Source organism: Zea mays, chromosome 3, assembly GCF_902167145.1.
Source record: "Zea mays cultivar B73 chromosome 3, Zm-B73-REFERENCE-NAM-5.0, whole genome shotgun sequence".
Lineage (NCBI taxonomy): Eukaryota > Viridiplantae > Streptophyta > Magnoliopsida > Poales > Poaceae > Zea > Zea mays.
The window spans coordinates 130,660,831-130,805,009 of NC_050098.1; the positions used below are offsets into that span (position 1 = coordinate 130,660,831).

At 42.6% G+C, this 144,179-nt stretch overlaps 3 protein-coding genes, 2 long non-coding RNA genes and 3 pseudogenes across 9 annotated transcripts; 4 read left to right on the top strand and 4 right to left on the bottom strand.

The window, feature by feature from the left end:
- Positions 1–7,180: 7,180 nt before the first annotated feature.
- LOC100276729 (uncharacterized) lies at positions 7,181–12,523 on the top strand. The gene is made up of 3 exons (NM_001150447.2): positions 7,181–7,528; positions 7,693–7,912; positions 12,014–12,523. The coding sequence occupies exons 1-3, from the start codon at positions 7,335–7,337 to the stop codon at positions 12,227–12,229; spliced, it is 630 nt and encodes a 209-aa protein (NP_001143919.1). The 5' UTR covers positions 7,181–7,334; the 3' UTR covers positions 12,230–12,523.
- A 298-nt stretch (positions 12,524–12,821) lies between these two features.
- LOC103650554 (uncharacterized) lies at positions 12,822–15,476 on the bottom strand. Of its 3 annotated transcripts, XR_002268077.1 has the most exons (5): positions 15,245–15,475; positions 15,091–15,139; positions 14,461–14,983; positions 13,380–14,373; positions 12,822–13,250 (listed from the first exon to the last, which is right to left on the bottom strand). It is a non-coding gene; the product is annotated as an uncharacterized lncRNA (long non-coding RNA). The 3 variants fall into 3 exon arrangements; XR_002268076.2 differs by having other exon boundaries at positions 14,461–15,139; positions 15,245–15,476; XR_002268075.3 differs by lacking the exons at positions 14,461–14,983; positions 15,091–15,139 and having other exon boundaries at positions 15,245–15,472.
- A 1,832-nt stretch (positions 15,477–17,308) lies between these two features.
- On the bottom strand, positions 17,309–41,504 carry LOC109945100 (guanylyl cyclase 1-like; annotated as a pseudogene).
- A 3,011-nt stretch (positions 41,505–44,515) lies between these two features.
- LOC103652183 (NADP-dependent malic enzyme, chloroplastic-like) lies at positions 44,516–45,560 on the bottom strand (annotated as a pseudogene).
- A 230-nt stretch (positions 45,561–45,790) lies between these two features.
- LOC103650555 (uncharacterized) lies at positions 45,791–46,525 on the bottom strand. The gene is made up of 4 exons (XR_002268405.1): positions 46,440–46,525; positions 46,293–46,352; positions 46,010–46,168; positions 45,791–45,915 (listed from the first exon to the last, which is right to left on the bottom strand). It is a non-coding gene; the product is annotated as an uncharacterized lncRNA (long non-coding RNA).
- A 15,155-nt stretch (positions 46,526–61,680) lies between these two features.
- Positions 61,681–65,675, top strand: LOC103652184 (protein NUCLEAR FUSION DEFECTIVE 4-like; annotated as a pseudogene).
- A 1,243-nt stretch (positions 65,676–66,918) lies between these two features.
- Positions 66,919–73,643, top strand: LOC100280500 (CTP synthase). 3 transcript variants are annotated; one of them, XM_008674561.3, is made up of 23 exons: positions 66,919–67,279; positions 68,020–68,099; positions 68,185–68,271; positions 68,350–68,400; positions 68,491–68,608; positions 68,689–68,745; positions 69,024–69,088; positions 69,249–69,332; positions 69,645–69,695; positions 69,775–69,837; positions 69,958–70,004; positions 70,427–70,496; positions 70,577–70,639; positions 71,113–71,202; positions 71,468–71,506; positions 71,594–71,743; positions 71,822–71,899; positions 71,981–72,066; positions 72,365–72,413; positions 72,524–72,604; positions 72,686–72,779; positions 73,136–73,252; positions 73,332–73,643. In XM_008674561.3, the coding sequence occupies exons 1-22, from the start codon at positions 67,105–67,107 to the stop codon at positions 73,210–73,212; spliced, it is 1,755 nt and encodes a 584-aa protein (XP_008672783.1). In that variant the 5' UTR covers positions 66,919–67,104; the 3' UTR covers positions 73,213–73,252; positions 73,332–73,643. The 3 variants fall into 3 exon arrangements, with proteins under 3 accessions (XP_008672783.1, XP_008672784.1, NP_001146892.2); XM_008674562.3 differs by having other exon boundaries at positions 73,136–73,218; positions 73,332–73,642; NM_001153420.2 differs by having other exon boundaries at positions 66,997–67,279; positions 73,136–73,213; positions 73,332–73,625.
- A 64,774-nt stretch (positions 73,644–138,417) lies between these two features.
- LOC100384555 (uncharacterized) lies at positions 138,418–138,961 on the top strand. The gene has a single exon (XM_020551127.2). The coding sequence runs from the start codon at positions 138,464–138,466 to the stop codon at positions 138,959–138,961; it is 498 nt and encodes a 165-aa protein (XP_020406716.1). The 5' UTR covers positions 138,418–138,463.
- Positions 138,962–144,179: the final 5,218 nt, after the last annotated feature.

Here is a 144,179-nt window from a genome sequence, read left to right on the forward strand (position 1 = left end):
TTAGACATCGAGCAGTATGTGGTTCCTGAGTGTGTTGCCGAAGATCTCCCTGAGTAGCAACCTGGTGAAGGCAAGTGTCATCTTTCCTATTATGTCCTACTTACTTTCTAGTTCACTGTCCCACATTACTTAATTGAAACCTAAGGAGTGACTAGTCTGTATTTACCTTGTCCTTGTTTACCTTTTGGGTTATTATGGTTAGCTTCATGCTATTGCTCCACTTTAATCAATGAACATGATGAGATTATTTATGATAAAATGTTGTTAATATGATTATGATGATGTTCTTATGGCACTTTAGGGGACTTACGCTGTTTTCCTAAGTACCTCTCCGTAAGGACCTGTTCGTTAAGTGACCACCCGGGATAACACTGCAACCATGAGGGTGGAATGGTACGCCCTTAGCTAAATAATTAGATGAACCTGGGGGTGTAGTTAGCTTTGCCGGAGGGCCATCAATGGGGGCCAGACATAGTGCTCGCTCTGCTAAGGGTGGGTGCCGAGGTTCATTCGATTTGGTTTTGTTAGTCACCCACCTTAGGGAGGAGTATTGTGTTTGTACGACTGGCGAAACCTAACGAGCAGCTATGCACCAGGGGAGTCTTTGTAAAGGCTACGTAGTGTATCCCTGGCCATTCACCTCGGTAGTGAAGATCGGGTTTGTACAACCCAGGCCGGAAAGGGATCATGACTCGAGGGTAAAGTGTGCAACCTCTGCAGAGTGTTAGAAACTAGTATATCAGTCGTGCTCATGGTTAAGAGCAGCCTTGGGATCCTCTTTGATTAGAATAATTTTGGATACTTTATGTTGATGGTAACTGATGATGATGATAATAATTCTGGATTCTCGTATTTCCTCTTGGAGGGAGTACATTTGGGTAATAACTGGGTTTATTACTAAAACTTGGCCTACTACTAGTAATAAATACTTGATCAACTAAAAGCAACTGCTTTAGCTTAACTCCACATACAGCTAGTCCACTTTAGCCAAACGGGACATTTGCTGAGTACGTTGATGTGTACTCACCCTTGCTCTAAAAACCACCTCACCCCAGGTTGTCCCCATTGCAATCAGTGCTCAGGAGGAGATGCAGGCAACATGGAGGACTTTGAAGAGTTTCAGGACTATGACGAGTTCTAGTCGTGTTGGTGGCAAACCCCCAGTCAGCTGCCTGTGAAGGCCTTATCTGCTATGTTTCATATTCCGCACTTTGATCATGTTAGATGACTATGTTATGTTAATGACTCTGTGGATGTCTTGGACATCTTGATGTAATAAAGTACATTTTCCGCTATTATTTTGAGCAATGTGTGACGATGTCCAACTGTGTAATCGTTGTGTATGTGAGTTTCGGATCCTGGCACGTACATGGTTCGCATTCGGTTTAGCTTCCAAAACCAGCGGGGACGGATCCTGGCACGTACATGGTTCGCATTCTTAAGTTTACATGCCATAAATCTATTTCAAATCCCATGGCATCACATCGCCGGTGGCACAATCTGGTCACCATACATCAAGCCTCATCTAGGATCTTCCTTGCTAAAACCAATTACTAATCTCTATTATATATCTATACTATAACATAGTGAAAGAAATTAAAAAAAATACACTGCTAATGGAAGAGAACAAGAAAATTTTAGTTAAAGTTGGTATCATGAACCCTTACTCGAAAAGTATCTTTAAGTGAAAATAATTATTCAATGTGTGTGTGTGTCTATTTCAAGTCATAGTTGCATTTAGTTTGGTTGATAGTATCAGATTAATACATTCTTCTAACCAGGATCGCTATAAAACGAGAAAGTTGCTTTTCAGGATTTCTCTTATGCTATCTTTTGAGTCCATAATACAAATTTTGCATGTCATCCTTTGCATAGTCAGATATGTGCTTATAGTTTGTGCAGAAGAGATGATCCTGAGGTAAAAAATTGTTTACCACCATTGACAAGCTGCAAATCAAGTTTGGAACCGTGCCACGTCCAGTGCTTCAAATTGAGATCAAAGAATGTGCGGAGAAAAAAGAAATGACTGTGTTCTTTGAAGGTGTTCGCTTCACAAAGCCATTCAAGAAGTGACTCCTCGGCCACGACTCAGCTTAGGACAGATTGTCGTTAGAGTTCAGATTAGACTTCAGAGCTAGCCATGTTCGAGCAGGAATACAAGGCCGACGAGATCTGTGGGTGGGAGTTAGGGTGGTAATGGTTTGCGATCCAAATGTTTCTTTACAATTGTTAGAATCCTAAATTAATTTTAGTTTAAAATGAATAGAAATAGAGTCTGATCTTAATCCGATTCGATCTTTAAATTTTGTAGTGTAAAACTTAGAGCCTATTGTCACCCTTAGTGGTAGTTCGATGACCTCGAAGATGAGCCAAAACCTAGCTTCTTGCAATTTAAGTAAGATGCGAATGAGATCTATCCCAGACATCCACTACTCTTCAATGTAAAGCAATATAGTCATTAGCATAGAACCATTGAGAAATGCAGTATAACACAGTGCAGAAAGTAATAGTCTATATCTCGTCTTCTTTATAACTTTCAATCTCCCCATTTTTATTGATTGATGATAACACTATTAAACCTTAAAAGAGACCGATACACAACATTTTGTATCCTTTGATATAGAGTGCCCCCTAAATATGTGCATTGAGAAGAATACAAATTTTGGCCTAAAATGCCAAGTGCACATATAAGTCATAGTGTGAAAACTTTTCTATATCATATCATATGCAGAGTGCAAAGCGTCACAAAGATCAATGTGATGCTCATGACAAATTATGCATTCAAACTACTACTCCCCATAAAACTTTTCCCCTTTTGATATCCCAATAAAATTTTAATGTTCTTATTACTCCCCTTCCTTTGTCTCTCATTTTGGCATGATTATAAGTTAACTACATATTTCTCTCTTATGTATTTCTCACCCTTATGATAAATGAGTAAGCTTTAATGCACAAATTTCTCCCCTTTATCATTAATCTCTAAAAAAGGACACAAAGGGAAAAAACTAAGAGAGAGATATAGCAATACATTATAAAAGATTTGCATATAGCTAATTACTAATGCACATACTATCATGGAAGGAATCTTATATGCACAAAGATAATATGAGAGTGTCATGAAGTGATATACCTTTACACTTTACCTTTGAGTATAATGGAGATTCCTAAACTTGTGCTTGATCATTATTGATATTCTCTTGCAAGCTCTTATTGTCATGGTTAATATACTAGATCAAGATACCAAATGAAGATTACCAACGAAAGGATTTTGATATCTAGACTCTAGATTCACCTAGAATTGTCTTAACAAAACAAGAGATATCATTAAATTGCACAAGAAGGGATTTTACAACTGGTGACCATTTTAGAGATAGCGTAAAGATAATAAAAAATAGATTGCCCAAAATGGTGGTGATGTTTCTATGTTTCTCTTTATACTAGTCGTTGCCTGTGTGTTACTATGGTTTCTATATTCAGAATATATACAATATCTATTCTTTGTTGAACACAAATGGTTGTGAGTTTCAGCAGTTAGAACCCAGGCGTGGGAGGGGAGAGGGTGATGGTTCAAAGTCTCTAGCTCCGTGCTAATGGAGAAACTCCCACTTAATTATAGTAGAGATAAACAGAGAGAGATTTCCATATTTTTCTAAAAACATAAAAAATAGTTGGGCAATAATACTAATAAAGTTGGATAAATGTAGAAAACAAAACTGGGGACGAGAATTAGAGATTACCGTATGTTTGTGCAAAATACAAAATCTACCATGTTTGTTTTATCCTACAGACATCTATAACAACTATGAAGCATGGAAATCTTTGTGCGGAATTGAATCGTTGTTGCCTGGGAGCAAGGAACAAAGCACCCTCATGTGACCAATAGAGCGTTTTTGTTACACCAGCATTTGAGTTTCAATTCAACAAAGTCGTCTGTTCTGTTGACGATACCCACATGTTGCATGCTTTTGTCACTTGCTTGTTACTTTTACATAATAATAATACTCTATGTTGGGGAAAATATCCCTAGGCCCTGGGGCACACAAGTCAACAGGAGGACGAGGGAAGAGTCTACCCGGAAGGACCCACCCTGGATAGTCCTGAGGCATCGAGCCTGGGATTGGGCGAGGCGGAGCCAGAAGAGGGGGGTCGGGCGAACCGAGAGAAAGCCACTCGAGTGGATTTTGTGCTTAGCCCGGGACTGACCCACCATAAATGATTGGCTGCATTAATTGTGCATGGCGCCAAGCCAGAGTAGGGAGGTTGGTCCTCCTTCCACTCATGACTTACAGGCCCCTAGGCATGCAACCCACTCATGATCTATCAAGCCTAGTCCTAAATGCACTGGTCATCTACAGGACCCGCAACACGATGAGCCACGTCGAGACCCAGGCTACGAAGGTTAGGGGTCGGTGTGGCGCAGAGAGGGTAACGATGATGCCAAAGCTCCTCGTCGCCCATGTGCAGCTAGTCTTTAAGAGCCTGCCCGGAGAAGCTCCGATGACCGAGGTGCATGCCGACAAGCATGACGTTATCGAGGTAGAACACCTCATTTTACCACAGTGCAGTAATTCCTTCCATGAGAAGCCACTGGTAACCTATCCCTTCCTTGGCCTATAAAAGGGGGAGGGTCGGGTGAGACGAAGAAAGGAGGATCACACGGGGACAGAAGCACGGAGGACTATGGAGGCCGAAGCCAAGGGGCATACCGCCACGACGCCCAAGGCGTAGCTAGATAGAGAACACTAGATTCATAGTCCTTAGGTCTCACCACGCATAAAGAGACTTAGGATCCTCCTCCCTCTCTTGCGTGCTTGTAATAGCAAAGACCTGGATTCACAATTTGCAAATCTGTCTCTAAAACACGACAATCCAAGTTCAGGGCTTGACGCTCTTTGGCCTTTGCATTTAAGGTTCATTTGTTCTAGCTTTTGGTTCCCTAAGCTTCACAGAACATGTTGTCCCTTTATGCCACTCTTTGTGGTTGTTAGTAGCATCATGAGAGGAGCAACACCAATGAACGGTGGATCTCATCCCGTGGTGAATAAAGCTGGAAAGGTTGGTAAATGTAGATCTGGTTCTTAGTTCTTTCAGAATGTGCACCTGATGGTCATTCTTAGCTTAGTCCATTGTTGTTGCTTGATTAGTCAGAGGTGTTTCTGCTTGCAGATTGATGACTTTCATGGATCCTTGTATCAGTTTGAAGTTAGAACACTAAGGTTCTAATCCATTTATTTTAGTTGATTCTCTGTTATGTTTAGGCGCCATGTGACCCTTGTATTAGTTTGGCACATGAATGGAATGTGAACCAATCCTCTTTAGGTTATGCCACATCCTGGAAAACCATTGCGTCAAGAGTATCAGGCCATGTCCAATAAGATGGTGAAGTCGAAGGGCTGATGCAGCCCAATTTCGTTTTATTTGTGATGTGCGGAGCAAGATATTGGGTACTCTATGTTCTCACATTTATTTGAGCACTGTATTTTTATCGCATTATGATGACAGCTGCAAGTTCATTTTAACTTCCAAGTCTCTGCTTGTGTTCAACAAGTCGTTGTAGGTTCTATGAGATTAACAACAGCTTAAAATGATTAAGGTGCTAACATATCTTTTAAATGGTAAAAAAGTTAAAATCACGCACAAATGAGATTTGGATTATGGTGGTTGTTGGCTCTAGGCTTACCTTCACACCCACCTACGCAAATCGATAGAACACATATGTTTTTGTATTTTATACTCTTTACTCAAGCATATATATAAATATAGCAACATAGAGACACTTTACTATATCTTCTAAATGGTAAAATAGTTAAAATTATACACAAATGAGATTCAAAGGATGATGTTTATTGGCTTGCATTCACACCCACCTAAACAAACCATAGAACACACATATCTTTATATTTTATACTCTATACTTAAATATAAATTTAAACCGTAGCAACGTACGTGTACCTTATTATTATTGTAAGATTTTTGAAAAATATTTAAAAAATATCCATTTAAACAATATGTATATATATATCTATACTATACTTAAAGTACCAGTTTCAACGGTCGTCATGCGTCATTTTTTTACAAATAACCCCTCACAGCTATTCAAATTAATCCGCTCTATAGATGCCAAACGACGCCCGACACGGGCTAGATGCACGCGGGCCACAACTATGGCACAGGCACGTCATGCTGGCCTGCCATAGACCTGCTAACTGTGTCGGACCAGCCCGTTAGCCCGTCGATCCATTTAATTAAATCAACGTAAAATGTTAAAAAACGGTATAGGAGGTGGGGTTCGAACCTATGCCCTGATGGAAGAAGGGCGGGAGACACTGGGTGAAACTATCTAACCAGTAGAACATCACGTTAAGATATTTTTAATATTGAATATAAATTGTATATAGGTATATATGTTTTTTTGTAAAATAAAAAAATAATCGTGTCGGGCCGGGCCAACACTACGGGTCGAGGCTACAGCCCAAGCACGGCACGACGTTCTTGGCTCTTGCAAGCATTATGTCGTTTCTGAGACCACATTGGCGCAATGGACTACATGGTGTTTGAGGTTGCTGAATTGGATGGAGCACCAATGATTTGTCACACTAACAGCAAAATGAAAGGTTATTTGTTGGTTTTAAACGTTAGTAATTGCTACGAAGTACCATAATTTATATGGAGCGCATCCAGTTTTTATTGATGCCTGACTTTAGCAATCACTCCATATTTTAATCTATCTTTTTTATAAGTTTGACTTCATGAGACTTATTTTAGAAACTTGATCTCACAAACTCTCTTATTTGGTCTCTGTATGATGGAATTATGTCATTTTATAATCTCTGTTCATTCAGGCAATCGTTGTGAACTCTCTTCTAATCGCTCACTTCATTGGCTGTGTTGTACCAAGACATATTTGCATGGAGTAAACAATAACATCAGTTAGCCAAATCAAAAAAATATATTATATAGAGAGTGAAGACAATCAATAAAAAATCTTGAATTTTTTTATGGATAGTTTACGTGGGTATTGTTGTAAGCCGTCGCAACGCACGGACAACCGACTAGTGTATATATATATATATATATATATATATATATATATATATATATATATATATATATATATATCTGTGCTACGAAATCAACATAATAAAATATAATAACACAAATATGTAGTCCATAGTGCTGGAATCAAACAAACACAGCTCTGACCTCTGACCGTAATTACCAACCACTGCCAGCGACCTCTCCTCGGAGGCGTGACCGTAATTGCTCCGCAACTACCCCGATACCATTCCCAAATCCTCCGTCGACCCCTCTACACCGGCGATCGGCGGCGAACGATGGGGTGGGCGACGCGGTTCCTGGCGGCGGTGTGCTTCTTTGCTGCGGGCGTCCTCTTCGTCCCAGAGGCTATCGGTTCCCCATCCGGCGCAGGAGCCGTCACCGCCGCCAAGCTGGCCCACGTCCTCTCCTTTGCCACCTCCTGGGGCGCCGCCCTCTGGGCCACCTTCATCGGCGGCATCATAATGTTCAAGTGAGCTCCCGGCTCTAATAGCCCCATCTTTCTCCCCCCGTCATCTTGCCCCAATCTATGAACCAAAAATCGTGAGGGGAAAATCTAATCCAAGAATTCCATGGATTCATTGAACTGAACCGCTACTTTGTTCTGTGGTGATGTGGAAATCTTGTTCTTTGTAGGAACCTGCCGAGGCACATGTTCGGCAACTTGCAGAGCAAGATGTTCCCGGCCTACTTCACGCTTATATCTGCATGCGCAGCCATCTCCGTCGCCGCCTTCGCGTACCTTCACCCGTGGAAGACGGCGTCCACTGTGCAGCGCTACCAGCTTGGATTCCTCCTCTCAGCGCTCGGCTGCAACCTCTCCAACCTTCTAGTCTTCACTCCCATGACCATCGAGGTGAACGTATCCCGCTTCTTAGGCATTGGCCTCTTTCCATAATTCCATCGAGATTAAGAATTATATGAGAACCTTAGGATTTGTCATGTAGTAGTGGTTCATGGTTTGTAAATTTCACATGACCGTAGAAGTGGGCCTAATTGGTTGCCGTATCTGAGCAGCCTGGCCGTGCGAGCCAGGCCGGTGGGGCCTGGCTGTGCATCACGCGAGCCTGGTTCTCCAAATGCGGAGATTTTGGCCGCCTCTCCACAGCCTGGCCCGAGGTGTTTTTTTTGCATCGCTAGACACAAGCTCAGCTGCATATGCGACAAACCAAACAAACGATAAAGTAACACGAGCCTGGCTGCATGGATACGACCTACAACCAAACGCACTGCGGCTGCACACCGTGAGCCTGGTTGGCCTATACGCAGGCTACAAATAGGGATTATTAGCAGTAACTGTACAAAGTTGAGTAATGCTTTAGAGATTGAAACTGATTTGTGCTGTGCTATAAATGTCAGGTGAATGCAATAATTTGTAGTTAATTTAACTAACAATGGTGCTTTTTAGTTTGTTGCAGCCAAGTCAGGTAATATCGGGCTTCTGTCAAAAAAATATCGGCCTTTTAGTTCGTTGCATCTAGTTATGCTGATTGATTTCTTGTTCCCTAATACTAGCAGCCAAGTCACATAATATCGGGCTTCTGTCAAAAAAATATCGGGCTTTTGTCTGATTTTGTGATGTTCTATTAGAAAGTTAATTTTGGATAGTCTTGGTTCGAACAATGCAGCCTTTATGTTACTGCTTTTACTTGTGTGTAACCTCTTCACAAAATAGGAGTCACTGTCAAAAGCTATTGTTTCACGCAAATGACAAATATATCTTGTGAAATCATTTTATATTATTTTCTGCAGCTTGAAACATATACCTTTAACATAATTAGGCCTTGTATAATATGGTTGCTATTGCTATGATTCACATTGTTTATGGAAATGGTTTCTCAAGCATTGTGGTTGAATAGCTTTCGTCGTTAAAAACCAAGGGTATTTCAATCCAGATGTCCTTTAAAGTATTCTGGTGGAAAATACCATTATAATTATTCCTCTAATGAATAATTATACTTCATAATTGATACTACAGTCCAAGTTAAAGTTAAATGACACAGGTTGACATCACATTATCGCAATGTCTCACACAACACAGTGAGTGAATGTTATTAATTTGGTATAAGATAGCTTGCCAGAAATAGAACAAATGCTACAAGAATTCAGTATTTGTGATGACTATGATATGATTACAGGAATGTATACAAGCTAAATAACTCACTGATCACTCCTTATCTTAACTTGGAAATTGAGTAATGCTTTATTTGGTGTGCAATTTATTAGAGAATAGAAATAAAAGTCACTGTTTCATCGTTGATTGGTAGTTGAATGCAAATCTGTATGTAGTCAATGGGCTAACAATAGGGTGGTTTAGTTTAACTGTTCATGTGAATTTGATAGCTTTCTTATAAGTTCGTACTAGTGACCTAGGTGCTGGAAGGTGATAAATCACTAAATCAGGCCATAGTTTTTTTTTCTAGGCTTCTCGAGTCTTAAAAGGCGTTTCATGCTAGTCTACTATAAAGCTGGTATCGCCAGTCTTGGTTTGTGCTGTATGTATTGCTCAACCCTTAGTGAGCAAATCAGCTATCAATATATTGTTTTTGCTTTGCTCGTGTAGCTTTTAAAAAACTGGAGTTATTGTGAAAACTATTTTCTGAATGCAATTATATGGTTTTGATTGGTGCGCAGCAGCCCATTTCATTTCGAGCAAATATGATTTTATGATATGATGCTTGTTATGATACATTCATGTTTCTGTAATGATTATCTAATATTGTTAAATGGCTTTGATGGTGGTTCTATACCATTGACTTGTGGTTGCACAGATGGTTCTGCAATCTGCATTAGGTTTTTTTACCATTTACAAAATAATATATGCTAAGGTTAAGTTGGTGATAACCAAATGTTTTAAATTTAGTAATTCATGATGGAAATTAGAATTCAAGCTAATTTCTATATGACCATTGACCAATGTTGACAGCACAATGTCTCACACGACCCAAGTGGGTATTAGTTGGCATTAGCATTACACAGCTGAGTTACTGAACCTATCATTGTTTTGGATAAAATGGTGTAGTTTTAGTATATTGCAAGTGAATGTGGTGTTGTGTAAACCATCTGTGGCCCATGACTACTTGTCAGGCACAGGGTGCTCTGCATGCTCGCACGAGAATATTTGTGTTTATGCACACACCAACGTATGCCTTGGAAAAAGACTTCACTGTGGCCAATACAACATTGCCTGTGAGGGAGCATATAATTTATCATTTTCGTCCAACAAAATTAGCGTTTTCTGATGCAATATATGATCAACTTGTGGTAGTACAAGTGTTTTCTCATGGGTTTTGTCACAACTATTTAAATTTGTGTTGGTGCCTTTTTGTTCACCAAACACTATAATGAACCGCCTGGCGGTACTTGGCACCTTTAGATGATGTAGGGTCAAATAAAGTGGTTATCCTAAATGTGGGGCAACACATCTATGATGGTCACCACCTATTTGGGACCAAACAGCAACGAACTCTAGGGCCTTCTCGTGATGAGCAATACCTTGGGTTTGGCTCCGCGAGGTAAACAGTGGTGGCGGTCTGCGACGGGTCGCCGGGTCGCAGTGAAGGCGCTGCGTGGGCGCGGACGGTCCGCGACTCTGGGCCGGACGGTCCGCAACCTGGCGGTAGAAGCGGCGCCTTCACTGCGCGCAGTCCGGACGGTCCGCGATGGCGCAGGGTCGTCTTCTTCTCCTCGTATGACCTAGATTTCGTCTCCTGGGGGAGAGACCTTAGGGTGCTCCAGGTCAGCAGGTCACCCGGGGCGTCTCCAGATGACGTAGAGTCACCTAGAAATTAAGAGATCAATTCGAAGAAGAGATCTTGATTGAAGTACACGAAGTAGATCTTGCCCCTCAGGAGGGGTAAAGATCATAGAGTTGTCCTGGGGTCGGCAGGCCACCCCAGGACGAATCTAGACGACGTAGAGTCGAATAGGGGTGGAGGTGGATATGTGGAAGGCTACAACTAGAACTAAGCTACATCTACTCCTAGAACAGGAAAAATAAATAGAGTAATTGGTTCGATTGGAATGTGTTCGGGGGTTCTCAATCGGTCGTACCCCTTTATATTTATAGGGGAGGAGGTCTGAACCTTTTCCTAAGAGATAGCCAACAAACTCTCACGTGATTAGATGGATAACCACGCACGAGATAAGGATAAACATCCGAGTTAATCTAATCTCGGGACACGCGGACCGTCCGGGCCCAAGGACTGGACCGTCCGCTCATTTTGGTGTCCAACAATTTGAAAACCAGAATTATGGTGCCAATATATCAAAAAATAAATACACTTCAGTCAAAATTCTGTAATACTGCAATGAAAAAAACTACAATTCTTTTTTCTTGAACATCTTGCTGTTTGAACTTGAATTGAAGGTAAGCTTTAGATGATAGATTGACGCTACGGTGTCTTACTCGACCCAATGTGAATGCTAGCTGGTATAGGATACTACTATTGGATCAAATTCTATTATTTTAGGGATCTTGCAAGTGATCAGGGGTGTTCTGTGAACCCAGTGTAGCACATGTACAGTTTGGCAAGCACAGGGTGCCTTCTACCAGACAAAAAAAATCATTCTATTGCATTTGTGTGAACAAACAATATGTGGCCAAACAAGTTCATGTTTCTCTCGTCATGGTATTGTCTAGGGGAAAGTTTACCCAAAATTTCTTTATATCTGCGGAAAGGCTTCCCCAAATATTCAGCACATAATCGGGATGTTGCTGGCAATGGCCAGTCCAACATTTTGTACTATGAGGTCATGCAACAATTAGCTTAAATTTTTCGCAATGCAATAGTTGTATAAATATGACAGTTACACAACAGCTATGCTTTATTTTCTACTACCAACCAAAGTTCTAATGGGAAGTCTGAAACTAATTTGAGACTAACTAGAACATGCCCTCTTCTCCTACATCTTTTTTCACGCAATTTCACTTGACGTGGTTGATCGCTGCTCGCAGATGATGAAGAAGAGGCACAAGATCGAGCGGGACCTGAGTATCGGCGAGGAAGTCGGATGGTCAAAGAACCAGCAGGTGGCTAAATCCAACCCCACCCTCGCTGCAATGAACAAGAAGTTTGGGATGATCCACGGGCTGTCATCACTGGCCAACATCATGTCGTTTGGCAGCTTGGCCATGCACTCCTGGTACCTGGCCAGCAAGCTAGAGCTGTGAAGAAGGGGAGACAAGACGACACCTTTCTCCGCCTTGTTGTGAATCTTGTCAGTTGTCACGATGGTGTTGCTTGCTGCTCTCAAACCAGTTTCAAAATTGGAATAACTAGAAAATGGCCAGACACATACAGACAGGGTTTTGTAAAATCACACTATCTCCGATCTCGAATATTTTGCAAAACTGCATGTCCTCGTGCAAAACCATGTCCACATGATGACACCGTTCTCGAATATTCTGTCGACACCAAAACCACATGTGGATTTATGCCATTATGAAAGCTAGGTTTTTCCCAAATGTCATTATGTAAACACGCTTAGCTAGTCCACCATTCTTAAACATTGGCTTATAGATAAAATACTATTTAGGGATTTATATGAAACATAAACTTATTTTACTCTGTCAGCGCTTAGATCGGCTCAGTTCCAGGTTGCGCGGGCGCGTCTAGCCACTCCCGTTCTCTGCTCAAGCATGGCCACTCCCGTTCTAACCAGCCGAGACAGCCTGGGACATTTTCTCGTTCTCCCATTCTTTGCTGAACATTGCAGCACAAACAAAAGGAATACAGTTGCTGAACAATTGGGCACAAACAGAGTTGCTGATAACCTGTGCACAATAACACAAGCTGGTAACCTGTGCACACTAACAGATTCAACATTTCTTTCAGATAACAGTACATCTGACAGCACACTACGCTATCCATCAAAATAACTACGATCTCCATCAAGTAGTAGTTCTTGGTCAAAGTAGTAGTTCATCTGACAGCACACTACTCCCAAAAGCTGACAGCACTACTCACACGTCATAATAAATATAGTTCATCTGACAGCATAACAAGGTTCACTTCTAATACTATCTTACTAAAATCTTGGATAACACATAAAACAGTAGCTTATTAGAATATTTTCACATTCTCTTCAGCTTCCTTGGCGTGAGCTTCTTCACTAGCATCTTCTTCGGAGTTGTATTTTTGAGAGGTGACTGATTATCAATCTGTCCATCTCCCAGTAGCATAGCAAGCCGACTGAAAAAATAGAAGATTCAGATAAGTTGGGTTCATGGCACCACAGTGCTGCTAGCTCCTCAACTGACATGAAGCATCCAGTAAGATTCAGAACTGAGAAATACTTGGCTGGTTGGCATATTTGTTTACCTCCTAGTCACCCTGATTGGGTTGTCCTATAAAATATACTCCCTTGTTGGTCTAGCTGGGCTTTGCACCAGAAGCGAAACTTCGACTTAGACAGCCTCTTCACCTTGGACAACAACTTCACCTTGGACAACGCTATGATCTTGGACAATTTCTTCAAGTTGGACAACAACTTCACCTTGGATAACACCTTGACTTTGGACACCTTCTTCAAGTCGGCTTTTGGGGATTTTGGCATTCTCCCCATACTTTGTTTTATTCATGCGAGGCTTTCTCTTCCTACATGTTGGACACCACAATTAGAGTCAAATATAAAAGTGCACATGTTCAAATTAGACATTTCATCGGTTACTTTTTCTTTGTTCCATTTAAAGGGCACTTGTAGCTAGTTTCTCTGTGACCTAATTCACCACATCTTTTGCACTTCTTTTGCCTCTGATCATCCTTTTTTCCCCTTCTCAGATTGGCTTGTAGCCTCCATGTCAGCCTCTAGGACTGCATCCTTGTCAGCTTCCTTGCCTTTTTCTTTAGCTACATTTTTTCCTTTGTTGTTCCCACCTTCCAAACAACTCTTAATTCTTAGTTTTTTGTACCTTCTTCTACCTCTCTTGTCAAGTGGTGCACCAACCACATAGGGCGGGTCCACTAATGGCCATTGAGACCTATCTGGTAGTGGTTCAATTATTCTCTTGTATGCATTTTTGAACCTTTGGACTGAGTAGTATTCATGCACAAAATCCTCCAATTCCACATCCACACTCTCCTGTGTTATAATCAAGGCCAATGCATGTGGGCAAGGTTTGCCGGTGTGCTGCCACTCGAGGCATGTACACTCATGCAAATATGACTTCACTACATGTCTATTGTGAGTGTTTGTGATGTCCTCAACCTGTGCAGAGAAAAAACCAGCCTTTGATGCTACCCAAGAGCTAGTAGGACTCGTGGTCTTCCTTCTAGCACTGGAAGTACAAGTGTGTTCCTCAACTAAGACTGTCACCTGCAACAATAAACCTTAGTCAGTAACAACATAAACAATATCCTATGTAAAATAAGAAAGGTACACACAAACATCTTAGGTCTATACCATAACAGTATTCCCGGCTTGCTGCCTACGTCTCACAATATGCCAAGAGCAACCTTCTCCTTTGCAATTACCAATAATCGACTCAGTCAGTTTTATAGATTTCTAGCTCGAACTCTTCATTGATAGCAAACTGTCTCACAGCTAGCCTGAAGTTACGCATGCTGGGGTACACTATTCCAATATCTATACAAGGCTTGTCTGGGTCATGCAGCAGCACCCTCTCCTCTGGAATTTCATCATCAACAGGGATGGTTGCATCAACAGTTTCATTCTCACAATAACTGCTATTGACACCACTACTAGGTCCATTCCCCTGCCTCTTGAAAGCTTCACCCGCCTTCTCAGCAGTTTCATCCTCAGCTCTCAACCCGATCAACTCATACATTATGTCGTCAACAATTAATATCCTACCTTCCTCATCTTGGCTCTCAACAATTTGTAGTGCATCCCAGTCAATAACAACATCTGAGTGAACACTAGGATGTATACCATTGCTAAGCTAAGCGGGAGCTCATCATCAAAGCTGAAAATAAAATAAAAATTACATTGCTGCTGTTCTGGATATACATTGGTGCTATTCTCGATCCTCAATTCGATTTCTAAAAAAAGTTACTAAATGTAGAATCATACCCATATATAGAATCATTCCAGTTGTATTCCATCTAGCCACTTCCTACTACTGTACCCGATAACTTAGGGTTAGTGTGATTTGTTAAAGTAATCCAAGTGCAAGAACAAATCTTTGGCGCTAGAGGGTTGGGAGACAAGGTGAAGCCGTGCATACCTAGAAACCCGGGCACCACCAGTGGATGCCGAGGGGAGCCGCCAGTGGAATCAGAGGGTCGGGCGCCGCTCGTGGAGGCTAGAGATCTCTGGAAGCCGAGGGGAGTCGGGCGCAGCTGGTGAGTCAGAGGGCTAGGCGCCGCTGGTGGAGGCCGTCTGAGGGAGGCCGAGCGTCGCCGCCACAGTAGCCAGTTGGATGAGGACGAGAAGAGAGAGGAGGCAAGTTACTAAGGGCATGTTTGTTTTAGCTTATAAATTATATAATTGGGATTATAATCTAAATTACATAATCTAGATATATTATAATCTAGATATAGTTGTTTAGTAGTTTAGATTATATAAATGTAGATTATTCACAAAGACAACAATACTCTTGTTTGTTTATTTAAGGTGAGAAAAGTAGGATGTCATATATTGTAATTTCTATTTACATAACCATGGTAGTGGGTCTTTTCTCAAAATAATCTCAAATAAGCTACACTTGAGGAGATTATGCGATTATCATAATCTGGGCTTTAGATTATACTAGGTACGTGACCGTGTGTTGCGACGGGATTAACAAAAATTGGTATAAATCATACTTGTAGAGTAAAAAATTACGCATAGCAACAAAATCCCATCTTAGAAATATTGATGACATCCTTGTGTAGATCAGAATAGCATATATTACCATGGTTGAATCATTGAGCATGTACAATAAAAGGCACTAAATATGGGCATAACCTTAAACAATGAGTATCTAAATGTTGATACTAATAACAATGACTGAAAATGATAGCCACTATCAGATTAAAAATATTACCTCCGTCCATGGATTAAATGCCAAAGCATTAATTCTCCAAAATGTCCTTTAACACCGCCAATTTCCGCTTGCATGTTTTGATACATTATCATCGAAACTAAAATAGAAAGGCTCTTGATATAGTGGATAGCAATGTAAGACAACGTATCTTTACTTTCTTATAGGGTTAATTGAAATTTGAAAGTGGTTTAAAAAATTATCATCCCTGTCACATTTGAGCTCAATAAATAGCATATACTTATGGTGCCAGAGTCTGGTGCTTAAACTTTTCTTCTCAAGATTGCACTGGACTGAAGAGGCGTGCATCATTTTTCTTCCTTACTGCTCAGTGTTCATGCTCTAGAAAGTTGCAGAAAGAACTTTATGAAAGGCGTGGCCAGGGAACGTCGTAACGCGGATCGTGGTAGGACTGGGCTCTGGGATCTCCGGTAGGGTAGGCAGCCTGGTCTGTCGACGAGGTAAACGACCGGCCCTAGTCGAAAGGTCCTTTCGATCGCACCTTACTTTTGCTCTAGCCATGCATGGTACCCGATCGGGGGGTCGGCTGACCCGGTAGTGACTCGAAAGTTGGCGGCTTGGCGCAATCCCTCTGAAATGGCGACACTTTTTGTTACAAAAAAATGTGACACACACGCACGCAAGCTCTACATATACTGTCCATTGAACATGAAAAACCACTGAAACGCGTATCAATCGCCTCACAAGAACATGGAAATTGCACAATGCGACTTACCCATGTAGTCAGGCTCATCGTTGTGCTGTTGTACATCATAATCACTCATGCAAGGCAAACTGCATTCAAGATTACGGTTATCATTATGTTCTGTCGGTACCTCAACTTTCATAACCACAACAATATAGGACCACTTGTTTTCAGTTGAAAACCAAATGATTTTGCACCTAAGTAACCTAAATAATAGGTTGTTTATTTGTAGTACATGCACACATGGATGCATGGACAGATGTATGTCATATGAAACAAAAAAAATCACCCAAAGTAAATTTTAACTGCAGACTGTTCTCATATACTATCTCCACTGCTGCTTCAACAGAGATGACACTCTTGAAAAGCTGGGAGCAGAGCAACCAGTATATAGTTGAGCTTTTCAACTACCATTGCTTCTGTCACACAAGTACACTACACATTTGAAAGTTGAAATAACGATAGGCTAATAGTCACCAAATTTAAAACCAAATTCAACTTTGTTTCTATGAAATTTTCAGTTCATGGAGAAAGAGTGAATCAAAAGTAGCTAGATATCACTCTAGTAACAGCAACATGAAAGCACTCACTTTAGCTTCGATTTGTCCACTAAAGCAATAGCAATGCAGTGCCCGGATAACAGTAGAAAAGCAATGTCGTATGCGGTGATGGACCTGCACTGTGAGAAGCCATAAATAGGGGGGGAAAGTTAGCTTGGAAAACCAATAGGTGAAGTACATGTAATGCAGAATTTTCATGTTGCTATCTGTTGTGAGCATACTTGAATACTAATTCCAGCATCGAGCGCCTTCCCAAATAGCTCGTCCACTCGATCGATGTCTTCTTGCAATTACTCCTATGTAATGACCATTTTTAGAACATTATTGATGAGAACTTCAGAAGCCTCGTGCAGTAGAAGTTTGTCAGAACAAGTACCCTATAAAAGGATTCAGCAGAATATTGTGGATTTGCTCCAAGGGTCACGGTACAGAAAAAAAGCTGACTGAAAACTTGTTTAACAGATATGCTAAGTCAACCGTCCAAATGCTGCAAACAGAAGTGTTAAAGGGCATTAGTTTTCCAAACAAAAAAATGGAACCTGCGTTCTTTAAGTATACCTGCATTTGTTTTGGATGAAGCAACTATTGCATTTTTCTGAACTTATGACTACTCTGACCAAATATTCTCTTATGATCATTGAACAACAGTCATTTAGCTTTGTACTACTACTTTCCTTTTTTTGTTCCTTCTACTTTCTGGATGTGCCATGCTTAGGGCCACAAAATCAAGGTGACGATCATTTCTTTAGTTCTGCTGTACAGCTAATTGTACTAAAAATTGTGAAGTTCCAGTCCTAGAGAGAACCTCGTGGTGCGGCAGAGCCTCTCGAGATCGGCAATGCCGTCGCAGCAATCAATCCCTAGAGTCCTGAGCACCATGAGCACGCAAGCGAGGCCGCAGTCCCAGGTGAAGGCATGCTGCACATGCGGAACCTGCCAGCACAAGAAGTCCATGACAGGCACCAAATTTTGTCAAGCAAACAGATTTACACTATTTACCTCATCCTAGTCTCCAAATGGATGTTACACTAAGGACAGATTTACAAATATCCTTTTCTTTCTTGTATGAAGGGAAAAATACATACCTTATTGACTCTTATGAGAGTTGTCAACAAGAGAGCATCTGCTCTGTAAGTTGATTGCTGCATAAAAAGCGCTACATGCTTAGAATACCAAAATTCAGAACTATGACTTACGATTGGTGCAAGAAAACCACCGAACACCATTTTTACAAGGAGAGATCCTCATCTACCTCAGCCCCTGGGCCTTGAGATTGACCGTTGTCCCCAGCGTGCCCAATCCAAAGTGCTCGGTTTGGCATCCGTTCACCCTACCACCCACAATCACCGCTGTCCCCAGCGTGCCCAATCCAAAGTGCTCGGTTTGGCATCCGTTCACCCTACCACCCACAATCACCGCTGTCCCCAGCGTGCCCAATCCAAAGTGCTCGGTTTGGCATCCGTTCAACCTACCACCCACAATCACCGTTGTCCCCAGCGTGCCCAATACAAAGTGCTCGGTTTGGCATCCGTTCACCCTACCACCCACAATCACCCAAATGACCAATGTTCTGCACGCCCCTCTAATCAGGGACATGATGATAACTTAAAAAGATCTACCAAAATTTTTAAAAAAGGCTAAATATTAATACCAAAATGAAGTATAACACAACATAGATAAAAAACAGATCGATCAACAATACAGCTATTCGAGACAACCCAAGTTGTGATGCATAATTCTAGTACATTCCAAGGAAAATTGAGATAAGCTCCTATTGGTGTAATTCGATTGTTCAAGTACAAGGAACTCTTGGAGTATGAGAAATATAGCGGCAAAAGAACAAAAAGGTCAACGAAATCTTTGCATACAAGTAAAACAATTAATTAATGGTGAAAGATCAAAACAAACAATAAGCATGATGAGGTAGTGATCTTACATACCGGAACAGGGATGTTTGTCTCCCTAAGTACTGGTTTGTAGTTCTCAGGTGTCTTATATTCCGGATTCAAACGGAGTTTTCACCTACAGATAATATGCACCACAGTTAAGCCAACAGATTCCTTTGGAGACTAAATAAAGATATTTAACAAGGCCAACAGCAATTAACAAGAACTTCACATATTTATTTCAAGCAACTACATGCAGTGTCAAACAAGATACTACTCAATAAAGGAACCTCATGGCCCCATTAGCACCAAGATGCATTGACTCAGGCACATTTATTTCCACTTGAGTAAAAAATGAAGCCATGAATACAGGAGAAAAAGATAACTTCTCTGACCGATAAGCTCTCGTCTTTCAAGTTCCAGTAGTTCAACATTTCCCAGCTGCAAAAAGAGTAAAAAATGATTAGCAAATGGGAGCATATAACCATTTTATCGTGATACAATATGGGCTCGCATCCAAACAAAAAGCATGTGCATGTAACGAATCAAATACAACTTTAACTTCTTATCTACATGTTTATAAATGATGACGTGCTTAAGCTTTGAGTCCTTCCTCTTCAAGGCTTCCTCTCTATTTCTTTTAGCAACTTCATGGTCTTTTACCATCCATGAGGGAAGTCCTTTTTTCTATTGGATGTCTGCCCACTGGACCCAGCAACGAACAAAAGCAAGCTTTTCAGATTCAGGGCTCTTCACACTTAAAACATCCATTTTGGATTTCTCAAATTCAGCTTCAACATCATCACCAGCAAAAGCCCGACGTATGAAAAAACAGCTTGTGATCCAGTTGCTACTCAAACAACATGCAAAACAAAATAAGAAAAAAATGAATATACCTACAAATAGGGAATGTAGACCATAGTTAAGGAAAACATCTGGTAATTTGGATTTATTGGTAATGCCATTGGCATTGCTCTGACCATTATTAATTTTGACCTAGTGAAAAGAAGACTCAACAAGCTTAAAATAAAACAAAAGGAAATAAACAACTACCACAAGATACCAGAATACCTTCTTCCATGAATCGCCAGCTAACATTCCAACTTCAAAAGTTGTCTTAGGACCAGGATTATTAATGGTATCATCAAAGCTCTACATAATGCAACAAATGTATATCAGATTACATTATCCAAAACATACGGTACAATAACTTGAAGGTATGAATGTCTTACTACGTATCCTTTTACTATACATTTCTCAAAGAGCACATGAATACTTGCAGATTGTGTGTTGCTATGCTCCAATTGTCTAATCAGCATCAAAACTTTGAAGCTAATAACATACTATCTCAAAACCCTGCATATCAAAAATAAGTCACTGACTTGATATTCTAAAGATAATTGTACTTGTTTTTCTCTCAAAACGATCTAGTGTATGAAATTAAATAGACCTACATTTCATTCCCAGCATTTTTTATTAAGAGGACCTTTGGGGAAAACTGTACCTGTGTGCTAGCGAACATTCCCCAAAACTCCACATTAAAGCTCCCTATAGTTGGACCCTCAAGCAATCATTTTCTCTTGTGTCACTAAGGGTAGCTGATGTAAGATATGTACCCTGCAATCAGTATATGTGCCTGAGGTGTACAGAAACAGTTAATAGAACATTCCCTAGAGAATCCAAGCAACAACATTACCTACCCAACCCAAATGATCAATGCAGTAAAACCAAGGTAGAGTGAAGCTGACACTAATGCGTACCTAAAATTATGTCATCTAAATTAATATCACATGGAAGGATTCACATTGAATGTACTTTAACTTTCTTTAGCATTTCAAACAACTAAAACACCCACCAGATTAGGAAGCGTATCAGCTAGGATCAAAGGTTATCCAAATCCAAACAACTTGTGCATATAAAAACAGGAAAACCATACCATTTCATGAGGGGACAACTATATCTTTTTCAAAACGAATCGGTTCAGAAATTCAAGGTCCAAACACATTATTTCTACCACCACCACTGATTTAACTCATGTCAATCGATTAAAATAGAGTCCAAAAAATGTATTAGGGCAATATTTCTTGTATTCTGTATATAATCCAGACTTATATGACTCGTGCTTCTATAATTAGAACCATCTATGTCAAATGATGATATTGTGAACATGTTGGCTAGTTATTTATAATAAGCTAATCGCTTACCAACTAAATTAATAACCGGTGCAATTGGATTACCTATGTTCGTACAGGAGTATTGAAGAGCCCAGAACATTCTATGGTGACCTGCAAGCACGGGCCAAACTGAAAGGGAATTAGGCTTACACCTAGTTCCTAAATAATTTTGGTGGTTGAATTACCCAACACAAATAATTGGACTAACTAGTTTGCTCTAGTGTATAAGTTATACAGGTGTAAAAGGTTCACACTTAGCCAATAAAAAGATCAAATATATTGGATTCAACAAAGGAGCAAAGGGACAATCGAAGGCACCTCTGGTCTGGGGCACCGGACTGTCCGGTGTACACCGGACAGTGTCCGGTGCACCACCGGAGAGTGTCCGGTGCACCAGAGGACTCCAACTCAAAATTGCCACCTTCGGGAATTTCCAGAGGCACTCCGCTATAATTCACCGGACTGTCCGGTGTACACCGGACAGTGTCCGGTGCTCCAAGAAAGAGCGGCCTCCGGAACTCGCCAGCCTCGGGAAAACGCAGCGGCTGCTTCGCTATAATTCACCGGACATGTCCGGTGTACACCGGACTGTCCGGTGAACCAGCAGAGCAACGACTACTTCGCGCCAATGGTCACCTGCAGGCGCATTCAATGCGCGCCAGAAGCGCGCAGAAGTCAAAAGCTCCAACGGTCGGAATCCAATGGCATTGGTGACGTGGCTGGCGCACCGGACATGTCCGGTGTGCACCGGACTGTCCGGTGCACCATACGACAGACAGCCTCCACCAACGGTCATGTTTGGTGGTTGGGGCTATAAATACCCCAACCACCCCACCATTCATTGCATCCAAGTTTTCCACTTCTCAACCACTTACAAGAGCTAGGCATTCAATTCTAGACACACCAAAGAGATCAAATCCTCTCCAATTCCACACAAGGCTTTAGTGATTAGCGAGAGAGATTTGTCGTGTTCTTTTGAGCTCTTGCGCTTGGATTGCTTCTTTTCTTTCTCACTTGTTCTTGTGATCAAAACTCCATTGTAATCAAGGCAAGAGGCACCAATTATGTGGTGGCCCTTGCGGGGAAGTTTTGTTCCTGGTTTTGATTTGAGAAGAGAAGCTCACTCGGTCCGAGAGACCGTTTGAGAGAGGGTAAGGGTTGAAAGAGACCCGGCCTTTGTGGCCTCCTCAACGGGAAGTAGGTTTGCAAAAACCGAACCTCGGTAAAACAAATCCGCGCGTCACACTCTTCATTTGCTTGCGATTTGTTTTGCGCCCTCTCTCTCGGACTCGTTATTATTTCTAACGCTAACCCGGCTTGTAGTTGTGATTATTTGTAAATTTCAGTTTCGCCCTATTCACCCCCCCTCTAGGCGACTATCAATTGGTATCAGAGCCCGGTGCTTCATTAGAGCCTAACCGCTCGAAGTGATGTCGGGAGATCACGCCAAGAAGGAGATGGAGACCGGCGAAAATCCCACTACAAGCCACGGGAGCACTTCATCGGAAGAGTCCCGCACCAAGAGGAAGGAGAAGAAAGACTCCTCCAAAGGGAAGGATAAGAAGAAGGACTCCTTCAAAGGGAAGGAGAAGAAATCTTCTTCACACAAAGAGAAGAAGGAGACGTCTTCCTCCCACAAGCCGCAACGGAGTGGGGACAAGAAAAAGAGGATGAGGAAAGTGGTCTACTACGAGACCGATTCTTCATCAACCTCCACCTCCGGCTCCGACGCGGCATCCGTCACTTCTAAGCGCCAAGAGCGCAAGAAGTATAGTAAAATCCCCCTACGCTACCCTCGCATTTCTAAACATACACCTTTACTTTCCGTCCCATTAGGCAAACCACCAACATTTGATGGTGAAGATTACGCTAGGTGGAGTGATTTAATGCGATTTCATCTAACCTCACTTCACAAAAGCATATGGGATGTTGTTGAGTTTGGTGCATAGGTACCATCTGTAGGGGATGAAGACTATGATGAGGATGAGGTGATCCAAATCGAGCATTTCAACTCCCAAGCCACAACCATACTCCTCGCCTCTCTAAGTAGAGAGGAATACAACAAGGTGCAAGGGTTGAAGAATGCGAAAGAGATTTGGGATCTACTCAAGACCGCGCACGAGGGTGATGAACTCACCAAGATCACCAAGCGGGAAACGATCGAGGGGGAGCTCGGTCGCTTCCGTCTTCGCCAAGGGGAGGAGCCACAGGATATGTACAACCGGCTCAAAACCTTGGTGAACCAAGTGCGCAACCTCGGGAGCAAGAAATGGGATGACCACGAGGTGGTTAAGGTTATTCTTAGATCACTCATTTTCCTTAACCCTACTCAAGTTCAATTAATTCGTGGCAACCCAAGATATACACTAATGACTCCCGAGGAAGTAATCGGGAATTTTGTGAGCTTTGAGTATATGATCAAGGGCTCGAAGAAGATCAACGAGCTAGATGATTCCTCCACATCCGCGGCACAACCGGTCGCATTTAAGGCGATGGAGGAGAAGAAGGAGGAGTCTACACCGAGTAGACAACCAATCGACGCCTCAAAGCTCGACAACGAGGAGATGGCGCTTGTCATCAAAAGCTTTCGGCAAATCCTCAAGCAAAGGAGGGGGAAGGATTACAAGCCCCGCTCAAAGAAGGTTTGCTACAAGTGTGGTAAGCCCGGTCACTTTATAGCTAAATGTCCAATTTCTAGTGACAGTGACAGGGGTGATGACAAGAAGGGGAGAAGAAAGGAGAAGAAGAGGTACTACAAGAAGAAGGGCGGCGATGTCCATGTTTGTCGGGAGTGGGACTCCGATGAAAGCTCTAGCGACTCCTCCGACGACGAGGACGCCGCCAACATCGCCGTCACCAAGGGACTTCTCTTCCCCAACGTCGGCCACAAGTGCCTCATGGCAAAGGACGGCAAAAAGAAGGTTAAATCTAAATCCTCCACTAGATATGAATCCTCTAGTGATGAAAATGCTAGTGATGAGGAGGATAACTTGCACACTCTTTTTGTTAACTTAAACATGCAACAAAAGGAGAAATTAAATGAGCTAATTAGTGCCATCCATGAGAAGGATGATCTCTTGGACTCCCAAGAGGACTTCCTAATCAAGGAAAATAAAAAGCATGTTAAGGTTAAGAATGCTTATGCTCTAGAGGTAGAAAAATGTGAAACATTAACTAGTGAGCTAAGCACATGCCGTGACACTATTGCCAACCTTAGAAATGAAAATGCTAATTTATTAGCTAAGGTTGATTCTCATGTTTGTAATGTTTCAATTTCCAATCCTAGAGATAATAATGATGATTTACTTGCTAGGATTGAAGAATTGAATGCTTCACTTGCTAGCCTTAGAATTGAGAATGAAAAATTGCTTGCTAAGGCTAAAGATTTTGATGTTTGCAATGCTACTATTTCCGACCTTAGAACTAAGAATGATATATTGCATGCTAAGGTTGTAGAATTAAAATCTTGCAAACCCTCTACATCTACTATTGAGCATGTTTCTATTTGCACTAGATGTAGAATGTTAATATTGATGCTATTCATGATCACATGGCTTTAATTAAACAACAAAATGATCATATAGCAAAATTAGATGCTAAAATTGCCGAGCATAACTTAGAGAATGAAAAATTTAAATTTGCTCGTAGCATGCTTTACAATGGGAGACGCCCTGGCATCAAGGATGGCATTGGCTTCCAAAGGGGAGACAATGTCAAAATTAGTGCCCCTCCTAAGAAATTGTCAAACTTTGTTAAGGGCAAGGCTCCCATGCCTCAGGATAACGAGGGTTACATTTTGTACCCTGCCGGTTATCCCGAGAGCAAGATTAGGAGAATTCACTCTCGGAAGTCTCACTCTGGCCCTAACCATGCTTTTATGTATAAGGGTGAGACATCTAGTTCTAGGCAACCAACCCATGCTAAGTTGCCTAAGAAGAAAACTCCTAGTGCATCAAACGAACCTAGTCTTTCATTTAAAACTTTTGATGCATCTTATGTTTTGACTAACAAATCCGGCAAAGTAGTTGCCAAGTTTGTTGGGGGCAAACACAAGGGCTCCAAGACTTGTGTTTGGGTACCCAAAGTTCTTGTTTCTAATGCCAAAGGACCCAAAACCGTTTGGGTACCTAAAGTCAAGAACTAAAATTGTTTTGTAGGTTTATGCATCCGGGGGCTCAAGTTGGATCATCGATAGCGGGTGCACAAACCACATGACAGGGGAGAAGAAGATGTTCTCCTCCTACGAGAAAAACCAAGATCCCCAACGAGCTATCACATTCGGGGATGGAAATCAAGGTTTGGTCAAAGGTCTTGGTAAAATAGCTATTTCTCCTGACCATTCTATTTCCAATGTTTTTCTTGTAGATTCATTAGATTACAATTTGCTTTCTGTATCTCAATTATGCAAAATGGGCTACAACTGTCTCTTTACTGATGTAGGTGTCACTGTCTTTAGAAGAAGTGATGATTCAATAGCATTTAAGGGTGTGTTAGAGGGTCAGCTATACTTAGTAGATTTTGATAGAGCTGAACTCGACACATGCTTAATTGCTAAGACTAACATGGGTTGGCTCTGGCACTGTCGACTAGCCCATGTTGGGATGAAGAATCTTCATAAGCTTCTAAAGGGAGAGCACATTTTAGGACTAACCAATGTTCATTTTGAGAAAGACAAGGTTTGTAGCGCATGTCAAGCAGGGAAGCAAGTTGGTGCCCATCATCCACACAAGAACATCATGACGACCGATAGGCCGCTTGAGCTACTCCACATGGATCTATTCAGCCCGATTGCTTACATAAGCATCGGCGGGAGTAAGTATTGTCTTGTAATAGTGGATGATTGTTCTCGCTTCACTTGGGTATTCTTTTTGCAGGAAAAATCTCAAACCCAAGAGACCTTAAAGGGATTCTTGAGACGTGCTCAAAATGAGTTCGGCTTAAGGATCAAGAAAATAAGAAGCGACAACGGGACGGAGTTCAAGAACTCTCAAATCGAAGGCTTCCTTGAGGAGGAGGGCATCAAGCATCAGTTCTCTTCTCCCTACACGCCACAACAAAATGGTGTAGTGGAAAGGAAGAATCGAACTCTATTGGACATGGCAAGGACCATGCTTGATGAGTACAAGACTTCGGATCGATTTTGGGCCGAGGCGGTCAACACCGCCTGCTACGCCATCAACCGGTTATATCTGCACCGAATCATCAAGAAGACATCTTATGAACTCCTAACCGGTAAAAAGCCCAATATTTCATATTTTAGAGTCTTTGGTAGCAAATGTTTTATTCTTGTTAAAAGAGGTAGAAAATCTAAATTTGCTCCTAAGACTGTAGAAGGCTTTTTACTAGGATATGATTCAAACACAAGGGCATATAGAGTCTTTAACAAGTCCACTAGACAGGTTAAAGTTTCTTGTGAAGTTGTGTTTGATGAGACTAACGGCTCTCAAGTAGAGCAAGTTGATCTTGATGAGATAGGTATTGAAGAGGCTCCATGCATCGCTCTAAGGAACATGTCCATTGGGGATGTGTGTCCTAAGGAATCCGAAGAGCCTCCAAATGCACAAGATCAACCATCCTCCTCCACGCAAGCATCTCCACCAACTCAAAATGAGGATGAGGCTCAAAATGATGAAGAAGAAGATCAAAGAGATGAGCCACCTCAAGATGACGACAATGATCAAGGGGGAGATGCAAATGATCAAGACAAGGAGGATGAAGAACCAAGGCCGCTACACCCAAGAGTCCACCAAGCAATCCAACGAGATCACCCATTTTTGTGAGCATTACTCTTTTGTTTCCTCTATTGAGCCACACAGGGTAGAGGAAGCACTTCAAGATTCGGATTGGGTGGTGGCGATGCAAGAGGAGCTCAACAACTTCACTAGGAATGAGGTATGGCATTTAGTTCCACGTCCTAATCAAAATGTTGTAGGAACCAAATGGGTCTTCCGCAACAAGCAAGATGAGCATGGTGTGGTGACAAGGAACAAAGCTCGACTTGTAGCCAAGGGATACTCCCAAGTCGAAGGTTTGAATTTCGGTGAAACCTATGCACCCGTAGCTAGGCTTGAGTCAATTCGCATATTATTAGCCTATGCTACTTACCATGGCTTCAAGCTTTACCAAATGGACGTGAAGAGTGCCTTCCTCAATGGACCAATCAAGGAAGAGGTCTATGTTGAGCAACCTCCCGGCTTTGAAGATAGTGAGTACCCTAACCATGTTTACAAACTCTCTAAGGCGCTTTATGGGCTCAAGCAAGCCCCAAGAGCATGGTATGCCCCTGTTTGTTTGGGCTTTTTCCAGCTTCTGGCCACCAAAAGCTGCTGCAGATCGCCAAACGCCCCAGCTTTTCAGCCAGCTTCTATAAAAATCGTTTTGGTAAAAACCATCCAAAATCAACATGAACACAAAATCGGTCGAATCGTCATAATAGTAGGAATCTGTTGGTTTCTAGATCCTGAACCCTTTAGACCACTTCATCTTCCTCCGCACGTAATCCACACAATACTCAGATTCTTCCCACAGCCAGATTCTCTCCACAGCCAGATTTTCAGAAAAGCTGGTCAGAAAAAAGCTGAACCAAACACGCCCTATGAATGCCTTAGGGATTTTCTCATCACTAATGAATTCAAAGTCGGAAAGGCCGATCCTACTCTATTCACTAAAACTATTGAAAATGACTTGTTTGTATGCCAAATTTATGTTGATGATATTATATTTGGGTCTACTAACGAGTCTACATGTGAAGAATTTAGTAGGATCATGACACAAAAGTTCGAGATGTCTATGATGGGGGAGTTGAAGTACTTCTTGGGATTTCAACTGAAGCAACTCCAAGAAGGCACCTTCATTAGCCAAACGAAGTATACTCAAGACATTCTAAACAAGTTTGGGATGAAGGATGCCAAGCCCATCAAAACACCCATGGGAACTAATGGGCATCTCGACCTCGACACGGGAGGTAAGTCCGTGGATCAAAAGGTATATCGGTCGATGATCGGTTCTTTGCTATATTTATGTGCATCTTGACCAGATATTATGCTTTCCGTATGCATGTGTGCAAGATTTCAAGCCGACCCTAAGGAAGCTCACCTTACGGCCGTAAAACGAATCTTGAGATATTTGGCTTACACTCCTAAGTTTGGGCTTTGGTATCCCAGGGGATCCACATTTGATTTGATTGGTTATTCGGATGCCGATTGGGCGGGGTGCAAAATCAATAGGAAGAGCACATCGGGGACTTGCCAGTTCTTGGGAAGATCCTTGGTGTCTTGGGCCTCAAAGAAGCAACATTCGGTCGCTCTTTCCACCGCCGAAGCCGAGTACATTGCCGCATGCCATTGTTGCGCGCAATTGCTTTGGATGAGGCAAACCCTGCGGGACTACGGTTACAAATTGACCAAAGTCCCTTTGCTATGTGATAATGAGAGTGCCATCAAGATGGCGGATAATCCCGTCGAGCATAGCCACACTAAACACATAGCCATTCGGTATCACTTTTTGAGGGATCACCAACAAAAGGGAGATATCGAGATTTCATATATTAACACTAAAGATCAATTAGCCGATATCTTTACCAAGCCTCTTGATGAACAAACTTTTAACAAACTTAGGCATGAGCTCAATATTCTTGATTCGCGCAATTTCTTTTGCTAGATTGCACACATAGCTCATTTATATACCTTTGATTATGTCTCTTTCATGTGCTATGACTAATGTGTTTTTAAGTCCATTTCAAACCAAGTCATAGGTATATTGAAAGGAAATTAGAGTCTTTGGCGAAGACAAAGGCTTCCACTCCGTAACTTATCCTTCGTCGTCACTCCAAGCAACTCTCCATTTTTTGGGGGAGAAAAGCATGAGCACCAAGCAAAAGGACTCCATCTTTGGTATAATCTTCACTCATGTATTTATGACCAAAGGGGGAGAGAGTAACTTATTAGGGCTCTAATGATTCCGTTTTTGGCGATTCATGCCAAAGGGGGAGAAAGTATAAGCCCAAAGCAACAGGACCACACCACCACCATTTAAAAAACTTAGTTTTCAAAGAGTATTTTCAATTGGTATCGTATTGTGTTCAAAAAGGGGGAGAAAGTAGTATTTCAAAAATGATACATCAAAACCCTCTTGAACACTAAGAGAAGGATCTCATTTAGGGGGAGTTTTGTTTAGTCAAAGGAAAAACATTTGAAACAGGGGGAGAAAATTTCAAATCTTGAAAATGCTTCATAAAATCGTATTCATTTACCTTTGACTTTTTGCAAAAGAACTTTGGAAAGGATTTACAAAATAGTTTGCACAAACAAAACATGTGGTGCAAGCGTGGTCCAAAATGTTAAAAACAAAGAAACGATCCATGCATATCTTGTAAGTATTAATATTGGCTCAATTCCAAGCAACCTTTACACTTACATTATGCAAACTAGTTCAATTATGCACTTCTATATTTGCTTTGGTTTGTGTTGGCATCAATCACCAAAAAGGGGGAGATTGAAAGGGAATTAGGCTTACACCTAGTTCCTAAATAATTTTGGTGGTTGAATTACCCAACACAAATAATTGGACTAACTAGTTTGCTCTAGTGTATAAGTTATACAGGTGTAAAAGGTTCACACTTAGCCAATAAAAAGATCAAATATATTGGATTCAACAAAGGAGCAAAGGGACAACCGAAGGCACCTCTGGTCTGGGGCACCGGACTGTCCGGTGTACACCGGACAGTGTCCGGTGCACCAGAGGACTCCAACTCAAAATTGCCACCTTCGAGAATTTCCAGAGGCACTCCGCTATAATTCACCGGACTGTCCGGTGTACACCGAACAGTGTCCGGTGCTCCAAGAAAGAGCGGCCTCCAGAACTCGCCAGCCTCGGGAAAACGTAGCGGCTGCTCCGCTATAATTTACCGGACATGTCCGGTGTACACCGGACTGTCCGGTGAACCAGCAGAGCAACGACTACTTCGCGCCAACGGTCACCTGCAGGCGCATTCAATGCGCGCCAGAAGCGCGCAGAAGCCAGGCACGCCCATACTGGCGCACCGGACATTGAACAGTACATGTCCGGTGTGCACCGGACATCTAGGTGGGCCCAGAAGTCAGAAGCTCCAACGGTCGGAATCCAACGACATTGGTGACGTGGCTGGCGCACCGGACATGTCCGGTGTGCACCGGACTGTCCGGTGCACCATACGACAGACAGCCTCCACCAAAGGTCATGTTTGGTGGTTGGGGCTATAAATACCCCAACCACCCCACCATTCATTGCATCCAAGTTTTCCACTTCTCAACCACTTACAAGAGCTAGGCATTCAATTCTAGACACACCAAACAGATCTAATCCTCTCCAATTCCACACAAGGCTTTAGTGATTAGCGAGAGAGATTTGCCGTGTTCTTTTGAGCTCTTGCGCTTGGATTGCTTCTTTTCTTTCTCACTTGTTCTTGTGATCAAAACTCCATTGTAATCAAGGCAAGAGGCACCAATTGTGTGGTGGCCCTTGCGGGGAAGTTTTGTTCCCGGTTTTGATTTGAGAAGAGAAGCTCACTCGGTCCGAGGGACCGTTTGAGAGAGGGTAAGGGTTGAAAGAGACCCGGCCTTTGTGGCCTCCTCAACGGGGAGTAGGTTTGCAAAAACCGAACCTCGGTAAAACAAATCCGCGCGTCACACTCTTCATTTGCTTGCGATTTGTTTTGCGCCCTCTCTCTCGGACTCGTTATTATTTCTAACGCTAACCCGGCTTGTAGTTGTGATTATTTGTAAATTTCAGTTTCGCCCTATTCACCCCCCTCTAGGCGACTACCACAAACACATAAGACGAAAGAATATACAACCTTGGCCAAACAATTCAGTCGTGATAACTAACATCTCCGGCAACTCCTAGAACATTCACGGCCAAACCAACACACCTTGACGTCCCACCCCTCCCCTCGTACTCAGTGATATATATCGCCGCCACCCTTCGCGAAAGTGATATATATCGCCGCCACCCTTCTTAGGATTGCCTTTCCGAAGAGCTACTTCTCTGCATAGCACTGACCAAACAATTTCGAGGGAGATAAACATCAGTGCATTACTGAAGGACGTGTTATAACCTGAAAGTGAAGGTGGTTGATAGTTGCAAAGCTGCCCACACTATTATAACCAACTCTAGTGAAAAAGTAACAGAAGTCAGAAATAGATAAAGATGCTTTATCATTATCTACGTAAAACAAAAATACCAAAGTATTGAAGGAATAAATAATGCACCACCACCATCATACATGAAAAAACAAAATAAAAATGGGAAACAAATAAACATGACTGTAACACCCCTGGTGTTACAGTAACTAAAACTTGAGCATAACATCATAAGCATTGGCATTGCATATGTTTGATACACTTAGAGTGTATTCACTAGGCAAAAATTTCGAACAAGTTGTATTGTTTTGGTGTTTGGCAAATAGAACCCTGGAATAGGATACTTAACCCTAAATAGGGATTAAGGGGGTAAAACATGACCCAACTTGAGAAAACCTAAAAGCTTTAGTGGAATAGTCATAAAATGCTCCCAAGAATGAACTTGAATTGCATTTGTACCCCTCGGATACCAGAAACCCTAATTGAAACCCTGGAAAACCCTAAATCCAAACCCTAGGGGTCAATGTGCAAAATTAGTCCACTTTTGGACTAAAGTGCAAAACCAGGTTAAATAAGTATCCTAAGTCATTTGGTTCACAAATATGTGGATTTGTAAGCTAAACCCTAAGTTTTGGGTTTATTTGCAAAAAGTACCAAGTGAACTCTATATTAACTAAGTCTGAAATCAGAGTTTTGGCTCAACTTTGGAGCTCTGTAGTTTTCAAATTTGTGAGAATTTGCCCTAGGTCACCACATCAAATTTGTAGGCCTATCAAAGGAGAACAACTTTTCTTAAGGGTGTAAGCATAGTTGTTGAGAAGAAGTTGGAGATAATTAAGCCCAAAGTTGGACTATCAGGCTGATAAGTCTGAATTTCAGACAGACAGTGACCTAGATCCAAGTTGGAGAGCCATTTCGACTATGATCCAATGATAATCTACCTAGGGTTGCTATAACAAAGTTGTAGAGTTATTATAGAGGAACAACTTTGTTATAGGTGTTTGGGTTTGGTACCATATGGAATTGAGAGAAAATCTGGCTTCAAGTCACTCGGTCAGGCCATCTGATGGTGGATTGCCATGGTACAGTACATCAGAGGGGGAGATAAGGATCAGCCCTCACCGGCGATAAGGACGCCACCGCGGCTCGGATGGGTCGTCGGCGGCCGCGGTAAAGGTCCCCGGCGACGTGGCAGCAAGTTACTGAGGTGGCAGGCCCCGGTTAATCGACGACCACCGTGCCATCACCGGAATCCGCCGCATGGTAAGCTTGCCAGCACATCTGAAATCCGCGATCCATATCTAAATCCGGTCAATGGCCTATAAATTGCGCTCGGGTTTGGTTTCTTCGCCACATCACACACCTCAGTGCTTAAGCAATTGACTCAGTTTCACCTGAAACCGTGGGCAGTCCACAAATTTTCCCCTCCCGTGTTCTTAGCTCCGCCGTGAAGAACCCCTTTCGTGGCCAGCGCTCTTCGGGTCAGTATTTATCAAATTACTTCTTGTTCTAGTTTGCTTTTGATCTCCAATTGCTCTCAATGCCAACCAATTGAAATTCGGCCGAAGCCCATCACTGGAACGCACACTTGCTCTGTAAAACGCCGCCATGACTACCCCCTCTGTCGACCCACTCTTTGATTCCTATTTTGCCAAAATCCAAGTGAGTACCTAACCTCTGGTGAACCCGTGAACCTTTCCCCAGCCTCAATTTGGTTGTCCACACCGTGGTTTGGTCGGAATGCGTTCATCCCCATGCCCATTCGCCTGGTCACCGTAGACTGATCGATTCAATGCCCCCTTGATGAAATTGATGAAGGGGAAGTGCGGCGAGGTCTGTTCATCGTCGTGGACCTTAGTCTGTAAAGGGATGGAAGGTGGAGGTCCTCTTTGTAAACCGTCAGTGACTCATCTCAATAGTGTGTTGACCTTGCTTCGGGATATTCAAAATGACAGGGATCTCAATGCAAAGTTGGCGCGGGCGCGCTTCAGCTCATTATTGGGCCGCCTGTATCGAATTTGGCCCAACACTATTCACTGTCTTTTCTTTTTCTTTTTCTACCAGAGTTAAAACAATCCTAGAAAATTGTAGAAAAATCCTAAAAATGTCAAACCAATTTTCCTAGATTTCTTATTTTCCATAGTATTTAATAAAACTAGTTCCATGATTTTTAGATTAAATAAGGAATTTTGGAGTATTTAAAGTAGCTTAAAACATTAGTTCTGGATTTTTAGAAAATAAATGGTAATTCCAAAAATGCCCAAACTTTTTATCTGAACTCTAAACATCATTTAGAAGCCTTGGGTAGAATATGGTTTGATTTGGACCTTGTTTGATAACTAGAACCCAAAACCCCAACCCCTGCCCTTTGAATTCCTTTACTGACTCCGAAAACCCTAAATTCTCGGAGTTCCGTGAAGGAAAGTTGTATTCAAGACTTTAGATAATAAATTCTTATTATCTTTGCACTCTCATGAGCATTACATGGCATTCATTCTTATATATACCTATATGGTTATATTTAGAAAACGAAGAAGAAGTTGAAGTAACCGAAGAGAAGACACCACCACCTTCGGAATCTCAGGCAGGAAATTGTTTCTACTTTGATATCTGCGGATCCGAGCCTGACTCACCTATCAACGAAGGCAAGGCCGGTGCATTTGCCACCTCCTTGATGCTTTTTAAATCTTTCTCACTTGCTTGATGCATTAGGTGATAGGAGTTGATTGCTAAAACAGTTCCTGCATTACCTTCCTTGAATTTGATTACCTTCCTTGATCACCCATTTTACAAAAGATTTTTGATGCTTAGCCTTGCTTTAGATAAACAAAATGTTTTGTTTTTACAAAAGATGATGTGGCAAAAGTGGGTAGGATGTTTTTGAAAATAAAATTTGATGGTGGATCCATCAGGGCCTTGATGGGTTCAACATCGGAAAAGATGTACCTCTGCCAGGTACCAAACTTTGGATTTGAAATGATTAAGCTGAGACCGGGCGGGTGACTTGCACGAGAAAGGAGTCTCGGTGTAGTGTCTCCGTCTGAGTCGATTAAGGACCGTGTTGATGTAGGCTTGATGACCGAGGACCCTTTAATTGGTCACATGCCTCGTCATGGGTAAGCCTTGCATTGCCTCGGGCAGACTAAGGCCAGAATAAGATAACACGGAATGGGCGTGGAGCGGCGGTGAGAGTAGTGTGTACCCTCCGTGGCAAGAGGCTGGACGGTGGTGTATATGTGCTCTCGGTTCGCGTGAACCTGATCTGGTCTTAAGAACCCCGGTGGCGGGTTGACATATGCAAGGGTTAAGTGCTACATATGTCATGTGATTGGAGATTCTCAGCTGAGTATAATCGATTCGGATCGCCGTACCTTCGCGGTCATGAAGACTTGGTCACTGCCCTATACGTAGAACTCCAGTAAAGATGAAAGGTTTGTTAAGAAATTGGCTAGTGCAGGTCAAGTGATTGAACTAGGGTAGAAAGAACTCTAGTTGCAAGTAATTTTACTTAACTTGACAAATAAAACTGGATTTTTAAGGATCCACTTTTAGTAAGCATTTCTGCAAAACAGAGTCTTTGATTATTGAGAAGCCTTATCTTGACTCCCCTATAACCATCATACCCTTGAGAGTCTTTTCTTTAGTCGGGTAAGACTTGCTGAGTAATTCCATACTCACGGTTTTATTCCCCGTTGTTTTTAGGTGAGGAAGCAACAAACTTTTGTTGCTTCTGTTCTAAGGTGGTACCAAAGGAAGAACGCCAGGAATGAAGTGCGGGAGGAAAGGATCCTCCATTTAGAACTTTTATGTAAAAACTTATCGGGAGGAGTTTTTGCCTCCCTTGGTATGTAATAATATTACTCTGCACTCCTAGGATATAATCTGGTCTGTACATATTCAACTTTATCTTACTTTAAAATAAAGGTAAGTTTATGTAATTGCTTCCGCATTCTCGTAACTCCGATGCTTGTAATGTCTGCGTGACGGGTGAAACGCTCTTGGGAATGGTGAGAAAAGCAGATACCGAACTTGTCAAGTGATTCAGGGGCACCTACAGGGTTGTCTGAGGTCCGTTGGACAAAGACAACTGTAGGTGGGCCTAATTACTTGGGAGGTTCTGTCACAGCTGGTATCGGAGCGAAGCCCTTCTCTGCAGATATTATGAGGCATCTTCAAAAGGATTTTCTAAAGACTTATCTAGAAAATCTCTTCCCTTCTTACCTAAGTATTTCTGAAGAGTTTATCTTAAAGACCAGATAGTAAGAGTGCCATGTATAGAAGGTGTGAATCAACTAAGGTTGATTCTGTAATTACACATGCATCATGCTAAGAACTATGCTAATAAAATTCCCCCCTTAGAAAAATGCCGCCGCGCACCAGAAAGACCGTGCGCAAATCTACTAGACCCATTGGCGTACCCCGCCATTAACTTGCCCCAAGACATGAAGAAAGTAGCAGTGGTAGCAACGATCCTATTGGGGATCTGGAAGCACAAGTCGAACAGCTTCAATCAGAACTCTGTCACAGGAATGATCTATGGGTCGCGGAGGGTGAAAGAATAAACAAATTGAGAGCAGCCATCCACTACTTGCAAGACCAACTCGCGAAACGAGATCTAGCGCTCGATTGGGCGGTTAACTCTCGTCCACTCGCCTGGGCTAAGGAAGCTAAAGCTTGAGCCCGCGTGGAGGAGCTTAGCTCAGTAGGTCTATTATAATACACTACATGAAGAAGTTCATGTGTTGTATTCACAACTGTACCCGAACGTCCCTACGGATCCTATCGGGATGGAAGCCGGACCTTCTAGAGTAGCGGGAGAAGCACTTGGTGGTGAACTGAACCTTTTCAGAACCCCCTCCCTCTATGAAGTTGGTTGACGGATGGTCTCCTACGCCCGATAGTAAAGCTACCAAAAGTGAAAAAAGTGGCTTATCAAGTGCCCGTAACATTGGTCGGACGGGACTTTCCTACTAATATGATTTTTCTGAAAGGTCAAGACATAGATGTCATCTTGGGCATGAACTGGTTAGCCCAGCATAAAGCAATTCTCAACCCTGATCTGAGAACCACCAGGTTGAGTTATGGCCAATAGAGAGTTGGTGACTTGATTGCCTAAACCCAAAATTGGGCTATATTCGTATTTAGTGAACCATGACCCGAACCAAAGTTGAATTTTTTGTTATCACTCCATGACTAAACACATACAAATAAATGCCTAGATAATTTCTTTGTCGGACCTAAAGTGTACCTGGACTTAAAATAAGGATCTCAAGTCATGTCTCCTTCTAGAACCATTCTCTTGTTCAGTTGATGCAGGTTGTGGTCTCTAGTATATTTGGCCTCTCCTTGCGGATCGCCATGTTGCTTTATCAACCCAACCTAAGAAAGTTATACCAGACCATCTTCTTTATTTGATGCCTTTGAATTCCCCATACCTATCTAAGGCATACCAACTTAACCTTGTGATTGTTTTTCCCTACGTATCTAATCAGATACTAATCCTTGACCTTGTGATCTCTATGATGGGCATAGAAATATGCTTGGGGGCTGAATTAACAGTCTCCCATCGTACTTCTTTCATCAAGTTTAGGTTATGGCCATGCCTTGTTCATTTCATCGGGCCATGATCTATTTGGCTCTCTACTTGTAACCATCTTTACTGATGGAGTATCTCTTTGTATATTGTCACCCTTGCCCAATCCATTAGTGTCACGCGAGATTTCTTATTGGTTACGTCTGGCAATGGTGTTATGACTAAAACCGATGGCACCGCGATGAAACCGAGGGCCTCCTGTGGATGCACACACATGGTTGCGCTACTTGGCACCCGTTGGTATCACCGTTAATAGTCATAATCCATTATTAGACTATATCGATATGTTATCTTTGCGCAAATTGTTCTTACCTCGTGAGATTCATTATTGGTGTCAGTTTTGTAATGGTGTCATGGTTAAGAACTTATGGTACCGCGGCGAAACTGAGAGCCTCCTGTGAATGTGCACACAGGATTTTTGCTGCTTGGCGCATGTCGGTATCGAGGTCTCTAGTTATGATCCATTATAGAAGTACACTGATGTGTTATCTTCCATTGACCTTTCCTTGAAACACTTTCTATGTTGTTTGTGAAGAGATCAAGCAACATCTGTCATTTCCGTTGGATCAAAAGGGCATACCACTTTCATGTGTGGTCTTATTTCTTTTGATCTTGGTAGTGACTACTCGTACAAGTTCCCTTTACATCCTTTGTGTAAAGGTGAAGCCTTGGAGCTTTTTAGTGTTGGAAAACAACTGATTAGCTCTCAAAATAGAGATCTGTTTCCCCTGCTGTTGAAATGCAGGAGTTTGTTCATTCGCTCTCTTATTTAATCCGTATATTCCCTAACCATGTGGATAATTCGTCTCGCATGAGAAAACGGATGAACAACTTGACCAAATAGATTTTTACCCACATACATAATCTCTTATTAACAAAGAGTGAACTCTCAACCCCTTGGCTTACCAATGGTACTGAGAGGATTTGCTTAATGTCAAAAGTAGTTCAACAAGTTGGTTTTGACTAACTTGTAACTACCCAATGAACGAAGGCTGAGTTTAGAGATCGTTTTATCGAGTTGTCTAAACTCACTTTGGTTCAACCCACCCTAAAGAAAGTACTTACCAAAATCAAATTAAGTCGACCAGTAACCACCTAATTATCGCTCTAGTCGCGCCTCAACCGCCTCACGCGTGCTTTTCCTGCATGTGTGATCATGTCGATCCATGACTAGTGCTGGATAAAATGGACTGGTTGCAAAGTCCGCATCTACAGATCCCTCCGCTGGTGATTTTCTTGAATCTATATCACCTTTCGTGGACTTGGATTCCCTGGCTAACACGAGTTGACCGTGATGTTATTTGACATTCACACTCGTCTCATGTGCTATAACCACTTGTTGGTAAACCTCTTTCTGTGTGTTTTACCCAAGATGGTGCATCTGATTCTGTTTGGGTAAAATTGCATAATTGCCACCCGCCCAATAGACTCAGATAGTACAGTGTCATCAGAAGAAGCAAATTGCACACATGGAACCTTATGTGTTCTTCTGGTTGACATCGTCTCTATTGGTGGGCAAAGATGAAAATTGAAATTGCACGCTATGTGGCTAGATGTGACACTTGTAAACGTGTCAAGGCCATATACATGAAGACGGCTGGTCCATTACAATCTTTACCTATCCCAACATGAAAATGGGAAGATATTAGTGTGGACTTCATTGTGGGATTACCCAGGACTACAAAAGGGTATGATTCTATCTGGGTTATAATTGATCGGCTTACGAAAATTGCTCATTTTCTGCCAGTCAAGACCGATCACCCGGTTACTGTCTATGCCCAATTGTACATTGCTCGTATTCTTAGTCTGCATGGTGTTCCAAAGACTATAGTGTCGAATCGTGGACCTCAATTTGTACCCAAGTTTTGGGAAGCACTTCATAAATTCCTGGGTACCAAATTACTCCACAGTTCGACCTATCATCCTCAAACCAGTGGGCAGACTGAGAGGGTGAACTAAATACTTGAAGATATACTGCGGGCATGTGTTCTGGACTTCCCACAGAATTGGGACGAATGTTTACCGTTAGCGGAGTTCTCATATAATAATAGCTATCAAGAAAGCATCAAGATGGCACCCTTCGAAGCTTTATATGGACGACGATGCCGTACTCCGCTAAATTGGTCTAAACCTGGTGAAAGGTACTTCTTCAGGCCAGATATGGTGAAAGAGACCGAAGAAAAGGTTCAGAAAATAATTCATAATTTGAAGAAAGCTCAAGCTCGTCAGAAAAGTTATGCGGACAAACAGTGAATGCCTTTGTATTTTCTGATTGGAGATTATGTTTATCTGAAGGTCTCCCCGATGAAGGGGGTATCACGTTTCGGGGTTAAAGGGAAGCTTGCACCCCGGTACATTGGTCCTTTCCCTATACTTGAGCAATGTGGACCAGTGGCATACCGACTCCAATTACCCGAAACCTTGTCTGCTGTGCATAATGTGTTCCACGTGTCACAATTGAAGAAGTGTCTTCGGGTTCCCGATCGAACCATTAAAGTGACAGATGTTGTCCTTGAACCAGACTTAACATATTCTGAGCATCCCATTCGAGTCTTGGATCAAAAGGACAGGATTACCCGAAGAAAAACTCTCAAGTTTTACAAGATACAGTGGAACCAACATTCCGAAGATGAGGCTACATGGGAAACTCAAGACTTTTTAGATAAGAATTTCCCAGGCTTTTTAGCCTCTTGTAATTTGTAAAGCATGTATAGCTGCTATAATAAAGGAGTAAATTCCCAAACCACCCCTGCCTTGTACCAAGAATAAGGAAATAAAGACGTGATGTGTTTCCTTTTCCATTACTTACCCTAGGACTTTTAATCTCGGGACGAGATTCTTTTATGGGGGGAAGGATGTAACACCCCTGGTGTTACTGTAACTAAAACTTGAGCATAACATCATAAGCATTGGCATTGCATATGTTTTATACACTTAGAGTGCATTCACTAGGCAAAAATTTCAAACAAGTTGTATTGTTTTGGTGTTTGGCAAATAGAACCCTGGAATAGGATACTTAACCCTAAATAGGGATTAAGGGGGTAAAACATGACCCAACTTGAGAAAACCCAAAATCTTTAGTGGAATAGTCATAAAATGCTCCCAAGAATGAACTTGAATTGCATTTGTACCCCTCGGATACCAGAAACCCTAATTGAAACCCTGGAAAACCCTAAATCCAAACCCTAGGGGTCTATGTGCAAAATTAGTCCACTTTTGGACTAAAGTGCAAAAACCAGGTTAAATAAGTATCCTAAGTCATTTGGTTCACAAATATGTGGATTTGTAAGCTAAACCCTAAGTTTTGGGTTTATTTGCAAAAAGTACCAAGTGAACTCTATACTAAGTCTGAAATCAGAGTTTTGGCTCAACTTTGGAGCTCTGTAGTTTTCAAATTTGTGAGAATTTGCCCTAGGTCACCACATCAAATTTGTAGCCCTATCAAAGGAGAACAACTTTGCTTAAGGGTGTAAGCATAGTTGTTGAGAAGAAATTGGAGATAATTAAGCCTAAAGTTGGACTGTCAGGCTGATAAGTCTGAATTTCAGACAGACAGTGACCTAGATCCAAGTTGGAGAGCCATTTCGACTATGATCCAGTGAGAATCTACCTAGGGTTGCTATAACAAAGTTGTAGAGTTATTATAGAGGAACAACTTTGTTATAGGTGTTTGGGTTTGGTACCATATGGAATTGAGAGAAAATCTGGCTTCAAGTCACTCGGTCAGGCCATCTGATGGTGGATTGCCATGGTACAGTACATTAGAGGGGGAGATAAGGATCAGCCCTCGCCGGTGATAAGGATGCCACCGCGGCTCGGATGGGTCGTCGGCGGCCGCGGTAAAGGTCCCCGGTGACGTGGCAGCAAGTTACTGAGGTGGCAGGCCCCGGTTAATCGACGACCACCGTGCCATCACTGGAATCCGCCGCGCGGTAAGCTTGCCAGCACATCTGAAATCCGCGATCCATATCTAAATCCGGTCGATGGCCTATAAATTGCGCTCGGGTTCGGTTTCTTCGCCACATCACGCACCTCAGTGCTTAAGCAATTGACTCAGTTTCACCTGAAACTGTGGGCAGTCCACAAATTTTCCCCTCCCGCGTTCTTAGCTCCGACATGAAGAACCCCTTTCGTGGCCAGCGCTCTTCGGGTCAGTATTTATCAAATTACTTCTTGTTCTAGTTTGCGTTTGATCTCCAATTGCTCTCAATGCCAACCAATTGAAATTCGGCCGAAGCCCATCACCGGAACACACACTTGCTCTGTAAAACGCCGCCATGACTACCCCCTCTGTCGACCCACTCTTTGATTCCTATTTCGCCCAAATCCAAGTGAGTACCTAACCTCTGGTGAACCCGTGAACCTTTCCCCAGCCTCAATTTGGTTGTCCACACCGTCGTTTGGTCGGAACGCGTTCATCCCCATGCCCATCCGTCTGGTCACCGTAGACTGATCGATTCAATGCCCCCTTGATGAAATTGATGAAGGGGAAGTGTTTGGTAGGGGTTTAATCGCGTCCCTGTCGCACGGGAGCTCCAGCCGTAGCGTCGTCTGGTCGGAATAGGCTCGCCGGAGTGCGGCGAGGTCTGTTCATCGTCGTGGACCTTAGTCTGCAAATGGATGGAAGGTGGAGGTCCTCTTTGTAAACCGTTAGTGACTCATCTCAATAGTGCGTTGACCTTGCTTCGGGATATTCAAAAGGACAGGGATCTCAATGCAAAGTTGGTGCGGGCGCGCTTCTGCTCATTATTGGGCCGCCTGTATCGAATTTGGCCCAACACTATTCACTGTCTTTTCTTTTTCTTTTTCTACCAGAGTTAAAACAATCCTAGAAAATTGTAGAAAAATCCTAAAAATGTCAAACCAATTTTCCTAGATTTCTTATTTTCCATAGTATTTAATAAAAATAGTTCCATGATTTTTAGATTAAATAAGGAATTTTGGAGTATTTAAAGTAGCTTAAAACATTAGTTCTGGATTTTTAGAAAATAAATGGTAATTCCAAAAATGCCCAAACTTTTTATCTGAACTCTAAACATCATTTAGAAGCCTTGGGTAGAATATGGTTTGATTTGGACCTTGTTTGATAACTAGAACCCAAAACCCCAACCCCTGCCCTTTGAATTCCTTTACTGACTCCGGAAACCCTAAATTCTCGGAGTTCCGTGAAGGAAAGTTGTATTCAAGACTTTAGATAATAAATTCTTATTATCTTTGCACTCTCATGAGCATTACATGGCATTCATTCTTATATATACCTATATGGTTATATTTAGAAAACGAAGAAGAAGTCGAAGTAACCGAAGAGAAGACACCACCACCTTCGGAATCTCAGTCAGGAAATTGTTTATACTTTGATATCTACGGATCCGAGCCTAACTCACCTATCAACGAAGGCAAGCCCCGATGCATTTTCCACCTCCTTGATGCTTTTTAAATCTTTCTCACTTGCTTGATGCATTAGGTGATAGGAGTTGATTGCTAAAACAGTTCCTGCATTACCTTCCTTGAATTTGATTACCTTCCTTGATCACCCGTTTTACAAAAGATTTTTGATGCTTAGCCTTGCTTTAGAAAAACAAAATGTTTTGTTTTTACAAAAGATGATGTGGCAAAAGTGGGTGAGATGTTTTCGAAAATAAAATTTGATGGTGGATCCATCAGGGCCTTGATGGGTTCAACATCGGAAAAGATGTACCTCTGCCAGGTACCAAACTTTGGGTTTGAAATGATTAAGCTGAGACCGGGCGGGTGACTTGCACGAGAAAGGAGTCTCGGTGTAGTGTCTCCGTCTGAGTCGATTAAGGACCGTGTCGATGTAGGCTTGATGACCGAGGACCCTTTAACTGGTCACATGCCTCGTCATGGGTAAGCCTTGCCTCGTGCAGACTAAGGCCAGAATAAGATAACACGGAATGGGTGTGGAGCGGTGGCGAGAGTAGCGTGTACCCTCCGTGGCAAGAGGCTGGACGGTGGTGTATCTGTGCTCTCGGTTCGCGTGAACCTGATCTGGTCTTAAGAACCCCGGTGGAGGGTTGACATATGCAAGGGTTAAGTGCTACATATGTCATGTGATTGGAGATCCTCAGCTGAGTATAATCGATTCGGATCGCCGTACCTTCGCGGTCATGAAGACTTGGTCACTGCCCTATACGTAGAACTCCAGTAAAGATGAAAGGTTTGTTAAGAAATTGGCTAGTGCAGGTCAAGTGATTGAACTAGGGTAGAAAGAACTCTAGTTGCAGGTAATTTTACTTAACTTGACAAATAAAACTGGATTTTTAAGGATCCACTTTTAGTAAGCATTTCTGCAAAACAGAGTCTTTGATTATTGAGAAGCCTTACCTTGACTCCCCTATAACCAGCATACCCTTGAGAGTCTTTTCTTTAGTCGGGTAAGACTTGCTGAGTAATTCCATACTCAGGGTTTTATTCCCCGTTGTTTTTAGGTGAGGAAGCGACAAACTTTTGTTGCTTCTATTCTAAGGTGGTACCAAAGGAAGAACGCCAGGAATGAAATGCGGGAGGAAAGGATCCTCCATTTAGAACTTTTATGTAAAACTTATCGGGACGAGTTTTTGCCTCCCTTGGTATGTAATAATATTACTCTGCACTCCTAGGATATAATCTGGTCTGTACATATTCAACTTTATCTTACTTTAAAATAAAGGTAAGTTTATGTAATTGCTTCCGCATTCTCATAACTCCGATGCTTGTAATGTCTGCGTGACGGGTGAAACGCTCTTGGGAAAGGTGAGAAAAGCAGATACCGAACTTGTCAAGTGATTCAGGGGCACCTACAGGGTTATCTGAGGTCCGTTGGACAAGGACAACTGTAGGTGGGCCTAATTACTTGGGAGGTTCCGTCACAAGGATCATTAGTATATATTAGAAAACACAAATTAATAGAAGTGTAAACATATAATCAATACATGCCATGACAACTAAGATACGAATTCATATGACAACAGTATTTGCAAAAGTGCATGAGAAAGGAAAAATTACAAAGGATTCTTTTTTCAAGAAAAGGCTCACTTGTTGACTTGTTACACATACTGGGAGACATTACATTATTGCACTTATCTGAAACATCAACCTAGAAAAAATCATCAAAAGAACTTTACTTTCTCCAATGTTCCTCAAGTGGTTAATTGTACATTCTTATTATTAAAAAAACAGAATGTACCAGATTCAACCGTGATAGATAACAAAGAGAAGGTAGAGTGAGAAGAGCCACCAAAGATTAGAAGATATCAGTCAGCGTAAACAACAGCTGAATGATCATACCTAGGAGTCGGACCACCTTTCATGTTTCACAATAGGAAAGCAAAACAATAATCTCAGCAAGAGCTTGGAATCAACGCATTACTGAAAGACGTGTTATAACCTAGAAGTGAAGGTGGTTGATAGTTGCAAAGCCGCCCAGATTGTTATAACTAACTCTGGAGAAAAAGTAAGAGAAGTCAGAAATAGATAAAATGAGGCAATGGAGGCATGGAGCAAGTAAAAGCAAGCAAGTTCAAAATATCATTTTGTCTGCTAGTACTAATAAACAAAAACAAAATAAATCATTTCTACTGTTCTAAATGGAAAAAACTGAGGCAGATCTCATTCTTAATCATGTGTCCCCTCATTTCTTAGTTTCGAGAGTCTAGCATTGATACATTCAACTGCCACTATGCGCAGATGCAGGCATGGAATGGAACAAAGGGATGATATCAATTGGACGGTCAGTGTTAGTGAGTAGAGGCTGAGGCGCTTACGTTGGTAGGAACCAGCACAGAGAGGCAACAATGGTAGACGACGAGCCCGCACCCCGTGGAGTGAGCATTGCAGGACCCTATCCAGTTGCTGCTACAAGTACAAGCTGATTTGCAACTGACAAAAGCAAGATTCACAAATAGTGAACTGATGTTGGCCCTGCAAACATTCATATTTCCAAATCGGTACAATTCAGAAGGTAATAAACTAAAGGATGATAATCTCAATTAATTAAGGTTGCACCATGGTAGCAGCAAAAATAAAAACACCACAGACGGTTCTATTTACCTGAATATCATCATTGAAAACAAGATGGCTCTTGTTATATTTTCAAGCAGATCAAAGGCATTATGATTGGTAAAGTACTCAAACTGTCCAAAATTTAGAGTGCTACATTTTAGGATAAAGAGTAAATTGTTCTGCCATAGCAAAAGTACAGTGTTGAGTCTAACTCACTTGAATGAGGACTTTCTCACCATAGAATTTCTTAACAGCAGCCATGAACTCTTCAATAAGCTCATCATACTCCTGCCATTAAGGAAAATGCATAGATAAGATCTGAAGCGTCACTTATTTTGTAAATTTCTAACTCCTAGCAATCTCGACACAGTTACATACCTCGACAGTCACACGTTTTTTCCGAAGTCCAATGTAGAACTCATCATTAAGCAGTTTCTCATTATTTGTGCCAACATCAATTGTGATAGGAAAACACTGCAACGTAATTTAGAACTCGCCACTTGAGATAATTCAATTGTTTGTTGGTACCAAACATACATGACCATTTTAAGAGATGCAACCAAAAAAGAGTAGATAAAATATATGAACGCTTAGAACTGATGGATCAAATCCTCCAAGAGCACTATATAGAGAAAGTTTGCCTACATGAATTCCCATTCCCTATAGAAGGATTCTGTATAATATAAGCAAAGGTCATCAAGTAATAAGTTACTAATGAAACAATCATAACTGCCAACCCAAATCTCCAAGTCCCAAGATTTGCTCACCATCAGTAACACAGATAACTTGAATGTTCCTATGTGGCCAGTTCCTTAGAACTTCTAGGACCTTCCCCCTAGAATGCACCTCGAGGTCAGTCCAGGTCAAACAGGTAGATGGTATACAGCTATATATTTTTGTAAAGTTGAAGCAAATATAGGCACACATACTTGTCCTTCAGGCTGACATACAAACCCTGTGGTCGTCCAAAGATGGACCCATATTTCTGGCAGGCCTCACCTACAGTTGTTGTGTAGACAAAATGAAGCAGCTCCGCCACATTATCAATTATAAGCTTGTAGAACAGCCTCTCGATCGTCGTTCGTCTCCTAAAAACATGAGGTTTAAGCACAATCATTCGACTAACCATTCATTCTAAATGAACATCTCATATCAATTATGTTGGCCATCACAAGCTTTCGTATAAGAGTAGAAAGGATAAATTGGGACAACCTAAAGGTTCATAATGGCTGTGGTCTGGTACTGTCGCAGGGTGTTCATGAACTTTTTAATCTACATATACATTAAAGTGATCTTCAGTAAGTATAAAAAGAAAGGAAGGTCAGCACAAGAACATGTATGGTTTAAAGTGCCCCATACTTGTGACATAAAGGAGAACAATGAGTTGGGGGTAGCATGAGGGGAGTACATGTTGTTGTGCCCTATTTCCTTGAATTTGGCATCCAAATAGTCCTACAATAATTTGACAACAAAATATTCAGACATCGTTGATGAAACACTTAAAAGTATCCTAGAATAAGAGGAGCATTCAAATGTAAAGCTAAATAGTAAGTCAAATGGCATGTTCAATTAAAAACAGGTTAAAATTCTCCGTAAACCAAGTAACGCACATTTTAAATTCATGCAAACAAATAGTGGAGGCGTGGAGCTATTTTAGTACAGGGCTCTGAAACAGATGTCCGTAGACATGTCCAATTTAATTGAGTATTCAAATAAAATAAAATAAAATAAGATGGCATAAGAAGGGAAACAAAAGACCTTTTCAATGCATCGATGCCTTTTGCTTCCTCTCCAAAGCAACCAAACCTCCATACCATAATCACAGTCAGTCAAATATGCAAGGAGCCTCTCCAGACTGCATCAACAGCGGTGTGTGTGGTCGACGAGATCTTGGCCAGCGTGGCGCTGGTGCTTCTGGAAGTCATGCTGCAACGGCGCCCCGGCAACCTTCCGACAGGTACTATAACTGATAGAGGTTTGCTGGTATTATTATGGCTTTTTTACCTAACAAGCCCTACCAGTCCCTCAAATTTTGCTACTAAAAATATGTTTAAAGAACTGCATTGCGTGGTCAACTTCTGATGTTATAATGTTCTACCGAATTAAAACTATGCAATACAAATAGTGTCCACAAGGGTATCTGAGATTTCATGGTCGAAAACAAAATGAATCAGGAGCTAACTATCCCTAACCAATCGGCTATTCTGCTAAGTCGTTACCATTGTGCCTCCTCTTTGCAAGGCAATCACAGATCTAACAAGGTTGAGCAGACAAGAAGAACTGGAGCTACCTTTCCACGAAGCGAGGCTTCTTATGCGGTTGTGAATGAACCTGCAGCACAAGGCGACGACGATGGCCAACGCTAGCTCTGTGCTCCGGTACGGACTTCACAGTAGTGACACCACCTTCACATACCCTTCGTCCTCGAGCACCACCCTTGGATCCAGCCTTGCCTACACCGGAGAAGTGCCTATCGCCGCCCACCTTGTTAGCTTCACAGAGAATGCGAGAGGAATACCAACTGCCTTGTACGGGGAGCCGGCAACCACGGGCGAGAGTCCTCCTCACCAGAGTTGGGGGAGAGGATGGGGGAGATCCGGGTCGAGGCCAAGGCTTAGACCCCGTCCCCAGCAAGTTCACCTCGCCAAGCGTGGGATCTGGTCGCTGGTACATGGAGCAACCTCGAGGTTGGACTCGCCCATGGCGTGGAGGAGCTCGTCGCGGCGGGAGGCCAGGAAGGTCGCGAGCGTGGGGAGCGGGTGCGAGGAGATGGCGAGCACCAGCGCCTGCACGGTGGGGGAGAGGAAGGAGTGCGGCGGCGTCGGTGTCTGGTGCGACCGCCGCGGCGAGGGGGTGGGCGCGGTGAGGTGTAGGAGCGAGTCGAGCGGGACCGAGGAGCGGTTGCCAACGCGTGGAGTAGAACTGTGAATGGGAGGGGGCAGAGAGAGCTAGGTTGCTCGCGCGGACGGGGAAGGGGCAGATGGGAGGCGACGCACGCAGGACGACTGACGGACGACACACGAAAAATATGGATGTGGGATGGACGGTGGAGATTGAGGGACGACAGAACGGCAGAACGGCAGAACGTAAAGGAGGCAGACTACTCTTACGTTCTTAATAAGTAGTATAGATAATCTGAACTCATAATCTAGTTGTTTGTTTACCTATTGGATTATTTGCGCTGGATTATATAATCTGGAGAGATTATAACCTGAAACAAACAGGGCCTAAGTTAGGGTGCGTTTGGTTGAGGAGCGAAGAGGAATAAAATGGCTCCATTCTTATCTTTTTATGTTTGGTTTCCAACAGAGGAGAGCGGAGTGGCTCCTGTAATCTATATATAGCAAATATTTAGGATGCTTTCGCTCCACCAAAACGACCGGATGCGAGCGCTCTCACGGACGAGAGCGCTCTCCTCCCTCTCCTCCACTCCACACTCATATGGCTCTCCAACCAAACAACGAACGGAGCGGCTCCACTCTATTATACTCTTCAACCAAACAAAAAATGGAGCGATTTCGTTCTGCTCGCCAAACACAGAATAAAATAGCTTAATTCCTAGAAACTGGAATGGGCAGACCTACAGTTGAGCGATGATTTTGGTCAGGGGCAAAGCGTCCGGTGGAGGTCGTCCGATCTAGTGCTGATAGTATAGTAAAATAAGTTTATGTTTCATATAATCCCCTAAATGGCATTTTATCTGTAAGACAATGTTTGAGAATGGTGGACCAGTGAAGCGCGTTTACATGATGACATTTGGACAAAACCTAGTTTTCATAATGCATAAATTCAAATTTCTTCAGAAAAATCATGAGGAGGAGGGGCATGGGGTCGGCCATGGAGGAGGAGGTGAATGCGGCGCACAGTGGAAGTCGCTAAAGAAGCACGAGGAGGAGGAGGGGGAGCCAGGGCCAGCCGTGGAGGAGACGAATGTGGCGCGATGAGAGGAATACGGACGCAACGCTCACAGATTTCCATTGAAATGAAGAAAAGTTTCGGGGTTCATAGCACCACGCCCCACGCGCCGATCACAGCGGCGGTAGAAGACCTAGAATCACGGAGAGCGCTTGAGAACTGGTTGTCTTTTAAGGGAGTAGATTCAACCACGATGTTGGAATGTGTTCATCTTTCTTAGGGCTTGTTCTATTACAGTCCCCTCCAATCACCTTCTGGATTGGCGTAACCGAACAAGTTACATGGAGGAGTGAGATTCATTAGCAAGAATCGAAATAAAGATGTCCAAAACACAAAAATAGGAGAAATACAAGAACGGAATGCCCTAAGGCTATCTCGAGCAGCTTATCCATCTCCATCCCCATATTCAAATTTCACTCTGTGAACAGTGCAGTCTACCGTGCAGAACAGTGTTTTCGATGACTATATGGGTGGGTTGCTAAAGACGGTCTAAGATGCACTCCAACCGTTCCCCCTCCCCTCCTTAATATTTCATGTATTATTGATCACCCTTCCCAGTCACTTATAGGAGAGAGAAACAAAACCCCTCTACACGGGGAACTATAATCTTCTCCTTTCGTTAATCAGTGCTTTTAATTGTAAAATTAATCATTTTTAAGTTTGCTAGACAATGTGCATTACGATACTACAAATATTGCAGTATTTTTTTAAAACTCTAAAAACTAATGTAGAAAAGTCAAATAGCTCAGTTAAAGTGTATATGGTTAGTTGAACAGGAAATGCTTGGAGAGGAGATGAAATAAGGGAAAGAGAGGCATTTAAATATGAATAGAAAGTATGAATAGGGGGATTTGGAAGGGGAAATGGTTGGATTCAGCCTAACACTTGAAAATGCATAGGATTTCAAAATGAAAGAAACTTCAGAAAGATGCCTTTAGAAGCAACATATGAAACAAAAACAAAAGATGTCTTTAGAAGATATAGGAAAAACATAAACAATGAGGTTGTAGCTAGTGTTTAGAGTATATAATGGTACAAGGCGATGGAGATAGGTAAGTCGGGTGCATGGAGTGATAGATGTGGCAGGCCGTCCGGCTCACCACGTGGTCGGCCTACTAGGTAGGAGGTCGGACGACCCTTCTCTAGCGACCATCATGCATCATACGGTGTAGAAATCTCCTATACATTGGTTGACAGTTGGAGGCTTCCCCAACTTGATTTGATTTGTATTTCCTTCACCCTTGGATTCAAAGCCCATGGATGGATGATGTGTCAACTTTTGAACGTGTCAACTTGTGTTGCATGAAGTTGTGCTCGAGTGTAGGACCAAAGAGGAGGGGCAGGGATGTGGCCAGTTGTCCACCCTAAAGACTGGGGTGGCTAGGGGATGGACGGTCGACCCCCTCGGCTCATGTCTTTGTCCAGAGGTGCCCCATGTTGTATGTTTTCGTCATATTTTGTCACATGCATCCAAATATCTCAACACTACTTGTTGAACTCATTATTATTACTTTTATTCACTACGCCATAAAGATTTTCTCATACTTAGGATAGTTTAAGGCCAAAGATGATGAAATAATGGCCATCAACAGTTACACATCGTTAGATATTAGTATTTTCTAGTGTGGAAGTGGTCCGACCATCGAAATTCTTGGCAGATTATTTTTAATGACTTGTACCATAAATTGTTGGAAGGCGTTAATTTTTATGGGAAAGGCTTTTTTACGGTTTCAACATTAAAAAAATACCGATTTTCTTATGGCGTAGGACAAATGTTCTCTCATCAAGACAAAGGGTCACCCATGGAGGAGTGTTTGGAAGTGGAGAATGAAAGTTGTTGACTCATGGAACCTGAAACACCATGTGATTTCCTTTTATAAAAGACTGAGGAAGTTAAAGCGACGCATGATTACAGAATGATTCCTAATCTTTGATCCGAGTCTATAGACTCGAGAGTTGCATGAATGAGAGAGTCTCGACCAAAGGCAGATCGATAGAGACATGATAACTCAAGGCATTCTATAAGAAAAGTATCATTTGCTTGAATCAAGAACTCAACCAAATAAAACGAGGGGGCTCTTGTTAATAATATGTACCATGAATATCCAAATCAAGCTTAATGAAGCAGAGCCTATATGGAAGGGCTCATGAGCTCTATACAAGCCAAAGGGCTCAACAATACTATCAGGAGGAAGTCTATAGTCAGAAGGGTTCTAGAAGTGCATATATGACAAAGATCCCAATATAGTAAGAGATAAGCATGTAAACATAGAGTTGGAACTGTATACAACTCGGTACCAATCTAGTTTCATCATAAACTTGGTAACCGACTCTGTGCCTACCATGTAACCATTGCCCCTCTTTAGGATATAAAAAGAGGGCGAGGGAACTCGCTGATCATCAAAACATACAACCATAGATCCACCACACCTACGACATAGGATATTATCTCACACTAAGAGCCTGGATAATTGCCCCTCTTTAGGATATAAAAAGAGGGTGAGGGAACTTGCTGATCATCAAAACATACAACAATAGATCCACCACACCTACGACGTAGGATATTATCTCACACTAAGAGCCTGAATATGTATAAACCGCATGTCCCTTGTATCTTATACAAATACTATCAAACAATCTTCAACAATTAGTATGACAAAGAAAACACCATATTATTCATCGTTAACTAGAGTAGCTACACACTGACTGGTGATTGTTCTAGTAACACATCAATTATAGCATTTACTACATTCATCCAACTGAACAAACTCAACACTAGGTTGAGAGATGGGAAGGGGTGCAATAAATGTGACTTATGTGAGAAGACTTAAAAATGGGCCAGTATACCATTTTGATTTATTTGAAGACACATTCTTAAGATGAGAATCTATTATTAGAAACACAAGAAATATTTCAATGGTCATAGAGGAGCCAATTACTATTTATAATTGAATTTATAAATTGTGTCTTTAGCACAAACAATATTGAGTAGTCTTCATTGTAAAATGAAGTTCAATCTTCTGATTACCTAAACATGTGGGTAATGGGCATGATAAATAACTTTGGTTTACTATGAGGTGGTGCTAAAAGGTGTGGTGTAGTATTGGTTTATTAATTTGCGTTTAGTTGTGGCTATGTGTGTGGTGTATTCCCTCCATTTCAATTTATAATTCGTTTGGCTTTTCCCCTGAAGTTTAACCAGTTCGTCTAATTAAAAAAATCATAATTATTATTAATGTTTAAAGTAATATCGTTTAGCGTATAATAACTTGGCTTTGATTTTTTTTCATTTTTTACAAATTTTTTTTGAATAAGACGATCCGTTCAAACTTGGTATGAAAAGTTAAATGAATTATAGATTGGGACTGAGGGAGTATTCAGTAATAGCCGGACGTTTGCAACTTTAATTCGGCACATGACAAACCCACACAAATATGAGTCTATTTGGTTCAGCTGTAGAATTTTTAAAAATTTGATTCTAGCTATGAGTTGACAATTGTAAAAAACTAAAATTTATTTAATTGAAACAACTATCAACTATAGATTCTATAAGAGCATGATAGCTTCTAACATGGATGACAAAAATCTAGAAATTTTGGGTTAGAATGTAATTCTGAATTGAACTAGAGAAATATATAGATTTACATAAATCTATTCTGTTGTTGTAGCCATTTGGTTGAGATTTCATATTTTTGGCAGCGAATCGGGTTCAGAAAGCTAAACCAAACACACCCTATATGATTCTAACAGTCTATACTTGGTGCTCTAGCCTTCAACATGCACTAGGTGTATGCCCGTGCGTTGCTACGGAGTCAGCATGTACTGGTAAGATTCAATGAGATGTAAAAGCACTATGATAAAAATACATTGATGTGCAAAAATAATTATTGTTATTCTATACTTTTGTTAGTTACATACCTAAAAAATATAGTACAATGACTGTGTGTTGCAATGACACACAGATTCGATAAAATGTTAATGTACAACCATCGGTACCATGCAAACTTTTGTTATTTATGATCTAAAAAATTTTAGGTAAGTGCTCGTGCGTTGCAACTGGAACATATAATACCATGATAATTTGTATACAAAAGTGTGTTATAAGAAAAAGATTTTATAAATCCTAGCTAGCCATACATAAATTTTGTTATTTTAATCTAGCTATTTCACCACTACATTGCAACCATCGGTACCATGCAAACTTCTATTTATGATTTTAATAATGCTATATCAATTGCATCATGACAATATAATGTGATAATTTATATGTATAAGTCTCGATTTTGACATGTGATAATTTTTAGATCCCCGTACATAAACATATGATTTAAATATATGAATATAACTGAGTAAGGTAAAAATGTTGGCTCCCTGGATAGAAAGCGAAAAGATAGAGCTAATCTTAACCAAAGCATGAGATCATGGCTTCAATTTTTGCTACAATATAACATTAGATTTCAACAACTATGAGATCTGCAAGTGACTCTCAAGTTTTAGCAGCTAAATCATCGAGAATCAAAACTTATTACCTTGAGGGGTTTTGAACGACCACATGGTGGGCATCATCCGAGTCTCGTACAACTTCACCTCCGCAGACTTCTGCCGGCTGTAGAGCGCGACGTTCGAGTCTTGCACCTACAACCACAAGAGTACTTTTTTGTTGTTAACACTTATCAGAAGCAACTTCACTGAACAATTAGATAGAAATGGGACACTATTCTGGAGACTCCACGCCTCCGAGGAGTAGGAAATGATGCTTAAGTTACTTGGACGACACTCCTAAACTTTTCCTAGCTGGCTAGCAGAATTTTGAGCTTTGGAGCTTGGAGAACAGGGGAGGAGCAAAAGATGTCTATGTTGTACTAATAGTCTAATACTAATAGAGCACTTTGTCACAACAACTCTTTGCACAAGAATAAAAAATATTTGAACTTTTTCCATGGTAAAACTTGATATCAAAGAAGAGAAAATCAGGTGGTCCAATTGATCCCCCCCCCGAGAAATTCACCATCATGGTGTTTAATCCAGGATTTCTACGAATAGCACCATGGAAAGTTCAGAATCAAGAACATCTGAACATACTAAGAACAAAATGAACCGCACCAAGTCACTTGAATCTAAAAAACTATCCAAGCAAAGAGAAATAGATCGTCCAAGCAAAGAAAGCTTACATGTACTGAATCTGAAAAAAGTCAAAAACATGTCAAGAATGAATAAAGACTAATCTGAAAAAAGAGACAAAAGCATGCCAAGAATGAATAAAAACTATGATTAATCTGAAAACATGTCAAAATCGACCACACACTAAGCAAAGAAAGGTGGCCTACCTGAATCTAAAAGAAATTGTCCAAGCAAAGAGAAATAGACTGTCCAAGCAAAAAAAGCTTACTTGTACTGAATCTGAAAAGGACAAAAACATATAAAGAATGCATAAAAACTACGATGAATCTGAAAAAACGTGTCAAGATCGACGACTCATTAAGCAAATAAAGGTGGCCTGCACTGAATCTAAAAAACTTGTCAATGTGAGAGAAAGTATATAGAAACATGTCAAGGTCTGCTGATTATTGGAAAATAAGTTTTGATGTAAATGTGAGAGAAAGTATAACTTACATAGGCATCCTATAGTTTTAGTTCAAGATCCGCGCCCAGGTCCTCCCCGCGGCAGCGTCCTTGGAGGCAGGATCTTCGAGTAGGAGAGCACTCTGCCATGGATCGCGAACCAGCGCGACTGCCACCCCTTGCCGATGTTTGTCCACGTGTACAACACCTCTGTGACTACCGGTGCCTCCCTCATGTCCTCAGTCGATGTGGTCATGTGGAGCGGTCGCTGGCCACTCCCCGACAAGGCACCAGGGTAGGTGATTTTAAATTAAAAAATACAAAACCAAGGAAACAATATATTGAGGTGGTAAAACAAAGGCGGCTTAACACGTAGACCATGGGCCAATATATCATAAATGAGCCAAAGGATGATCTTCAAGCCCTACAGAGGACTGGAAAAATCACATGGGAACAAATCATAGTATCCAATCTAAGCCCTATTAGCGAAATCAATATTGTTACCAGTCCTCATATTGTTTGTTCAGTCATATGTCATTCTACATATTATTAGTGCTAGATATTAGAAGCTCCTACTAAGCCTATATGGCTGTATTGATACAACTTTGTTGCTTTCTCTGCATTTTCAGTTTATGAAAATATTGGATGGTTTTAGCCATTTGGTCTACATAACAAATATACTCCTACCGTCCTACGTTCAGTTTCATGTGTGGTACCGGGGTAAGGACAATGCATAAATGAAATAAGAGAAGTCCTTTTATTAATATATACAGTTTGTCGTACACAATTTAGTTCCAGAAAAGCAAGAAATAAAATATCTAAAAGAAAGTCCAAAACACAATGAATTTAGTGGCCCAATCTGCATCCCAAAAAAATATGGATGTTACTGTGTATACTCGATTTTGTTTTTCAGTTTCAACTAATGTATTTCCCATTCAGATAATCAAGCCATATAACAATTTTCACCAAAAATGAAATATTTAGTCACAGTTGTACCCTTCAGAAGAAGCTTTTGCTATAACTAAAAAAAGGTCAGCACAACTTTCACCATATAATAATTTCCTTTGTCAAATACAAATATATTTGAACATCGACCAATGGCCAAACAAAGGAGTTAGTGTTGCTCATCTTATGTCACAACTAACATTATGCCATTGATTTACAATCTGCGCATATGTGTTGTACGCACTGCTCATGTAAACATATGGGCAATTACCACCTAGCCATGATATACATAGCGACATGATTCACAAATGCTTAAACTTAGCAAGACATGATATACAGAGCGACATGATGCATGGAAATTGATGTTTAAGGACTAACTTCTTTAATAGGATTGGCTGACAAAGGCATGTGAAATTCTGATGGAAGTGGGTAATCCACCATGGCCAGATAATCGAATGAATAGTCGTAACATGTAATTTGGCACACAAGTTAGAAGTAGCTTTATAACACAATGGTCAGTAATCAAATGAAGGTCAAAGAAAACATGTAGTACTATGCATTATATGAAAGTATAATAATGGCAAACAGAGGGAGGGATCTGATCAGCTTATTAACCCATATCACCAACTAAAATGCAAACATAAATAGCTAACAAAATGTATACAGTTGGAGGTCAACAATTTGGTACTAAATGATAAATAAAAGCCAATATTAGTTACTCCGCATGCAGTTACCTCTGTGAATATCACAACATCTGGATCTCTTCTTGGTCAATAGCAAAAAAGGAAAACAACAGTCTCGTGTTCTATGTAGAGGACATGAGGCAAACCTAAGACATTCAGTGGTCATGCATTGCATAATATATCACACCAGAAAGAAGTAACCATATTCTATCCAAGTCATAGAAACAAAGAAACACAACAACCTTGAGTAAGCATGCACTCTAACGAAGGTACCTCAAACTGAATTTGTAAATCAATCTGGTCAGCAATATAGCAGTAGCTGAACAACCATTTTGTGGATTCGAAAAAGAAGAGATCCAGATGCTCTTCTTTGGTGGGTGGAGCAGATGGGGACGGGAGGATGATGCTGGTGGAGGGGGCTATGAGGAGGCACCGGAGGGAGGCCGCGCGCTGCGGAGGTAGGGGTGGTGGTGGCGTGGCGAGAGAGGTGCACAAGGAAGGCGACTGCCATGGTGGTGGTCGTCGTCGGTGGTGGAGAGGATATCTGAGCACCACAGTGTCGAAGAAGGCATGCAGATGGGCCCTTGAGCGGCGCGCCCGGGAGGCTGCAGACGGAGGAACGATGGGGGGAGACACAATTGGTGAGGGCCGTCGGCGGCTCGCGTGGAGGGGGGAGGCGGGGGGACGAACGTGGGCGTGGGCGGGCGGACGGTGTAGATTCACAGAAGCGAGCAGACGGTGCAGATTCACCGAAGGCAGAACCAGGGGAGGCAGGCTACCCCCTTGCAGCCTTAATATAGTAGTATAGATTAGTCCACCATAATATATTGTATATTGAGAGAGTTGTATGTTAGTCGATCTGTCTCTTGTATGGTGTAGTTTAGCGTAGGCCTGGTTACAAGCACCATAGTTTTAAAAAAAACTGGTTTCTCTCCCTAGTTTGTAGAAATTGGTTTTATGAAGAAAAAACTAGGTGTGCATGTTTGGAACACAATTTCTTGAAAACAGTTTTTAGTTTTTTCAATACACAAAGTCAAGTCTACCCTTACTCTATTTAAAAGTAATTGATTCAATTATTCCCTTCTATTTTTAATTTGCTACTAATTTTAAATATAGATTAAAGTCATATTGTTAAATTTGAAATTTTCAAATAATAACTAAACATTTAAATTAGACAGAGCAGGCATTAAGTGGATCACATGCATAGGCATGAGAGTGGTGACAATCACCGTAATTTCAACCAAACCAACTAAGGAGAATATCTAATTTGCTAGACAAAAATGAGTTTTAGCTAGGGATGAATATCTTCTTAGTTTCTTAGAGATTGAAAATCTAGTTTCTAGAAACTGAATCATAAATTGGTGTGTTTGAAAGTACTCCAGTTTTTTAAAAACTTGTTTGTAAAAAAACTGGAAACTAGGTGCTTCCAAATAGCCTTTAAGACTGTCTAATGCAGATAGTGTAAAATAGACTACATGGCTCAACTTCCACTAGTGCCTGAGAAAGCGACGATTGCGTATGTTCCTCGTGAAACCACAGTACCACACACGTCCCCGTCTTCTGGTCGACAAATTTATTAGATGTGTAGGGGTTAAAATGTATCACGATCCAAATTTTCTTCACAATTTTTAGGGCTCTAAATAAATTATAGTTCAAAAATAGTTAGAAATAGAGCCTGATTCTAATCTGACCCGATACTTAAATTTTATAGTATAAAATTTAGAGCACATTATCACCCTCACATGTGCGTGCCTATTTCTGGATCACAATAATATCCGAACTAATAAACTGAGCCCACGTCCCTAAAAAATAATAAGTCCAAAGTTTTTTTCCAGGTGAAGTTAGACCCAAGAGCTCCAAATCCTAGGCCCATGGCAAACAGGTCCATATCTAGTTAGACCTAGACAGGTCCAAACTGAGGCTCCGAGAAATCTTGGCTAGTGGTGAAAACAGGTCGGATATATCCACCAGGTACCAGATACGAATAATACAAATACCTGCTTTTTCGGGTATTTATTGCGTGAGTTACACATAAAATCACTCTATGTGTTGAAGTTTTAACATAATCAATACTTCACTTATCATTTTTATGTGGGGACTTGAGATTATATTCGAATATAATGTTTATTAGTTTTGATAACTTTTTTGTAATTTGGGTCGAAACTAGTGTATTTTACGAACTTAATTATATTTTTGATGATTTTATGTAGAAAGAAATTAATAATGCATAAATAGCCTAAAAAATTTATGAAATTATACGGAGGTACAACATATGACCACATATAGTCATAAAAATTAATGGGACCATAAAATTCACAAGATGTCAACATTTTTATATTTTATGACCACTTATTGCGTGACTTGCACGTGAAATCACTCTAAATATCTAAGTTTCAACATAATCAATACTTCACTTTACCATTTTTATACGAGAACTTGAGGTTATTTTTTATAAAATGTTTATTAGTTTTGATAATTTATTTATAATTTCGTGGTCGAACAAAAATATTTTATGATAAGCATTTAATGCATTATCCGACAGTTATCCGATACCCGACCAAATAATATCCCTATCCGTCATTTATCTGTCCGAATAAATATCCAGTCCCGTATCCATTTCTATCCATTTCGTTTCTAACTATTTGTATCCGATCTTAAATCTATTTTAAATACCTTAATCTTTACTACTCTATAAGGGTGTAACGGGGGCGTCCACACTTCACCGTGGCTCCGCCCCGACGCCCCTCCGCGCACGCCCTGCCTCAGTGACCCCGCGTCCCCCGCCCCCGACAATCTCGCTCTGTGACCCCGCCCCACTCCTCCGAACGTCCCCACTCATCCAACGAAACCCTAGCACCTCAAGCCCCACACCGTGGCTCCGCCGCCGCCTCCGTGACCCTCGCGATCGCGCCTCCCTCCGCGCCATCCTCGCCCGCGCACGCCCCCCGGACAAAGCTGTAGCCGGTCGCGGTCATGCCGCCGTCCACGCTGCTACCCGTGCCGGCCACCTCCCAAGAGGACAACAGTCAGCACTGTGCCCCCACCTCCCCCTCCGGGCACGCACCCGCCCCATCCACGAGCAAGCTCTTGCTGCGAGGCGGGGGAGGTTGTTGGCGGCTCCCTCTGCACGCCTGGAGGCGCCGGAGGCACAACCAAGGAGGAGCCTAAGAAGGAGGAGCAAGCCCTCTGACTCGCACCCTTCATCACCCGTCTCCTTCCCTAATCCCACTCCATCGCTGCTAGGTCCTCCTCTCCCACTTTCTCTGCGACCGCGACGGCAGCATCCGCACCGCCCACCACCACCACCTCCTGCTCTGTTGAACCGATTCGCTGAAAGGTCCCTACCATCCACGCCATGCCCTTCTCTAGCCTCGCATCGCGCCCTTGATGTGTCTCATTGTGTCGCTGTCAGGCCACAGATTCGTCATCCGACTCCGATGAGGCTGCATCCTGTCGTCCTCGACTGTTGACTGCTGGTAAGTCACCCTAGCCTGTTTACCATTCATCCTGATCTTGTCTCTCCGTGTCCCGCAATCCCAGTCGCGAGGAACTCCATAGCAATCCCAGCCGCAATCGACGCACCGGCCGCGAGGAACTCCATTGCAATCCCACTCCATCGCAATCCCAGTCGTAATCGACGCACCGGCTCTCGATCCGCGCTCTCAAGGGAAGGTGAGTCGCCTTGGCACCGACCGGCCTCGCCCCCATCAAAAACCTTCCATGTAGGATGCGACAGACACAGATTCGCGCCTATAAAATGTCAAGAAACATTACATAACAAATGCATCTCTTCATACTACTGCCAGGTACGTCCGGATCTTGTATACACTATTTGCATCACTAATCCTTGATTATCAGACATCTGTAGTGAGATTGTTCTTTTCCTATGAATTTCTGTTGGTCAGCTACAATTTCAGTATTTTGGTGTTTCAATAAGGTTTCAGTATTTTTGGTATTTGACTGTTCTAGACAAGCAGTGTTGTAGATATATAGAACCTGCGCTCATTTTGTCCAAGAGAAACTGTTTTCTCTGTCTGATATATTGTCTAACTGTTTTCTCTGCCTGATATATTGTCTAACTGTTCTAGATAAGAAGTGTTCTATGTAGAGTAGTTTCTGAAAACAGTTTCAAATGACACTAACATAATCAAGTTCACAAGAAGATCATAGATATGTCTTCCCTCACACACTAAAAAACATGTGCACACCTTATTTTTCTTTTGTTTTGTAAACTGCTTCTATGCTTTTATTAACATCATTAAAATTAGATGTTATCTTAAAAGATATAGTAAATTGTGACGACACATAAAATAGACATAATCAAGACTGCAAAATAGGTTACAAATGTAAACATAAAAATAATAGCCCAAATTCAGCTCCTATTTCAGTAGCAACGAGCTAAAAGCTGACAAATGCTACTCCATCTAATCTCGATCTTTCCAAAAATTGCATATATAAAATTTTCTTGTCCATGATGCAGTAGATGCAGTAAGGGTACTTACACTGAGCTGCTCGTCATGCCCGACAACGTCGTAGACGTATGAGTAGCAGGTGCAGAGGTGCTCTGGGAAGCATAGGTACTCCTCGGCGTTGATAGTATAGTAATATTGTTTCAAATCATCTTTTAAAAAAAATCAGACACCAAACAATTTCTTTAAAAAAATCCAAACAAAGGACCGAGCTTAAATGACGTGACATGAGATGGGGACACTATAATAAATCAGCGGAGTATCCAGCAAAAAATTAAGAACATTCATCCACCACCTTCTCTGAACTGAATGTTATCTGCTTCCCTCCTACCAGTCTGCCTCTGCTCTGCTTTTGACTGCTAGATGAGTGACCCACCTGCACACCAAATATCTTGTTCGTTGGTAGGTGTGCCCAATTAATCCTAAAAACAGAGACCACATATTATTCCAATCGCAGCAAAAGATACCAGTCTGCCATCACAACGACAAACAAACATCGCAATCACAATCAGCTAGATACCACAACATCGGCATCCTCACCGGCCTACGGCATGCCGTTCCAGCCTCACAAGTCACAGCTGCATCATCCACACCCACTACAAAACTAGCCTTCTTTTGACACCTTCCTTCAAGAAGCAGCATGGAGAAATATATGACATTACAGCACGCAAATTGGAATCACATAGTTTAACGTCACAGCATCACGCTGCCGTTACGTATCCCCAGATGCATGATCAAACTATATATATCCCTTTCAATAACATTTATTAGACCTTGAAAGAAAAAAAGGAAAAAGAAAAAGAAAGAAGCACTGCCTTGTAGACGTACAATGCATTCCATATTAGACAACCTCTAGCAGCAAGCAACCTGTCTTTATTCTTGACAAACTGATTGCAAGCACTATCCTCAAACAGATTTAAGTCAAGATAAAAAAAATAAAAGACAACAGAGGTTTAACTGTCAAGACAACAACATGCAACTTACTTATATCGAACTTAATTGTCTGACCAAACTCCTCTGATTCACATGTTGCCCCTGCAGGTGTTCTTGTTCTGCTTGATAGCAGGGTACAGCATCTGCTGGTTCAACACAGTCTGCTTTGTTCTCTGCATCCGCAGCTTCTCTGCGAGCAACCGCTCCCTAGCCCTCTCCCTCTCGATAAGCTTCAACGGGCTCAGCGCTCCCTTCTACACTCTCTTTGCGAACGCACTCTCCCCTTTCTCCCCAGCTGTCTACCTCCTCCTCAATGCAATCCTCCCTCTCGCCGTCTCCGTCCTTGCACTCCCAGCGATCCTCCTCTGCCACAAAAATGAGGGACACATCCAAAGTGCGCACGGGCATGACGGCCGTGTCTTCTCGGCCTCTACATCCTCGCATTCATCACCGGCATATATCTGGTGGTCTTTGGATCTTTCACCGCAACCAGCTCTACTGCGTGGGTCATCCTCACAGGTGCCATGGTCCTCCTCGCCCTTCCTCTCATCATCCCTGCCTGCTCCAGTTGCTCATACGTGGACACAGATGGCCCTGACCCTGCATATGATGACCCACATAAGCCACTCCTGATCAGTAACAGTCATCAGATGGAGTCCAATGCCATGATGCAAAAGCCAAAGGAGAACCAGATGCAGGTCAAGGGCCGCCTGGAGACGCTCGGTGAAGAACACAGTGCAAAGAAGCTCATTCGGTGTGTGGACTTCTGGCTCTACTACACAGCCTACTTCTGTGGAGCCACTGTTGGCCTGATATACAACAACAACTTGGGTCAGATTGCTCAGTCATTGCACCAGCAGTCACAGCTCACCATGCTCCTTGTCGTCTACTCATCCTGCTCCTTCTTCGGCCGTCTTCTCTCTACACTACCTGACCTCCTTCACAGGTATCTGTTTTGCTTTATACGCATACATATATATATATATATCATCATATCTCATGCTTCCTAACTATAATTTGTACACAGGAAGGTGTCACTTGCTCGCACAGGGTGGCTTGCTGCTGCATTGGTCCCCATGCCAATGGCCTTTTCCTTATGTGGAACCAACAAGATGGAAGCACCCTGGTAGCAGGAACAACACTAATTGGCCTAAGCTCAGGGTTCATCTTTGCTGCAGCAGTGTCAGTGACCTCCGAGCTCTTTGGACCAAATAGCGTTGGGGTGAATCACAACATCCTTATCACCAATATCCCGCTTGGCTCACTCCTCTATGGGCAGATTGCTGCCATGGTATACGACGCAAATGGCCAAAAGATGACAGTAGTGGATAACCGCACTGGCATTGTTGACACCATGATTGTGTGCATAGGGGTGAAGTGCTACTCAACCACCTTCGTCGTGTGGGCTTGCATCACATTTCTGGGGTTAGCATCAAGCATAGTTCTATTCATAAGAACAAAGCCAGCTTATGCCCATTCATAAGAATCTTATCGTTGTCTGAATTCTTATATTTATTACTGTCAGAGTTGTCCTTGTATAAATCAGGGTCTGTGCCAAACTCTAAATTGAGGCCTTGCTAAATAGAACAATAAACCTATGGTTTTAGATGACATGTGATTATATTTTATAATAAACATATCTTATGTCTCCTTTTTTAGATTGAATTAGACCCTTTATTCTTTATTTATTTATTAGGCTTTGGTAACCAGATTCATATAATTGTCTTTATCAATTGATGCACAAATACACAAAAGATGGAAATAAGAAATAAAGATATATATGACAAACCACAAAAAATAGTTCACTGATCTCTATAGTTCATTTATCATATGAAGCATTTGAAAAAGAAAAGGATGAAAAGAAGAAACTTCAAAACTTCTAAATTGTTGTGTTGTTGCCTATGCATGACAATGTGCCCTTATTTGTTTGTCGCTAAGCATTAGAGTCGGCAGTCCTGCACCCTAAAGCCATCCAGATCAGGATGCATGGCAGCTGGCTTCTGGTGGGCACTTCCTAAATTTTCGGTGAGCAAAATGCTTAGATTCTCTCAGAAATTGTGCCTTCAGGAGTTTTCAGTATTATGATGTGGTTATGCATTATGTTTTCTCAATGTCTGGGTGGAAACTTTGAAATGTCTACTATCACTTGTAGCATTGTCCAGGATATGGAACAGTCAAGGTGTTACAGAAGATAATGGGTGGTGATTGCACTTGTACTGTGCTTGTCGATAGTACATATTAGGTGCTTGTTGTCTTCTTCCACCTTCTAGACATTTGGTTTTGTTGTTTTCAGGTTAATTACATCTTTTGATGAAGTTAGAGTTTACCCCATTCCTGTAATGCTTTACCTGGTCAAGAACTTATTGCAGGTATGTCCAGTTGCCCACTCATTCTGTTGTATGATTTTTTAAAAAAACAAAAACAAGCAAAACATAACCATGTTTCCCGGCTTCTGTGGTTGTCAGTATTATATCTTTGAATATGTGGATGCACCAGCTTACCAGATTCTGAAGAACTTGAATATTATCAGCACTGGTGTCCTGTACCGTATAATTCTCAAGAAAAAGTAAGTCTAATGAGCTTGTTCTATTATAAGTTTTATTTGCTGACAAGTGGCATGCACTATGTCATTGGGTTCACTTTCACTTGAAATCTTTGATGCAAAGCTGAATGCTAAAGATGGAAGACATGAATTATAGTTCTGTGATGAAAGAGTTCTGCTGAAGTTCAATATGTAAAATAAATAGTCATCCTTAGGCTTGAATCCGTACTCTATTGAAGTAACTAGCTGCCTAAAGGACTATGCAACAACTAACTCTGAAATCTGAAACTGACACATTTGTTGAATCTAATACCATGCTACCCTCCTATTTGGTCATCGTAAGTTCGTAACAAAACCTCTATTGTTTTCCACTTCATTCCTTACAGTTTTTTAATATTTTCTTCCCCAACAACTGCTTTCCATTGTTGTTTTAGCATGGTTGAACTAACGCATGTTAAGTCAAATTCAGTGAGCTGGATGCACTACTGCTCAGCTCAGTCCCTCGTAAGCCAAACATGTTTCCCCTAACCCCTCATTCTTTTTCTTGTTTGTTCAATGCCCCCCTCTCCCTCATTGCTTTCTTATTTGTCCTTTTCTAGGTCAGACCATGTTCTTCAGACCCCTATTCGAGGTTGGGTGATGGCAATTGTGAGTGAAGCAGAAAAATAATCAATCCTGTCTTCTGGACATAGTAGAGGAAGTATTTAACAACTACCTGAATGCCCTTTTCCCCTTTTTGCAGGTGATGGCTCTTTTAAGTGGTTTTGCAGGAGTATATACTGAAGTGTGTGACTCTATACTTCTAATCTTTTCATCATTTGTATTCTTGTTTTTTTGGAAAATACATTTGATACAAAATATTAATGATTTTTTAGGAATGTAATATATTCCTTTATTTTGAACAATCCAGGTTATCATCAAGAAAAATCCTTCAAGAAATATCAATGCACAGAATTTTTGGCTGTACATATTTGGGATGCTCTTCAATTTGGTTGCAATTTGTGTCCAGGACTTCGATGCTGTCATGAACAAGTTAGTGCAGATTTTCTTACATGTCCGACATTCATGTCACCTGTTACAGTTCATTATATTGATCATTCCATTTGAATATTTCATCTGGTGCAGAGGCTTTTTCCATGGCGAGGTTTACATGAGCACAACCATTATTTGGATAAAAAATATATCTAAGATGCTACCAGCTCAGACAATGATGCAAGAAGAGCTTTTACCATCGCTAAAAATGCAGAAATCTGAATGCCTTTTAACAAATCTAAAAACTCCTTAAAACCTGTAACACTATACTTGAACTTGTAGCCAATTAGCTGCAAGTTATTCATACACAAATCTGAATGCCTTGATAGATGAATTTGGGTAACTTTTTTCATTTCCTTCTAGAGCAAAGCAGAAGAGATGATCTGGAATCTCTTTGTTATGTGCTCATGTATTTATTTTTTATGCCTTTGAAAATAACTTGTCAAATTTTCTAAACAAGTCCTCTGTAAATCATATCCATCAGAGTTTACTACATATTTTCATTACTGTAGATCAATACGATTTGAAGATAAACTATATTACTCCTATTTGAAGAGACTCTTCTGTGACCTATTTATCTGCGAGGGTATGATTAAACATGAGAAATGTATAATTGATGTTCCTTGCATCTCTATTTTTGATGTGGCTTATTCTGTATACTTGTAGGGTACCAACTAGATTATGTATTTGATTGGACCATTATGAAGTATCCTTAGTTTAGTGATAAAAGCAAACTTCAGTTATACACACATGTAATTCATTTCCAGCTCACCATTGACCAATGTGATTTTCACTGGTTTGTGTTGGCATTATCGACATAGTGTTTGGGCCTTGCCGGATCTGCTATGACTAATGCCGGCCCATTCAGCCATCAAAATCTCTTCGAGCCGCAGCTCGTCGTTGGTTCGGTGTTCTGATCTCCAAGACTCCAAGGAGGTCCGACTTTCCTTTTGTAGTGCAAGGTTGCCTGTTCTCGCGGTCAAGGCAACCCAGCTTGCAAACTCTTCTACGTAAGAATGACCCAAAAGAACTATGACACTTCCCCCTGCTTGCTATACTGCTCAAACATTTAATGCCAACCTTGAGCATATAGCTGGTGTCAAATGGTTTGTTTTGACATAGTTGATTTCAAGGTTTGGACAAGTTTCAACAGTTATCACACATGCTGAATATCTAAACTGGTCTGAAACTCTGAATTAGTTGCATAGCAATTAGTTAGGTCACGATGTTGGATGCTGATTTTTTTTGTTCTGAACTCCTCTGGTCGAATCTCCACGGTACAACAAGTTGTGTGGCACTGGAGTTCTCACCACAACTTATGAAATTAAGGAACACGTTGTGTGGCACTGGAATTCTCACCACAACTTATGGAATTAAGGAAGGGGATGGTTAAGCCTCCTGCTGCTCCCATTGTTGGATGTTTGAAATGGTTGTATGTATGATATTTTCTAGGTGGACTTGAAGGATAAGACTGCTAAATATAACACACATTTTAATATAATACACATTTATACATAAATTATTGTGATATTATATGTTTCTGTTGCAATGCACATAAATTATCGTAGTATTATATGTTCTCGTGTTCTCGTGGTATTATATGTTTCTATTGAAATGTATAAAACATTTTCTCATAACAGTATAACATAAATTCCAGCATAATACATATTTATACATAAGTTATCGTGATATTATATGTCCCCGTTGCAACGCACGGACACTCACCTAGTTTACGGATCGATCGTCCTTTTCACCCCTAATCTGGGCCGCTACCAAACAAGCACAGTTGGCTGGAGAGCGGAGACACTGGTCGAGCCAGCGAGCGTGTGCGCTTGCTCTGACAGTTTGCCTTCTTCCCAACCCAACAGAAGCGAAGCATCTCTTCTCCCCCCTTCCCAATCGGGCTGCGGCATATCCCCTTCTCCGTCCTCCCGCCTGCCGCCATGTCTTCGCCTTCGCCCTCGCCGCCGGCGCCGGCGGAAGAGGAGGGCCGGGCGCCGACCAAGTACGTGCTGATCACCGGCGGCGTCGTCAGCGGCCTCGGCAAGGGCGTCACCGCCAGCAGCATCGGCGTCGTCCTCAAGGCCTGCGGGCTCCGCGTCACTTGCATCAAGATCGGTACGCGCTCCTCACTCACTTCCTCCGCGGCTTTTGCGAGGCGTTCCCCTCCCGGTGACCTTTATAACCCTAGAGCCGTTTCGAGCGGGGGGTGGTCGTTGCGAGATAGGTGTGTAGTGTTTACTGGATCGGGGTGATGAATGCGACCCGCTTCCGTGGTTCTGCTAGGGATTTAATCCTTTCCGGATTAGGTAATTAGAGTGGCAGTTTGTTGGGTTCTGCTTGGAGTCTCCGTGGCCATTCGCAATTCTTTACTGCTTCTTGGTGGAACTTGGGGGCAATGACTAGTAGTCAAAGATTACCTTGTTGGGGGTTCCAGTTACCTGTCACCTTGGCTTCTAGTGAGATGAAAATTGTTGCTACACCATGAATTCGTCAGCCCGTGCTCGTTGTCAGGTTTTAAAGGCTTGTTGCTGTCTGTCAGTCTTTTGTTGAGCTTTTTATGTGAACCTTTCGTTCCACTGAAGGTCGGTGTTGGGCCTTTTTAGTGATGTGGCGTGGCCTTCGATTGTCGTTTAATTGGCATGGTGCACTGTACGTCTGTACCTATGGTTTAAAACTCCTGAATGACTTTATGTGGTTAGCTTTTTAAAAGAATTCTGTCTAAAATGGGGCACCTTTAGGATCTCTTGTGTTATTTTCTTTCTGTGTGATTTTACAATACAAATGGTTTGCTCATGTGGATATTAAATCTCTTGGAGGGGCTTTGGTCTTAGTACTTTGCTCTCTTGTTTTTGTAGATCCATACTTGAACACAGATGCTGGTACAATGTCCCCCTTTGAGCATGGCGAGGTGTTTGTTCTTGATGATGGTGGAGAGGTATAGCTCCTTAATGCTTGCATTTAATACACATTCTTTAAACTCGCAGTCTCGGTGGTAGCTACCTAACATGCGGTATCTGTAGGTTGACTTGGATTTGGGGAATTATGAGCGTTTCATAGATGTTACTCTGACAAGGGATAACAACATTACCACTGGAAAGATATACCAGGTGAGTATCTTCTGCCTCAAGGAAATGCTTTCCTTTTCTCATTTAAGGTTGTAAACCGATAGTTTCTGCTTCTTTCAGTCTGTCATTGAGAAGGAGAGAAGGGGTGATTATCTTGGAAAGACTGTACAGGTAATTCTTCTGTGGCATTTATTACTCGAGTTGCATTGTACGGACTGCCCATATGCAAAATCTGAAACACCTATGGTTTCAAATATCCAGGTTATTCCTCATGTCACTGATGAAATAAAACAGTGGATACAGTCAGTGTCTTCGGTTCCTGTGGATGGGCAGACTCGTCCAGCTGATGTTTGTGTTATTGAATTGGGAGGCACTGTAGGTAGGGTTCTATGACATCTTACGATCTGACACTTCGTGATTACTAGTGTAGCAGATAAATTGATTTCTCTCTTATTTCAGGTGATATTGAGTCGATGCCATTCATTGAAGCTTTGCGCCAATTATCCTTTTCTCTTGGTATAGCTGCTTTGTCCATTTAAATTTTATGGTTGCTGCGGTATGTTTTGGTGTTACGACTTACACTCGTATGAGACTTCTATTGTTTCTCGTGGTTTATTTTTTCTATCTATTTCTTTGGGAACAGTTAGACCCGTAGATTAGAGTACACTCTATGCACTGCCATTTCTTTCATGCTAATGTAGCATTCACATATTTTACATTTCTTGGAAGTAAAAACACCTTTCTTGTTAGGGACTATCATGAATATGACTCGTACTCTTATATGTCTGTTCTAGGCAAGGAAAATTTCTGCCTCATACACGTTAGCCTTGTTCCAGTATTGGGTGTAGTTGGTGAGCAGGTAAATAATTCTTCCTTTAGCGACGATGATGAATTCTGCTTACTGCTTCCTCTATCCTGAAATGAGGGAAACAATCTAATTGCACACACTTTTCAAGTCTTGTACCATGACATAGTTACTGGTACTGGGAATCTGACATTCTTGTTTCCCTTTTTTGTAGAAAACTAAACCAACACAACATAGTGTACGAGAACTGAGAGCCTTGGGTCTGACTCCTGATCTTCTAGCATGCCGGTCAGCACAGGTAATGCAAAAACATAAAAAAAGTTAATAACTAATAGCAGATTCTTTAGAATATGTCTTATTTTCATTCGTCGTCATATATTTTTCTGGAAGTCTTTCCCATGTATTGAATATTTTTGACAAGTCTTCTGTTGAATTTGTTTTTTATTTTCTGTAATGAATTTTGGTCCAAGCAGTCATTAGCTCATTTTAACTGCTGAACATGTACCTTTTTTAGTTCATGCGTTTCTTGTTCTAAAATCGTTTTCTTCTCTTGTCCAATTTGTATCTAAGCGTCCTTTCTAATGAGAGCTATGTTTATCTGTTCTTTCAGCCACTAATAGGATCTGTTAAAGAGAAGCTTTCACAATTTTGCCATGTCCCGGTATGTTTCATGATTAAATGCGAAAAATGCCATTTATCCACAGCATTTCTCGACTCACATTCTGTCTTCATTCCTGTAGGTCGAGAACATACTTAACATCCATGATGTTCCAAATTTATGGCATGTCCCACTTATTCTTAGAGTGAGTTGCAACGTTCAATAAAACCTTAGCCTTGAATTTTGTGTAGAAATGTATTGAGTCTATATATGGATTGCATTTAGTGTTGCTGCAGCACAAATTTTGACAAGTACTGTTTTGCAGAACCAAAAGGCTCATGAAGCTATAATCAAACAACTAAACCTTGCTAGGTGAGTCAGAAAATTACTGAAAATCAGTGCTTATCAATGCATGTAGAGTATTTGGACGCTCTGCACATGGAATGTTTCGTAATGTGCCCATAACAGTGTTTTCAGAAGTGCTTGGTACCATTTATGCCCACTACCTAGCACCTTGGTGGGCTAGACAGTTATTTTAAGTAGTGATTCATATACTATTGAGAAACCATATATTACCAATATTGGCAGATGCTTGGCTTAAACTTCCAATTTTTTAACTATGTTTGAAATCATTCTAATTACTGTTGAAAGGCTTACTCTAACTTGTTTGGTGTGATTGATTGAGATGATTACATTGTATTCATTGCAATGGCATCCCCTGTTTTTATATATTGTGATATGCATTTGTGGTTATTATATCTTGGAGCAATATCACCTTGGATTTTATTTTATAGATCTGCTGGACCACCTGAATTACGAGATTGGACAGATATGGCTGAGTCGTATGACAACCTCAATAACTCTGTTAGTGTTGTAATAGTATTTGTTGTTGGTTCTTTTTTGTTGGTGCAGAGTAAGTCTGAATGAATATCCTTGTTATGCAGGTTAAAGTTGCTTTGGTTGGGAAGTATACTAATCTGACAGATTCTTACCTATCAGTGGTGAAGGTTGGTACAGATGATCCTTACATATAAGTGGCGAAGTTGAGTAGCTTGCCAATTGTGATAATTAGTGTGCAAGAACAAAAATTTAAGTATATTTTATGTGGTGAGAAGGGCGGGCCTGGTGCAGCGGTAGAGCCTACCGTCTGGAACCGGAAGGTCCCGGGTTCGAGCTCCAGCCTCTGCATATTATGCGGTTAAGGCTTGGGCGCTTAAAGATACTCTTTCTCAGACCCCGCATAGTGCGGGAAGCCTACGGCACTGGGTACGCCCTTTATATTTTATGTGGTGAAATAAGTATTATAGTTACAGTTATTTTCCATGGTTTCCTGGAGTATAAACAATTGTTCTCTGATAATTGTTCAATAACTGAGGTTTTGAGTTGCCACAATGTGTTTTTACTGTGGATGCGTTTTGGGTTCATGTACTACACATGTAAAATGTTTTTTCTAATTTTTTAATGTCTTATTTTATTCCAGGCTCTCCTACATGCCAGTGTTGCCTGTTCGTTAAAGCCATCTATCCAGTGGATTGCAGCTTCGGATCTTGAAGATGCAACTGCAATATCTGTAAGCCACTAGCCATGTGTTCTAAGATTGGCTGCAGTAACAGCACTGCAGTGTTTCAGTGGTTATTTTTTTTTGGTCGGGGGCCTCCGGTTGGTTATGTTAGTATCCCATAGCATTTTTATTTTTTTGCAGCTCAACTTTTCTGTATCAAGCTTTTTCTACTTTCAGTTTCGCATTTGTAGCTACACTCAATTTCTTCCTATTACATTGCCTGTCCTTTCTTTGTATATGTTACTGCATCCCGTGATGACAATTTTTTCAATAGGCACCAGATGCCCATGCTGAAGCCTGGGAAACTCTTAAAGTGAGTATGCCAATTATATTTCTTTACTATATTGAATATGCAAATTCAATTTTAAAAGTTAATATTAATGAAATCTGAAAATTGTAGGGTTCATCATGCATTTTGATACCTGGAGGATTTGGGGATCGTGGAATTTCAGGGATGATATTGGCTGCAAAATATGCTCGTGAGAATAGAGTTCCATATCTTGGTATTTGCTTGGGCATGCAGATATCAGTGATTGAGATTTCCAGACATGTGTGTTTGCTTCCATTTTTGCTTTTACTTAAAACTATCCATATAGATTCATAATTTTATTATTATATGCTTTTCTAGGTCCTGGGCCTGGAAGATGCAGACAGTGAGGAGTTTAACAAGGATACACCGAATCATGTTGTTATGTACATGCCTGAGGTACTTCCTTTTCTGTTAAGTTTATGGAAGAGACAGGACTTTGAAAAGTTTGATCTACTACCTTGATAATGAACTATTCAGGTTTCAAAAACACATATGGGAAACACGATGAGGTTGGGCTGCAGGAGAACATTCTTCAGCAAACCTGATTGTCTTACATCAAAATTGTATGGGCATTGATTCTTTCTTGGTTAATATCATACTATTTTCTTTGGTACTACTGCATGTAGCTTGTTTGGGAACTCAATCCATTGTTGTCCACGCTGATAAATGCGTTATGTAGTTGTGTTATGTAGAGCTTTCCTTACTTGGTAGTGACTATATTTTTGCCTATCACATTTCCAAAGGTGGCTTCTCTTTGGTCGAGATTTGGTGCAAGCCCCTGGTTATTGACCATCTTTAACGTTTGCCCTGTATAAAAATCTATTGCATGTTCTCACTTGGACTATTGATTGGAACTTTTAGGTACGGAAGTCCTCCACATGTAGATGAGCGTCATCGTCATAGATACGAGGTTTGTCATCAATCTTTGTTTCTAAACGTCCTATTGGTTATTATTTTTTATGTACATTGCAATCATATGCTTGGAACCGATTACTTGTTTCTTTTACCTATTTATTATAGGTCAATCCCTCTTTTGTTCCCATGCTTGAAAGTGCTGGTCTTCATTTTGTTGGTTGTGACGAAAGTCGAAACCGGATGGAGGTACTAAGCAAACAACATATGCTATTCTTGGGTTTTGATTTTTTTTTTCGAAAGTCTGAACCTGCTTGCACCTATGAGCAGATTGTGGAGCTACAAGATCATCCCTTCTATGTAGGTGTTCAGTTCCACCCGGAGTTCAAATCAAGGCCTCGAAGACCTTCACCTCCTTTTACAGGTGAAAGCCTTTTTTATTGTTGAAAAAAATAACAACTTGCAAAATCGAAATAAAAAGTTGTGAAAATTACTTAGAGCCCTTACAAGTTACAACTGATCTAGTAGAATTTGCATTACAATGCTTCTTTGATGAACTGTACTAGTGTCAGAGTTCTTTCTAGTTTTTAGTTACCTGCCCTCCAAAGTAAAATTTGTTGTGCAGGACTGATATTATTTGTTTTGGGACTACGCATGTCTATACAATGCTTCTTTGATGAACTGTACTAGTGTCTGAGTTCTTTCTAGTTTTTAGTTACCTGCCCTCCAAAGTAAAATTTGTTGTGCAGGACTGATATTATTTGTTTTGGGACTACGCAGGTCTAATAATGGCGGCCACTAAACAACTGGGAGCAAATTCGAATAGCTCGAATGGCTTCGTTGGAGCTTCTGACTAATGTAAGGTAAAGCGTTCCGAAACTTGGTGATTCCCCAAAGGTATTTTCTCTGTGTCAGTGTATGTAACTAATGTTTCTGAACATTCGGTTTATGGATGCAACTATTGTTTCTTCTGCAGATGGGGATCTCCCGTTGCTGCAGACACCCAAGTTATTTCTTGTGCACATTAGATGTACAGGAAAACAATCTAAGCCTGAAGCAGAGTGTTTCTCTCTCTCGACCACCTGAGTGGCGTAAGCTAACGGTCTTACAGTGTATTGGGGCCGAACCGTCATGGTTTTGTTGACTGTCATTTCAATTGAGCTTAACAGCAGTCAGTGCTCCCATCCTTGTGATTCCAATTGAGATTAACAGTAGTAAGTGATTATGATCTCTCTTGCCGTTTGAGTGGAAGTGAAAGACACTACCATCCAGTTTTTGGTTGTTATTTGTTCTGATTTTTTTGTGTTTGTTTTCTATACAAATGTGAAAAACATAGAATATAAAAAACAACCGTGATGGGTCTTTCAACCCTTTTTTTTGAATGAACAGTAGGGCTATATTAAAAGAAAATAGCTCAAAGAAGTTACAAAAATGAAATCACAGAAATAAAATTACAAAAGTTAAGGCAGATTTGTTCTCCAAAGTTTAGTAGCAGAGAAATTCTTTTTCTGCTGCATCCTATGCAAGAGAAGATAAAAAACAAGAGTGATGGGTCTGATCCATGGAAAAATTATTCATTTCTCTGCTTCCAGATTGTCCAAGTTAAAAGAATGATAATGTCCATCGCAAAAAGAACTGCTAGCTTTGATTTGATCTAGATTATTGCTTGGGAGCCATTGACATGTCCGGAGAAGGAAATATTAATCTTCCTCAGCATCTTCTAGCGAAATTGCACCTAAAAAAATATGTGGCCAACAATTTCAGATTTTTGCCAAATACACATTTCACAATCATAGGAATCTAGGGAAAAGTTTTTTTTTGCAATGACTCGTGTTTAATCTGTTGTTGAGAAGAAGCAAAAAAAATTATGCTTGAGTTGTGCTGAAGACCTCTAGAGCCATTTGATGATTGGGTGAGTAGAGCAATCCTCCAAAAGGATTTTATAAGTTCTTTTAACTGAGAAAAATTGTGATTCCCAAATGAAAGTCCATTTATCTTTCTCATGTCTAGAGTCAACCAAAGATTCATTAATTGTCACACCCGGTTCCGGGAGCAGAGCTGGATGCATAGCATATGTGTGCCATTATCTATTTACACACATATGTTAACCTCACAAGTGTAATATATTAAAAGAACAATGCATAGAAGCGTAAATAATGATTATATTAGCATATTACACTTCGAACAGACATAATGTCTTAACCTTTATTCATCAAAGTACAGCGAAACATGGACATCCATCCACAGGAAGATGACCGGGGTATCACTAGACTAGCATCCATGGAGTTCAGCATCATAACTTCATCTGTTAACTTCTGATCAAAATTAAGCAAGGGTGAGCTCACTTATGGTCGGGGCTCAGCAAGCGGGGATGCAAGTTTAACAAGGTGATGCTAAGATTGAGCAGTAAGCATTTTAGTTGGTCAACATTTTATTAACAACACCTGTCTTACTAATAAGTGTGAAATTCCAAGTATTCCCTTTTAAATAAAGGTATAAGAGTATATCAAAAACACTTAAGTGAAACCACTTAAACAAACCATTGGTTGGATCACTGGCGCGGGCTTCAGCGGCTCGGATTCCTGGCAGCGAGGTCACGCGGTCGCTCGGCGTCGGGACTCGGATCCTGGGCGCGGGTCCTGGGTAGGGATGGCAATGGGGAATTCCCCGCCGGGGAATAGCTCCCCATACCCATCCCCGCGACGAAAAAATTTCCCCGCGGGGATCCCCACGAACGCTTGCGGGGAACATTTCTTCCCCATCCCCGTTCCCCGCGGGGATAAATCCCCAACGGGGATCCCCATCCCCGTTAAAATTATAATTAATACATACGTTCTTTGTTATTAATGTTAAACATTATCACTTATACACATTGTCAGATGTAAGAAATCATTATGTATACATCAAAATGAACACATTTGTACAATTAGTGGTCTCTTGACAAGGTAATTATTTATTTTTGTTGTTAACCGGTACACAAAAACATAGTCACATGCAAGTTAACGGGTCCCCACGGGGAACGGGGATGGGGAATGCTTCCCCGTCCCCATCCCCATTTACCCGTCGGGGGATAAACTTTCCCTGTTTATATCCCCGCGGGGGAAGTTTCTTTCCCATCCCCATCCCCTAATGGATGAATTCCCCGCGGGGAATCGGGGATCGGGTCCCCATTGCCATCTCTAGTCCTGGGCGCAGGTGGTCAAGCGCGGCGCGACTGGTTGCCTGGGCGCTGTGCAGTCGGGGCTGGGCACCTGGCGGCTGTGCAGGGAAGAGAGCGAGGGGCTCCTGGCGGCACGCGGGGTAGAGACAGGGAGAGGGCGCTGGATGGAGAGAGAAGGGATGGGCGCAGGTGGGTCCCACACGCAAGAGAGAGAAGTGGGGGAGTAAGGAGTGGCAGCGACGACTGGGAGGAGGCAGGGAGCGGCGGCTGGGAATAAGTTGGGCCCCTAGTGGGCCTTAGGGTTAGGTTAGGGTTTAGTTTTCCTTTTCTTTTTTTCTTTCTTTTTTTCTATTTTCTTTTCTAAATTCAAAATATATTTTTAAATAATCCTAAAATTCATAATAATTATACCAAAATTATTTGTAAATGAAATATTTATTTTGGACTAGTCATTATTATATTATTTACTAGGATTTTCATTTAAGAAGAAATGCTATTAAAATTCAAAAACAATCATGAACAATCAAAAATTATTCCAAATGCAAATAAATAACAAACATTTGAATGAAAAAATTATTGCCATAATTACCATTAATAAATAAATGCATTATTTTTATTTGATGATTTTTATAGTGTTACAAATCTACCCTACTTAAAAGAATCTCGTCCTCGAGATTAAGGAAAGGCTAGCACGAAAGCAAAGGAGATACATGGTTATTTGTAGGTTCTTAGTTCACATTGATAGCAAGCTTTTCTTGAAGTTATTTCTTGACTTTTTCCATGTTTCCCTTTTTGTTTCTTGGACCTGATGCGACCACGAGGCTGAAACTGTGTGCAAGTAATAGTCCATCCATCAATGTAATACTCCTGTGTTTCTTCTTGGGGCTGTGCATCCTTGTGATGTTTCCTTTTTGGAATACTTTGCAATTCATCAACTGACAGTGCATTAGGTATGAGAGACTGCTATTAGTTGTTCATAGGAGACATCTGTCTTTTTATGCCAGAAAATAAAATCTGGTTCTTCTGTTTTGCAGTTTCACTTTCATTTGCATTGATTTGGCGATAAGGAATTCCATAGTACTCACAACAACAACATGTTCCAAGGTCACTTATCTGTTGGTTTGGTTGTGCATCCTTTTGTGTCTTGAATGTTTGTTCATCAGCTGTTTTATTTAAAGTGTTGTTTTGACTTGCCAACACACCACATTCTTTGCATTTAGTGACATCACTTGTAGTTGACATTCCAAGGTCTGACATCTATATGGGTATGGAAGAATGGAAGGGACGAAAGGGTTGAGCAAAGACATATTATAGAGAGTGGAGAAAACCCATCTATCTAAGGTTTTACCTAGCTAACTAATGCCATTGTGGACAAAAGTCACACAATACACCAACAATAATTTCAAAGAAACAAATCAAACATGAACACAAAGGACAATGAACTCAAGCATACTAGCACAACACAATCCAATTCTACTCATTCAACCAAAACAAAAGGTGAGACAAGGTTTGGAATAAGAAAGATATTATAAAGTCAAGGAGTCAGGTAAGAAATAACAAGTAGTTAGACAAGACTTATTTGTTGGTGGCCAAGAGAGAAATAAGATAACCATGAACTATTAAAGTGAGGATAAATGATACAACCAAGGATATGAAGTGAGTTAGGGAGAAAGCATTATCAAGGAGAAAAGTAGAGGCAAAGATTTAATATATCAAGGTAGATATTGCGCAAGGGTGGCAATACAATGGCAAGAAAACAAAAGTATAAGAAGTCAAGGGTTATATAGTAATATTAGGGATTAGAAAACCACTATGATATAATATCGCCCTTACCGAACTAGTCGAAAATCTTAATACTAAAGAACAATCCTATCAACCTAGCCAAGAAGTCAAATAATAGGTCTAGGGGATCCATAACAAAACTTCTTGCGGAGTGGGGATAAGACAGAGAATAGGGCATCGTCGATAGCTTCGAAAGGGTTTCTTCTGGCAAACTTCGCTTCAAGTTCCATAATCTTGCTTGATCATTTTGCAATGCTTCTCATTAGAACCTTCTGATAGACGACGAATCAGACAAGAAGGGTTGAAGATAAAAGAGACGAGTTTTGATATAAAGTAAGTTTTTATGGAGACAATTAAGTCAAGTTTTGAACGACTGACTGGGCTTTCCATTTCTAACTAATCTAGAGACCTACGGTCACATTGCTTTGATACCACTTCTGTCACACCCGATTCCGGGGGGCAGAGCCGGATGCATAGCATATGTGTGCCAGGATCTATTTCCACGCATATGTTGACGTCACAAGTGTAATATATCAAAAGAACAATGCATAGAAGCATAAATAACGATTATATTAACATATTACACTTCGAACAGACATAATGTCTTAACCTTTATTCATCAAAGTACAGCGAAACATGGACATCCATCCACAGGAAGATGACCGAGGGTATCACTAGACTAGCATCCATGGAGCTCAGCATCATAACTTCATCTACAAACTTCTGATGAAAATTAAGCAAGGGTGAGCTCACTTATGGTCGGGGCTCAGTAAGTGGGGTAAAAACTAATGCAAGTTTAACAAGGTGAGGCTAAGGTTGAGCAGTAAGCATTTTAGTTGGTCAACATTTTAATAACAACACCTGTCTTACTAATAAGTGTGAATCCCAAGTATTCCCTTTTAAACAAAGGTATAAGAGTATATAAAAAACACTTAAGTGAAAACCACTTAAGCAAACCATTGGCAGATCATCGGATCTCGATTTATTTCCATCTTCAAGTTCAATTATCATGTGAGGAGTCCAGGCTGCTCATAACCGTGAGCACGACTGATATATCAGTTTTACACTCTGCAAAGGTGGCACATCTTTACCCATGAGTCACGATTCCCTTTTAGCCCGGGTTAGCTAGACCCGTATTCACTTCCGAGGTGACTGGCTAGGGTCTCACTACGAGGCTTTTCCCTAGAGTCCTCATTATGCAAATGCTGGAAATGGTCAAACTGCATAAAGCACACCTAACGTAACCAACTTATAGTCCAGTCTGCAGGGTAAAGCTTTGGGAACTATGCCCACATCCAATCTGCCTGAGCCGGAACTATAAGCGTTTGCCAGATGCCCCCGTTCCAGTCGACCACGACCAACACCCAACATAAGACTTCCCTAGTTATTTAGCCAAGGGCGTCCCATACCACCCTCATGGTAGCACTGTTTTCTCGGGTGGTCACTCCATGTTCCAATTAAATCATATGATCTTGCTTAATCGTCGGATTAGCAACAATAATGTGAACTTACCATTTGGAACATTAATATCACAAACCGGAGTGACTGCATAAAGTTAAGTTGTAGCAATAGCACAACTACTTGATTAGATCATAATCCCAGGTTAAACAAGGAGTAAGGTTGGAAAGGTTAGGGGTATCTAAATAGGTAACCCATCAAATTATGCATATATATATATATATATCCAAGAATAAACTTTATTAAATGTATTGTTTGGGATCAAACAGAGTATGCAGAGGGAGAAGTCCACTTGCCTTGCTTATAGAAAACTTGAGTTCTTCCACGGATAGGAATAGATCTTGATTCTTAACTACTAGATCAACCATTGAATATCACACAAACAAACAAGAAGAACAAACACCACTCAATAACATACAACATTCACCATACGTAAAGCTAAAAGAAAGGCTAACGAAAAGAGCATTCATTTTTCAAAAACATCGCAAGTAATGGCTATAATAAGAGGGTATTCTTTTAAAAAATGTGTGATCTATACTTTATAAAACAAGACATGAGCTTAAAATATCTTAATTAAAATATACAAATATTAGGTTCATCAAATTAATCTTTTATAAAACGTCATATGTGATATGTCTAAGATTACGGGTTTATAAGATGATAAAACACGATATAACGATGTTAAACCTTTTTAACCTTTTTAGAAAAGATATATGTTATATATCTAAGGTTAATGGGCTACGAAATACGTTATTAATTTTGGAAGCATTATGGAACATCTTATAAATCATTGTTAAACATTCACTTATGATAAACTAAGATATAAGTCTAAATAGGTTTTATGTGAAAAGATCATTATTATTAAACCTATTTTATGAAAAGCTAGGTTATAGGCCATTAAGTGGATTTTCATGCAAAAAGATAATGAACAAATAACTATCTTTTAATTTTATTAGAAAACACATAGCCTATATTATTATATTCGAAATCAATATATAAAGTAACATTTTAAGTTATGAAAGAACTTAAACTCTTATTACATTATTTTATCCTTTAGGAAAAGCTAAGTGATTCGTATATAATGTGGACTAAATTCTATGAAATCATTAATCATGCCATAAATCTAATTAAGAACAGTGACTATATGTTTGATTAATAAATTATGATAATGGATAATTAATCTATTAATTATCTTTAATTCTATTGTAGGAACAAATGATCTAATTCATTAGAAAGGAAATTATGTATAACCTATCATTTTAGTTTATAAAAGCAATGACCCTTGTTATCTTTTAATTAAGAAAATATAAATAATCTATTAATTGAACATATATTTATCTTCTATTTTTATTAAGAAACATATGGTCTACATATTCTTTTAAGTTTCTATTTAATATGGCTATACTTAAACATCTATCCCGAACCTTGTTAAATATATGATATCTATTAAAAGGTCATTTTAAACTAGAAACAAGTTATCTAATTCATTAGTAAGAAATCTATATTTACCAACATAACTATCAATTTCTTTATTAGAAAAGTATGAGTGCGTAGTTAAGTCATTTTAACACTATTATAAAAATTCTATTCTTTCGGTTTTTCTCCTTTCTTTCTTAAGTAGAAATTATACGTATCGTTACAATGTTTATTTCTAAATCACCTTTCATTAATATTCTAAGAATTAATGTAGATTAATAAATGGGACTTTTAATAACATATTTATGGTTATTATGACATAAATAAATATTTTACTAATTCTAAGTAATTTAAGTGCTATACTTATGAATACATTTATTATGAATAGTAACATCTATATTTTCATTTGACTGAAAATACGTGGTCTAGTATTTCTTATATCAATAAAATTATACTTATGTCAATATTAATCAATATCATTCCATGTGCTAAAGCGAGGTTTAATTGTAGACGTATTCTAGTATGAAAATTGACCGTATTCATTTTAAAATTATAAAATCATACATCTGTCCGAAGTATTGTCGCGGGGTTCGATTTTGGTTACACGTATACATCGAAATCTCTAAAATCATACACGTATACACATATCACGAAATTAATTGAATTCGCAAACCAGGGGCTAAATCGCATATTTGCCTTCTTCTACCTTGGAGTTTTTGTTCATGCGCAGGAATGGTGGTCGACGAGTAGGGAGGGCTCGGCGGGCAGGGGAACGGGCGCGATCGTCGTAATACGCGAACGGAGCTCCGACGGGGCTCCACGGACAGTGGGGCGGACGACGACGGCGTGGGCGAGCAAGGAGTGTGAGAGAGAAGGGCGAGCTTGGGTAAGGAGAAGGGAGAGAGAGGAGCTCGGGGAGGAAGAGAGGAAGGGAGTCCCGAATTTTATAGGGAGGGAGAGCGGAGATGAGAGGGCGCCGAGTGCTTCAAGGCGGTCATCAATGGCGTCAATGAAGAGAGGGAGTAATGGGGGAAGGAAACATAAGCATTGAAGGTCCAATAATGCGGGGAGAAGAACAGACGACGTGGTCGCTTGGGCGCTGGCGCGGTCGGTTCGGCTGACGCGGGCTTCAGCGGCTCGCATTCCTAGCAGCGAGGTCACACGGTCGCTCGGCGTCGGGACTCGAATCCTGGGCACGGGTGGTCAAGCGCGGCGCGACCGGTTGGCTGGGCGCCTAGCGGCTGTGTAGGGAAGAGAGCGAGGGGCTCCTGGCGGCGCGCGGGTTAGACACAGGGAGAGAGGGCGGGATGGAGAGAGAAGGGATGGGCGCGGGTGGGTCCCACGCGCAAGAGAGAGAAGGGGGAGTAAGGAGTGGCGGCGGCTGGGAGGAGGCAGGGAGCGGCGGCTGGGAGTAAGTTGGGCCCCGAGTGGGCCTTAGGGTTAGGTTAGGGTTTAGTTTTCCTTTTTTTTCTATTTCCTTTTCTAAATTCAAAATATATTTTTGAATAACCCTAAAATTCATAATAATTATACCAAAATTATTTATAAATGAAATATTTATTTTTGGAATAGTCATTATTATATTATTTACTAGGATTTTCATTTAAGAAGAAATGATATTAAATATTCAAAAACAATCATGAGCAATAAAAAATTATTCCAAATGCAAATAAATAACAAACATTTGAATGAAAAATTTATTGCCATAATTACCATTAATAACTAAATGCATTATTTTTATTTGATGATTTTTATAGTGTTACATTAATCAAAAGGAGATTTTGTAATTGGGTGAATGCTTGCTCTGATAATGGCAAATGAAAGTACTCTTGCCATGAACGAAGCAATCTGAAGCCCTTCAGAGTGATATTCTTATCCTTAGAGAAGGAGCAAAGCTGATGAAGTAAAATATTCAATGGTTGAAAAGTCCAAAGATCCTTCCAAAGAAGAACAGTAGAACTGTCTCCTCGCGAAACACGAGCAATACCCTTGAACGAGTTACTCAATGATAAGATCATTTTCCACCAAGGTGAGTCTAGAAGTCTTCAAAGAAAGGTTGCAATCAAGGAAATAATTTTTCCAAACAAGATTAATCCAAGGGATGGGCTCTTTGTTGTAGAATTTGTAGAGATGTTTCAAGAGCAGACCTCATTTTGACATTGCACCTCATTTTGACATCTAGTATTTGTTGGGGGCCTTCATCGTCGAAGGTCCTCGAAACGACAACGTCATCAGTATAACAAGCTTTGGTGCTCATATAAAGTAATAAGATTCACCTTCGTCCAAGCTGATGCCTAAAGAGGGGATGAAGCCAAGAAGCTTCGACTATGTAGAAGCATTGTGTCAAGCAAGGCGAAGAAGAGAGCTTCAATTGTTATATAGCGAACTATGAAGCAAAGGGGAAGGTAAAGATCCAGAGGAATCAATCAACATGACAAATGAAGGAAAAGGACGATTTTACGCTCACAAGTTTTGTAGTTGACATGTATAGGGCATGTATATATGTTTGTAATTTTATACGAAGCTATACCCAGCAACTATAAATAGAGAAACAATGTCATACATTGGGAATGCTTTTTTGGCTTGCATTGCCCCGCCTACGAAGCTCCCTTTCTCTTACCTTCGAGTAGTTGCTACTAAGGTCGAAGGTACATTTGTAATCATTTATTGAATTGTGACACATGAAGCAAAAGTGACAGCATACTAAGATGAGTAAATCATTTTGTTTCATTCAATGTATGATTTATTTTTGTTGTCACTATTCAATGTTTCTAACCTTCTCTCTTTAATTAATCTTCGAAGAAGAATTAATAGAGAAGCTTGTGATACATTCTTTGTGTTGCCTCGTTTTTTAATACCTTTTAGGGATAAAAGTGAGTGATCAACATTGGCACCCACCTTCGGTGATTCGCGACCACGATGAAGAGCATGGCAAGCCCTAAAGCTTCATCATCAAGCTCGAAGAAGCCTGTGTTCCCTATCAATGGGAGATCAACTTTCGAACCAAGCAATAAAAAACAGAAAAAAGAAGCCCGGAGAAGGGTGTAGTATGTGGGTGTTCAAGGGCCTTACATCAAAACAAAATTGTCCCATATCCCAATAACTTTTTCTCAAGAAGACCTTCACCTCAAAGATTACCCACATAGAGATGCTATGGTAATCTCATGGTTCGGCCAAGGCTGAAATGCTTGCCTAGTTCATGTTGGAGTTAGCCAACCTGGCTTCGAAGCCATTTCAATTCCTTCCTCTGTTTGCTCAGATCTGTCACTAGGTGGTAGATCGATGCTTCAATTATGTCGAGGTCGGTTACAACAGAGTTGCGACTATTTACAAGTCTTCATCACTCCGGCAAAGTAATAGTACTCCCTTGCTCAAGATCTTGCTCACTCTAGCAGCAACACTTCTCTACTCTCTCTTGGCTTATAACTGCAACAACACATGAACTACAGAGAAAAACACAAGAAAGGGAGACAAAGTAGATTTGTAGTGTGTCTACAATTTGTTGCTACACTTGGGAGCCTTGGACTACTGAAAGAGGACGCCTAAGGGGTCCTTTTATAGCCTCAAGGAGCATAGGAGCCGTTGCCTTGTCCAAATGGAACCTAGAAAACTTCCCTTTCTGTGGGCTCACCAGACCATTTGGTGAGCCATCGAACCATCCACAGTAACGGTTAGTAGATCTCCTGATTAGCGCCTTTCCTTAGTTGGGTGGCACCAGACCGTCCGGTGACGTCAGCTAGCCATTGGGTGCCGAACGAAGGCTAGAAGTAGCCGTTGGAGAAGTGGTCAGTGCATATCGGACCATCCCGTGAATTTTATAAATAAAATTCTTGAGACCGAGCAGTACAGTTGGGTTGCACGGACCCCGTCAGGTGCAGCCCAGACCAGAGCAAGCTAAGCTCTTTTGAGACAAACTTCTCCAAACGATCTCAACTCTTTGGAGGACTTTCCTAAGACTTAGACACACATTTAGAGTATAAACCAATTGACTAGGTCCTAGAAAGTTACCTCTTTCCCATTCTTCTCATAACTTTTCTGTTTCTCCTCAAACAGATCCTAGAATGACACTTTCTCTACAAATTGAGTTAGAGAACAAACCAAAGTACCAAACATGTAGTAAAAGGTGTATGCAACATAGTTGAATGTTCAAACCTTGCATACTTAACATTTTTCACCGTTATACCCATTTTGTTCTGTTTGAGGTCGACGTTGGACTCCAAACCATCAGGTCGACTTGATTTGATCTAGATTGTCATCTATGAGCTCCAACACCCTACAAAGGTCACATAAAACACATTCAAACATAGAAACAACCCAAACTAAAGGTTAAGGTAAACTTAGCTCTTTTGGGTTGCTTCTAGGTTCTGGCTTTGACACTACTCCTGCCTCTAGTGACCTTGTTCACTTCTTGAGCTTGATCTTGAGCCTTAAGACTTACACCACATAACCATAGGTATTACCTCATTGGCTGTAAGTCATGTCCTTAAGTCATGATCCTCGATGCACCATATCTCTTCACAACTCGATCAACCTTGACTTTGCAAGTCTTCTTCTTCACCCCTGGCTTTGGGTACCTCAGCCTTCTTGACCTTCTGTCATGCACTCGGTACCTCGAAGTTCTTTCTGCCTCCATCCTTGGCTTGACCAGTTGTCTCCAAGTTATGCACACCGAGTTTCACATAAGAAATGCACATCCTTCACTTAGATTGTGATATTCACTACCATAGTCATCTCGGCCTTTGAACCATCACACTTGATCACTTGTGTTGAACCTTGTAAGTTTTGTACTAAGCACCTATTCAACACTTAGCAACACATATCGATCCTTTAATTAGGTTGTCATCCAAACCACCAAATCCCACAAGGGAGCTTTCAATCTTGCCCTTTTTGGTGATTGATGGCAACACGATCGAAGCTTACACAAGATATGAAATTAAAGCACAATTTTGAATTATAAGCTATAGAATGCCCCCTAAATATGTGCTTACATGGAAATCTCTACTTTGGCCTCATATGCCAATTACACATACTTAGGCTAAGTGTGAAGCATTACTACATCTTAGCATTCGTTGGGGTGCATTGTGTTAGGAATCAAATCTTGATGCGTACGACACACAAATGCACATAATCAGAGTTAAGCACCATATAAACACCAATTTAAAAGATGTAATACTAGGATATCAACCCATCACAATACACCATAAAAATACCAATTAAAACACCATATCAATACATGATTATCTATTAACAGGATAAGCAAATAGCACCATAAATTCCAATTGATCTACAACACAAAAGCAACTAAAGACGATGCTACACCAAGATCATATCAACTGTAAGATTAAGCATCGATTAGCAACAAAAACAACAATATTGCATTATCACCATATAATCAACAGTAAGAGCATGATAAGCATTATTTACACCTAATACATTCTCCCCCTTAAGATCAAAAGGAAATCTTGGAAACCCCACCTTAACCAAGGTGAGCTCATACTCAATACAAGGTTAAGATTTGATCCCTTTAGCACACGAACACCTTCACCCTTAAGATACACTTCCCTCTCAGGTCGAGATAAACTTTAATGCACAAATTCTCCCCCTTTGACATCAAACACCAAAACCATATAACAAACAAGAACATAGCTTGATGTGAAGGGACATTAGGGTACGAAGCAGGGAAATGCATCACACTTACATTACTCACACTTAAAACTTAAAAATATGCAACACAAGCATCAGAGGGAATCAAGGTACAAATACTCAACATAAAAGTGATAATACCTTCTTTTGTACCTTTGTTACATTTACAAAGTCATGGTACCCTTTCCATCCAAATCAGTGGTTCCCTTTGCCATAAGAGTTTCCCATTTGAAGATTCCATCCCCAGGGAGCTTCCCCACACTTGTGTCTGATCCTTTACCCTGATCTTTCCTTGTTGCTAAGACACTAGACTTAGAACAAGTTATAGCATTGTGTCACGTGATAAACTCCTACTCGAGAGAACACCAAAGGGTACCAAATGAAAGATTACTACACATGTAAACCACTAATAGGCACCTCACAACTCCATGATATTAAACGAGAAGCATATAGGATCACCAACTAGCATGGACAAACAACAATAACTAATGAGCAAGACCATTCCTTAAATAACTCACAACTTTAGATACCAATTTACACGAATTCGTAGAGGTACCCAAGTCCGAATTGCTCCACAACTTGCTCAACTTCCTTCTTCCACCTTGAGATTATATAATATCACTCAAGAAACAGATAATCTCAAAGGACACAAGTTATGTGTGCTCCCCTTAAAGATTTGCATCAAGTTTTTGAGTAACTTGTACCTTGCACATTCTAGCATTTTGCATAACTAGAGGGGTGCACCACATACCTTGGTCTAGACATAACAAAATATCAATTTTCATCACGCATGAATATCAATTGAATAAATGATAGAATTCAACCAATATCTAGTAGAATCATAGCAGAGCATGCCACAATACATTAATATCCTACTAGGCAAGCTACACACCAGATGATCATTACAACTCATATATCAATTGAAACTATAGATCACCAAAAGCATCATGCAAACTTAATTCTATGCGTGTCATCATCGAAGGGAAAAGATCACTTAAGCAGCCTAATTGAAAGAATCATCACATTCCTAAGCAATCTTATTGCAAATTGATAAGCATTACCATCATGAGCACAATTTATGGAATTACAACATACCAAGTGATTTGCATAGTTCCATATTTCATGCCTTTGTCCTTTTATCTGAATATTAAAAATCCACTCTTAAGGCAATATGAATTGAGAGCACCTTGATACCATGTAACACCCCGGGATCCACAAACACCCCAGAATGCTACTAAACTACACATCTAATATTCATATATAAAATTTCGACAGCATCTCCTTTGAAAATTGCATAAATGGGGGAAGCAACAAAGTATAAATAGATATCATGATAAGAAAACATATAAGACATTAATAATCTGCTAGCAATGGGAAGACAACCATAACAACATGAACTGAATTAATCAGTGCACACGACTAGTTAAAAACAAACATCCTTTGACAAGAAGTTTCTAATTAAATCATGGCTGCGTCTGGGCAGCATTATTATGAGAATGAAGGTGGATGTGCTGCTACTTCCCACTCCCCTTGATGAGCAACAAGCATCTGCATTGAGTAATGCAAGAGTGAGATGAAACATCTCAGCAAGCTAATTGTTCTGACGAGATATTTAAACCACAAATTGAATTCATCAACATTTTAAAAGAGTCACAATTAAAAATCAGAAATGCTTGTAGATATAGAACTCAGTAGTCCCACTATAACCAATACCATCTCATTTCCTCGAACAACCACAATAGGTTCTATAACACTTCCCTGCGTCAACAATACCTGCAAATATCACTTCAATGTATGCATAGGAATGCAATGTGTAGGTACTCTATCTTCATACCTCTGGGGGTATAAAACCACATCATCTGCAAATATCACTTCAATGAATGCATATGAATGCAATGCATATGTCCTCTGCCTTCATACCTCTAAGGGTATGAAGCCGCATCGTACCCCTTCTCGGGCAACGTACGATGCTAAGTTGTACCGGTACGGTCGAACCATAGGTCACGACAAAACTTCATATGCAAATGAGTCATGCAATGTATATGGCATGCTACATTTATCAATAAACTTCACTTCCTTCAGATACAACACAAACCTCAAATAATACTTCATTTACCTTCAGATACAATACCAACCTCAAATAATACTTCATTTACCTTCAGGGGTGTGAATTAATCTCATGAGTCATACTCAAATCATAATCATCATCAATATATGATTGAGCATCAGTATAATGCAAGCAAGTAAAGCATCACCATAGAGTCCAATTATGAAAGAATCTGATACTTCTGAATATTAGAGTGTAGGCGATAGAAATAACAGGTCAGAACGGAAGCAACCACCGCTACATTCACTTGCCTTCATCGAAGAAGAAGAAATGTACTAGACATGATCTGGAGTGTAGCCACCTGCTAGTGGGCATAAAACTTAGTACAAATATTTCACAAACATTTGCCATCAATCAACAAAACACTCCTACACTTGAAACCAAGACCCAGTGGAAAGACTCCCACCCTGAACCACATGCCATACAGCAGCAACGCTGTTTGTTAATTTTGTATCTTCAAAATTAAAACAGCGGTGATATCAAACAAATACTCCAGGAGTATCTACACAAAATACTCTACAACTTCAGTATTCAATAGATAATTAAATTCTGCCATCTACAAGTTCTAAAACATCTGACAAGATAACTGACTGAATCTGTTTTAGACAGCAGTATGGTTAACTTTAAAATTCGATATCTCCAAAACTGCTGAACCAAAAATTATGAAATTCTGCTGGAAGTAAGAACTTTTATCCCTCTACAAAAGTCTCCATAGTTGGAAGAGCCAATTCGGCCATTTACTAGATGAAACCCACCAGTGAACAGACCCACTCATTTTTGTCAGGTAAACAGGAACAGCCACAGTAAAACAAACATAACTGGAGTTTCACAAATCATATGAATGCACTCTTTAACAATCTGGAAAGCTTATAAAATTATCTACAACTTCTTTTACCAACCCACAGTTTAATTCTGTTGATAAAATTGCCTAAATCTTAAGAGAACAGATTCTGCACAGAATTATGAGACTGAAAAACTGCTATAGTAAAACTGCAATAACTTTCTGGTCGGATGTCCGATTGAGGTGTTCTTCGCGGCCACGGAAAGATCTACAAATTATCTACGACTCATACATAGACTTTTTATTTTTTTGAGGCCACTAAGACCACGGAAAACTGGCATGAACAGAAACTGTCGAATCTGCCATTCTGCAGAAAACTAAATTCGAGATCAAAACCTAACCCCACATCAAATCCAACCTCTAATCCTTTAATTCCCATGATCCACAACCTCCAAAAGCCTATAATTACAGGGAGGAACAAGGATCTCATCCATACCTAGGGTTTCCCCAAGAAATCTTCAAGAGGAGATGGGGAAGAACATCTCCTTGATCCTCTCTTCCTCTTCAATTCAACGTGCCCCTCCTTTTCTCGATCCTTGCTGCGTAGGGGGAGATCTTGGGGGAGGAAGCAATGGAGGATGGCTGCCATAGGGGGAGGGGGCGTCCAGCCAAGGGGGAGAAAAAGGGGGTGGCGGCCAAGAGGGGGGGGGGGGTGAAGGGAAAAAAGGGGTGGCCACCTAGGGTTTTTGTGGGAGAAAGAAACGACGCCTCAGATGACTTCTATCTTTGCATCCAATGGCCCACAACCCTTTACCTCATCCACGCACCAGAGATTAACTTTTGGTCAACATTTTTTTTGGGATATTACACTCTACCCCCCTTAAAAAGAATTCAACCTCGAATTCGGCCACTCCAAGCAAAACACCCAAGGTACCCCATATAGCACCACAATTCAAAACATGGGTCCATTATTGGTCTTAATTAACACAAGAACTTCTACCTTGGACTAATTGTCTAAGGAAACTACACGACCTGACATCAAGCATGAAACATGTAATGAAGCTCAAAGCATGTCATAGTTGCAATCAACACTCCAATTTCACACCATCAAATTTGGATGCAGCTATACATCAACATCAATGTCTTAAGACAACACTCTTTTATGAAGGGGTAATATGCACCAAGCACAACCCTTACCAACTTCAACCATTAATTTTAATTAAATGGTGAAACATCTACACCCGACGAATGTATAAGAAGATCAAACACCTCACCTTAAAGCACTATGAAACAAGTAGTTCTATTGGAACAAAACTCCTAATCTTCCTAAACCTTATTCTTGCCATCATGAAAAGATAATCATGTAATCTAACATTCCTTGCACCCCACCAAAAGGGAGAAAATCTATAGAACTAATGGAGCAATAAAGCCAAAAGAAGCCAATAACATCTTGTGCGGCATAGTTCATCGAAGAAATGCCAAAAACTCTACATAGAGCACTGATAGCCCAACAACAACACAATACTTGCTTAACCCATGTCACTATACTTCATTCAACATCTCAACTAAGAAAAATATCCAACTAGTAAGGATAACCTACACATAATATAAGTCTTCATCTACTGTAGTTCAGAAACTTACATTTCATTCTATCATACGATGCACTCAAAGTACCAGACATACAAAGTCAATAATAATAACCCCTAATCCTTCACACATTTGACAAACATATTAAGCTGATGTAAACACCACATGATCTAGGAATAGGTGACTAGCCACACCCAACCAACTCTAGGCTAGGCAAGGACTTCCTTCAAACCAATAGATAGGTGGTCTAAAAAAAATGGCTCCACAAGCATGCATCGAAAAGGGAACCATCAGATCCTCAATGTATCAATACATAATCAATGGATCAAGAGAATCAAAGATTTATTCTACAATTAGTATGACTAACAGGCAACCACTTTAAACCACATCTAGGCTTTGTGGCAACTAAAACACACAATATGAGAGAGACATGTAAGCCATTCTGGCTATGAAAAGACTTCCCCCAAAAATCCATATAAAGTACCAATATTCATTTCTTTCAAAACTGGTTTCTCAACATAAACAATCATTCTTTGCAATGATAGTTGGAGCTATCCACCAACCGCTCAACAACTTAAATTCAAATTGATGATTACCTTGTACCCCAAAACACGCAATTCACACTCCTCTTAGAAACATCCACAATCAAGCATATATAACAATATTATTGTAATAAAACTCAACCATGAAAAACATGGTGAAAACAACATAGGCATACTTGTATATCACAAGCATAATAACAACTTCATTCTCACCAATGACCAGCGATATCTACCGCATTAATAAAACAATATCAAAATTTCAGAAATAAATTATATCAAGCATTAAGCCATAAACAACTTACCACATCACCGTAAAGGAATAGGGAGGGGTGAAACTATTGTCATCTGCACTCCAAAGACATTAATATATATCAAAGATATTTGAACCCATACCCTTCCTATATGTGCAAGTGTGTCAAATTTATCTTCAAATTGCCAAGAATCTAAAGCCTATGCTTTGATACCAACTGTAACACCCCGGGATCCACAAACACCCCAGAATGCTACTAAACTACACATCTAATATTCATATATAAAATTTCGACAGCATCTCCTTTGAAAATTGCATAAATGGGGGAAGCAACAAAGTATAAATAGATATCATGATAAGAAAACATATAAGACATTAATAATCTGCTAGCAATGGGAAGACAACCATAACAACATGAACTGAATTAATCAGTGCGCACGACTAGTTAAAAACAAACATCCTTTGACAAGAAGTTTCTAATTAAATCATGGCTGCGTCTAGGCAGCATTATTATGAGAATGAAGGTGGATGTGCTGCTACTTCCCACTCCCCTTGATGAGCAACAAGCATCTGCATTGAGTAATGCAAGAGTGAGATGAAACATCTCAGCAAGCTAATTGTTCTGACGAGATATTTAAACCACAAATTGAATTCATCAACATTTTAAAAGAGTCACAATTAAAAATCAGAAATGCTTGTAGATATAGAACTCAGTAGTCCCACTATAACCAATACCATCTCATTTCCTCGAACAACCACAATAGGTTCTATAACACTTCCCTGCGTCAACAATACCTGCAAATATCACTTCAATGTATGCATAGGAATGCAATGTGTAGGTACTCTATCTTCATACCTCTGGGGGTATAAAACCACATCATCTGCAAATATCACTTCAATGAATGCATATGAATGCAATGCATATGTCCTCTGCCTTCATACCTCTAAGGGTATGAAGCCGCATCGTACCCCTTCTCGGGCAACGTACGATGCTAAGTTGTACCGGTACGGTCGGACCATAGGTCACGACAAAACTTCATATGCAAATGAGTCATGCAATGTATATGGCATGCTACATTTATCAATAAACTTCACTTCCTTCAGATACAACACAAACCTCAAATAATACTTCATTTACCTTCAGATACAATACCAACCTCAAATAATACTTCATTTACCTTCAGGGGTGTGAATTAATCTCATGAGTCATACTCAAATCATAATCATCATCAATATATGATTGAGCATCAGTATAATGCAAGCAAGTAAAGCATCACCATAGAGTCCAATTATGAAAGAATCTGATACTTCTGAATATTAGAGTGTAGGCGATAGAAATAACAGGTCAGAACGGAAGCAACCACCGCTACATTCACTTGCCTTCATCGAAGAAGAAGAAATGTACTAGACATGATCTGGAGTGTAGCCACCTGCTAGTGGGCATAAAACTTAGTACAAATATTTCACAAACATTTGCCATCAATCAACAAAACACTCCTACACTTGAAACCAAGACCCAGTGGAAAGACTCCCACCCTGAACCACATGCCATACAGCAGCAACGCTGTTTGTTAATTTTGTATCTTCAAAATTAAAACAGCGGTGATATCAAACAAATACTCCAGGAGTATCTACACAAAATACTCTACAACTTCAGTATTCAATAGATAATTAAATTCTGCCATCTACAAGTTCTAAAACATCTGACAAGATAACTGACTGAATCTGTTTTAGACAGCAGTATGGTTAACTTTAAAATTCGATATCTCCAAAACTGCTGAACCAAAAATTATGAAATTCTGCTGGAAGTAAGAACTTTTATCCCTCTACAAAAGTCTCCATAGTTGGAAGAGCCAATTCGGCCATTTACTAGATGAAACCCACCAGTGAACAGACCCACTCATTTTTGTCAGGTAAACAGGAACAGCCACAGTAAAACAAACATAACTGGAGTTTCACAAATCATATGAATGCACTCTTTAACAATCTGGAAAGCTTATAAAATTATCTACAACTTCTTTTACCAACCCACAGTTTAATTCTGTTGATAAAATTGCCTAAATCTTAAGAGAACAGATTCTGCACAGAATTATGAGACTGAAAAACTGCTATAGTAAAACTGCAATAACTTTCTGGTAGGATGTCCGATTGAGGTGTTCTTCGCGGCCACGGAAAGATCTACAAATTATCTACGACTCATACATAGACTTTTTATTTTTTTGAGGCCACTAAGACTACGGAAAACTGGCATGAACAGAAACTGTCGAATCTGCCATTCTGCAGAAAACTAAATTCGAGATCAAAACCTAACCCCACATCAAATCCAACCTCTAATCCTTTAATTCCCATGATCCACAACCTCCAAAAGCCTATAATTACAGGGAGGAACAAGGATCTCATCCATACCTAGGGTTTCCCCAAGAAATCTTCAAGAGAAGATGGAGAAGAACATCTCCTTGATCCTCTCTTCCTCTTCAATTCAACGTGCCCCTCCTTTTCTCGATCCTTGCTGCGTAGGGGGAGATCTTGGGGGAGGAAGCAATGGAGGATGGCTGCCATAGGGGGAGGGGGCGTCCAGCCAAGGGGGAGAAAAAGGGGGTGGCGGCCAAGAGGGGGGGGTGAAGGGAAAAAAAGGGGTGGCCACCTAGGGTTTTTGTGGGAGAAAGAAACGACGCCTCAGATGACTTCTATCTTTGCATCCAATGGCCCACAACCCTTTACCTCATCCACGCATCAGAGATTAACTTTTGGTCAACATTTTTTTGGGATATTACATACCAATTGGGAGTGATTGAGAACAACTTTTGCTTGTCCATGCAACTCCTTTAATATTATCTTGACACAACTCAAGGGAGGACATTAGAAACACAAGCAAAGATTTCTTGTTTTGGCACCCATTAGTTACCAAGACAAATAAACCCTATAAATATGGACTAAACAGTAACATCATGCTTGCACAAATATGAACATTAATTGATGCATAAATTACCAAATAGGACAACATGATTTACAATAGAACACATGTTTATCCATACAACATCACATGAGAACAAGCCATGGTAGATAGAATATATAAATATAAAGCATCCAAAAGACTAGTCAATATCTATTTCACACATAGCCATGACTAAACAAGCATGATCCTCCTATTGAAAGCATTAAATTGCCAAAGAACTAGATACAACATATGCAATCAATAATTTGCAAAATCATTCCAAGGACAGGCAAAGCAAAAATATCACCTACTCAAGAGCATCACAAAATTCCTATGTGACAACTCAAGGCACATGGGATATATCAATTGAAAGAGGTGCACAAGAGATAGAGTTGCACATTGTAGGTTCTTTTCTTTATTTTCCATTGAAGTCCTTTTACACCTACAATTCAACCTTGGATCAATGAAGAAACAATGAAATTGGTAGCATAAGTATTGAATGCGAATTAGCCGTCTTAAGCTCTCCCAAGGTCTCCAGTTCATCTCAGGGCACCTCCATGATCTACTTGGCACATTTTGGTACCCATCACGAGATGGTTCCAAACACATTAACTAAAAGTGCCTTGGATACCCAAATAGCATTTGTGCTAGGTCTAGCTAGGTGAACCAATCATGAGTCTAGCACAATGGTTATATTTGGGTCTCCTAAGAGAATAAAAATGTAATGAATTTCTTCCTTTAAGAACTTTACCCTTATACCCCGTTTGGATGTAGATATCGGAGCACAAAATTGGAAATTGGAACCAACTTTCCTCAATTATGTTGTTTGGTTGCGCGTGGAATTGAGATTTTGAATCCGAGGCTCAATTCCCTAGAATTGGACTATAACTAGAAACCCCCCTCTGCCAATACAAAGCATCACCTCTCGGTATTGCGTAGAATTAGACAACACAATTCCAAACTCTAATTCAGTGACATCCAAACAATAGAATTGGAATTACATCTCATTTCAATACCATGCCTGATTTGGTATTCAACCAAATTCAATTCTATCCACTCCAATATCGGCATCCAAATGGAGCATTAGTACAAACCTTATGTAGATGACCTTGCTCACCACACTTGTAGCAGAAGCGTTGCTCAGCCTAATATGATGCTTCGTTCAGTATTCGTCTTGGTGAGGGTCATCATGGGGAATGCAAGGCTCTTGTTCTTCATGTGAGGACATGAAGCTATGAAATGGCCTAGCTCCTTGCATCTGAAGCATCTCCTCTTTCCGATCCTCTTTTTGCGCATGGAGGTCACAAAAATATCATTAGTGCAAACAACATCTGTACTTGAATGTTCACATTTTTCCTTGTTCTCGTGTTTGCTTCTTTTGTTGATTTAGGAACTCGCTCTAGATGGAGTCTTGCACATGCTTCGGTTTTTCTATTCTCAAACTTCTTCACCATGTGCTTCGGTCACATAAATATCATTAGTTGTAGCTGGTTGCTCAATTCAAACTGATTCATACTGTTGGACCAAATCATCATGAGAGCACCTTAGCTCCTCATGTTCTTTTGTCAACTTTTTCCAAGCAACCTTGGGTCATGATGAGAGTCTCCTCCTGTAACACCCTGAATTTGGGGGTATAAAATTTCTTTCTAACTATCACACAAATTCAAGTGTTACCCTTCTCTCTCTAGTTTCTATCTATCTCTAGATTCTCTCTCTCTCTTTTTCCTTTTGAGTAGAAATAGCTTAATTAAGGAGGGATTAATTATTTATTTTTTCCAAAACACTATGGGTCATGACATGTTGCATCATGTTGAGTTGAATATTATTTGAATTGTTGCACATGTTTGAATTAGTTTGAATTTGAAACTTGAATTGAATTTGAAATGAAAACCCTGGAGAAAAGAAATGGAAAAGCAATTAGGAAATTCAGGAAAAAGGAAAAGCAGCCCAGCTCGGCCCAGCCAGGCCGCGCGCCCGCGCCACCTGACAGGTGGGTTCCACCTATCAGCGGCAACTCCCTCGCCCGCGTGCCCTCTCTCACCCTCTCTCTGCCTAGTGGGGCCAAGCTGTCGGCGCCAGTTTCTTCGCCCGCGCGCCCCTCTTCTCTCTCTGCTTTGCGGGCTCGTTTTGCCAGTAGTCGAGTTGTTGCCCCCGCGCACCTGTCCTCTCTCTCTCTGCGCCGTGGGCCTCCCCTGTCAGCTCTGCCCTCCCCGTGCCTGCCGTGGACCAGCGCGCGCACACTCGCGCACGTCACCGGAATCCTCGGCCACGACACCCGCCCACGCGCCCCAGCTCCATTTTGAGCCCCGCCCGCGCACGCACTCACTCCCCCGCCTCATTTCACACAGCCTCGCTCCCGCTCGCGCTCTGCCCACGCCGTCCGACCTCGCCGGAGACCCACTCTCGCCTCCCTGGTCATCTAGCTCGCCGGAGGCCACACCAAGCGACCCCGAGCTCCGCCCCGAGGTGAGACACCCGCCCCCGTGCTTGTTTTACTCTATTCGCGCCTGCCTTTAGCCAATTTGGCCTCGCCGGCGTGCGGCTGTGCTTGCTCGCCGCGCCCGCACGACGTCCGGCCATCCCGACCCCGTCTAGTGCCCCGGCTTTGGCCCAAAGTGCTCTCTGCCTCTACTGGAACTAGCTCGAGCCCTATCACGGCCGATTGCCTCTCCCGGCGGCCGGAATTCCTCACCGGAGTTATCCCGGCCCGCCCGGAGCTTTTCCTCTGCCATTCCCCCTCTCTGACCTCGGTCTCGTGGCCAGAACCCCGCCATCGAGTTCGCTGAGTTGTATTCCCTCTCTCTGACCAACTCCGGCGACCTCGGAACCGCCGTAGCACGCACCCGCCCCAACTCCGGCGACTTCACCGCCGCGGGAAGGAGCGGCGCCGCTCGTAGCCGTTCACCCCTCCCGGTTTGATCTCCCTCGTCCGATCTCGATCGCACGGCCCAGATCGCGCGATGCTGCTTCGTGCACGCGCGCCCTGCGTCCGAGCCCGTCTGTCAGCGCCTGTGTCCCCTGGCGCTGGGCTCGATGGGTTAGTGCGCCCCCTCGGTCGCTGACGCTGCTGGCCCTCCTGTCAGCGCTCGCCCGCCCGCGTGTGCGCACCCTCGGCCACAGATCTAATCTCGGCCGTTGGTTTCTAATCTAACGGTTGAGATCGTTCGATACCCTTTCGCGTGTTGTTTTGCTTAAGAGACCCTCGTGTTAATTGGAATTAACCCGTCGTCCCTTGTTTTCGCGCGCAGGCCCCTGTAATCTTGCAGATTGAACCTTAGACTTTTAAATAATTATAGAATTAGACCTATTTTCATATTTTAAATTCCCAAACTTGTTCATTTCATATCTTTTGCATATGAACTCCAAATTTAGTGATTCAAATTGCAAAATGTTCAAAGGAATGTTCTCTGTTTAAATAAATTAGTTCCGTTTACAATCTATACATTCTAATTTTATGGTTAACTATGAATTAGTATATGTGTAGATTTGTTTATTTAATAAAATAAATAAAAGGAAAAACCTTAGGGGTTAAAGTATATTTAGTTTGGTGAGTCTAATAACATGTATCACATGAATTTATCTCTGGTCTAACTTTTAGGTCACAGTAAAATAAATAGAACTAGGTTGTGTAATTATGGACAACATTTAAAGAATAATCTATTTCTAAATGAAACTAGTTCATGTTATACTTTGATATCATTATTCCTTATTTAGTATTGTGCCTTTTTAAGATGTATTCCAATGTTTGTATATGTTTGGTGTGCTGATCATTTGTACTTTCCAAATGTATTGAATGCATGCTCGCTTTATTTAGACAACGAGCAGTCTGAGGTTCCCGAGTGTGTGTGTGTGTTGCTAAAGACCTCCCTGAGCAACAACCTGGTGAAGGCAAGTGTCCTCTGACCTATTATGTCCTACATACTCTATGACTCACTGTCCCGCATTACATTACTTAACCTAAGGATTGACTTGTCTGTATTTACCTTATCCTTGTTCACCTTTTGGGTTATCATGGTTAGCACCTTGCTATTGCCTTAACTTAATCAATGAACATGATGTGATTATTTATGATACGATGATGTTATCCCAATGATGATATTGTGATACTCTAGGGGGCTCAGGCCTTTTTCCTGAGTACCTCTCCGTAAAGACCTGTTCGTGGAGTGACCACCCGGGATAACAGTGCAACCATGAGGGTGGAATGGGACGCCCTTAGCTGAATAATTAGATGAACCTGGGGGTGTAGTTGGCTTTGCCTGAGGGCCGTCAATGGGGGCCGGGGCGTAGTTCTCGCTCTGCCAAGGGGGTGCAGAGGTTCATTCGATTTGGTTTTGTTAGTCACCCACCTTGGAGAGGTGTACTGCGTTTGTACGACTGGTGAAACCTAACGAGCAGCTATGCACCAGGGGAGTCTTTGTAAAGGCTACGTAGTGTATCCCTGACCATTCACCTCGGTAGTGAGATCGAGTCTGTACAACCCAGGCTGGAAAGGAATCACGACTTGTGGGTAAAGTGTACAACCTCTACAGAGTGTTAGAAACTGGTATATCAGCCGAGCTCACGGTTAAGAGCAGTCTTGGGATCCTCTTGGATTAGAAGAATTCTGGTTACTTTTATGATGATGGTTAACAATGATATAATCCTGATCTCTGGTATTTCCTCCTTGAGGGAGTACTTTTGGGAAATAACTGGGTTTATTACTAAAACTTGGCTCTACTAATAGTAATAAATGTTTGACTAACTAAAAGCAACTGCTTAACCTCAACCCCCATACAGCTAGTCCACTTTAGCCAAACAGGTCATTTGCTGAGTACGTTGATGTGTACTCACCCTTGCTTTACACACCACCGCCACCCCAGGTTGTCCCCACTTTACTCAGTGCTCAGAAGGTGATGCTGGCAACAAGGAGAACTTTGAGGAGTTCTAGGACTACGACGAGTTCTAGTTTATCTTAGTGGCAAACCCCCAGTCAGCTGCCTGTGTAGGCTTATCATCTATGTTTCGTTTCTCCGCACTTTGATATTTATGTTAAAGACAATGGTTATGTATTAGACTATGTGGATGTCTTGGACATCTTGATGTAATTAAAGTACCTTTCGGCTATTTACTTTGAGCAATGTGTGATGATGTCCAATTATGTAATTGAAAGGGAATTAGGCTTACACCTATTTCCTAGTTGATTTTGGTGGTTAAATTGCACAACACAAATAATTGGACTAACTAGTTTGCTCTAGTCTATAAGTTATACAGGTGCCAAAGGTTCACAAAAAGCCAATGAAAAGACCAAGTAAAGGGTTCAACAAAGAGAGCAAGGGATAACCGAAGTGTGCCCTAGTCTGGCGCACCGGACTGTCCGATGCACCAGGGGACTTCAAGCTGAACTCCTCACCTTCGGGAATTTCCAGAGGCGCTCCGTAATAATTCACCGGACTGTCCGGTGCACCACCGGACAGTGTCCGGTGCCCCAGGAGAGAGCGGCTCTGAACTCGCTAGCTTCGGGAATCCGCTCCGCTAAAATTCACCGGACATGTCTGGTGCACACCGGACTGTCCGGTGAGCCAGCAGAGCAACGGCTACTTCACGCGCAATGGTCGACTACAACGCATTAAATGCGTGCCTGCGCGCGTAGAGGACAGAGCACGCGCGGGTGGCACACCAGACAGTCTACAGGACTTGTCCGGTGCACCACCAGATAGCCAGGCGGGCCCACACGTCAGAGCTCCAACAGTCGGAACCCAACGGCCTGGTGACGTGGCTGGCGCACCGGACAGTGTCCGGTGCGCCCTTCGACAGCAGCCTCCACCAACGGTCAAGTTTGGTGGTTGGGGCTATAAATACCCCAACCACCCCCACATTCAAGTCATCCAAGTTTTCCACCTTCCAACTACTTACAAGAGCTAGGCATTCAATACAAGACACACCAAAGTGATCAAATCCTCTCTCAATTCCACACAAGGCTTTAGTGATTAGTGAGAGAGATTTGTCGTATTCTTTTGAGCTCTTGCGCTTGGATTGCTTCTTTTTCTCATTCTTTCTTGTGATCATCTCAATTGTAAACAAGGCAAGAGACACCAATTGTGTGGTGGTCCTTGCGGGAAGTTTGGTTCCCAATTGATTTGAGAAGAGAAGCTCACTCGGTCCGAGGGACCGTTTGAGAGAGGGAAAGGGTTGAAAGAGACCCGGTCTTTGTGACCACCTCAACGGGGAGTAGGTTTGCGAGAACCGAACCTCGGTAAAACAAATCCGCGTGTCACACTCTTTATTCGCTTGCGATTTGTTTTGCACCCTCTCTCTCGGACTTGTTTATATTTCTAACACTAACCCGGCTTGTAGTTGTGATTAAGTTTGTAAATTTCAGATTCGCCCTATTCACCCCCCCTCTAGGCGACTTTCAATTGGTATCAGAGCTCGGTGCTTCATTAGAGCCTAACCGCTCGAAGTGATGTCGGGAGATCACACCAAGAAGGATATGGTGACCGGCGAGAAGCCCACTACAAGCCACGAGAAGGCTCCATCGAGAAAGTCCTACAACAAAGGGAAGGGGAAGGAAAAGGAATCCCCTTCACACAAGTCACGTCGGAGCGGTGACAAGAAGAAGAAAATGAGGAAGGTGGTCTACTACGAGACCGACACCTCATCACCATCTACCTCCGGCTCCGACGCGCCGTCCGTCACTTCTAAGCGCCATGAGCACAAGAAGTTTAGTAAGATCCCCCTACGCTACTCTCGCATTTCAAAACATACACCTTTACTTTCCGTCCCATTAGGCAAACCACCAACATTTGATGGTAAAGATTATGCTAGGTGGAGTGATTTGATGCGATTTCATCTAACCTCACTCCACAAAATTATATGGGATGTTGTTGAGTTTGGTGCACAGGTACCATCCATAGGGGATGAAGACTATGATGAGGACGAAGTGGCCCAAATCCAACACTTCAACTCCCAAGCCTCAACTATACTCATCGCCTCTCTAAGTCGAGAGGAGTATAATAAGGTGCAAGGGTTGAAAATGCTAAGGAGATTTGGGACACGCTAAAGACCGCGCACGAAGGAGACGAGGTGACCAAAATCACCAAGCGGGAAACGATCGAGGGGGAGCTCGGTCGCTTCCGACTTCGCCAAGGGGAGGAGCCACAAGACATGTACAACCGGCTCAAAACCTTGGTGAACCAAGTGCGCAACCTCGGGAGCAAGAAATGGGATGACCATAAAATGGTCAAGGTTATTCTAAGATCCCTCGTTTTTCTTAACCCTACGCAAGTTCAATAAATTCGAGGAAATCCTAGATATACACTAATGTCTCCTGAGGAAGTAATAGGTCATTTTGTGAGCTTTGAATTGATGATCAAAGGCTCAAAGAAGATCAATGAGCTTGATGGTCCCTCCACGTCCGAAGCAGAACCGGTTGCATTCAAGGCAACGGAGGAGAAGAAGGAGTCTACATCGAGTAGAACACCCATCGACGCCTCCAAGCTCGACAACGAGGAAATGGCGATCGTCATCAAGAGCTTCCGCCAAATCCTCAAACAAAGGAGGGGGAAAGACTACAAGCCCCGCTCCAAGAAAGTGTGTTACAAATGTGGTAAGCCCGATCATTTTATTGCAAAATGTCCACTATCTAGTGACAGTGACAGGGGCAACGACAAGAAGGGGAGAAGAAAGGAGAAGAAGAGATACTACAAGAAGAAGGGCGGTGATGCCCATGTTTGCCGGGAGTGGGACTCCGACGAGAACTCCACCGGCTCCTCCTCCGACGAGGACGCCGCAAGGGACTTCTCTTCCCCAACGTCGGCCACAAGTGCCTCATGGCAAAGGACGGCAAAAGAAAGAAGGTAAAATCAAGATCCTCCACTAAATATGAAACCTCTAGTGATGAGGATAATGATAGCCATGAGGAGGATAACTTACGTATTCTTTTTGCCAACCTAAACATGCAACAAAAAGAAAAAGTAAATGAATTAATTAGCGCTATCCATGAGAAGGATGATCTCTTGGACACCCAAGAGGACTTCCTTATTAAAGAAAATAAGAAGCATGTTAAGGTTAAAAATGCTTACGCTCTAGAAGTAGAAAAATGTGAAAAACTTTCTAGTGAGCTAAGCACTTGCCATGAGACTATTGACAACCTTAGAAATGAGAATGCTAATTTGTTAACTAAGGTTGATTCAAATGTTTGTGATGTTTCAATTCCAAATAATAATGTTGATTTGCTTGCTAAGATAGAAGAATTGAACATTTCTCTTGCTAGCCTTAGGAATGAAAATGAAAAATTGCTTGCTAAGGCTAAAGAATTAGATGTTTGCAATGCTTCCATTTCCGACCTTAGAAGCAAAAATGATATATTACATGCTAAGGTTGTAGAATTAAAATCTTGCAAACCCTCTACATCTATCGTTGAGCACACTTCCATATGTACTAGATGTAGAGACATTAATATTGATGCTATCCATGATCACCTAGCTTTAATTAAGAAACAAAATGATCACATAGCTCAACTTAATGCTAAGATTAGTGAGCATGACTTAGAAGATGAAAAATTTAAATTTGCTAGAAGCATGCTCTATAGTGGGAGACGCCCTGGCATCAAGGATGGCATTGGCTTCCAAAAGGGAGACAATGCCAAACTTAATGTCCCGCCTAAAAGATTATCTAATTTTGTTAAGGGCAAGGCTCCCATGCCTCAGGATAACGAGGGTTACATTTTATACCCTGCCGGTTATCCCAAGAACAAAATTAGGAGAATTCATTCTAGAAAGTCTCACTCTAGCCCTAATCATGATTTTATGTATAAGGGTGAGACATCTAGTTCTAGGCAATCAACCCATGCTAAATTGCCTAAGAAGAAAACTCTTAAGGCATCAAATGATTCTAACATTTCATTTAAGACCTTTGATGCCTCTTACGTTTTAACTAACAAATCCGGCAAGGTAGTTGCCAAATATGTTGGGGGCAAGCACAAGGGGTCAAAGACTTGTGTTTGGGTACCCAAAGTTCTTGTATCTAATGTCAAAGGACCCAAAACCATTTGGGTACCTAAAGTCAAGAACTAAATTTGTTTTGTAGGTTTATGCATTCGGGGGCTCAAGTTGGATCATCGATAGCGGGTGCACAAACCACATGACAGGGGAGAAGAAGATGTTCTCCTCCTACGAGAAAAACCAAGATCCCCAACGAGCCATCACATTCGGGGATGGAAATCAAGGTTTGGTCAAAGGGTTGGGTAAAATTGCTATATCTCCTGACCATTCTATTTCCAATGTTTTTCTTGTAGATTCTTTAGATTACAATTTGCTTTCCGTTTCTCAATTATGCAAAATGGGCTACAACTGTCTATTTAGTGATATAGGTGTCACTGTCTTTAGAAGAAGTGATGATTCAGTAGCATTTAAGGGAGTGTTAGAGGGTCAGCTATACTTGGTAGATTTTGATAGAGCTGAACTCGACACTTGCTTAATTGCTAAGACTAACATGGGTTGGCTCTGGCACCGCCGACTAGCCCATGTAGGGATGAAGAATCTTCATAAGCTTCTAAAGGGAGAGCACATTTTAGGATTAACAAATGTTTCATTTTGAGAAAGACAGGATTTGTAGCGCATGCCAAGCAGGAAAGCAAGTTGGTACTCATCATCCGCACAAGAACATCATGACGACTGACAGGCCACTAGAGCTCCTACACATAGACCTATTCGGCCCGATTGCTTACATAAGCATCGGCGGGAGTAAGTATTGTCTAGTTATTGTGGATGATTATTCTTGCTTCACTTGGGTATTCTTTTTACATGAAAAATCTCATACCCAAGAGACCTTAAAGGGATTCTTGAGACAGGCTCAAAATGAGTTCGGCTTAAGGATCAAGAAAATTAGAAGCGACAACAGGACGGAGTTCAAGAACTCTCAAATTGAAGGCTTCCTTGAGGAGGAGGGCATCAAGCATGAGTTCTCTTCTCCCTACACGCCACAACAAAATGGTGTAGTGGAGAGGAAGAATCGAACTCTATTGGACATGGCAAGAACCATGCTTGATGAGTACAAGACATCGGATCGGTTTTGGGCCGAGGCGGTCAACACCGCCTACTACGCCATCAACCGGTTATATCTACACCGAATCCTCAAGAAGACATCATATGAACTCCTAACCGGTAAAAAGCCCAATATTTCATATTTTAGAGTCTTTGGTAGCAAATGCTTTATTCTTATTAAAAGAGGTAGAAAATCTAAATTTGCTCCTAAGACTGTATAAGGCTTTTTACTAGGATATGATTCAAACACAAGGGCATATAGAGTCTTTAACAAGTCCTCTGGACAAGTTGAAGTTTCTTGTGACGTTGTGTTTGATGAGACTAACGGCTCTCAAGTAGAGCAAGTTGATCTTGATGAGATAGGTAATGAAGAGGCTCCATGCACCGCGATAAGGAACATGTCCATTGGGGATGTGTGTCCTAAGGAATCCGAAGAGCCTCCAAATGCACAAGATCAACCATCCTCCTCCACGCAAGCATCTCCACCAACTCAAAATGAGGATGAGACTCAAGTTGATGAAGGACAAGATCAAGAAGATGAGCCACCTCAAGATGACGACAATGATCAAGGGGGAGATGCAAATGATCAAGACAAGGAGGATGAAGATCCAAGGCCGCCACACCCAAGAGTCCACCAAGCAATCCAACAAGATCACCCCGTCGACACCATCCTCGGCGACATCCATAAGGGGGTAACCACTAGATCTCGTGTTGCACATTTTTGTGAGCATTACTCTTTTGTTTCCTCTATTGAGCCACACAGGGTAGAGGAAGCACTACAAGATTCGGATTGGGTGGTGGCGATGCAAGAGGAGCTCAACAACTTCACTAGGAACGAGGTATGGCATTTGGTTCCACATCATAATCAAAATGTTGTAGGAACCAAGTGGGTGTTCCGCAACAAGCAAGACGAGCATGGTGTGGTGACAAGGAACAAAGCCCGACTTGTGGCCAAGGGGTATTCACAAGTCGAAGGTTTGGATTTCGGTGAAACCTATGCACCCGTAGCTAGGCTTGAGTCAATTCGCATATTACTTGCCTATGCTACTTACCATGGCTTTAAGCTTTATCAAATGGACGTGAAAAGTGCCTTCCTCAATGGACCAATCAAGGAAGAGGTCTATGTTGAGCAACCTCCCGGCTTTGAAGATAGTGAGTATCCTAACCATGTCTATAAACTCTCTAAGGCACTTTATGGGCTCATGCAAGCCCCAAGAGCATGGTATGAATGCCTTAGAGATTTCCTTATCACTAATGGCTTCAAAGTCGGAAAGGCCGATCCTACACTCTTTACCAAAACACTTGAAAATGATTTGTTTGTATGCCAAATTTATGTTGATGATATTATATTTGGGTCTACTAACGAATCTACATGTGAAGAGCTTAGTAGGATCATGACACAGAAATTCGAGATATCAATGATGGGGGAGTTGAAGTACTTCTTGGGATTTCAAGTGAAGCAACTCCAAGAGGGCACCTTCATTAGCCAAACGAAGTATATTCAAGACATTCTAACCAAGTTTGGGATGAAGGATGCCAAGCCCATCAAGACACCCATGGGAACCAATGGGCAGCTCGACCTCGACACGGAAGGTAAATCTGTCGATCAAAAGGTATACCGGTCGATGATTGGGTCTTTACTCTATTTATGTGCATCTCGACCGGATATTATGCTTTCCGTATGCATGTGTGCAAGATTCCAAGCCGACCCTAAGGAAGCTCACCTTACGGTCGTAAAACGAATCTTGAGATATTTAGTTATACTCCTAAGTTTGGGCTTTGGTATCCTAAGGGATCCACTTTTGATTTAATTGGTTATTCGGATGCCGATTGGGCGGGGTGCAAAATTAATAGAAAGAGCACATCGGGGACTTGCCAGTTCTTGGGAAGATCCTTGGTGTCTTGGGCTTCAAAGAAGCAAAATTATGTCGCTCTTTCTACCGCCGAAGCCGAGTACATTGCCGCAGGCCATTGTTGCGCGCAACTACTTTGGATGAGGCAAACCCTTAGGGACTACGGTTACAAATTAACCAAAGTTCCTCTTCTATGTGATAATGAGAGTGCAATCCGCATGGCGGATAATCCCGTCGAGCATAGCCGCACTAAACACATAGCCATTCGGTATCACTTTCTAAGGGATCACCAACAAAAGGGAGATATTGAGATTGCATACATCAATACTAAAGAACAATTAGCCGATATCTTTACCAAGCCACTAGATGAACAAACTTTTAACAAACTTAGGCATGAGCTAAATATTCTTGATTCTAGGAATTTCTTTTGATATTTTGCACACATAGCTCATAAGTATACCTTTGATCATGTCTCTTCTATGTGCTATGACTAATGTGTTTTCAAGTGAATTTCAAACCAAGTCATAGGTGTATTGAAAGGGAATTGGAGTCTTCGGCGAAGACAAAGGCTTCCACTCCACTCCATAACTCATCCTTCGCCGTTGCTCCGAGCAACTCTCCGTCTTTGGTATAATCTTCACTCATATGTTTTATTTGCCGAAGGGGATAAAGTAGTTAGGAAAGGGCTTACATTTCACTCCTATCTGGTTTTGGCGATTCATGCCAAAGGGGGAGAAAGTATTAGCCCAAAGCAAAAGGACCGCACCACCACCCTATTTTCAAAGAGTTTTTAAAATTGGTATCTTATTGTGTTCAAAAAGGGGAGAAAATAGTATTTTCAAAATTGATATCTTAAAACCCTCTTGAACACTAAGAGGAGAATTTATTGAAGGAGAGTTTTGTTTAGTCAAAGGAAAAGCATTTGAAACAGGGGAGAAAATTTTAAATCTTGAAAATGCTTCGCAAAAACTTATTCATTTACCTTTGACTATTTGCAAAAGACTTTAAAAAGGATTTACAAAATGAATTTGCAAAAACAAAACATGTGGTGCAAGCGTGGTCCAAAATGTTAAAAATGAAGAAACAATCCATGTGTATCCTATAAGTATTTCTATTGGCTCAATTCTAAGTAACCTTTGCACTTACAATCTTGCAACTAGTTCAATTATGCACTTCCATATTTGCTTTGGTTTGTGTTGGCATCAATCACCAAAAAGGGGGAGATTGAAAGGGAATTAGGCTTACACCTATTTCCTAGTTGATTTTGGTGGTTAAATTGCCCAACACAAATAATTGGACTAACTACTTTGCTCTAGTCTATAAGCTATACAGGTGCCAAAGGTTCACAAAAAGCCAATGAAAAGACCAAGTAAAGGGTTCAACAAAGAGAGCAAGGGATAACCAAAGTGTGCCCTGGTCTGGCGCACCGGACTGTCCGATGTGCCACCGGACAGTGTCCGGTGCACCACCGGACAGTGTCCGGTGCACCAGGGGACTTCAAGCTGAACTCACCTTCGAGAATTTCCAGAGGCGCTCCGCTATAATTCACCGGACTGTCCGGTGTCCCAGGAGAGAGCGGCTCTGAACTCACCAGCTTTGGGAATCCGCTCCGCTAAAATTCACCGGACATGTCCGGTGCACGCCGGACTGTCCGGTGAGCCAGCGGAGCAACGACTACTTCGCACGCAACGGTCGACTGCAACGCATTAAATGCGCTCCTGCGCGCGCAGAGGACAGAGCACGCGCGGGTGGCACACCGGACAATCTACAGGACTTGTCCGGTGCACCACCGGACAGCCAGGCGGGCCCACACGTCAGAGCTCCAACGGTCGGAACCCAATGGCCTGGTGACGTGGCTGGTGCACCGGACAGTGTCCGATGGCGCACCGGACTGTCCGGTGCGCCCGTCGACAGCAGCCTCCACCAACGGTCAAGTTTGGTGGTTGGGGCTATAAATACCCCAACCACCCCCACATTCAAGTCATCCAAGTTTTCCACCTTCCAACTACTTACAAGAGCTAGGCATTCAATACAAGACACACCAAAGTGATCAAATCCTCTCCTAATTCCACACAAGGCTTTAGTGATTAGTGAGAGAGATTTGTCGTGTTCTTTTGAGCTCTTGCGCTTGGATTGCTTCTTTTTCTCATTCTTTCTTGTGATCATCTCAATTGTAAACAAGGCAAGAGACACCAATTGTGTGGTGGTCCTTGCGGGAAGTTTGGTTCCCAATTGATTTGAGAAGAGAAGCTCACTCGGTTCGAGGGACCGTTTGAGAGAGGGAAAGGGTTGAAAGAGACCCGGTCTTTGTGACCACCTCAACGAGGAGTAGGTTTGAGAGAACCGAACCTCGGTAAAACAAATCCGCGTGTCACACTCTTTATTCGCTTGCAATTTTTTTTGCACCCTCTCTCTCGGACTTGTTTATATTTCTAACGCTAACCCGGCTTGTAGTTGTGATTAAGTTTGTAAATTTCAGATTCGCCCTATTCACCCCCTCTAGGCGACTTTCAGTAATCGCTGTGTACGTGAGTTTCTGATCCTGGCATGTACATGGTTCGCATTCGGTTTGCCTTCCAAAACCAGGTGTGACACCTCTAGCCTGAGAAGTGTCTCACCTTGTTCCTTCTCAACAATTTCCTTATAGGATAGTCATGTCTTACTTGTTGAGACGTCCATAGAGCTAGCAAAGCTCCTTTTCTTCAACATCCTTGGTTTCATTTTCCATGTCATCATTATAAGAGGAAGCATGCAAAATAGTATGGGAAAATGTGCCTTGTGATGATGTGGATTTGGTTTCATCCTCGCTATCATCCTCATATTCCTCCTCATCGTCGCTTTCGTCTCTACTACCATTTTCGCAACAAGACATTTATGACTAGTGGAAAACATACCTGTCGGTGAGGTGGATTCATTGTTTGGTTTCCATCGTCTTTCTTCTTCTCCCTTTGAAAGATTAGTACCACAAGCAATAGAGGGAGTAGAAGTGAAAGAAGTTTCACTATATTTAGCATCATGAATTTTGGCCAAAATGTTGTGAGCATAACTAACAAGATCATTTTGAGGTATGAAAACAAAATAAACATCTTCACTAAGAGAATTGACTAAGATATCATAGGCTTGATAATTTAGACGTAGACATCTTAGATCATATTCAGATGTATTTCTCTTATCAAAATCAATGGGCAATATACTAGCATCAAATATTTGCTCTCTTCAAGACCTAAACTCCTATAAGCATTTTGCACATGAAAATACCATGATGCATAATTAGAGCCATCAAAATGAAGAAGTTCTAGAGTTACCTCCTCCTACAACATTGTCATCTCCGGATGTCTAAGCCCATGACTGGAGAGTCTAGCTCCGATACCAATTGAAAGTTTCCTTTGCCCGGGAATAGAAGGATGCCACCTATGGGGGGTGAATAGGAGAATAAAAATTAATCCCAAAACTTAGAAATCTTACTCTACTCAAAGACCGGATCACAATAGAATGAAGATCACTTTGAGTAGGTCGCAGCTCAATCAAAGTCCATGTCTCAAGATAGCATGTACTTCAAAAATAGTTTATACCAAATATAAATATAGAAGTGCAAAGAGTAAAGCAATCAAAGAGAGAGAGAGAGATAGATAACAACACACCAAGAGCACACAACACACAAGGATTTATCCTGTGGTTCGGTCAAGCCTAAAATGCTTGCGTAGTCCACGTTGGAGTTAGCCAACCTGGCTTGGAGTCTATTTCAACTCATTCCTCCGTTTGCTTAGATCTGTCACCAGGTGGTAGATCGAGGCTTTCATTATGTAGAGGTCGGTTACAGTGGAGCCATGGTTGTTTACTAGTATTCATAGCATTCCGGCAGAGTAACAAAACTCCCTTGCTCAAGATCTTGCTCACTCTAACTTGCAGCAGCACTCCTCAACTCTCTCTTGGCTTATAACTGTACCAACACACGAATTTGAGAGAAATACACAAGAGACTGAGTCATAATTGATTTGTAATGTATCTACAATTTGTTGCTGCACTTGGAAGCCTTGGACTGAAAGGGGATGTCTAAGAGGTCCTTTTATAGCCCCATGGGGCCTAGGAGCCGTAACCTCTTCCAAATGAAAGCTGGAAAAATTCCGTATCTGCGGGCGCACTGGACCGTCCGGTGAGCCACCGGACCGTATCGTGACATCTGCTAGCCGTTGTGCGTCGAGCGAAGGCTGAAAGTAGCCATTGGAGAAGTGGTCTGATGTACACCGAACCATCCGGTTAATTTTATAAATAAAATTCCCAAGACCAATCAGTATAGCTAAGTTGCACGGACCCAGTCTGGTGCAGCCTAGACCAGAGCAAGTTGTGCTCTTTTGAGCCAAACTTCTCCAAATGATCTCAACTCTTTGGAGGACTTCCCTGAGACCTAGACACACATTTAGAGTGTAATCCAATTGACTAGGTCCTAGAAAGTTACCTCCTTCCCATTCTTCTCCCAGCTTTTCTATTTCTCCTCAAACAGAGCCCAGAATAGCACTTTGTCTACAAACTGAGTTAGAGAACAAACCAAAGTACCAAACACATAGTAAAAGGTGTATGCAACATAGTTGAACGCTCAAACCTTACATACTTAACCTTTTCACCGTTTTACACGTTTTGGCCCGTTTGAGGTCGAGGTTGGACTCCAAACCATCAAGTCGACTTGACTTGATCTAGATTGTTATCTATGAGCTCCAACACCTGGAAAAGGTCATATAGAACACTGTAACAACCCAACCTAAAGGTTAAGGTAAACTTAGCTCTTTTGGGTTGCTTCTAGGTTCTAGCTTTGACACTACCACTTCTGGTGACCTTGTTCACTTCCTGAGCTTGATCTTGAGCCTTAAGACTTACACCACATAACCATAGTTATTACCTCATTAGCTATAAGTCATGTCCTTAAGTCATGATCCTTGATGCACCATAACTCCTCTCAATTCGATCAACCTTGACTTTGCAAGTCTTTTTCTTCACGCCTGGCTTTGGGTACCTCGACCTTCTTGACCTTTTCTCGTGCACTCGGTACCTCGAAGTTCTTCTTGTCTCCATACTTGGCTTGACCATATGCACACCGAGTTTCACATAAGCAGTGTACATCCTTCACTTAGCTTGTGATGTCCACTATCATAGTCAACTCAGCCTTTGGACCATCACACTTGATCACTTGTGTTGAACCTTGTAAGATTTGAACTAAGCACCTATTCAACACTTAGCAACACATATTAGTCCTTTAATTGGGTTGTCATCCATACCACCAAAACTCACAAGGAAACTTTCACTCTTAAGCATGACATTTTCAAGTTTAGCTTGAACAATACTAGATAAAGTATTTTCATTATTTACTTGCTCAATTAAAACTGATTCATACCTTTGAACCAAATAAACATGAGAGCTCACTAGCTCATCATGCTCTTTTTTCATCTTCTCCAAACTGTCTTTCGTTTCGATGAGGACTTTTTCCAACTCACAGCCCGATTAGATGATGAAGGGCACCTCCCTCTCCCTGATGATGATCCGATCGTTTGGTAAGCCACCATGACCAAACTGATGTGTGCTACATTGTTTCGAGACACCTACTATTTCTGTCTTGCATCGGATTCGGCAGTGGGTGTTTAGATGGGGTGTTCTTGCACTGAGTGTTGCTAGCAACGCAACAAGTAGTTCTAGTGGCCAGCTCATGCCAAAGGCATCTTCTTCAAGACCGCACTGAGGCTACATCATATCAGAGACACTGTGATCTCGCTCCTGTTGCTGCAGAATAAATTGGAGTCCATGTGAGCAGCTGTCACAGCCGGTTTTGAAGGTAAACCGAATGCGAACCATGTACGTGCTAGGATCAGAAATTCACGCACACAGCGATTACATAAATGCCTCATCATAGCACAATGCTTCGAATAACAATAAAGAATAATTAATAATAAGACTAGAGTCATTTACATAATATAAATCAAAGTACACAGAAACGAAACGTAGCCAACGTAAACAAACCCACCACAGGCAGCTGACTGGGGGAGGTTGCTAGCCTAATCCTCGAACTGGGACAGAAAAGAGGAGGCTTTAAAGGGTAGGCTCAAGGTAAGCGTGAAGGTAATCGTATAGATATTACAAGGGTTAAAGGTGATAACAGACAAGAATGTAAGAGGGGAGGTAAATGGGCATAAGAACAAAGGATAGAAATATCATAAAGAATGGAGTTAAGACAGGACCTGCAAATGAAAAAGGAGAGGGTGCGTCCAGGGCCAAATGGGTAAATTCCCACTCTCAAATTGAGGTGAAAGAGAGGAGATTTTTAAAGAGTAGGAATAAAGATGAGTATCAAGGCAAGATCGATGGACGACAAGGCGAGGGTGATAGCAAATAAAAACACCACAAAGGATAGAATTAACACTAAACTTGTAAGGCGACAAGAAGTGAAAAGAAATCAAGGGAGAGGTAAGTACCTCGCAACTCTCAAACTAGGTTGAAAGAAAGGGGAGGGTTTTAAAGGATAAGTTCAAGGTAAGTGTTTAGGTAGAAGACATCAATATTCCAAGGGTCAAAGGCGATAACGGACAAGGGTATGAGAGAAAAGATGAAAGCATTGAAGAGCCAGCGGTATGACTACAACCAAGAATGGAGTCGCGTCCAAGCTTACACGCGATAAATAAGAGGATATAGCCAAGGGTGAGGTAAGTAAAACACCGCTCTCAAATTGGAATATGAAGTTGGAGATTTTAGACAACAGACATAACGTAATCACCAAGGTAAGATCGAGGGATGAGAAAGGTAAAGGTAATAGCAAACAAAAGTGGGCAAAGGATGGAGTTAAAAACTCGCAAGGGACAAAGAAGATGATATGCCCAAAAGAAAAATAGGTAAAACATACAACTCTCAGATTGAGATGGGAGAGGGGAGACCTTGAAGGGTAGGTATAAGATGAACATCAATGCAAGATATAGAAGTGTCAAGGGTAAATGCGATAATAACAAAGAGCATAGGACATGATGAAGTTAAGGCAAGACTCACGAAATGGCAAAAGAAAACAATCACGGGTAAGGTAGGTAAGGTTCCAACAGAATGGTTGAAGTAAAAGAAATTATAACCGAGAGAAGTTATATGGAAACGATGAGATCATTAAGGATGTGAGGAATGGAACGATCGCTCATGGATCATGAAGAAACAATGGTGGTCAAGAGTATGTAACTAAAATGTTTTAAACAGACATTGGGGTGCAAAGGTAAGCATTTATATACAAAGTAAAAGTATGCAAGATTACGAAGGTGCGAGCATACCAAGACCAAGGGAGTACGAATTGCCGAAAGATAGCGATTTAACAACAGAATAGGAAAGGGTCTCAAAAGACAGGATGATCATGGACATATAAACTGAAATGTTTAAGTAGACAGTAGAAATTCAGAGGTAAGTACTTGAAACAAGAGTATTAAAGGGATACAAGCATGTCAATACCAAAGGACTAGAGTTCTCCAGATGGTAGCAATTTAATGACGAAAGAGGAAAGAATCCCAAAAGGACAAGAAGGTTATGGTCAGGGGCATCTACAAAGATGTCGCAAGCACAAGAGTGAGATTAGATTTAATAGATTGAGAGAAGTATAGACCATACTAGAATAAAATACTTTTTGGCAAGGGGGTATATAGGAGCACAACATAAAATTAGTCGAGGTGACTAATATTTTGAAGCAGAATCAAGGATAAGGTGAAGTAATACTGAATACTCAATAAGTCCTTAAAACGGCCAATGCTACTCTAGGTCAGCGGTCCTACTGTCAGCAAGGCTTTGATACCATTTATGTCACACCCGGTTTTGAAGGTAAACAGAATGCGAACCATGTGCGTGACAGGATCAGAAATTCACGTACACAGCGATTACATAAATGACTCATCATAGCACAATGCTTCGAATAACAATAAAGAATAATTAATAATAAGACTAGAGTCATTTACATAATATAAATCAATGTACACAGAATCGAAACGTAGCCAACGTAAACAAACCCGCCACAGGCAGCTGACTGGGGAGGTCGCTAGCCTAATCCTCGAACTCGCCGAAGTCTTGGAACTCCCAGAGATCCGTCTCAGCGCCTTCTTCTTTACCTGAGCATAGATTGCACCAAAGGCAACCTGGGGTTTTGTGAAAGCAAGGGTGAGTACACATCAACGTACTCAGCAAATGTCCCGTTTGGCTGAGGTGGACTAGCTTTATGTGCGGTTAAGCTCAAGCAGTTGCTTTTAGTTGGTCAAGTATTTATTATTAGTGGAAGCCAAGTTTTAGCAATAACCAACCCGTGAATCACTTCCTCCTCGAGGAACATCAGTATCATCATCGAACCAAAATCCATTAATAGAACCATTTAATCTTAGATCATCTGTGTCAGAGAGGAAATCTCCCCGGCCGGGTGGCGGATTGCACCCGTCCTAAATCCTGAAGAGAGGAGGGGCCTAAGCGTTTTGCTTGCTACGAGGCTGGTGGATCAACACACGAGAGCACACGAGGGTTTAGAGTGGTTCGGGCCGTCGGAGCGTAATACCCTACTCCACTGTGTGATGTATTGCTTGGAGCTTGTATGAACTTATGAGTGTATGCCTAAAGCTAGGTCTGAGAGCCTCCCTTTGTAACGTCGTATGCCTCCCCCTTTATAGCTGAAGGGGGCATGCACAAAAGGACTGGGCCCCGACATGTGGGCCCAGGGACATAACAAATATAGAGCTTGGATCCCCTAATGTCTGTTGCCGAGGCAATCTTCTTGTACCCTATTGCCCGAGGTCTGCGTATCCTTGGCGTGCAGGGGAAGCTTCCTGCGGAAGAGAAGACGAGTATAGGGTGCCGCCTGGCACGGGCGCACTGTTTGCAAGCAGACCCAGCAGGCGCGCCGCCTGCTGGATGACCTTGACGCTGCCTGCCAGCGGATGGGACGGGACACATTTAATGCTGAGAGGGCACGTCGCCCGTCAGCGCAGTGGCAGGCGGCGCGTCTTTTCCTCAATAAATGCAGGGGCTGCACAGCTTCTCGTCAGAGTCGGCCCGATAGCTTATGTCATGGGCCACAAGCAGCGGATCTCCGCCTGAGCGGGAAGCGGAGGCAAGGCCCGCACACGTGTCAGCGCTGGACCCCTGCACACACTAGGGTCCTTCTCGGTCCGGGACCCTGCCGGAGTTTGGACTTACCCGAAGGCTCCGGACTCGTATATAGGGGTCTGGTGTCCTTATGTGGGGGTGCGGCCTTACTGGGGTGTGGTGTCTTTCCCTACCACATGGCGCCCTTTGGCCTACCCATCCGATGGGGTGAGGCGCGGTCCCCCGCGTGGCTAAGGGACGTCGCATGGGTGCGGTGTATTCATGCTGTAGGAGAGGGTACCCCTGATTTTGGGTACCGACAGTGGCCCCTGATCCCGCCTCAGGGGAGGATGCGAGCTTGCAGGTGGGACCAGAGTCTAATTGGCGGTTGGACCGCTGCTTCCGTGTGCCAGTTGCTGCAATTACTGCCGGCCCGGCTATGACCATGCCAACAGTCGTGCTTATTCCCACGGCTGACTGACCCCTGACCGTCGTACTTAACAGCACTGTTGGGCCATGCGCGGGGCTACCTCGAGTCGCTGCACTGGTTCTAAAAAATTTACCTTTTCAGAATCCGTGATAGTCCCGAGAAGACGTGGCATTGGCACAGGCGGTGGTGCAGTTTCTTTGCACACGATAACCGGCGCGTCGGTTACATGACGTGTGGGCCTGGGCCTCTGAGTTGGGCCGCCAGTTGTGGCGGAGCTGAGGGGGCGCACAGCCGTGGGACGGTTGCACGCCTCTTGCGCGGCGGTTCGCCTCTTTGACCACTGGATACGGCGAAGATGAAGGGGTGCTTAATCGTGGGACGGCTGCATGCCTCTTGCGCGGCGGTTCGCCTTCCTGACCGATGGTTGCCCCGGAAATGGAGGGGCGCATAGCCGCAGGGTAGTCACACGCCCCTTCTTAGGGTTAGTTTGCATGACATGCGGGGTCTGGCCCCCGTGTCATAAGGTGAGATCCTTGGTGCACGCCGGGGGAGACTTCGCCCATGACGTTTCAGGGGCGCGAGTGGGGGATCTGCCTTTTAAAAGGGGTCGATCCCTCGGGTAGTAGACATGCCTCGCTCCTCTTGCGACCACCGCACCCTTTCGCCTTTCGAGCCTCCAGATGGGGTGCGTCGGTGTTCTCTGGAGGGATCCGCATCAAGGTGGTCTCTTCCGGCGACTTCACCGTCGGAGAGCGTGCGCTTGTGGTGGCGTCGCCGATCTTGTCTTCCTCCTGCTGTCGTTGGAGGGGTGCAACCCCTTGGGGGTTGTGAAGCGTCCCCAATCCTCTGGGACTCAAATGTGATACAATTACTAGTCCCAGGAGGCTAGTAAACACATTTATACATCAGATGGTTCCAGATCTGCTTAAACGAGACAAACCTATAAAGGTGGCGATCAACTTTAAGAGTTGGTCCACAACTTGAGACATATCATCAGAGTGGGGCTGAAGCAGCCCGATATACGCAGCGAAGCAAATCAGCGGTCCAACAGCCACAGGCAAGGTTGGGAACAGTCGTAACTCTTACCCGATCTCCTTTTTCTGAAAAACAACAAATAAGCAAGGGTGAGTACAAACGTACTCAGCAGCCCACCTTCACCCGCAGAATGGGGAAATCAGATATAATGCATGGAATATGTGGAGCTCAGGATATTTTGCAGAAACAGCAATATTTTATGCAGAGTTGTTTTGAAAAACATTTTGTATTTTTGCAAAGCGCATCCTCTCCAAAAGGAGCAGGAAGTTTTTCAGTATTATAACAAAATCCCCTGGACTAAACCATCCAGGTATCTTAGCAGTTCCCACTGGTTTTCATTTTCAAAAACAGCTACTGGACTTCCCGTCCACCATAGCTCACGGCTCAACCGCCGAACCTTTTAAAAAACACTTTTTTCAAAACCATCTCTTTTTTTTTAAAACAAAACATTAATTGCCATACCATACCAGACTCGTCCATTCCTATGGACACAGACTATTCGAATAGGTTTTCAAACTCTGCGCAGAGGTGTACACTTTACCCACTAGTTCGGATCTGCGATCCCATGGCCAATGAGACCCGAATCCAACTCTCTTTCTTTCCCCGCATGTCCTAACCTTAACGGTTATCCGGAAGGAGTCAGGCCACCACCATGTCCAAACCGGACAAAACTTTTCCCCTCCTTATCCTCCCGGTGCTCCCCAGCCTTCATAACCCTGAGGTTGGACCGTACGAGTTCAGATTGAGTGACTGCCCACACAGTCTCGAGTGGTTGTACTATTAAAGAGTACAGGTAGTGAAGATGACAAACCGATCCTTATATGAGGGGACAATCCTTCTGCTCACGCCTAAACCAGCTGAGCCAACACCTTAGGCCCTCCCCTAAACCAGGGAGTCCCTGATTATCCCACTCACAAGGTGATAAGGGTGAAAACCCTTCATCACACACATTTTGAAAAGCATTTTCTTTTGAAAACTCACACCTGTTCTCAAATCATTTGGAACATATATATCAGGGATTGATTGCGGCAAGCGGTTGGGTGGCCATAATAACTTGTCTCAAAATCATATCATGCATAAAATAATAGGCTGAGGGTTGTGGTTGAAAAATCATAAGTAATTTATGCATCAAAGGGATCCAGTGAGCTTGCCGTGCTTATTCGGCGAAGGGGGAAGGGGAGCTCGTGGAACTGGCTTCTGGCTCCACCGCCTAGCGTAGACTCGCGGATCTGGCCTCCACGAGACGACACGAACGCTCCGATAACTATGCAACATGAATAAGCAAACATACAAACAAGCAAGTATACCAACAAATATTTAGTATAGTGGTCAAAATAGCGATACATGGATGGGTAGAGTCTTGAGTAGAATATGTGTCATGTGGTGTTGAGATACTACTAGTGGTGGAGCGGAGGTGCTTACCAGGAGGGTGGACTGGAGGCGAAGCGACACTATGCGTGTAGCCGGTAGAGCAGAGTAACTGAGTGGGTGGGGTGTTTGCCTTGGCTGAGGGTGTTGAGTGTGTGTGGAGAGGGAGAGGGTAGCAGGGTGTATTTATAGCTGGGTGTATGTGGTGTAGCACAGTGAAGTTCACTGTTGGTGAGAATAGTGACGAATGAATCGTCTGACTTAGTATGAACAGGAGAGTTATAGGCAGAATATGGGACAAGAGTATTTTGGGAGTTTTCTGGAATATGGACCATGCTTAAGGGATGACATGGTTGGATAGGGAATAGTTTGATAAGAATTTAGAAACGAGAATTATTGGAATCTGAGTTTGGAAGCATGGTTCAAAGGAATCTCAAAGTTAAGCGTGCTCAACTTGGAGAAACCCGGGATGGGTGACCAGATGGGAAGTTCCCTACTGGAAGGAAAATCACAGTCACCGGAGTTCGTATGACTGGAATATGGGTCTGGCTGGTCTTAGGTGGACTGGACAGCATGATGTATGAGTAGTTGAAATTTGGGGTGATCGGCTAATCGATGAATAGTAATGATGAATAGTGATGACAAAAAAGTTACTATGAGTAGTAACGATGATGAATAGTAACAATGAATAGTAACGATGGTGAATAGTGTCGGTGAATAGTAACAATGAATAGTAACAGTGAATAGTTCGTATGAACGAACGATGAACGATGAATAGGAACTATGAACGAACGATGAACGATGAATAGGAACTATGAACGAACGGACGAACGATCGAATGATCGGACGAACGAACGAACGATCGGAATTTCGGCAGCATAACGACAGGACAAAGATTATCTGGAAGAACGATGAATAGGGACTATGAACGAACGATGAATGATGAATAGGAACTATGAACGAACGATGAACGATCGAATGATTGGACGAACGAACGATCGGAATTTCGGCAGCATAACGACAGGACAAAGATTATCTGGAAGAACGATGAATAGAGACTATGAACGAACGATGAATGATGAATAGGAACTATGAACGAACGACGAACGATCGAATGATCGAACGAACGAACGATCGGAATTTTGGCAGCATAACGGCAGAAAAAGATTATTTGGACGAACGAACGGACGAACGATCGAACAATCGGACGAACAGACCATGAACGATCGGACGAACGAACGAACAAACTAAGAACAGGGGACGAACGATCGAAGAACGACCGAACGATCCTTGTTCTAGTGTGTGCTTGTGTGGAACATGGAGTGGGTGTGTGTGGGGGGGAAGAGAGTTGCCATGAAATGACTTGGGGTGGGATGAGAGGAGGCCCTTGCCCCTCTATTTATAGCCATGGTGGGGGGATTAGGGGGAAGGATGAGAGGATTAGTGGGAGGATGAGAGGATTAGTGGGAGATTAGCATGTATTTGTCTTGTATAAGTGAGATTAGCTTGGAGAGCTCACCGTATGACACTGGAGGCATACGTATACGTATGAGCATGAGGAAAGTTTATGAAGAAAATATTTTTGGGGACTTGAAAAATGATTATGAAGGTATTTCTTAGGAAGAAAATACTTGGAGATATATCGGTGGAATATTTGGACAGTATTTCTAGAAAGAACTTGAAGAGGATCACTAGGGAAATATCTGGGCAGTATTTCTGTAAACAATTTGAGGGGGATCACTGGGGAAATATTTGTAGGATATTTTGAGGAGGATTTTAGAGAGAATATAGACCACTATACTTTATTTGTTGATATCAACTCGCAAACAAACATTTTGAAATGAAATTTGAAATTCATTTTGAATTTAGAGCGAGTTTGAGAAAATTTTAGGATTTGAATTTTTGGGATGCTACAAATCTACCCCACTTAAAAGGAATCTCGTCCTCGAGATTTGGCTTAGAAGGGTTATGGGTATAGCTTTACTTCAGCTACATATCTTCACTTTGCAACTCTTCGAGGAGATGGAACTTCAACAAAATCTGGCCTTTGCGGAGCATCTGGTTGCCGATTGCAAACGCTGATTATGGCTACTCAAAGATCATCTTCGGGCTTCTAGGTTTCGCTTGGCAGCTAGCTTATTGAAGAAGCAACGATGCCAACACGCAAACCTTCTTCTTGCGAACTTATCCATGGGTCCCTTCCTTGATTGCTCTTCTGGTGCTTCATCAACAAAACTTGGGTGACCACTTCTCATCCAGAAACTTATATGCTTTGATGATCTGGTCCTCCACAAGCTTGCTACAAGTCTTCTCTTTTTTCTCCACAGCAGGAACTTGGCTGGAACACTACCCCACTTAAAATGAATGAGGGTAGATCTCTTGAATCTTGGGGATTTGAACTCCTTGAAGTACCTCATAACAAGGGTGTTACGGGGCCTTCTTCTGTTGTTGCTGCTTGAGCAGGCTGCAGAGAGATGACTGACACAGGGTTGATTTTGGGAGAACCTTCTTCTTATCTTCTCTTCACTATCTTCTTTTCACTTTTCACTTCACTTCTCACTTTTCACTGCCTCTTTCTTTCTCTTTGCTCTTCCCACTCGAGGATTCTATCGAAGAGTATTACCATCATACATAGGAGGAAACCAAAGACTATGAACCATGTACAACAGTCTTCATCCCAAGAATCACCAAGCATGGTGATCTTAGGGGCGATGGAGTGGAAAATGGAGTTGCTTGCGAATTGGCAGAGGGGATTTATCTGGAGTGTGCTTTGCTTTGAGCGAGATGGGAGTTGAGGGAGCTGGTGGGGGGGGTTTATAGGCGACTGGCATGCAAGGTGTTGCTCGAGGTGTGGAGTGGTGGTGATGGAGCAAGTGACATGAGGCAGCAGGCGTGACATGGGGAGGGGGGCATGTTACCGGCGACGATGGCGGTGGGTGCGCTGCAAAAGGGGACGTGGGCGGCGGTGCTAGTGCGCATGGAGGCGGGCACGCGTGCAGGGGGCACGGGTGAGTGGTGGGGTCAATGACCCTGATGTTTGTGGTCTCTGGTTCCAAGAATCTTTGCCTCTCTGTATGGTAATAACTCCTTTTGTCCTCTTTTCCTGTTTACTTTGACTCAGGGGCAGTGCTTTGATTCTCACGGTCGGTCCTTTTGACTGAGCGGCTGGACTGGTTTCTTCTGTAGCTTGTTCCAGGCTTCAAGGGTAAGCTTTCCGATATCTTCTTGGGTAAGGCACTTTTCTCTTCAGATGGGTTAAGATGAGAATGGAAGCATAAGGTAAGGATTAGATCTAATTTGTGATCTATGTTCTTAGATAAAACCTTTCTTAAAAAGAAGGAAAACACATAAGTTCAGCAATGATAAGCACAAACAAATCAAATATTTTGAATAGGGGAAGAATAGAGTTTTTCCAAAGCATGAACTACTCAGATTCGGGGGCTAAGCATAACTACTATTGCTTGGCTCCTGAATTGAGAACTATGAAAAATGCAACTTATGAGCACTAACGTTAAAGCATCACATATGCACTCAAAAGGGAGTAAAACATCAAGCGAAATTCATTTTGAAATGCCCTAGGGGGCGACACAATTAGAGTTTTTCAAAACACGAGTCTACACGATTACCTCTCATACATGCAGGGCTCTGGCCAAAGTGAAGAAAAACTTCACTACCCAATGCACGCAGAGGACTGGGTATAACTAACTCAGATCTGGTAGCTTCTCTTCTGGCAAGGCTGACACACAACTTCAATCTGAGACTTCTCCTGGATGGGTCAAGAGCGAGCTGATGTTGATGACTTCTTCTGGCGGCAACTGAGATGGTAACACGGGGTTGAACTCTTCTTCAAGCTGGACTCGCTCTTGTAGCTCCTCAGAGGGCGGCGGTGCTGGCGGGGTGCTTGCAGCTTCTTCCTTGACTTCAAGGGATGGTGCTGGAATCTTCTTCATGGTGAGGGGCTCAAACAACTCTGGCGGGGGATCTTGGGAGGACTCGGGGTGCTCTTTCTTATCCATAGCCTGAGGGGAGACTGGAATTCCTTCTAAGACTATGGCTCCTTCTGGGAGTTCCCAAGCCTTCTTTTCTCCTCTGGTAGAGACCGGGTGACCTTCAAGAATCTGGGGGTCTTCTACTCTCCTGGGTTGAACTGGGTTGGATGAAGCGGGCTCTTGGATCCGCAGGGCTCTACGTTGGTTATGGGTTACCAAGTAGGCCTCCATCAACTTCTGGTTGTGCTCATCCTTGGCTTGCTTCAGGGCTTCCACAGCAATGACTTCACGACTTTCCAAGGCAGCTACACGGGCTTGAGCTGTGGTGAGATCCACATGGAGCTGACAGTTGCGCTTCTCTGCATCTTCTGCTCGGGCAATCATCTGACGGTGGTGTCGAGCCAAGAAATCATACTGTGCATCAAGGGTGAGCAGGTATGCAGTGAGGTACACGACTGTGGGGTCATCCTCAAGCAGTTGCTGCTCTTCCAATGCACGCATTCTGGCCATCCAATCAGGACGGTTTCTCTGAAAGGGCGGAAAGAATATGAGCGGTGTGTCGGCCACTTCTTTTTCATAGATCTGACACAGGGCCCTCAATGCCTTGCGGGCGATGACTTGGCAGGTGTCTTTGAATCTGTGCCCCGCAGCAGTGACACTTCATTCCACATGGTGCAGACTGGATCCAATGTATACAGTCACGACACACTTCTTTGTGTCATGCTCGACGAATTCACGACCATCATACTCTGGCTGGCTCCTAATTCCGAGGCGAACTGTGCTTGCTCTCAGTAACTTGGGGAAACCATCTTCATTCTAGCAAAAGCTGATTTGGCAGCGAACCTCCATCTGACTTCTGAGAGAAGGAAAGAGGGAAAGCATTTTTGAAATGAAGGGATGAGAGCAAGATTTTATTCAAGAAAATAGTTTTGACTCAAAAACTTTTGATCAGGCTAAGGGTTACGTCCTGCGGCCAACCTAACAGCTCCGATACCACCTGAAGCGTCCCCAATCCTCTGGGACTCAAATGTGATACAATTACTAGTCCCAGGAGGCTAGTAAACACATTAATACATCAGATGATTCCAGATCTGCTTAAACGAGACAAACCTATAAAGGTGGCGATCAACTTTAAGAGTTGGTCCACAACTCGGGACATATCATCAGAGTGGGGCTGAAGCAGCCCGATATACGCAGCGAAGCAAATCAGCGGTCCAACAGCCACAGGCAAGGTTGGGAACAATCGTAACTCTTACCCGATCTCCTTTTTCTGAAAAACAACAAATAAGCAAGGGTGAGTACAAACGTACTCAGCAGCCCACCTTCACCCGCGGAATGGGGAAATCAAAATCAGATATAATGCATGGAATATGTGGAGCTCAGGATATTTTGCAGAAACAACAATATTTTATGCAGAGTTGTTTTGAAAAACATTTTGTATTTTTGCAAAGCGCATCCTCTCCAAAAGGAGCAGAAAGTTTTTCAGTATTATAACAAAATCCCCTGGACTAAACCATCCAGGTATCTCAGCAGTTCCCACTGGTTTTCATTTTCAAAAACAGCTACTGGACTTCCCGTCCACCATAGCTCATGGCTCAACCGCCGAACCTTTTAAAAAACACTTTTCTCAAAACCATCTCTTTTTTTAAAAAAAACATTAATTGCCATACCATACCAGACTCGTCCATTCAAACTTTGCGCAGAGGTGTACACTTTACCCACTAGTTCGGCTCTGCAATCCCATGGCCAATGAGACCCGAATCCGACTCTCTTTCTTTCCCCGCACATCCTAACCTTAACGGTTATTTGGAAGGAGTCAGGCCACCACCATGTCCAAATCGGACAAAACTTTCCCCCTCCTTATCCTCCCGGTGCTCCCCAGCCTTCATAACCCTAGGGTTGGACCGTACGAGTTCAGATTGAGTGACTGCTCACACAGTCTCGAGTGGTTGTACTATTAAAGAGTACAGGTAGTGAAGATGACAAACCGGTCCTTATATGAGGGGACAATCCTTCTGCTCACGCCTAAACCAGCTGAGCCAACACCTTAGGCCCTCCCCTAAACCAGGGAGTCCCTGATTATCCCACTCACAAGGTGATAAGGGTGAAAACCCTTCATCACACACATTTTGAAAAGCATTTTCTTTTGAAAACTCACACCTGTTCTCAAATCATTTGGAACATATATATCAGGGATTGATTGAGGCAAGCGGCTGGGTGGCCATAATAACTTGTCTCAAAATCATATCATGCATAAAATAATAGGTTGAGGGTTGTGGTTGAAAAATCATAGGTAATTTATGCATCAAAGGGATCCAGTGAGCTTGTCGTGCTTATTCGGCGAAGGGGGAAGGGGAGCTCGCGGAACTGGCTTCTGGCTCCACCGCCTAGCGTAGACTCGCGGATCTGGCCTCCACGAGACGACACGAACGCTCCGATAACTATGCAACATGAATAAGCAAACATACAAACAAGCAAGTATACCAACAAATATTTAGTATAGTGGTCAAAATAGCGATACATGGATGGGTAGAGTCTTGAGTAGAATATGTGTCATGTGGTGTTGAGATACTACTAGTGGTGGAGCAGAGGTGCTTACCAGGAGGGTGGACTGGAGGCGAAGCGACACTATGCGTGTAGCCGGTAGAGCAGAGTAACTGAGTGGGTGGGGTGTTTGCCTTGGCTGAGGGTGTTGAGTGTGTGTGGAGAGGGAGAGGGTAGCTGGGTGTATTTATAGCTGGGTGTATATGGTGTAGCACAGTGAAGTTCACTGTTGGTGAGAATAGTGACGAATGAATCGTCTGACTTAGTATGAACAGGAGAGTTATAGGCAGAATATGGGACAAGAGTATTTTGGGAGTTTTCTGGAATATGGACCATGCTTAAGGGATGACATGGTTGGATAGGGAATAGTTTGATAAGAATTTAGAAACGAGAATTATTGGAATCTGAGTTTGGAAGCATGGTTCAAAGGAATCTCAAAGTTAAGCGTGCTCAACTTGGAGAAACCCGGGATGGGTGACCAGATGGGAAGTTCCCTACTGGAAGGAAAATCACAGTCACCGGAGTTCGTATGACTGGAATATGGGTCTAGCTGGTCTTAGGTGGACTGGACAGCATGATGTATGAGTAGTTGAAATTTGGGGTGATCGGCTAATCGATGAATAGTAATGATGAATAGTGACGACAAAAAAGTTACTATAAATATCATCGATGAGTAGTAACGATGATGAATAGTAATAATGAATAGTAACGATGGTGAATAGTAATGGTGAATAGTTCGTATGAACGAACGATGAACGATGAATAGGAACTATGAACGAACGATGAACGATGAATAGGAACTATGAACGAACGGACGAACGATCGAATGATCGGACGAACGAACGATCGGAATTTCGACAGCATAGCGACAGGACAAAGATTATTTGGAAGAACGATGAATAGGAACTATGAACGAACGATGAACGATGAATAGGAACTATGAACGTACGATGAACGATCGAATGATCGAACGAACGAACGATCGGAATTTCGGCAGCATAACGGCAGGAAAAAGATTATTTGGACGAATGAACGGACGAACGATCGAATGATTGGACGAACGAACGATCGGAATTTCGGCAGCATAACGGCAGGACAAAGATTATCTGGAAGAACGATGAATAGAGACTATGAACGAACGATGAATGATGAATAGGAACTATGAACGAACGACGAATGATCGAATGATCGAACGAACGAACGATCGGAATTTCGGCAGCATAACGGCAGGAAAAAGATTATTTGGACGAACGAACGAACGGACGAACGAACGATCGAATGATCGGACGAACGGACGAACGAACCATGAACGATCGGACGAACGATCGAACGATCGGACGAACGAACGAACAAACTAAGAACAGGGGACGAACGATCGAAGAACGACCGAACGATCCTTGTGCTAGTGTGTGCTTGTGTGGAACATGGAGTGGGTGTGTGGGGGGGAAGAGAGTTGCCATGAAATGGCTTGGGGTGGGATGAGAGGAGGCCCTTGCCCCTCTATTTATAGCCATGGTGGGGGGATTAAGGGGAGGGATGAGAGGATTAGTGGGAGGATGAGAGGATTAGTGGGAGATTAGCATGTATTTGTCTTGTATAAGTGAGATTAGCTTGTAGAGCTCACCGTATGACATTGGAGGCATACGTATACGTATGAGCATGAGGAAAGTTTATGAAGAAAATATTTGTGGGGACTTGAAAAATGATTATGAAGGTATTTCTTAGGAAGAAAATACTTGGAGATATATCGGTGGAATATTTGGACATTATTTCTAGAAAGAACTTGAAGAGGATCACTAGGGAAATATCTGGGCAGAATTTCTGTAAACAATTTGAGGGGGATCACTAGGGAAATATTTGTAGGATATTTTGAGGAGGATTTTAGAGAGAATATAGACCACTATACTTTATTTGTTGATATCAACTCGCAAACAAACATTTTGAAATGAAATTTGAAATTCATTTTGAATTTAGAGCGAGTTTGAGAAAATTTCAGGATTTGAATTTTTGGGATGCTACAGGTTGGCATCCTTCCACCACCATTCGGTTTCAAGGATTTTCATCACGTAGCCCTGCTGCAGTCCCCCGCCGGCGGTCACCCAGGAGGATGACCACCAGCCTTGTGGTGGGGAGAAGCATGCCAGGCTGCGGCCTCTCTCCCACCCTCAACTTCAAGGATGTTCATCATCCTCGCTGTGGTGGGAGGCGGGTTGAGCCGGGGCCCTACCCTCCGTTTGGGTTGGTGATCCGCTTCTTCCTCCAGCATTCGGAGGAGAAGGGTGTTCACCAATCCTGCGGGGGCGGACCTTGGCTACACGGGGCCGACCGACTGCAGGCAGTCAGCTGCAGCGTGTCTGGCCCTTTGGGGCTGGATGGCTCTGGTGCTGCCTCCGACGCTGCCTCCTGTCGTCTGGGCGCACTGGGGGACCGTACAAGACGTCGTACGCCGCGGCGGTGGCGGCGGCGTTCTTGGATGGTCTTGTACTCACTCTTGTTGGTCGAAACAGGAGCAAGAACCCCTTCGTGCGTGCTGAGGTAGCCGTCGCCCACCGGTGCAGAGGTGGTCGCCGCCGCTGGTGAGGCTACCTGTTGCAGAGGTGGTTGCCTCCGCTGGTGAGGGCATCAGAGCCATCTGCCGCTGAGTCCCTGACTCTTTGGCTTTAATCGCCTCGCTGTCACCCCCCATAGGAGGACGGGGGAGAGGACCTTTTCACAGTAGCGCTCGCCCTGGGGCGATCGCTGCTGCTGTCTAGCTGCCCGAGGCAGAAGTCATTGTCGCTGCTGGTGCAGAGGTGGTCGCTGCCACCGGCGATCCGTCGATGCAGAGGTGGTCGCCGTCGTTGGTGGGGCTGTCCGGAGCCAACTCCCAACGCGACTCCCGTTGGTCCAATGTAGTCCATTCCTGCGGAAACGGAGCTAGGGTCCCACTTGTAAGGGAATGTAATGATATTTGCTTGAGAGCAAAATGTAATAACATATGTACGCAGGATTTTAGCCTGGGAAGCCCAGTTGCGTGTCCGAACCCCCTAGATGGTGGCTTCAAGTACTAAGACACCTGCCGCAGGGCGGTGGAGTATGCAGGCCCACGACACAGGACCTGGCTGAGCGGCTACATGGCTTCCAGACCCCCCAGGAGACAAGTGTCTGTTCTTCAAAGCCGGACCTCCAGGTTGGACGCACAGGACTATAGTTTTAGATACTAGGACACCCGTCATGGTGTGGTGGAGTGTGCAGGATTTTGGGTACTGGACTAGGCTAACTGGCCACACAGGCTCTAGACCACCCTATGGAACGGGCATCCGTTCTTTATAACCGGCCCCAGGCCTTTCCCTGTTTTTGTAAACAAATAAATATTGTCTTCTAAGCAGCATTTAACACTTATCTGTGTAACGCATGTTCTTGCTGTGAGCGATGTTGTTGACTCCTCCCTGGTACCTGGCCCCCCGCTTGGGATGCAGGCTTGATGTGTTGAGGTTGGATACCAGCGTTTCTAAAAAAGGTTGTCAACAATCCTCGGGAGGCAACCTCGCCGGGATCTGAATCTGTACACAACTTTTAGCTAGGAAGCATTAGTAGCACACCTCATAGGGTGTTCTGTCTGACATTAGTCGCCCTTTGATACATGCTCGGGACCTGCAGGTTTTAGTCCGGGTGGCCAAGTTGCGTTTCCGGACCCCCTTGGGTCACGGTTCTAGATGCTAGGACACCTGTCGCAGGGTGGTGGAGTGTGCAGGCTCACGGTACGGGACCAGGCTGAGCGGCTGCGCGGGCTCCGGACCACCCCAGGAGACTAATGTCCCTTCTCTAGCTTCGGTCCCGAGGTTGTCGGACCCACAGAACTTATAACTCTAGATACTAAGTTCCCGTCACGGGGTGGTGGAGCATGTAGGCTCACGGTACAGGACCTGGCTGAGCGGCTACACGGGCTCCGGACTACCCCATGGAACGGGTTCCCGTTTTCTAGAGCCGGCCCCCAGGCTGTCGGACCTCCCCACTTTCGTGTCAGGGGCCCTAAACTGCAAGACTGGTTGTTCAATTCGGATGTCGCCATGTCAGACAGATGGAACCCGTACGGGTGGGTTAGCTGAAAGTTATTATCTGAAAGACTGCAAGGTGGGACCATGGAGCAGCAAGATGGAACTATCACAAGAGCACGACTGAGGGGGGTAGTTTCTTCTTCATAACTTGTTGTGCATGTGTGTAGACCAATAGTCCGGGTTCATGGGGGTAGACCCCACCGGGTTGTCGTACACGTATGCGTTATCTAGTTACCGAAAAGAAGGAAACAGACTCGACCCCTTAGTCTTGCTCTATGGATAGAACTTACAGAGATATTTGGCATCAGGATAAGGTACTCCTCCAGTCGTAGTAGATGGTTCACCCTGGGTCGGTGTACTCCCGTTACCTTGAAGGGTCCTTCCCAGCCGGGGGAGAGTTGCAGAGCCCCTCTTGGTATGGACTCTGCCGTGGGGCTAAGCCCCGACCCAGGGTTCCCATCTGTATTTGACCCGAGAGCCCTCGTCTCTGGCTATGATTACTTCTGCATACACCTGTCTGCAGCTCCGACCCGTGGGGGGCCCGGAAGGGCCTCTGGAGGAAGGCGTGCTTCAGCTTCGTGGACCGGGGGACAGGGAGTTCCCCCGGGGTCCGTCTAGTTGTCTTCACCGGAGTAGGAGCCTCTGGCAAAGATATCCTTCAGGTCCCCCTCGGGCGACTGATACCCGAGGTCTCGTTCAGCCGCGGCCACCTCACCGTCGTCCACCTTTTCCTTGTCGGGCCGGCGGCGAGGCGGGGAGCCGTCTTTGGAGGACTGCTCGCGCCGCTCGCTGACGCGTTTTGCGAGGTCGATGATCTCGCGACACTCCGCGGCGCTGTGGCGACCATGCGGGTGCACAGGGCATGAACCGCTGTTACCCTTCTGCGGTCGCGGGCATTTGTTGCGGTCGCCCTGGCCTCCGGTCGCTACTGCGACCACCAGAGCAGTGGACCGCGGCTTCTGGTAGTCGCGGTCCTTTTTTTTCTTCTTTCTGTCCCGGAGGACGGGCCCCGTACCACCCGACTGGGCAGCTCCAGTTTGTGGGGCCGAGTGCCATGCACGGCCCTCGGCGGCTCTGGCGCATTTGTCGGCCAGAGCAAAGAGTGTGGGGACAGTTTCCACGTCATGTGTGGCCAACTTCTCCAACATTTTTTCATCACGTACTCCCTGTCAGAAAGCCGTGATGATGGAAGCATCAGAAATACGAGGTATCGTACCTCGTACCTTGGTGAAGCGGGAGATGAACTTCCGGAGGGTTTCCCCGGGCTCCTGCCTTACTGCATGGAGGTGGGCCTCCACACTGTGTTGTTGGTAAGCACTAGCGAAGTTCACCACGAACCGCGCACAGAGTTCTTCCCAGGAGTAGACTGATCCCTTGGTGAGGTTCATGAGCCAGGTCCGGGCAGGTCCAGACAAAGCCACATGAAAGTATGTCGCCATCACAGTGGTGTTTCCACCTGCTGTCGTGATGGCGGTAACGTACACCTGCAGGAACTCTGACGGGTTTGATGTTCCGTCGTATTTTTCCGGCAGGTGTGGCCGGAACTTGGGCGGCCATGATGCCGCGCGAAGATGGTCTGCGAGGGCGGCGCAGCCCACGCCGGGCAAGGGGACACCCGTTTGGGACCGGGCGCCCACTGGTGTCTGCAGTGCCTCCGCGGTGAAATCTCGGTCGAGATTGCGACCCTCAATGTTCTGACGGCACTCACGCGCCCTTTCCAAAGAGACTCGGGCGTCTTCTCCCATACGCCTATGGTTGAGCTTCACCCGGAGGTCGTCGGTCTGTGCACCCCTTACGGAGGGCGAGCGCACAGACGCCGTCGCCTCGCGTTGGCGCCGGGATGATCGAGGCCTCGACCTGGACGAAGTAGAATGTGCCATTCCGAGCAGCCGGTCGACGTCGTCGTGCCACTGCTTCATGGCCCCCGGTGATGCCGTGGAGCTAGGGGGATGGCACAGCAATTCTCTGGCCATAGACAGCGTCGTAGGCGCTGCCCTCGACGGAGTCCGGGACGCCTGCGCTGGCGTGTGCTGCTGCATGGCATGCACGGCAGCAGTCCCAGAGTCGGGGCGGTCGAGCGCTCGTGGCACGGAGGATGCAACCTCTTGCTCCATCATGAAGTCCTCCAAAGTTTCGGCGTGGTGCTCGATGATCCGCACCATCATGTTGAGCGAGAAAACAAGCAAAAACTCGAAGCCTAGCCCCCTACCTGGCGCGCCAAATGTCGGAGAGGAAATCTCCTCGGCCGGGTGGCAGATTGCACCCGCCCTAAATCCTGAAGAGAGGAGGGGCCTAAGCGTTTTGCTTGCTACGAGGCTGGTGGATCAACACACGATAGCACACGAGGGTTTAGAGTGGTTCGGGCCGCCGGAGCGTAATACCCTACTCCACTGTGTGATGTATTGCTTGGATCTTGTATGAACTTATGAGTGTATGCCTAAAGCTAGGTCTGAGAGCCTCCCTTTGTAACGTCGTATGCCTCCCCCTTTATAGCTGAAGGGGGGAATGCACAAAAGGACTGGGCCCCAACATGTGGGCCCAGGGATATAACGAATATAGAGCTTGGATCCCCTAATGTCTATTGTCGAGGCAATCTTCTTGTACCCTGTCGCCCGAGGTCTGCGTATCCTTGGCGTGTAGGGGAAGCTTCCTACGGAAGAGAAGACGAGTATAGGGTGCCGCCTGGCACGGGCGCACTGTTTGCCAGCAGACCCAGCAGGCGCGCCGCCTGCTGGATGACCTTGACGCCACCTGCCAGCGGATGGGACGAGACGCATTTAATGCTGAGAGGGCACGTCGCCCATCAGCGCAGCGGCAGGCGGCGCGTCTTTTCTTGAATAAATGCAGGGGCTGCATGGCTTCTCGTCAGGGTCGGCCCGGTAGCTTATGTCATGGGCCACAAGCAGCGGATCTCCGCCTGAGCGGGAAGCGGAGGCAAGGCCCGCACACGTGTCAGCGCCGGACCCATGCACACACTAGGGTCCTTCTCGGTCCGGGACCCTGCCGGAGTTCGGACTTACCCGAAGGCTCCGGACTCGTATATAGGGGTCCGGCCTTACTGGGGTGTGGTGTCTTTCCCTGCCACATGGTGCCCTTTGGCCTGCCCATCCGGTGGGGTCAGGCGCGGTCCCTCGCGTGGCTAAGGGACATCGCATGGGTGCGGTGTCTTCATGCTGTAGGAGAGGGTACCCTGATTTTGGGTACCGACAATCTGTATCTCTAATCAAAGAGGATCCCAAGGCCGCTCTTAACCGTGAGCACGACTGATACATCAGTTTCGTAACACTCTGCAGAGGTTGCACACATTACCCATGAGCCGTGATCCCCTTTCTGCCCGAGGATCACGACTCCCCATTGATCACTTCCAAGGTGAACTAGCAGGGTCTCACTACGTGGCTTTTCCCTAGGGTCCTCACTATGCGAATGTTGGAAATGACCATTGCATAAAGTCCATCTGACGTCCCAAAACTTATACCTCTGCCCTCAGGAAAAAGCCATGGGACGATGCCCGTACCCATATCCCTGAGCGAGAATATAGGAGCCATAATAGATGCCTCCATTTTCCAATGACCAAAAATCAGCACCCAACATAAGACTTCCTTAATTACTTGGCCAAGGGCGTCCCATACCACCCTCATGGTTGCACTGTTTTCCCGGGGTGTCGCTCCCGAACAGGTCCTTATAGAGAGACACTCAGGAAACAGCCTGAGTCCCCTAAAGTGTCACAGGACCACCATCGGGATAACTTCATTGTATCATAAGTAATCACATCATGTTCATTGATTAAAGTAAAGCAATAGCATGAAGCTAACCATAATAACCCAAAAGGTAATCAAGGACAAGGTAAATACAGAGCTAGTCAATCCTTAGGTTTTCAATTGAGTAATGCGGGATAGTGATTTATAAAGTAAATAGGACGTAATGGGTCAGAGGACACTTGCCTTCACCAAAAAGATGATCAGGGTCTTCAATCTCGTAAAACTCGAAGAGCTTGATCTCAAGACCAGTGGTTCACCGAATCTTGGCCGTCGATTCCTCGAAGCTCGGGAACAGATCGCAATCTATTTGCGACACATAGCGAATACGAACAGACATAGACAAACAAACATATACATGCATAAAAACATTACACCATACAAAGGAAACCATTATAAAAATGTGTACTATAAAATAGAGATCGCTTCTACAGTCACGCAAGGAAATAAGTGCTGAAATCGAAACTATGGTTGAGACGGTATGGTTTTTAGAAGGTTTGCATCATAAACGCGTAATCTATGTTCTAGGCCGATTCTAATTAATATAAATTGTTTGTGGAAGATACTCTAAAGAAATATCTAATGTGGCATTAATCGGGATTGTAATTTGATCGGAAACCACATTTTTGAACTGGTCGGATTATATTTATGAATACGACGCATAATACTCACTATGTTTAAACATATAATAAATTTATAAAAAACACGACATACGGATACCAACTAAGTTATATCATTTTATATTGATCGAATATTGAATATAACGTCTAAGTCGGCATAATCACTTAACAGGTTCGATCGAACTATTATTTTAACTAACCGGCGCTAAACAAGAAATTAATCATTTAACATGAACGATGCGGCAAAGCGATTTTATCAAAGCGCCTGAATAACAATTTATGTGAGCGGCGACGCGAGCGAACAGTACGCGACAACACGCGAACCATACGAGTGGCATAAACACGTGAACGAACGACGACGAAGTACAAGAATCACGCGAATGACACGCGAAACAGCGTGCCACCGCATGCGGAACAGGCCACACGACAGGCGGAGAAAAACTAATTAGATGTCGTGCTTAAACTAAACAAGTATTAAATAAATAAAAAGAATTTAAGCTAATATTAACTATGTTAATGTTTATTATCAAAGCGCAAGTTGAACACTACACTTTTAATCTAATCAGAATATTAATCTAACAATTATTAGTCGAGCAAACCTTAAGTTAACTATTTAAAATACGCGAACCGACAAATTATCGTTATTAACATAAGTGTTTATAAGCGAAAACAATTATTATCACGCGCAGATGTCGCGCGACATACGTGATCGACACGTGAGATACGCATGACACGCGAACCAGACGCGCGACACGAGCGCGCGAAGGAATGTCGACGACGCGCAAACGACGCGCGAATAATATGCGACGACGCACGAACACACGCGACTTAGTGCGCGGACAACGCGCGGCACGCGAAGACAACGTGTGGTGACGTGCGCAAAACAGCACGCGCGATCCAGCATGCCCTCGCGCGCAGAACAACATGCACGATATACGAGAAATACTTAAATAGATGTTGCGCATACACTAAGCGTGTATTAATTCAAAATGTTTGAGTTCGCATTAATCAAATTAACACGTATTTGTAAAGCACAAGTTAGAACTATACATTAGTTTTAATTGGAAAGTCATTTTTAGCCACTATTGAATGAACAAATAATTTATTACTTAAGATCCGCGACATACCAAAATAATGTTACTAATACGAAATTGAAGTTATTACGAAGTTAACGCGACTGGAACGAGTCGTGACGGGTTTACGACGCAATTTATATTGAATAGATATCATCTCTCGAATTTAAATTACGTGGCGCGATTCTATTGGTCAAAGCGAAGCCACACGAAGGGCCACATGGATGTCAGCCACAACTAGTCAAAATGAGTGAGATCAAATGTGGCTAGCATCTCCCCGAATCCCAACTGCACGGTTGGCTTCTTCTCATATCCTTCTTCCCAATCGCACAAACACAGCAAGGCTTCTTCTTCAACGGACGGAGCAGAGAACAGAGGGAGAGGAGGCCGGCTAGCAGGGATCTCGCCGGGGCCATGGGCCATGGCCAGCGCTGGCTGTAGGGGCGAGCTCGGCCGGCCGCGCGCCGCGAGTCGCGCCAGGCCGCGCCCAGCAGGGGCGAGCGCGCGCCACGCTGGCCAGGGTGCAGGGCTGCCAAGCTCCAGGGGCTCGGTCGCGGACTCGCCATGCGAGGGCGGTGGTCGTCGCGTTCGCCGATCCGTAGGAGCACGGGGCACGCGAGAGAGAACAGCGGATCAGGGGGCCGTGTCGTGCAGGAGCGAGGGCGCCGCCAGGGCTAGCCGCGACGTCGTGTCGGGGACGAGGCCGGGGCTGAGCGCGCTGCGCGCGAGGCTACAGGGGCGCGCACGGGCGCTGCGCGGGGCTGTCGGGGACGAAGCCAGGGCATGCGCGCTAAGCTGCCGTGGCTCTGCGTCGGCTGGTCGCGCGAGGAAGAGAGAGAGAAGGAGAGGGATCTTGCGTACCTGGTAACCGCTGCCCTTCACCCCTGTGATCTGGATCCGGAGCGAGACGAGGAGTTTTGCGACGGCTATGGATGTATTTATAGAAGAGAGAGGATGCGGAAGACGGTTGTAAAATTTATCGCATGTCGCATCCTGGCCAAGCAAAAGCGACGGTCGCGCGACGAGTTGCACGATACAGTGTATGGCGGAGACTGAGTTAGGCAGGGGTAGGCGATGGTAGATGAAATAGAGGGGTAGCAGGTGTGCGAGCAGCACAACGTTCATGAGGAGGAAATGCGGTTTGACCACCTCGCGAAAAAGACACAAACATAGAACGAGTTCAACAAGAGAAACATATATATTTATAATCGAACTTCCAAGATTTTGTTGTTTTCGCAAATACTAAATTTTAGAGGTTAAATTAATATTAGAAATTTCTAGAAATTTATATTTAATACTCGAAAATGTTTTAAAGGTTCCAAACATTCCTAAAAACACTATCGAGATAATCTTTTTATGTTTCGAAAACCTTTTGCACCCATAAACAATATGCAACGGCTTGAATGTAACAATCAAAGCTTCTCTAGCTGGACTTTTATTTTACCATGCCAGAAACTCATATATATATATATATATATATATATATATAATAAAGTTAATATCCATTATTTAGAAACAAAAAGAAGAAGAAAAACAAGTAAAGAGGAGGGTAACACCTGAATTTGGTGAATATTAGAAAAGATATTTTCTACCCCAAATTCAGGGTGTTACAGCAGCCAGCAGCTCACATGTCATTTGCGCGAGCTCCAGCCACCAAGCCGGTGATGGCCAAATGGACCGTACTGATGACCGGCCGGACGGTCTGGCCTTGAGGACCGGACGGTGCACGGACGGTTCACGATCAGATCGAATCAGATCAAAAAAACAGAAAGTTCTCTTTATTTTTATTTTTTTTTAAAAATAGTGGGTTATAAGTTTATAACAAAAATAATGCAGATTCAAGTAAATACTTGAATAACGGCCGGCGACCCTGCTTTAGACTATTTTTAACTGTCTCTATTTCACTCTTTATTTCAAAATTTACTTTAAAAATAATGTAACGCGTCTACAATGCAAAATATTGATTTGCATGTCTATATAGACGTATTTGCTGGAGTTGGCCTTGTGCTTTATATAAAGCCGAGGATCACGCGCCGACGCAGCTCATCTCTGGCATCGCTCGGGTTTTCCCCTGACACGAACGCTACCGAAAGTGCATGCATGCTCATGCCACCGACACATGCATGAATTCCAGTTCGGTCTGAACGACGAACGAACGTGTGTTCTATGCTGACCAAAACCCGATCGAGCTAAGGCTGTACTGCTCCGACTCTGAGTGACAGGTAGCTGGTTCCAGGACAGGAGCACCCGCTTTGGTTCTGCCACCAAATTCTCTTCCGCGCTTTTGTGCAACTCCCGTAGGCTTTTCGAGGAAGGCCAAGAGTGCAGGCAGCTTCCCCGCTTTTTGAGGAAGGCCATTTTATATTGTGAAAGAATACAATGAGTCATCATGATTATAGCAAGTTATCAAGAAATTTGAAACTCAACATATATAAGCCAATAAGCTATTACTAATCATTATTGTACTAGGATAAGTCATTCTTTTACTAATAATCCATGCACATGTGTCCCATCACTAATAGTAATACTCCCTCCGGTGCAGTAAAGGTAGTCGTTTAGGACATGATTGTGCATACCAAGAAATGATTAATTATCATGGAGTTTTCTCTGTTTGCCCTTATTAAATAAGGATATGGGTGCATTAACGTCATCGAAACAATCAGACTCGATTGGTTGCTGCAGCACCTCCCGAGACATAATATACTAGAGGTCTCAAGATTGATTCCTGGAGCACATCTTTTTTCGCGTTCTGCATGTTGGCGCTCTTTTTTTTTTCTAGCGCGCTGCTAGCCGTCGTTTTGCATGCTTGGGTTGCTATTTAAAGCAGCTAAGCACTTAGCAACACTCACACTCTCACATGGCCATTCCATTTGATCTAAATGAGCTTCCTTTAGATGAGCTCGATGAAGACTTCCAGGAGCCGGATGATGCTAATGAGCTCGGCCTCAACGATGTGCTGTTGGAAAATGGCAACGGTAACGTGTTTCACGCTATCTTTGGATAGATTTTTTGTGTCAACTCTCATGTTTTACGCTTCCTTTGGACAGATTTTGATTTGAACTTACCTCTAGATTAGTTTGGCGCGGTTGTAGAGAACCACCGACGAAAAGAGATGACAAAAGATATGAGGAAACAAGTGTATCAAGCGTTGTTGGCTAGAAGCAATAACGGGAGACTCCACAAGAAAGATACCCAAATTGTTGCCAACCAATTTGATCTCCACCTTCGGTCAGTGCAGAGCGTATGGAACAGAGGTAAAATACAACTTGCAAACTCGGTGCCGGTTGTGGTTGCTAGTCTAAAAAAGGGAAGAGTTGGTCGTAAAGCAATTCCTATTGATTTGGAAGTTTTGCGTAACATTCCTTTAAAGGATAGGATGACCTTAGAGGATGTTTGTGCCAAGTTAAACATGAGTAAATGGAAGGTGCTAAGGTATTTGAAACAAGGTTTGCTTAGGCGTCATTCTAGTAGCATCAAGCCCTTTCTCACTGAAGGAAACAAAAAAACTAGGTTGAAGTTTTGTATTGACATGATTAAGAGGGGGTTGAATGGTGATCCAAGCTTTAGGGATTTTTTTGACTTCGTTGTCATTGATGAAAAATGGTTCTACCTATCCCAAAAGTCTGAAAAATATTATTTGCTCCCCGAAGAAGATGATCCACATAGGACTTGCAAGAACAAAAACTACATCCCTAGGCTCATGTTTCTCGCTATTTGTGCTAGACCGAGGTTTAGAGATGGGTAGTGCATTTTTTATGGTAAAATTGGATGTTTTCCTCTTGTCAATTATGAACCGGCTATAAGAGGAAATGCTATAACTGGCCGTGTAAGGGGAGATATGGTTATGAAGCCCATTCAAAGTATCACAAGAGATGTTATTAGAGAATTCATGATTAACAAAGTCTTACCAGCCATTAGAGCTAAGTGGCCAAGGGAAGATGTGAGAAATCCTATTTATATTCAACAAGACAATGCACCTTCACATTTAAAGTTGGATGATCCATTGTTTTGTGAGGCTGCAAAGCAAGATGGTTTTGATATTCGCATCATTTGTCAACCTCCAAATTCTCCTGATTTTAACATCTTGGACTTGGGTTTTTTTCGAGCTATTCAAACAATCCAATACAAAAAGAATGCAAGAACTATTCAAGAACTAGTTCCAGCAGTGCAAGAGGTATTTTAGACAATTTTTTATCAAATTTCTCACATCATTTTCATGGTTACATTCCTCTAATTTCATCACTGATTTTTGTAGGCTTTCATGGAGTTTTGTCCACACAAAGCAAATCGCATTTTTGTCACACTACAAACTATTTTATTGGAAGCAATGAAGAAGAAAGGCTGCAACAACTACAAAATCCCGCACATGAATAAGGCTACATTAGAAAGACAGGAGAGGCAGCCAACTTGTATTCCTTGTCCACCATCTTTGCTACATGAAGCTGAGGCTACACTTGCTGCATTGTAGGGAGAAATATGCTAGTTAGAGGCAACAATGTCATTTAGATCTTAGCATGTTTGATTAGCATGTTGTAACTTGAACATTTCGATCTTAGCATGAACTTACCGATGCTTTGCCGTCGCACTCGGGCTTGCAGTCCCACTCTTGTGCACCGTGAAGAAGGGCGTCGATTAGGTTGTCCTTGTTGATGACATCGCAGCGAGAGCATGGACGAAATGCCGAGTGCACACGGTTCCACGATGCACGGTTGTCATGGACGACGCCGCAGCTACCACATAAAAATGGGTCGAGCTCCAGCTCGCCGGACTTGGCCTCCGGCGCGACCTCCTCTGCTGCTGAGTCCGGCACGAGCTCGAAGGAGTCCAGCGTGAGCTCGAAGGAGTCCAGCGCGACCTGCTCTGCTGCTGAGTCCAGCGCGAGCTCGAAGGAGTCCAGCACGAGCTCGAAGGAGTCCAGCGCGGATTCAGAGTCGGAGTCCATGGCGAGGCGCGAGCAAGGAAAGCGAATGCGAGACGCGAGCAAGGCGAAGCGAATGCGAGACGCGAGCAGAGTCGTGCGGTGTTTGCATGTCAGGCGCGCGGTGCTTGCATGTTTGGCGTGGGCGTTAATACATCACGTTGGTTTCCTTGCATCGTGCGGTGTTTGCATGCGAGACAGAGTAATAATGCATGGCGTGCGGTGTTAATGCATGGCAACGGGCGACGCAGAGAACGAAGCAACGGGCGACGCAGAGAACGAAGCAACAGGCGATGCAATTACTCAGGGGCAGTGACGTCCAAATTCTAGACCCACGCGTGCTACGACTTCTTTTGTGCACGTTCGGTCACACGCAGAATGACTTCCTTTACTGCACCGGAGGGAGTAAGTATGCATAGTATGAACCTAATCTTTAAAGAGAACCCACATAAATAAAAAATGATTTTCATGAGCACACAACTCAGGTCCTACACAATCGTATCTAAACAGTTGTTAGCAGCCATATATTGTACTGGCTTGTGAAAGAATGCGGCATAAAAAAGAAGAACTGACAGCGAATCTAATCATAAGACCGTCATCGCAATAAACTAAAAATGCAGATTTACTTACAATGAGTTCCACAAGTGTTGGTGAGGTACCCAAGCGGACATATACGAAGCACTTCCCAGAAACCTAATTCGCTGGCACCCGTGCAAGTCGTCAAAACGCCAATGTTGGTTCGGAGACACTGTTCTCCCTTGATCTACTGCACGACAGACAAAGGCACAACAGGGCAGAGAAGCAGCGGCGCAGAAAAGATGAGATGAAGAGGATGAGTCGGTTGCTATTCGCGTCTATCCTCCGACTTAGGACGTCTGCCCTTTATGGAGGGGTCGTTGCAACCTCTTTGATTCGATCTACTAAATTTCAGGAACCACCCCACTGGAATCTCTCTACGTGCAACCGTCCGAAAATCTCGCATGTAACGTGCATGCTCATCACTCCTGGTTTACGTGGCAGTCTAGGTGTGGTATTTGATAACCAAATAAACAAAAGGCAAAAGTTAAACTGTCATTTAGAAAACACGTCACGACGCGATCGTGCATCGTCCCAAGTCTCAAGTCATGCGATAAATAACGCGAAAAAACGCGAAACGCGAGCGAGCGCGTGTGGCAGGCTCTATAGCCCTTTATTTGTCTCATATAAAGAGTATAGAATACTCACACATATAAGTTGGTTCTCTCCTACCTAGTTGAGCAATATGGAACTGAAGTCATATGCCATCTCTACACACCACCTTGACTTCTTTATTGAATTGTGCTACATACTAGTGGGCCTAATTCCAACAAAAAATAGATGCACCGGTCCATACGAAATTACTACTATTTCGGACATGAAAACAAACAATTATGGATTTGTCTACGGTTAGGTGTTTGGATTCTTATCTAATAGTACCTCCGTTTATAAAATATATAACGTCAGTGACCTTTTAAAAAAACTTTAATCATTCATCTTATTCAGGAAAAAGTTATGGCTTATGAGTTATCATTTATTTTGTTGTGAATTGTTTTATCGCTTAAACTCGTTTGAACGTTGCTTCAAATTTTATATTTTTAAATAAATATTTTAAATAAGACGAGCGCTTAAAGTTTTAGAGAAAAAGTCAATAGTATCTATTATATATTTGTGAATCCAAATCTGTCAGCAAATGGACCAAATGCTCCCTTCATTGTTTGTCTTTGCCCGGTGTGACTAGGCCTAGGCATTCGGGTTACCCGAAACATTCGGGTCGAGTAAATGAAAATTCGGGGTATTACAATCTGCTATCCTATTTTTGTCCAGAAAAAAATATTATCCGAAATTTCGAGTTCGGGTTTTACCCGATATACCCAAAGTCCCAAAATCGACTATTTATTTTTTTAGAGAAGTAAGAATACTTAAATAATAGAATGAGCCTACGTACACATGGTGATTATAGTGGACATACAATCTATTAAAATATTAATTTACACTCCAATCATTCTCAATCCATGAGTATTGTGATGAATACTACAACATCCAAATAAGCCCCTAAGTGTGACCCCATATAGCATGCTATCAGTCTCGGCGTCTCCCTCACCTCCCTTTAAAGTCGTTTGTTTAGACAGTTACAACTCTAATTTATAGAGACAAAAACATTATAGAAATAGCAGAAGCCGGTACGGATTAAAGCCAATCGAAGATGCTTATCTCAAGTAGCAGAATGGAGGTGGGGACATGAGGGGTCCTTTTCTTTCACACATAGCAGAATGGAAATGAGGCGGGCCATAGCGGAGGCAGAAGCGTGGTGCAGGCATGGATGGCAACAGGGAATTCTCTGTCGGGTTTTGGTTCCTCATACCCGTCCCGAGACAAAAAAAAGTTTCCCGTGAGGATCCCCACGAACTCTTAGGCCTAGTTTGGATACTCTAGTAATGAGTGGGATTAGAGTGGATTAAGATGTATTGAGAGAGTATTTGATCTATTAGGGATTTGCACTCTCTCCAATCCCTTCGAAACACTCCAAACCCAAAGTATCCAAACTAGACCTTATGGGGGGCATTTCTTCTCCATCCCTGTTCCCCGTGGGATAAATCCCCGTCGGGGATCCTCGTCCCCGCTTAAATTATAATAATGGCATACTTTCTTTGATATTAATACAAAACATTATCACTTATACACATTGTCAGATGTCAGAAATCACTATGTGTACATCAAAATAAACATATTTCTACAACAAGTTATCTTTTAAACAATGTAATTATTTATTTTTATCATTATATAATACATAAAAATATCATTATATATAAATTTAACGGGTCCCCGCGGGGAACGGGGATGTAGAATGTTTCTCCATCCCCGTCCCCGTTTAACCGTCGGAGGAGGATTTTTTCCCGTTTAAATTCCCGCGGGGAGAATCTTCCCCAACCCCATCCTCTATGGAGTAATGCTCCATGGTGAATGAGGGATCCGGGCCCATTGCGATCCCAACATGGCATGGATGATTGACGCCGGCGCAATTTGTGGTTTTGGAGACAGAGGTGTGAGGTCATTTTCGGATATTTCACGTTCTATTACTAGTACCAGTCACAATTATCTATACTAGATTTAGAATTAACAACTAAAAAATGGTCCACCCATTACGTAAGAGGCCCAAATCCGGCCATTCAAGCATGGAATATCCAGAGAGGTGCTTGCAGCGGCCATTTCTTTCACACAATCGTAAGCTCCATCCAACCTGATCTGCTCACCTGGTGGATTAGGAAACGTTTTTTTTTTTTGGGGGTTAGATTAGAGTAACCCACTCTCTGATGTGTGACAGGTCTCCCCCAGGGACGACGTACGTGGGGCCCATGCCGGCGAAAGAGCTTTCATGCCTATGCTCTCCCCGTATCATTCCCCCGCCGATGCCAGATTCCAGCTTCGAAGAAATCTGTCTAATTATACTGCGTACATAGCTAGTTTGACAACTTTATTTTAAACTTTTTTTTAGAAAAATAGAAATCCCTTTAAAAGATAAGCTTGACAAACTAACTCTAAATACTTCTTGTGTACGTAATGAAGCCACTAATATACGTAGCTAATGCTAATAACTTCTTGTACGAAATGTAAACGTGTGCTCCTTTGATCCTAGAAGGAATACAATTCTAGCTTGCAACTCGTAGTCAATCTATTCTCATCAATGAATATGTCCATTTAGTATAACTTTTCAGGATTATAATTATTGATGCTGTTTTTTGAAGAAGAAAAAAAAACAGTGAAACTTAAAATACTGTGACTCCGACGGAATCTTGAAATGCATTCTCTCTCTCTCTTTTTGGCAATGATGGGAGTAACTATATTAGTTCTAGCAATGCATGAGGGGAAAATGTAAAAGGTCTCTAAATACTACGCTACCTTCTTCCAAAAAGGGTGTAATTTTGGACCAACTTTAACTAGGTGTATATATAGAAAATGGTTTCAATATTTAATCTCCAATAGGTTTATTAAGAAGTTGTTTTTTTATTTAAATCTAATTATCTATTACGTATGATAGATATTAATATCTTCATTCTCGAATATTTTTTCATCGCCTAGTTTATTTTTGAACTAAAACGCAACAAATAAAAAAAGAAGGGAGGAAGTACTGTTTTTATGAAAGAGATAGAACTTGGAACTTATTGACTCAACAAACAGCGAGAATGTTAGGATCGTAGGTGGAAAAAAGGAGACAGAGAGTTTAACGTGGAAATAACTCCTCCAATGTGGAGGAGAAAAAAACCACAGAAAAACATATCTATTATGTGGTGTATTGTACGGGGTACAAGTGGGCCTATTTATATATAGACAAAGGAGATAGAGATAGAGTCACATAATCTTATCCAACAAAGCTTTCCTTGACGCTAAATCTATAAAGTTCCACGAATACCTACCAAGTCTAGACAATGCTTGAACTTGGTATTAGATAATGGCTTTGTAAGCATGTCTGTATGTATTTTGTCCACTTTAATCTTGCCTTCAGCAACAATATCACGAATGAAGTGGTACTTGATATCAATATGCTTAGTCTAGAATTGATACATGTCATTCTTGGTCAGACAAATAGCACGATGACTACCACAATAAACCTTAATGATATCCTGAGGAACACTAAGTTCAGAAATAAGATCTTGCATCCAAATAGCTCCTTTAACCCCTTCAGTAGTTGAGACATATTCTGCTTCAGTAGTGGAAAGAGCTGTAATAGACTGAAGTGAAGCCCTCCAACTCATTGTAGAACCGCGTAATGAAAATACATAGCCAGATATGGAGCGTCTCTTATCAAGATCACCAGCAAAGTCAGAATCAACAAATCCCATAACACCAATTTCCTTCACTGAATTCTTGTCAAACAATAATCCAAAATGAGAAGTAACTTTCAAGTAGCAAAGAATACACTTTATTGCATTCCAATGTTCTTTACCAGGATTGTGCATGAATCTGCTAACCACACTAACAACATGAGTCAAATCGGGTCTTGTACAGATCATAACATACATGAGATTCCCAACAACATTAGAATATGGTATGTGAGACATGTGCTCTTTCTCATTTTCAGTAATAGGACATTGTCTCCATGACAATTTATAATGTGAAGCAAATGGTGTAGCAATAGATTTGCAATTACGTCAACTGAGATTATACTTTTCAAGAACTTTCTCAATGTAACTCTTCTGAGATAGAAAAAGAGTACCAGCACGACGATCACGCTGAATTTCCATCCCAAGAATTTTCTTTGTTGGTCCAAGATATTTCATATCAAATTCATGACTAAGTTGAGCCTTCAATTCAACAATCAGTGACTTGTCATGAGAAACAATCAACATATCATCAACATAAAGCAGTAGATACACAAAAGATCCATTAGGGAACTGCTTCAAATAAATACAATGATCATAATTGCTTCGAGA

What these genes read in the sequence shown, in the direction of transcription:
- LOC100276729 (NM_001150447.2), top strand. Translation starts at nt 7,335, where the DNA reads ATGGGGTGGGCGACGCGGTTCCTGGCGGCGGTGTGCTTCTTTGCTGCG. An exon ending in GGCGGCATCATAATGTTCAA is followed by an intron (nt 7,529 to 7,692) that starts GTGAGCTCCCGG and finishes TGTTCTTTGTAG; the next exon opens with GAACCTGCCGAGGCACATGT. An exon ending in TCACTCCCATGACCATCGAG is followed by an intron (nt 7,913 to 12,013) that starts GTGAACGTATCC and finishes CGCTGCTCGCAG; the next exon opens with ATGATGAAGAAGAGGCACAA.
- LOC100280500 (XM_008674561.3), top strand. Translation starts at nt 67,105, where the DNA reads ATGTCTTCGCCTTCGCCCTCGCCGCCGGCGCCGGCGGAAGAGGAGGGC. An exon ending in TTCTTGATGATGGTGGAGAG is followed by an intron (nt 68,100 to 68,184) that starts GTATAGCTCCTT and finishes CGGTATCTGTAG; the next exon opens with GTTGACTTGGATTTGGGGAA. An exon ending in TTGTTATGTACATGCCTGAG is followed by an intron (nt 71,900 to 71,980) that starts GTACTTCCTTTT and finishes TGAACTATTCAG; the next exon opens with GTTTCAAAAACACATATGGG.
- LOC100384555 (XM_020551127.2), top strand. Translation starts at nt 138,464, where the DNA reads ATGACATCGCAGCGAGAGCATGGACGAAATGCCGAGTGCACACGGTTC.